This window comes from Mchenga conophoros, linkage group LG23 (genome assembly GCF_057382185.1).
Source record: "Mchenga conophoros isolate Kocher_MC1m ecotype Shallow Benthic linkage group LG23, M_conophoros_male_GT1.1, whole genome shotgun sequence".
In the NCBI taxonomy this organism is placed as follows: Eukaryota; Metazoa; Chordata; class Actinopteri; order Cichliformes; family Cichlidae; genus Mchenga; species Mchenga conophoros.
The window spans coordinates 21,699,785-21,843,963 of NC_140547.1; the positions used below are offsets into that span (position 1 = coordinate 21,699,785).

The 144,179-nt window shown below is 41.0% G+C and overlaps 1 protein-coding gene across 1 annotated transcript; it reads left to right on the forward strand.

Moving 5' to 3' along the window:
- Positions 1 to 24,305: 24,305 nt before the first annotated feature.
- On the forward strand, positions 24,306 to 119,172 carry LOC146547174 (transcription activator GLI2.L-like). The gene is made up of 14 exons (XM_085265288.1): positions 24,306 to 24,578; positions 38,020 to 38,128; positions 77,833 to 77,938; positions 88,344 to 88,546; positions 90,978 to 91,160; positions 100,890 to 101,091; positions 101,519 to 101,711; positions 104,096 to 104,206; positions 105,941 to 106,081; positions 110,076 to 110,225; positions 110,790 to 110,954; positions 111,726 to 112,004; positions 115,162 to 115,513; positions 116,467 to 119,172. Exons 2-14 carry the CDS (start codon positions 38,029 to 38,031, stop codon positions 118,491 to 118,493), a joined length of 4,212 nt encoding a protein of 1,403 aa, XP_085121414.1. The 5' UTR covers positions 24,306 to 24,578; positions 38,020 to 38,028; the 3' UTR covers positions 118,494 to 119,172.
- Positions 119,173 to 144,179: the final 25,007 nt, after the last annotated feature.

Genomic DNA, 144,179 nt, shown 5'->3' on the forward strand with positions numbered 1-144,179 from the left:
ACAACTCCTGTAATTTCTGATTTCCCAACCTCAGCATGTTGGCCAAAGTTTCCCTAAATCGCATTTGGCCTCAGGAAGAGTTTTCATGTGGGAATCATCATTGACGTGAAGACGCTGATTCAGAAAAAAGGTATCTCTTTATTTCAAGGTCCTGAGGGGCTCGAAAGCCACTCGGCGCTTTCTGATAAAACTCCAGGTGTCAGACTGTCGTACAGTAAATCAGCAGGAATTCATCTTCAAAACAAGATGATAGCAGCAGGTTTTTGGTTTTTATTTACACTCTTATGGTGTTGCTGACGTCTACATTTACAGTGAGAGAAGAAAAGTGAGACTTCAAGGCTTTCTGCAGATATACTTTTTACAGTGAGAATAAGTCACGCTGCCCTGTGACCCATTCTCACTTCAGCAGGACTGAAACTAAAGGAAAAGTACTTTGCTTCAGCAAACCGGACGGCCAAACCGCAGCTCTGCTTTAAGTAATCTTAAGTTCGGTGTTTACCCAGTGTTTTGGAATAGGGAAGTTTCAACAAATTCTGCGTCTGTGTTTTAAAAGATCTGTTTTTGCTCAGCTACGCAAATTGTTCCTCAATTTTCTATAATCACTCTCAGAGGGATGAAGCAGTGAGGTTATCCAGTAAAACCCACAGAATAAGACCAGATTAGACACATGATTTTATGTGAAAAGTTTTAGTTGATACAATCTATAATTGAGACTAGAACTGCAAAATCTATTTTCTCTAAAGACTTGTCAATCTAGGAACACCATGTTTAACATTTCACATCTATTAAATATACTATATTTTTATGTACAGTTACGTATACAAACCTAAATTACAATCTAATTGACAACCTACCACTGAGTTCCTTTAACTCCATGTTCAGACCTCGATGCTTTCACATGCTTTGCACATTTTGTAAAGACTTCGTTCAGATTTCTCAAAACAGATTAATGTTTTTGTTAATTATTTTTTATTTTGATGGCAATGACGAATGAAGTATCTTTGTCATTGTAATATTTTTAAGCCAATTCATAGCAAGAGTTGCCTGCTGGACACAAAGGGCTGAGGACGATAACTTTTTCTGACAGATATTTGTTGGTGACATATTTAAACTAAACTAAATTATAATACTAAACGTGCTTTCCAATGAATAGAAAACAAACATGTTGCCAGTGGAAATTGCTTTCATATTTTTATTTCTGGTACAGGTCAAATTCTCAGGACAAAGAGAGTTTCTACTTTCCGGTGAAAAATGTGAACTTAATTGTCTTCTGTGGAGGTAAATAACCTCACAAACCAATTCCTGCTCTTCTTATTTTTCTTTGTCTTCTCCTGCTTCTTGTGACGCTTTTCTGACCCCTCTTCATCAGTGTCTCTTCGTCCTCCCACTCAGACATTGCCAGCTCTTCCTTAATATGATGGTTAAAAACCTGTGCTTTCTTGATCTTCTCCAAGGCATCCTTATACTCTGAAACGTTATTATTTTGCTCACAAGGATTCATGTGCTTGTAATCTGCACTGTCCTCTGGATTTTTACCCTCAGTGGTCAGAAGGCTGGAGGTGGGCTTCTTTTGCTCCACTCTCTCCATCTGTGGTAGGTCTTCTGACTGATGGGAACAATCCTGCCTGGGGGTCTGCAGCACAGGTTTTAGAGTCTCCTTCAGCTTAAAAGTTATGGCCTTGTTTCGAGCAGCCTCCAAACTCACTGTGGTGGCATTTTCCTGCATTTCCTTCACCCGATGTTGTAACCAAAAGTTCTCCCAGCACAACTCCTCGGCGTACGCTTCAGACAATCTTGAAGTTGAGGTTTTTACAACCGCTTGCTTTTTTGCTTTTTTCCTCTTTTAGCATCATTTTTAAGTTAACTTTTTAAGTTTCGCGTTCCTAAGATTCTCAGAAAACTTGACCTCTGACCTTGAGGTCAAGGTCAATGAGAATTGAACTTGTCTGAAATTTTCAGTAGATGCACCTATGGTAAGAATTCCAAAACACTACGTCTCCTCATTGTCCCATTAACAGGATTTTCAGGAAACTCGACATTGACCTCGACATCAAGGTAAAGGTCGAGTTCAGAGGTCAAGTTCAAATTCCACCTACTGTATCCATTTCAAACACCTATGTTGCCTCATGCTCGAGTAATCACGTTCATAAACTTGGGTGCCTTCTGCCTACCCACCCAATGTTTTCTGATTTCAAAATATTAACATAAAATCATTTACAATTAATTTGTTGTTCCTGGTTACTATTATGTGTTACTATTGTTGGGTTAAGGCTGCCAGCCGTGCCAGCGCCATCTTACCCTTCCGACCATACATACATTACACAAACATCACATGGGAAAGACAGGTCAGAGAGGTATAACAATGGAAAATACACAACATGAGGCTAGACGAGGAGAAAAAAGAATTCCCCCCAGACTGAGCTCCAACAGAGAGAACAGTTTGAGAACAGAGAAAAAAGAAAAAAAAAACTTATTTTCAAGAGGATTTTAGGTTTAAATGTTTGATTTGTGTAAAGAAAAGAACATCTTGGGGCTTTCTCACTGACTAAACATGTATAAGAGTATGGACATTGATGTCATGTGTTGCAGTGTCGATGAGCCTCTTTCATCCCTGCACTTCTCATATCACATGACACAAAGCCCAGTCTGAGCCGGCGCAGCGATAAGGTCAAACGGCAGCGTATCACTGCTCTGAAAAAACGCCCCCTTGACCTTTATACCCTGCGCTCTGAGCCTCCAATCAGACCTTGCTTCTCCCTCCATAAACGAGGCGGCGGTGTAGGCTGAGGCCCAGACATCGATGACATGTCAAAGCGGTGTGTCGCAGACGCACTCGAGCGCCGCCTGTCATCAGATGCATCTATCTGAGAGAGGGGATGCGAGGGCCGGCCGCCCGGCACTGAACTTCAAAGTGACCTCCCGTGTGATACATCAACGGCGTGGTGTGGGAAGAGAAAGATGAGGGTGGAGGGAAAACAAAGGCAACCTGCTGACCTTTTCCTCGACACACCTACACCTTCGACAGAAAACCATTCATAAATATCAGGACGACCATCAGCGATGGAGACATTCAGAACACTAAAAACGCAGGAACAGAACAAAGAACCTGTTGCTTCTTAGACATCAGCTCAGTCCACTTTGTCTGGAGGTCATTTAATGTCTGATATTTTACGTTCTTCATGTATTATACACATTTTAGCCTTTTATTATTATACACATTTTAAACTTAAAAAAGAAGTCCTTACTGACCCCTCTTTTCCATCTATCAGGATGTGGACTGGTTTCTAGAAGAAAGACTGAACCCCTGTTCTCTGCTTTCAGGATCAAGAGTATGCAGCTACAGCTAACATTTGCTTAGAAATGGAGTCCACCAATCACTAACATCTCCAGTAGATCAGCTCCAACACAAATGTGTCATGAGGACCAAAAGCTAACACTGATGTGACTCCACATTAAATGTTGCTCATCCCTTCAATCTCATTGCTATTTCCAATAACACTGAGTTCAACCCTGCTACTTGCTGTACTTTTAGTAATATTTCAATAATAACAGGAAATTTGAGTTTTAAGTTCACACACAATTTACAGGACAGTCAAAAAATATTAACGTCTTATCAAATCCTAACTTAACTGTATTTGTTTTGTTAAAAAATATGAAGATCGAGGTTAGATATAATTCTCATGACCTGCTTTGGGAGTGAAATGCCGAGTGTTTCTTGCTAAGTGCTGTTCAACCTCACTGTCATCATTGAGTTTTTACAAGAATGCATTTTTGTTGCGATCACATTGGGTTCAAATTGTCTGTAACAGGGACGACCACAAAATGGTTTTTAATGAGAAATAAATGTCTAATAAAAACTATGATTTCATGTAAAATCATATTTTCTAAAATATTTAAGGAATCCATTATCAGATTAATATAATTAAGTATATACAATTGGAGTACTGTTACTATTATTGGTCATGTTTTCAGAAAAAGTATGATCCAAAGGACTCAGGTCTAAAAGAATCACCCAGGTAATATTAGTGAGTAAACTAAGATTAGCCAGCTAGCTCCTAAAACAGGTATCAAGCAACTTGCTAGATTAATGCTAGCTAGGGTTAGCTAATGTTAGTCAAACAGCTAATTTTAACTAATATTACAAGGTAAGATAACATTACCTCATGACATGTTAGCATCTTAGCTAATGTTAGCTACTAAGCTAACACTAGCTAATATTAGCTAGGGTTAATATTTTAGCTAATGAAACAATTCGATAGCAGTTTTTTGGGTGTGAGGATTAAACCCAACCAGCTTGAACTAAAATCAGGCTAATTTTAGCTAAAATTAGACTTATTATAGCTTTCAATTAATAGTAACATTGACTTTTATTTAGATTTACAGATTTTTCTTTAAGTTAAATTGAACTTTTTAGTTTCCACAATGGATTTGAATATGATCAAATTGACAAAAACAATCTCAAGGGTCTCCTGAAAACCTCTTTTAGTAGTTTTAACTCTGTAAATAACCTTTTAAAAGCTGTGTTTGTGTCACTGCTCTTCAGCTTTATCAGATACATTATCAGTAATATCTCATTATTTTAGTATTGTAACTTTAAACTCGTAATGTTTCTGAGGCAGCACATTTGGAAATTTTCACCTCCTGCTGGTGTTTGGTTCGGGAGGCAGCAGCCTGCACCCCGGGCCACTGTCCCATGTCAGGGCGGCATATCATGTAGCTGCCCGCCTCATCCATCACTGAGCAGGACGGATGTGTGTAGTTTCTCATACGCATCGCTCTCATTAAATATTTAGGACGTATTCTGTCAAAACTGGCGCCAAAACAAGTCAAACTGATCCTTGAATTTCACGCTGTCACCTCCTGCAGCAGAAAAATACACTCCCGCTCCTGAACGGCAGCTACAAGCAACTAATAGCGGAGAGGTCAGAGGTTAGGAGATGTAATGAAATATCCCTGTGAGCTTGTGGTGGGCTCATATTATGCACAAATGTGAGGAAAGCGGAGAAGAAGAAGTGGGTGGAGGTGGAGAGGTTTGTTAGAGTAAAAGGGTGATGGGTGGGAGGAATTATTCTCACCGTCCTGTTCAGTTTTCATTTTTAATGAGATCAAAATTTGGAGAATTTTAAATATTAATGCTACATATCTCTAACAGGCCCAGAGAAAAGCAGGAGGAGTTTTCTGCCATGCTATTTTTCGTATGGGGATGATTTAGATGAACACAGCTCCACCTTTGTCCATGAGATGCTACTGTGAAGTCAAAGAGCATGACCTTTGTTAAGGGTTAGTATTATTATTGTTATTGTTATTTCTGACTTTTAGGTGTTTAGCTTAGTTAGCAATGCATTACAACAGAACTGTACCATAAAATAAAGTCAATATATTTTATATAAAATACAATGACTTATTCTTATGCTTCATGGCATAGAGGAAAAATTCCTCAGAGATGTCGGTTGGCATGATTTTGGTTCTCATGATAGTGTCACACAGAGTTGCTGCTGACGTGTCGGTTGTACATCCATGATGTGAATCTCCCGCTCCACCACATCCCGAAGGTGCTCAATTAAATTGAGATGAGGTGACTGTCTTAGCACATTTGAGCTTTGTGACATTGTGTATTATCCTGCTGGAGCCATCACTGCAGTCATAAAGGGATGGACATGGTCAGCAACAATATTCAGGTAGGCTGTGGCGTTTAACTGATGCTCAGTTGGTACTAAGCCAGAAGTATACTAAGAAAATATACCATACCATTACACTACCAGCAGCAGCAGCACCTTTGATACAGGGCTGGATAGATCACTACTTCCATGTTGTTTACACCAAATTCTCACCCTACCATCTCAATGTGGCAGCACAAACTGAGACTCACCAGGCAACGTTCTGTTGTCTAGTTTTGGTGGTCCAATGCAAATTGTAGCTTCCGTTAGTGCAGTGTACTCTTCTGCTGCTTTATCACTTGTACTTCTAGGTTTGAGTTGTTATCCCATTAAAGCCATTTGCCAATCTCTTCAGAACTCTGACATCAATAATGGATTTTCACCCAGAAAACTGCAGCTCAGTGGATGTTTTCTCTTTTTCAGACCATTTTCTGTAAACTCTAGAGACGGTTGATGGACAAGATCCCGGGAGAACAGCAGTTTCTGATCTGCCGGGACCAACAACATTGCCAGAGTCAGGCCATGTCTACATGCCTAAATGCACTGAGTTGTTACCATGTGATTTGATGATTAGATATTTGCATTAACTAGCAGTTCTATCTAACAAAGTGAATGTAAATATTTAGTATTTAGATACTGGTCCTCAAAAAGACCTCAAAATGTGATTGCAAATCGTGATAATGTCTCTTGTCATGCTGACTTTCGGTCATCCAGCAAATAATACTCTCGAGCAGCATTTTAGGAACTGATGCTAAATATATGACACAATGACAACTTTAAGATGTAAGAAGTTCATAACTCATGTTAAAATCATCCGATTATCAGATATGATGAGATTTAACTTCAAAGTTCATTAAAAATATTTTTGCTGTAGTTGCTGCAGCAGACGTTTGCAACTAATGCTGTTATTTCAGGAGAACTGGTCTTAAATATATGAGTAATTTGCAGCAAAGTCATTAAGGTCAAAGGTCACGGCTCTCTGACAGCTGATAACATACGACCGTTAATCCGTCATCAGGAAACGGAGAGAAGTGATGAATGTGGAGCTGATTTCTTTCAGCATAGAGAGAGAGGAGAACATTAATATGGAAATAATTAGGTGGGAACCTCGTGGTCACTGCAAAGGATAGCACAACGAATAAAGTTTAGATCAAAAAGGAGCCCACAGATGCTGTTCCTTATCTTTCGAGTGGTTCCAATAAAGGAGCTGAAGTATGTTCTCGTCTCTAAATAAAGACACTTTATGTACACACAGCTCTCAGCCATGTCTCATGTTTTATCCGAGACTCTTGACCCCGCAGCTGGCCCGTTATAGCAGCTCGCCACTCTCCTCGCTCTGGAGGAAGCATGCGATCGACTTCCTGTGCATTCCTCTCCATCTGAAGAATGCTGTCCAATAAAGTGGAGCGCACATGTTTGTGTAAGAGGAGAGGAGCCGGCGTCGCCGTCATCTGTCCACCTGGACGTCTGCAGAAGTTGGCCGCGTGCAGTCTCAGGCGTCTGTTTCGGGCTCCAGATGACCGCGGCCCATAATGCAGCCCAGGCCTCCAGGATCAAGGCGCTTCCTCTTAACCCCCCCTCTGACAGCGATCCCAGCTTTCGTTAAACTCCGATGTAGCCAAAAAGGTCGGGTGGCTTGTCTCCACGAAGCATCTGTTGGAATTCCTCGCCATCTGGGATCAAGGATACGAGGCAGTGGGACCCAGAGAAAAGATGCACATTCCTTAGTTAAGAGCAGCCATACTGCATGGCCAGAAGATGATGGAAGATAGTTTAAATGTAGACGGACAAAAAAGTGAAAGATGAGTCACATCTCAGCTTTAATGTGGAGATTTATGTCGCACAGAATCTTTGAAAACTGCCGTCTGGAGAAAAGTACAACAGTTTTCCCACATTTATCAGCCTGTTATGTACGATGTCAAATATGTAAAAAACAAAAAACATAGAAAGAAAGAAAGCAATCACTAAAATGGGCTCACAGCGAGCTGAAACCTCTGGGGCTGAAATATAAAGTGCCAAAAACTGCAGTAACTCAAATGTCCACTAGAGGCTGGCTCCAAAAGTGAGTCAATCCCCATAGACTCCCATATTAAAATGCCAACTTTGATCAAATTGTCAGTCAACAGTTGTTGGCCAATGAGCAAACCCAGAACAACACTTCTTTCTAAAACAGAATAAAGTCAACAGCAAAGTATGGAAGCTTGTTTCCAAAAACGCCAGAAGTAAGTCGAAATTTTGACTTATCAAAATTTCATGTTACATATCTCAAAGTAAGTCAAAATTCTGAGTAGGTCAAAGTCATGACTTATGAATTGCATTTTTCCCCAGAATTTTGACAATTAAATTTTAACTGCTCATCTCAAATTTTTACATCGAGTACCTCCAAATGATTTAAAAATCTAAGTAAGTAAAAAATGTTGAGATACATATCAATATCAAATTTTCAAGCTTTTAGATTGAAATTTCAAGATGCTAACCCAAAGTCTTGAGTTACAGGTGGCTTTCTACTTTTTGTTTGTTTTCCCAGTGATGGTAACAGTCTTCCATAGAAAGACAGGAACAGAAGTCTTTCTGCAACTTGGGGGGTTTGTCCCCTGATGGCTGTTAGAAAGAATGCAAATCCGGAAGCTAGGTTCATCTTTTATACAGTCTGAAATGATGCTAACCAGTGCTCCCTCACCGCCAAGCATTTTTTCGTCCACTTTTACAATCAACCCAAAAACACTGTGTGGGATCATACATGTGAATAAGATCACCATAATTAAAAATGCAGCGTGTACAAGAGATTTCCTCTCCGTTAATTAAGGCAGTACTTGTTTCTTGGCGGTTCCTTAAGTTAGTGCTCAATATGCACAAAAGGATTTAACCTATCATTCAAACATATAGGAAAAAGAAGGTATTTTGGGAATATCTGGGATTGATTTCTGGAGAAAAACTGAAAATCTGCTTTTCTTGGCATTAAAAACTAACTTTAGAGCCTCTAGCTGTTTAAAGGAAGTTCACAGACAGCACAGAGACAAGCTTTTGTAAACTGTCTCCTCAGGTCTGTGGTGGAGGCAGACACCTCTCTGCACTGGCCTTCATGTAAAGCGCCATCATTTATGCTGGACGTGCTTTAAAACTATGAGCCACTCAGACCTCTCTGCATTCTTCTTCTTCGCTTGTTTATAAACGTCAATAACGTTTTCCACACACAAATATGTATTTATTTACAGAAGCAACAGTCCAGGAAGACGAGGGCGTCACGTCTTATTTGGTAACTTTATTTTTTTCAAACATTTTAAAGAAAAACAGTCCAGGGTGGGGGAATGTTTTTAAAGATATATTTTGCCAAAAAGTTATTATTCCTACATAGTACCCAGGACTTCATGCTAAAAAATAACAAAATGTGGAAAATGTGATGACAAGGAAACAAGAAACATGAGGAGAGGAAGTATGACAAGAGAGAAGATGAAGACAAGAAGGAGTAAATTAGTAGAAGAAAATGACAAAAGGGGAAAAGAAATATAAGGTATTCAAGAAGAAGAAAATGAGAGAAAAGGGAGGAGTAAAAAGATGAAGGAGTAGGAGTTAAAGAAGAAAATGAAGAAGCAGAAGTAATAGAAGATGAAGAACAAGAAAGAGAAGTATAAGGAGAAGGAGGAAAAAAGATTTTAAAAAAGAGCTGAGAAAAGGAGGAAGATGAAGAAGAAGTAAGAAAAAGGAGAAGGCATAAAAGAAGGTAGACAAAGAATGTAGGAAGAGGAGGTGGAGGAGACAGGAAGAGGATGAGATAAATACAGGATAAAAAGGAGCAGAGGCATAGAAGAAGAATGAGAGACAGGGAGAAGAAATGAAGTAGAGGAGGGAGGAGGAGGATTAAGGTAAAGAAGACTGTCACCTATGTGGAGGTTGGAGAGGAGAGGGAGGAGCAGGGTCAAAGGTCAGAGACAAGCTACATGTTAGTGAACACCACAAAGAAACTCTCAGCGTGTGTGTGTGTGTGTGTGAGAGAGAGATCTCTGTGTGCTAAGTCAAAACACAATATGTCTTTAACCATGTGTCGATTACATTAATATTTACATGTCTTTAATTTGTACTTTTACTCGTTATTGTTTCTCTTTATTCAGAGGAGGTTCAGGACATGCTCTCGGGGAATAAGGCTACAGAAATGCCTTTAGAATAAACAAATAAAAATCTATAATTCATGTTAGGTGCTGTAGAGCTACCTTTACATACAATGCAGACTTTATACAGTAAATGGCCTTACAATTATTTTTGTAAACATAAACGCATTAACTGAGGTTTCCAGATATCAACATATATATCTGCTGTATGCATGGATTTCATTGAACGAGGAGTTTACGTGGATTTTCCAGGACGCACTTGGATCAACCCCCTCAGGTTTACAGTCCTCTCTGTGAAACTGAGCTGAATGAAGTTCAGGCTATCACAGCTGCTTACTGCCCTCTAGTGGACGCAGAGACCTTACTTCGTCTCTCAGATGTGATCTGTTTTCCTTTAGCTCACAGTGTTTTAATTCAGGTCAGGACATCTGAAACTCCCAATCGACCTGAAGAAGATCACTAAGTTGTGATTTCAATCTGTTTGAGAGCACTTAAACCCTTTAAAAATAACACAACTCTTCCAGTTGGGGTCAAACTCATAAAGGAAATAAAAATGATTGTATGACCCTAACTATTTGAGGAATGCGACAAGCAAGAATCTAATATATATAGATCACCAATTAGTATCTTTTTGACGCCGAAGTGTGTGTATTTAGATGAGAGGGTAGAGCTAGTAACCTTAAACCTAGTATTTGTTCTTACATATGGAAATATTTTCAATATGATATGTTTGGAACCATCAGCCAGTGCCCAGTCATCAGCCTATATGGCTAAAAAAGGAGGAAGTGCCAAAGACTGTGTTTCCTTTAGTGACCACTAGAGGCTATCTCCAAAAGTTAGCCAGTCCCATATACTTCCATGTTAAAATGTCCAACTTTACATATGAAATAAACATGTTCACAGCATGTACTGTTTCTAACCATTGCACACAGGCTGACTTTTTGCTAACTCAGGTCTAAATTTGTTAAGCCTTAAAGTTTACATTAATACATGTGTGGCCTCTTTGATTGACAGGTGGATGGAGACACAGGCGGCCGGTGGCTGTAGCTTATAGCTGTCTGTTAGGCTTTGCTTCAGCTAATTGGAACCACTGATTGGAGTGTTTTGTTTTGTATGATTATTGTAATAAAAAGAATCACATCATCAGCATATGGAGACTGTTCTCAGTTTGTCCTTTTTGGAGCATTTTTATGCAATAATCTGACAAATAATGTGGATTATTCCCAGAAGTCTTTACTCCAGTTTAGCTAAAAAGGCTAACTCATTGTTAAGTGATAAATTAGTACTCCACCTTCTTGTACAAACACAGTCATTTCTGGCTCTAAAAAACAAAAGAAATCACAGTAGTGGTTATTCAAACTCGGACTGAGGTTTTCAAAATATTACGTGTGGTTTAACTTTGATTAAGAGAAACACTGTTTTTCTAGCACTTCATAGACAAAATAAATAAATAAATAACTAAAAAAAGCACCAAGCAGTAGATGTTTCCAGTAAGAAAACTGTCCAGGACTCTAGAAAATTAACACATTCATGTATCACCATCTTTCTAAAGTTACTATAAGCTACTGCTGATGAGCCTTATAACTAATACTGCAGCTCCAGTCTAGATCAAGTCTCATCAGTAAGAAAATAGACCTGTCTCGTGGCAGTGAAATGAGAAAGGGGGGTCTTGCAGATTATGGTTTAGCTGTGTGGGCCCCAACCCTCCTTCTCACAAACCCCCACCACCACGTCACAATGGCTGAGCGGAAGCTGCCCTGCTGCTGTACCAACTGATTCCCAACGCCACAGCACAATAGGCCCAAACCTGCCTCCATCCCTGGGCTCTAATCTCCTCTGCCTCCTCCCTATGCCCCTCATTCAGCCCACCATGCGGTGCGTGGGCACAATGGTGCTAATAACACTGCAGAGTGTCCCCACTTCTCCTGTCAAACAAACGAGGTTTATGTCCCAACAAAATGGCTGCAGAATGAAGGGTTTGAGAGGAACGAGGTGTCTGAGCACAGATCTAATTAAAACACAAAGAAGCAATTACTGCAGTTCTCGGTGTGACACATGAACAGCATCACGCCCAGCATGGACACATGGAGACAATACATGAATACACACATATGTACTGCTTCAGTTCTCAGTGCACAGATTGACAGAATTCATCCCTTTTCAAGGGAAACTGTGTGTCCAAAGAGCAAAACGGAACATCAAAAAAGTAGATATTAGCACTTATTGCACTGTTAATATGTAAAAATAAGAAGATATGAGCTAAGAATGCAAATTTAGTTAAATGTACCCTAAAGGTTCACTGTTAGATGAGCTCAAAAAGAGACTGTTTCGTTAAAACATGTGACCAAAACACCAAATGCTGTCAAACCTGGTAGCTTTTGACAAAGGATACCCAGAAAATGTATGTATTCTTTAATTTTATAATCATGATGTGTGATTGCTACAATATAGCATAAGCTGAATGTTTTTGTAGCGTAACCTACAACCAAGAAGTTAGCCCATGTATCTTGTTAGTCTCCTGCTAGGTTTAATTTCTTTTCTTTTTCATAAATGAAAAGGGTATATGAAAGATGGATGTAGCTTCCAGTGGTTTTGGGGACTCCTTTTCACCCATTAATAACAGTATAGTTTAGTCATTGCATCTAACTTAGCAGTTTTGTCCATGAATTGCTAAAGATAGTTAGCAAACTTATTTTTGTCTTTTATCTTTTTATCGAATACCTGTTTCCCACGGAAGACAAGTATTCAGTTTATTTCCATCTACATTGTCTTCTACGCAGGAGGGGGAAATTGTTACTGTGTGCTAGAAATTCTCACTGTGACATGTCTAAAAACATTATTCACTCATCTAAACTGAAATCAGTGATTTTAATGCATTGTTTTGCATATGAAAGGATTTAAAAACCATTTCAGAATCAAAGATTCTGCCCCAAACAGCAGAGGAAGCATATCTGACCAAACCCTATCAGGTACCACTCTCATAAAGGCCTCGTTGGCTCCCAAACAGTCCCCTCAGTGTGACAGAGAGCAGGCCGATGGGACCGGTCAGATGTGACGGGACCTCCACGAGGGGATCCCACTCTGCACTTGACATTCATCTCCTCTCAGATCACTTGAGTGTGACTTTCCCTCGCCTTCGCCCAGCGTGGAGCCCGTGAGTCCTTCTCGGCGGCGCTGACATGCATTGTTGACGTGTCACTGGTTTTTGGAGAGGGCCACGTGCGTCCAGTCGCCTGAGACAAGTGCCTCCATACATGATGCGAGGCCTGAGAACGGACGAAGCAAAACGCGCTCCCAGCTGCAGGCATTGACGGTTACAAAGAGACTTATCTGAGAATCAGGGACCGTTAGAGGCTTTGTGAACAGGATGACGTCTTCGTGTTCAGCAGGAATTTACATTTTTACTGTTCTGCGTGGCTTATGCTGTCATACAGAACCGTTTGTGCAGGGTGAGTGCTTGAGGGACTTGCTCAAGGGCACTTGAGCAAGAAAAATACTCAAGGCATCTGTGGGCTTTTGAATGGAGGATAATCTCTAATCTAAACCAGCAGGCCGTGGAGGCTGTGGATTACGAGGGAAATCAATTAGGAGTAAACACACAAACACTGTTTAGCCGCTTCAGAAAAGTCACAGTGCCTCGTTTTGTCCTCTGCTGGTTTATTTTTCTGACAGCCTCAGTTTATCCTGACAGCAGAAACCAGACATTAACCCACCGCCTTCTCACCACCTTAAAACAAATAAACTGTCTGCGCTGAAGCTGGAGGAGTAAACAGTAAGTGGGCTGGACAGAGAAGACAATGAAAAATGGACAAAACATGTTTATCTGAAACAAACCAGGTCAAAATAAAAGTTATGATGACACCACAAAGCTCACAGTCATGCACTCTGTATGCACCACTCGTGGCTAAAACAGTACCGTTTGACGTTACAGATCACGTTACCTGGGGTTATAATTTAATGAGTATGGCCACTTGTAGCTTGTACAAACATTTATCTCTTAATTATTAATCCTTACACACACACACACACACACACACACACACACACACACACACACACACACACACACACACACACACACACAACTCTACTTAGTATTAGTATTTACTATATTGTATTTATTTAGAAATAAATAAATAAATAAGGCCCCAGCCACACAGGCATAGAGACCCATTACGGACCAATCACCAGTTGCTAGGGAAAATGTATATTGTGCAAGTGTATACGGTGTTGCACTAAAAGCATTCTTGCAACTGCTTTAGTTGCTAGCAGATATCTACAGTTTCTCATGGAAGACAACTGACCTGCAAGAACTCAAAATGACCAAAGGTTATACAAAATCCAACATGCAATAAACCCATTTGGGAACCAACTGGCTACTCTGTTGCTATAGTACCTGCGCTCTTATTTTATTTTATTTTATTTTTGTATAGCTTCTGGATAGAACATTTGTGGAATATATGTAATTATGTGTAATTGTGAAACAGTTTTAGAAGGCGAATAAAATGCTAAACAGACACAGGTTTTGAAGTTCTGTTACTGTGAATGCAGTCCTTTTCACCAGATGGTTTTCCAGAAACTGCTATGGACAGAAACCAGTTTCCAAAAAACAGAAACAAATAAAAAGCACCCCCAAAACCCACCACCAAAGAACCACCATCCATATGGTCTGGGTTTTGTTTTAGCCACATGCTAAACAGACATTTTTAACCTCTTGGACCTGGTGTCCACAGATGTGGATGTCACATTTTGGGTTGTCTAGACCAAAATAGTAAGTTTTGCTCTACAAGCACCTGATATCCACTTACGAGGACATTATGCTGCCTCTGTTCTATCGAAATTTAAAACAAATATCCTCATATGTGGATCTCATTTTTTCAGAAACAAAAATCAGGTAAAAAAAAAAATATCTGGCAATTCTTTGTTTTTACATGCATCAGGTCCCAATATGTCCAAATATCAAAGAGAAATTAAAAATGCATGCCATGGAAGAGTTTGGGTCTTAGGAGGTTAAAGACACTAGAAGTCTGAGTGAAGACGGGTGGTTGGGTTGTCTTGATGCATGCTCAATCATCCAGGTAAGTGGTTGGGTTTTTAGTTAACTGGTGGAAAGGATGAAGTTATGGTTGAGGTTATGGTTGTTAAGATTGAGGAATATAAAGTTTGCATTTACTCTATATGCAGAAAAATTGAAAAAAACATCCGACCAAGACTGTAAGTGACTTAACCTTAAGTTAGTAACTGCTTAATGTGCCTCCATTGCTCCATAAACCACTAACCAAACATTTCAAAGCTTCCTTTCTGGTATCCAGAATGAACTTTAAAGGAAACGCTGCTGCTATCGACAGTTCAGATGGAAGTAAAGTAAATGAGCAGAGAGTGACAAATGGCCTCAGACCTGCTGGGTGTGAATGAATCGGTGTCATCAGTTAGTCAGACAGCGAGACAGGCGAGACGGCAGGGCCGTCTGTATCGACCTTATTGTCCCACCGGACAGAGGCTGATGGGTCTCTGAAAGACTGACAGATTTCACTTGGCCATAAGCCAGCACACACACACATTTACATACGAGCGGCACCCTACACAGCATGGGAACTTTTGGGGCTGCTGGTTTCAATGAATGGATTACGGAGGCGGAGGGCAGATTGTCAAACTATTAGTGTCAAACACGGGATTCAAAATCCCATCTCCCGCCAGTTAATGGAGAAACAAACACTGCGATCATTTATTTTTAATTGAAAACAAGTGAAGTGCTCTCTGCTGAGCTCTCGCTGATGCTTTGAAGTGCTTGTAAATGGAGAACAACGCCCTCTTTACCCTCGCACCATGAAAAATGACACAAAGACAGTGACCAACCAGCACAGGACACAATATGAACACAAATAAATATAACTAATTCCACTTCTAACAGTGACTAATGATGGCTGTGAGAGCTTGTTTTGTCTCGGTTTATGGACCGAGACATAAAAGACAAACAGGGGAGAACGTGAAGGTCAAAGTCAAGCTGCTCCTCACAGAGACCAAAACTAATGGTGTGTTCTGGCGCTCTTTGTCCACTTCAGTGTGCAGTTTAACCAAGTTTAAACAGTAATGCACTGTTATATCAGCACAGATAAAATGCAAATATGATGAGGTTCTGTAGTGTCCAAAAGCTGACTAAGCCAAAGTAGATTATGGGAAGAAATACAGGTAAACACTAGATGGTTGGTACTGGGATTTTTAATAACTGTTTAAAAAAAAATCCATGCAGAGATGCTCCAGGGTTCCCACCTGGTAGGCCATGCTCCAAAGTCTTCAACTGGCTCCTCTCCATGTAGATTCACTCCTTCAAACACCTTACCCTTTCACACCAAACATAAGCTGTGCTTGCATAATAATACTTGCATGAACACAGGGTGAAAAAAACTACAAATAATCACCCAACAGCCAATAGGATGAGGAGAATGCAACTGATAGCTAGAATTAAGCTAAAAGTTCACATATTTTCAAGTCCCCTTTTTCCTGGTTCTAAATACAAGTAACAAATAAGCTGAATGACGATGTGAGAAGAATCCAAAATCTATGGAAGAATCCCAGAAGATGAGGTTTTGCAATGCAGCATGAAGCAAAACTGCAAAATTGCAACATACTGCATAAACTTTTCATGCAATTTGGTTGCATGGATACAAATGAAGGAATGATAAAGACAGAATAGTAAAGCATGCTGAGCTCTCTTCACTGTAGCTGATAGTAGATAGGCCAGACAGTAGGTAGGACAGGTAGACATCAATCCATCTGTCAGTAAGACCATAAACCCTGAGATACCTAAACTCTTCCACATGAGGCAGGACCTCATTCCCATCCTGCCCTTTTAGACCAGACAGCTATGAACTAGGAACTGCTAATTTTCATACCAGACACTTTGTACTGGCAGGAAGACCAGGACACCTGGAGTCTTTCACTGTGACGCTATATTGTTGAGTTATTTTCATGGAAATATTTAGCATTGTCTTGCTGAAATAAGTAAAACCTTTGCTGAAAAAGACTGCAACTGGATGGCACCTGGAGGCTGCACTCAACAGGAATCAAAACCATCAAACAGACTCTGGATCACCACGCGGGGACAATGCATGGTGTCCATGCAGTGTCCCTGTTTTCTAAACACGATGTCAGGACAGTTGTCTTCAGTCTCAGATCATCTTAATTCAGAAAAGGGAAATAGTGGCATTTCTAGATGTTGTTTCTATTTTTCTTTCTGTGGTAGAGTTTGAACTTGCTTTGTGGATGCAGCAACCCACATAGCAAGCTGCTCTAGCCCGGATCTGGTATCAAGCTGGCACTGCTGGCTGACTTCTGGCATGATAAGATGTATGTCATCCAGATATGGGCCAGACATGGCATAGATGGCACTGTCTATGTGATGTCATGCCACATTTGGCTCGATTGTGGTTTGGTTTATGTGGCCCAGTGAAAAATATTACATAAGAATCAGTCCATTCACTGTCTGAACAGAGTTTCGTCATGATACTTTTGCATTATTATTCACATGTTGTTATTACATGGCTTAATTAAGGTACACATTAGGCTGACATCTGGGGCCAGAGCTGAAACTGTTCTGGCCCAGCACAGGACCACCAGTGTGTCTGCAACTGGCCTTGTGCTGGCCCATGTGTGGGCCACCTCTGGCAAACCAGATCTGGGTCCCCAAAGGGCCGTCATTATTCAGTATTGTTTGCAACATTGAAAGCAGGACTCTCTTAGCATATCCAGTTATAAGCGAGTTCTTGAGAATGGCTCGTTATATTCCAGCAAGAAGTATTTGAAATTTGAGGCCTAAACTGCAACTTAAAGAAACACTGATGTTCTAAACTCTTAGGTAAAGTTAAAGTATTTGGTTAAGTTTCAGAAAACTATCCAAATGTATTGAGTCATATCAAAAGAAAGCAACAATATTAGATTTTAACTAACAAGACTTAATGTTGTTGTTATCCTCAAACCAAAGTACAGTACTTTAGGTATTCTGGTACAAAGTGAGCCTCAGCTGTAGTTTGTGTTCAGTGCTAATACAAATATGCTGCTATGCTAGCCTGCCGAATAAAAATGGCGTTGGGGTAAACAGTCTCTGCTAACTATCAGGATGTTAAGGGGGTTACCGTGAAGACCTTGTTATCTGACAGAGCGATTTCTCAATCATTCACCCTCTTTCTCACGTGGGCCCTTCCTGTTTTCTTGACACTGATGTCGTCACCCCACCCATGTGAAACAACACTGAAGAAACGAGGCTGAACTGGGGGCTGCATATTAATCTGCTCGCCCCCCGTATTAAGGTCAATGGAGTTGCCTGGTCAGTCATAGCAAACACAGCAGAGACTGGGGTCTAAATCAATTTACTTAGGAAAACCTGAGGTCACCCGGGGTTAAGTATGAGGAGGCAGGGGGGCAGTGGTGCTCCTCCAGTCAACACAACATATCTGATTTAATACGCATCAGAGCAGGCGAGTGCAGGGAGGAGGGGCGAACTAGCAAATAAACTTGGCGGATATTAAAGGTCAAAGGGCTACCTAACATGTGTTTCTCTGGGACAGACTTACTGAAGGCTGAAGCAGACGAGTCTCAGCTAAAATCAGAGAGGTGTACACTGAAAATAAGACCTGACTTCCTTGAACTGTTTAGTCACAAACAGGTATGACAGTGCTTAGATTCGGATGAGATGATGAGTAAATACGTCAAGGTAACTCAAGAGATTTTTACTGTTATAAATACAACCCTGTTTACCAAACTGAGGAAATTTTTTTAGTTTGGAAGTCAAATGTTTAACAGTTCAGGACCTTTGTGGTTGCATTTTGATTTGTTTGAGCACAGTCGAAGAAATCCAGATGACAACACAATCCATCAATCCATATTGTTCCTACACCTGCAAATATCCTTTGGCATCAGTGCTGCTTTCACGGATGTACCAGGAGACTGTGGGATGCATACAGTGTGCGTGCCTACCACTAGCGAGAAACATTGGCTGTGAACTGCATGTCTTCTATGCCACGAAGACCCATGCGGCCCAGATATGGGATTCTCCATTCGGTGGTAGATGCTAAACTGGGTACCACAAACCACAAGATATCAGAGGAGAATAAGACCTGTGATGCATGGTATGTCAAGCCCATCTGTGATTGGACATGCCCTGATGCCAACAGAAAAAGTCTGCAGCTATGAGTACATAGCTTTACTGCCTTGTAAATGACTTGGAAAAACTAACGGCTATGGGAGAAAACCCAGATGGAAAATCTGCATTGGACAATTGGAAGGACGATCCAGAGAGAAATCCCAGTCCATTAGAGTAAAGGTTTAGTATTGGTTAACTAGCCTGAAAAAAATAATAAATAAACAGTTATAGAAACTACATTATGTAATTTGAGACCAGGGTTTAATCCTGGGAAAATCCAATTTAATGATGAAAAACAGGAAACAAATTAACTTGGGTGCAATACATTAAAAAAATGTAATTACAAAAAATGAGAAGTGTGACTCTCAGAGTGAGAACATCAAAATATATTTCATGGCTGGTTGTGAATGTATCTTAAATTCATACTAATGATAATGACACTGCGTTTGTTAAACTAAGAATATGGATGAATGTATGCATACTTTTTCTTCGCATGTTGTATTTAGTGCTGATTTAAATGCCTGGGATTCCCAGAAAAAGTGGCTTCAGATGCCTGTATTTAAAATGTCCAAGTTTTGGGAAAAATATTAAACCCTATTTGAGACTTAACTCTATCTACGATCTACTGGGTGACTTGGTCAGGAATAAGCTCCAGTTCAGTTTTCCAGTAGTGAACTCCTCTAAACCCAACCGGTCGTAGCAGATGGCCGCCCCTCCCTGAGCCTGGTTCTGCCGGAGGTTTCTTCCTGTTAAAAGGGAGTTTTTCCTTCCCACTGTCGCCAAAGTGCTTGCTCATAGTGGGTCATAAGATTGATGGGTTTTTCTCTGTATGTATTATTGTAGGGTCTACCTTAAATATAAAGTGCATTGAGGCGACTGTTGTTGTGATTTGGTGCTACATGAATAAAATTGAATAAAATTGAATGAAATTAGGCCAGAAAGTAAAGTTAATATCGAGGCTTGAAGGAGACATCAGACTGAACATGAGAGTAAGGAAAAGCAACAGTAGAACAGAGTGAGTGTCAGTAGGAAGGATATGGAAAACTAAGCACTGACCACACAACACTATCCTCATGAAATAAGGATAACAATGTTAACAGTGTCACTATGATCGTGAACAATGAAAAAGCAGGTACATTGTTACACAGGGAGTTAGCCCTGCTGTGTGCATTAATACTCTTTGTGAGTAAAACGAACAGTACAGTAAAGTAGTTGGCTGAGTTTAAGATAACAGTGTGAAAAGTTATTTAGTGTTTAAGGCGTTGAACATACAGTGAAGCTTTCTAAGTATTTCTGAACATGAGCTGTAACCAGCAAATTGTTTCTGGGACACTGACATCTTCTCAGACTGTACTCTGTACCTGACAGACACCTCGCTACAAATGTAACCGCACATGAGGTCACTCTTGCCTGCAGTGTCTGTGATTGGCCTGTTCCGTATGATTGTTTCCTGACACACATTTCTGTTTTCTTCTACTGCCATTTTTCAAATGACCAGAAGACGCTGAATCAACTTGAACAGAGGAACACCAGCTCCAACTAGTGTCTTGATGGTGAAATGACAAATGTGAGCCAATTGTAAGTTTAAATCATAAATCATAACAGATAAAAATCTCATAATTATGCAAGGTCTGATGTAGGGCCCTCGGGGAAATAAACATTCTGGGTTTATCATGTTTACTTGTTATACGTTTTTACACATTAACACTTTTTAGTCAAAAAGCAATCTTTTTTTACCATTTACCCCAAAATGTCTTTAAATCTTACTGTTAAGTCTCTTCAGTTAAGTATGTTTCCAGTGTTTTTGATGTGAATGATTCTTGTACATTTTAACAAAAAGCAAATTAAAAAGAAAATGTGCTCATGATATATTTGGCATTGTTTTGTAAACTGTATTTGATGAAGAAGTTTTAATAACCAACCAAACATTTTGAAAGTTTTTCATCTCATTTAGTTTTTTTAATGTTTCCTATCGCCAAATGTTGTATGTTCATACATCTGAACACTTTGGGAGAGCCCCTTCAGTATAAATGTCCAAACCTGTCTAGACCTGTTTTTACACTTACAGCCAGTAAAGAGCAGAGATGATCGACACATCTCCAGTGAACAGTTACATGTTCAGAGGCTGATGGACTAAAGCTGTGAACTTTGCCTCCTCCATCCACTATGACGCACTTCACTTTAAACCCCGAAAAGTCAGATTTCTTCCTGCTCTGGGGACGAGCACAGGAACGTCTGTGGAAGTCATCAGGATCAGGTGTGGAGATGGGAGGCAGATTTCTCACGCTCTACTTTAAACAAGAAAAGATATTCAATATTATTTTTGCTGTGAGGCAGGATTATCTCCATATGGAAGTGATACGAGTGATACATCACCTTTTTTTTTAACCATCACGAACTGAGCTGCTTTATTTTCATTTAATTTGGCCGCACAGATGCAGTCGAGGATCAGACTGCAGATGGTCCAATTTTCTGCCAGGAGGTGACACCACATGTTTAACCCATCATAATTTATTATTTACAGTAATATGTATTATTATTAATATTATTATTATTAAAGCTAGCAGTAGTAAACAAGTAACTGGAGAACCGTGTGGTTCTTATAAAACTAAAGTTCTCAACACTCACCAGCAGGTGGAGATAATTTGATGAAATACAAAAACATCTCTGCTTTCTCTGCTTTTTGTCAGGTCCTCACACCTGGCTGCAGAGTAATCCGAGTACAACAGCTGATGGATGTTTCATTTCCCAGGAAGCATCTGGAGGACTGCGGAGGCTCATCAGTGGAGCTGTAATCAGTTAAGCTCAGGAGATTCCTCAGTGGAAGAGTTTTTATCTTCCATATATACATACAGAAGCCATAAACTGCCATAAATAAAAAATAAATGCATTTAAAAGAAAAAAACATGAAATTCAACATAAATAATATTTTTAAATGGATGAAATTATAATGTATTATAAATGTATATTTTTATTTGATACAATTGTATTTTCTACTCTTTTAATTTCTCTATTAATGCACTTACTGTTTACCTACTAAAATACGGATTTATCTACACGAAACATAAATAGGTAGACGTAGATAGATTCAGACATTTTAATTTATTATCAATTATAACTGATAAAATTTTCAGTCACTTTTATTTCTTCAATTTTTTCATTCACTAAATAACTGAAATGTATTTAAAATGATTAGAAACATGACTTTATTTACAATATGTAAAAATATATTTCTGATTTGATCTGATTTCAGGCAGCAGATTTAGATTCATTTTTATTTAACATATTTAGTACTTAGTGTTGTAAGATGTACAAATATTTATTCTGTTTTTACTTTAGTTCGGTGATAAGCTGCAATAACGAGAGCTAAAGAATTGTGATTAGTTCATATCATGTCAATGGCTGAATGACAATAATGTTGAGTCTGAGTCTGATCAAATGTCTGTATGTGGACAAGAGTCGCCCAAAGTCATGCATAATCACATTTACCACATTTGGTGTAGGGAATTACTCGCTTTAGCCTTTTATCATCAATGAACAATAAGCTGAAGGACAGAAACACCATATATTCACCTTGTGTTTGTTGTAGTCACACATTTTATCCACTGGGGGGCGCTGTCACAACACAAGTGTTGGTCACAGCATTTTGTAAAGATAAAATGAGTGTCCGTGAAGAACAGTCATGTTGAAGGACACGTGGGGTTCATACTTGTCTGTTTAAGGTCAGATACCTCAGCGCCTCTGCTTTACTTCCTGTTTGCTGTGTGTCAGTCATTTATAAAATTAATTAATACACTTTAATTTTTTTCTGTCTTTGCAGAAATCTCCATGTAATCCAAAACTGTCTGCATTCCTCCTAACTTTATATTTTTTTTCTATTAAAATGGTGTAAAACATGTAAGAATTATTGAATGTGTACTCTAATAATACTCAATACTATTAAAATCTTAAAAGAAAATACAAATTTGCGTTATGTTTGCATTATAAACTAAAATACTATTATTGTTGCTGTTATTCATATACAAAATACAGAATAGAAATAATGTTTAACAAATCAAACTGTGTGATTATAAAACACAGTACATCTTTAAAAATAGTAATAATTATTATTAAACAAAATAAAAAGTGTACACATAAAACAATTAGAGCCTCTGCTGGATAACAATACTACTACTACTACTATTAAGAGTAGCAATAAAATTAAATGTATAATAAAAAATAGTACATAATAATTATAATAGTCATTATCAATAAAGTACTAAATGCAAAAATAAAAATATGAATTCACTGTTAAGATGATTACACAATAATAAACCACTGTTGTCATCATTATTAATATATGTACAACATAGATTTGTTGTTACTGTTATGCCCAAGATTAAAGTCACAGTGATTTAACTTTAACTATATGATAATACAATAGTTTTATTTAATATTTCGGTGTCTTTTAATCAGAAAGTCATTTAAATTGATTAATTAAATAGTTAATTAATTATTAATCAATACATTCATTCATAATTATTTAATATCTGTGTGTCTTTGATATGAGAAGGTTATTTTATTTCATCTATGTTTAATTTTTTTTCTACTCCTTTACATTTGGCACGGAGCACATATACATTGACAATAAAGGGAAATTCTATTCTATTCTATTCTTCTATAATTATGTGTCTAACAAAGAGAAAGTCATTTCATTTATTTTGTTTATTTATTCACTACATTTTACTGTCTTCATGTTCATGCGTCTGTTATGAGCGACACTCGTCGTGCAGTGGAAGGCAGCCACCGCCAGGTGTCAGTATCACTCTGAAATGCACCTGTGCGTGTTCTCCTTCCGCTTACTGCGCTTTCAGGAAAACTAAGTTTAAGTAAAACTCTCAGTCAGGAGCCTGAGTCCAGCTTTGAAGACAGAACACACACACACAGTTAAATTAACACAGGCAGTTTTTTTAATCCTTCTTTTTCACAGAAACACTCGGAGTGTGTTTGAAATATTCACCTTTAAAAACTGAGATCGTGTTCGCAAACCTCAATTATGCGGAGACGCGCTGAGTGGCTTTAAATAGGACACACACACACACACACACACACACACACACACACACACACACACACACACACACACACACACACAGTTTTGCACTAATATTAAACATCAAACTGATGAACTGACGGGGTAAAGTGAGCCGGTAATGCCTCTGAGGTAACCTGAATCTCTCTGTTTCAGTCTGAGTTATTGGGAAGTTCTGAGGTTTGCTGTGTGCGCGGAGTCAGAGTCACTCCTCTCCTCTGAGGTGATGAAGAGGAGGTCTGTCCGTCCCATCAGAGAGAGAGAGAGAGAGAGAGGGAGGAGAGAGAGAGGAGAGAGAGAGAGGGGAGGGCGGTGAAGCCATCCAGAGTGACGCTCCGCAGCATCCCCGGACAGGAAAAAAAGTTCCTCCTCTCTTCCAAACTTTGGCGTGGAGAGCTGATCGGAGTCTTCCTCTGCTGCTCCGAGTCCCACTCAGGCTGTGCGCTCGGACATCTTTCTGCGGATACTTTTCCACCCGAGGCGCGCACTCCTCCGCGTGTCTGCGTGCACCGCACATGGATTTCAAGCTTTGTGGGTCTTAGATGAGAGGAAAAGTTTGAGTGGAAGGACAGAAGGAGAGAGCAGAAGACTGAGGAGAAGGTCGGGTGAGTCTCCGCTGGTCGGCCATGTGCTTACGGAAACATTAGAAACTCCGAGCAGAGCGCAGTCTGCAACTTTTAAATCAGTTTAAATAATTGAGTTTAAATATCACACTTGCTTTATTTTCTATCAGTTATATTTTTTAAAATTAATTTCAGAGTATTTTTACTTAAATTTGCTTTAAAAAAATCATCTGATTTTAATACTTGATCGTTTTCTGGCACAAGAGGAGGTGAGAAACGGGAGAAGAAGACACTTTGGGAGCTTTTATTCCAGGTGATGTTTGAAGGTTTGCAAGGAAGCAGGAATTCCAGGAATGTGCAACCTGATATTTAAGATGCTCTCTGAGCTTTTCCTTTACATTACTGTCACTTTTTACAGCCTCAAAATCAGATGAATTTAAAAGCTGTTCTGATGGAGGCTTCCTGAAGGCCTCAGACAAACATGAGGCGCACTGACACCTCCTTTCCTCCCTCAGCTCCAGTCCACAGCAGATTTTTTTTTTTTTATTTGAATCCTGAAAGGCCGGTTGCATTAATTTGCATCAGAAAAAAAAGTTTTAGTGCATTTCCATTGTGCAGGATGAAGAGTTCCAGCAGTCAGGGAGGAGGAGGAGGAGGAGGAGGAGGAAGGGGTGCAGAGATGGGAGAAAATAATGGAGGGCCCCCCTTTATTCAGGATGACATGGGCATGGGCGACGGCGGACGGGGACGTCCACTTTCATCCTGACTGAGGCTGGAAGAAGTGAAAGAGAAAACTGGGGGAAAACGAGGGATTCGGGAAGAAGGAGGGGGGGAGAAAAAGATTGAGGCGAGCGAGAGAGGGGGGGAGAGAAACGCCCCGCTGTGAGGACTCAAAAGTCTCTTATCCCACAAAACAACAAGTCCGCAGCAATTACGCCGTGTGGCCCCGGGGCATCGCTCCTGGTGGGTTTCAGTGGGATGAAAAGCAGAGGAGGGAATTGGAGGGAGAGAAGCAGATTCACCATTTAGCACAGAAAAAAACACACTGTGGACAACCTGACCTCTGTCCTAGGAAAGAGGGAGCCCCGAGAGCTGAAAAAAACACATTTGAGTGTTTAAAAGTGAAAAATGCCTGAAAAGAGGCTTTTTTAATTGTCTGAACACCAAACTAAACACACAGATTTACAGCTCCTGCTTGTTTCAGACACAGAAAAAAAGTTATTTCTCTTTTGAGAAAAGAAGCAAATCTTCCATCTTTGCATCCTGTATGATTTGAGCTTGAAACTTTTTGTTATTTTGAGCGAATATTTGCACCGGTTAGCAGCCGTCTTCAAAACGCTCCGATTCTCAGCTGCTGCAGATGTTTCCCACCTGAATCAAAGGTCACGCTCTAAAGTGAGAACAACATCCAGATGTGTCGCTAAAGCCGTTCACTGATGAGTCGGGAGTTGTTGTTTTGTTCCAGGATAATATTTGCTGCTTTCCTTCTTCCTAAATGAGAGCAATCTGAGCAAGACTTTTTTAGGAGTGTGTTGGAAAAATAAAATCAGTGTGATGTGAATTAACTGAGATTAAAATGTTGAAAGTGCAGAGAAATCAGCAATGCAATGATTGTTTTTTTTGTAGGATTTAACAAGGGGCTGAAGGTGAAGATAAAGCCTGCTTCTCCTCCTGCCTCTCTCTGTCTCCTTTTGGGTTTCAGTCCAATTGAAACACTTCAGGAGTTTAAGGGAAAATAAATAAAGTCGTATAAAACCTAAAAGCCGCAGAGGAACTCAAAGATTTTCCCATCTTTATTAATTAAAGCTGACGTGAAGCTCCGTCCGCTGATTTTCTTTGGTGCTTTGACTTCATGTTGAAGGACTGAAGCAGTTCGGGCTGAAAAGGAACCGCTCTGATTCTCAGCTGTTCTAAACATCTGGATCTGTCGCTGAAGCTGAAATCTGGTTATTAACTGAAAGCGGTCGGCTTCTGTTTCACATATTTTTGCTAAAAGACCTGCTCTGTCATTTCTGCTGCATGAAAGCGGCACATGTTCAGGCTTTTTTGTGTCATTTTCCCCTGAAAACAGAAATCATTAAACAGATTCCAGCAGCTTCACTGACACGTCCACAACGTTCAGATACAGCATGTTTTTGTGCAGTCGGAGATTTATTTCTCTGTGCTTTAGAGAAAAACAAAAGGACTCCTGAGAGCAGATTTCAAAAGACCGAAAAAGAAACCGAGAGAAGAGAAACGTCCACGTCACAGGCCTTAGAAACTCTAATTAACCTGCACCTTCTTTCTGACCTAATAATCATTTCTACCCCTAATTTATCTGCAAATTTACTTAAAGCATTTGAACAGCCTTTCTTTGCCCCAAAGTCCCTAAAACCTTCTGAGATTGTACAGATTTTTGTGTCATTTTTCCCTGAAAATCACTACCTGACTCATCAATAAACAGCTTTACCTGCTTTTCTTGTCCCTTTAAGTTTATGGTGGCCTTTCCCCATAAATATGTCCACTTAGTTATCTTGATTCATCAGTCACATTAAACATTTAAAGCCAGAATGATGAAGAATCCGTGGACAGAGCTTCCTTTCAGTTTTTCCTTTCGGAGCTGTTTGGTGGTTTTTAGGCTGCAAGGACTTTGGAGGACGCTGATTAAACAGTCTGATGAACAATTCAAACCTTTGGTTTTTCGTTTGTTTTCGTTGCAGAGAAGAACTTGTTTTGGATGTGATCAGCTTCGCTCATGTTTTCAATAACCAGAAACGGACAATGTTTGGGTTTTAGATCGTTGTTCAGAGAAAATGAAACATCTTTTCAGTCTCTGAGAACTTGTCTCAGGCAACAGTTAACCCTCGAAAGGTAAACTGTGCTCAGGTTTTAGTTGACCCTCCTCTGCTCACTCTCTCTGCTGGTTTTAAGTGGCTGTTTGCTTTCCTTGCCGGCCCCAGCGGGTCAAACGAGGGGAGGATTATTCAGCCGCTCGTGGGGACAAGCTGCAGGAATAAAGAGTCTCTCAGTCGCTTTCAGATCTACAAACATTGACTCTGAAGCTCGCCCCGCTGCTCCTCCACGACACGAGAAAACTTCCTCCAACAGAGGAAACGCAGCCGTCACAGAACGTGTTGACAGCACGCACATGTAGAAAAACACTCGGAGGACCGGCAGAAATCAAAGGTCGCCGTGGTCCGCCGGGGGCCTGTAGTTCCTCCTCTTTGCTTTTCAGGATCAGCTTTGATGCTTCTTATAATTAACTCCTGCAGGGACAGCGAGCTGATCTGAAGGGCGGATGTGAAGGATGCTCCTCGCTGCGCGGATAGACACCCGCCATGACGCGCTGACACGTTAAGGAAACGCTGCATCCTTCCTCGCCTTAAAACGAGCTCTGAAAAGCTGCCAAACTACATCAGCTGACAGAAAAAACCACTTTCTTTTAAATACTTCTCCAACTTCTTTAACACATGGCGTCCCCGCAGGGCTTCTGGGATTCTTTAGCAATCAGTCACCCCTCAGTAGCGTTTGTACATGATTGCCGACCCCCCCGGACACGCCCAAAACTCTGAGACAGGAACCTGTGAGGGGTCGGGGATAGACTTCATCTCCCAGGAGGCTCTGCAGGTATCAGCTCTGCTCTGACCAAACGACCAAAAATCTCCTCTCAGGATGATGCCTGGTTCACATTCACTAAAGGCCCATTAGCTCTGAATAGATAAAAACTGATGAACTTTCCTATTTACTAATCATGTCTACTACGCAGCAAAAGCATCAGAAGGAGGTGTCAATTGAAACTCTTTGGGGAGAGCACTAAACATGCAGCACTTTGCACCGCTACCACATCAAACTCCAAACCGTGCAGTCGACACCATTTTAAAGGTCTTAAAGTTTGCAAATGTTGTCATTCAGCTTGTAGGATGGCAGTGATGTGCACCTTTACCGGCATATAAACTCAACAGCTCATCCTCGATCATTGGTTCAGCAGGAGCCGATTAAAGAGGCATTTACCCAACTACTTCTAGTTCTTCTTTAATACCGATACTTTGGATTCAGGTGCTTTTCAGTATATTGAGTAGAAAAGCGCTATGTGAGAACCAGTTCATTTACCATTTACCATATGATTAAGCTTTAATTCTTGCTGTGGCAAGGACACTTCTTATGTGTGTTATCACATCAGGCTTGACTTAAAACAGCTTTCCTAACAAATACATAAAATAATAAGAATCTACTGAATCTGAATTTACTGTATTAGGAAACAAAAATGAATGATTCTGGGGACACAGACGTGACAGAAACCAAAACTTATGAGGAGCAGAAGATTCATCAGTGTTGTAGCCGTTTACTGTTAGCTTGTCACTTCCACAGCTGGTCCGTCAGCTTATTGTCTCCCCAAAAACGGTTGTGTTGTGTTTTGTTAGGTTTGCTGCACTTTTCTGATGGCTGGTGTTTTCTTAAGCTGCAGTGCGTTACTTTCTCCTGTCACTGTGAGGACACCTCCTCACACACAGAGTGCAGAAGTTAGACACTAGAAAAGTCAAATAAGAATAATCAAGTTGTCAAAAACATGTTATGTTACTGTTAGTGAAAGTGAACCTGACCAACAAAAGTTAAACCAAGCGTAAGGAGAGAGAAGCTGACAGGGAAACCATCATCATCATCAGCGTCGTCGTCTGAGTTTACCTTAAGCCTGCCATGACCACTGCTAACAGGTAATCTGTGCCTTTTAAAGATGCAGCAAAAGAGAAACTTATGTACATGAATAACCTTTTCCTGCTGTGATCTTTGTGGACATAAACCTGAAAGTTCATGTGGGTCAAAAGTTACCTTCATAACACTTAAATAATTCAACTGTGAAGACTTTTCTCCTTTTTGGGAAAAACACACTGAATTTATTTAATCTGATTGGATTTACACTTCCACTTTTTTTTATTTAATAAAAAACATCTTTATGAAATGAGAAGCATCCACACACAAAACGAGTTCTTGTCTGAAGTTCACTGGATCCTTTTTAACATCCTGTCCTCCAGCTCTATTGCAGGTTGCTCTGGTCACACAGCAGTTTCCTCGCTATCATGTCACAGTATTGAACAGTTACTACTTCTAACACTAACTCTAAGAATGAAAATGTAAGAATGCAGTTTAAAAGAGTTCAGTAACAACATCTGGAGTCAAAATAAGGGTGCTGTTTCCATCAGTAGTATTTATTTATTTGGTTGGGTTGTCAACCTCAACATGACCGTTTATGGACAAATAAATTCAAATTCAAATTCAAATTCAAATTTTATTTGTCACACACACACAACCATACACAGTATGACATGGGGGTGAAATGCTTGTAGCTGTACAATGCCCGACCATTAAATGACAGAAGAAAAGTTTTACAATATTTACAATTTACTACAAAAATTTACAAATTAACTTCGGAATTTACAGTAAAGAATGTGCAAATAGCAGAAGAGATTATAAAGATAAGGATTATAAATTATAGGAATTATAGGATTATAGGAAATGTGTGGTGGTGCGTGTGGTGACGAGTGTGAGAGTCCAGTCTTATAGTGACGTGTTTGGGAGAGTCCAGTCCTACACCTGGTTCAGGGCCCGAATAGCCTGGGGGAAGAAGCTCCTCCTCATTCTCTCTGTTTTGGCCTTAAGGGAGCGGAAGCGCTTCCCAGACCTCAACAGTGAGAAGAGTCCATTGTTGGGATGGGAGAGGTCCATCATAATCTTCCTGGCTTTGGACTTGCACCACTTGGTGTAGATGGACAGCAGGTCAGGGAGCTCTGATTGAATGATGCGTTCTGCCGAGCGCACCACCCTTTGCAGATCTCGTCTGTCCTGCTTGGTGCTGTTCCCAAACCAGGTGCAGATGTTTGCCGTCAGGACGCTCTCGATGGTGCAGGAGTAGAAGTTCTTGAGCACCTTCAGTGGCAGATGGAAGTCTCTAAGTCTTCTGAGGAAGAAGAGACGCTGACGGGCTTTCTTAACCAGGGTGTTGATGTGACAGGACCATGACAGGTCCTGAGTGATGTGGACACCCAGGTATCGGAAACTGTCCACTCTCTCCACTGGCGTGCCACTGATGATGAGGGGTTTGTAGTTCCTCGCCTGCTTTGTAGTGAAGTCCACGATCAGCTCCTTAGTCTTGCTGATGTTTAGGAGGAGGTTATTCTCCTGGCACCAGGTCTCCAGGTTCCTAATCTCCTCCAGGTAGGCCGTCTCGATGTTGTCAGAGATCAGGCCCACAACAGCAGTGTCGTCAGCAAACTTGACAATGGAGGTGGTGTCGGATGTCAGAAAGTGCATTTGAGGATGAGGTGGGGATGGGTGTGGGTTGCAAAGCAGCTTGCAGATGCACAGACACTCGCTCAGCTTATAAGATAAGATAAGCAAAAAAAGGTGAATGATGTAAAAACTACTCAAAAGAAAGGAGCTCAGTTAAATAAAACATGAAGTAAAAATCAAATAAAGGAGCTCAATGAGTAAAAATGTAATTAAAATAAATAACTGCTCATTCAAAACAGCAAAAACAGACTTATTCAGACTCTAGTCAACAAAGAAATTATGATTCATCATTCAGGCTATGAGGCCTTTAGTTTGATGTAAATCTGTACTGCTGTAATATCCATGATATATCCAACCAAATCTGTGTTTGGTGTAGATAATGTAACTGTTATATTAGTTATTTATTGAGCTGTGCAGCAATTGTGTGTCACTATGGAAAATACTAGACCTGTTCCAGAATCACCAAAGTTTAGGATTTACTGTAGATCCACCCAGGCAGCGAGGAGGAAGTCTGCGGTCCAAAGTGAGGCTGTAAAACAGCAAGAGGCCGGGCTGTAGACGGACCATTTGGCTGGGGGTCAGGGATCAAAGCGATTGGTCAGCGTGGACTCGACGCCATCGGCACGCTCAGGCGGTCCTTCAGAGTGTAACCTAATAAAAAAGAGGCAGAGAAGAAGGAGAAGGGAGACACTTTAGGTGTTTTACTCACGGTAACGGGATTAAGTGTCAGGAATCAAACCTGAAACACGTGCAGGACTCAAGTAAACTGTGACTTGATCCAGTAATTTACCAAAACATTAGGGACACAGCAGTATTATTTTAAGCTGTGAATCATGCAAAGCTATTCAGTGGATCTATTTTGCAAATGAGCAGAATAGATCCACTGTAAGGCAGAACTGATAGATAATCCCTGCTCTGGAGACAGAACTATCAAACAGGATATCTGAGCATTTGTTTTTCAACTTTGATGTTTAATGTTTTTGGTATTACAATTAAAAATTAAAATTTCAGTTAATGTCAGCTGGAAGTGTCTGACCCTTTAAAATCCAGATTAATCATTTAAACGTAGGGAAAGAAGTGAGAACATCTAAGCTCTGCTTCTTTATCGAAATGAATGCAAATACATTCAATAACAATAAAACTGAATTTCTCACATGTACAAGCTGAAAGAAATATCTTCCTGATTAATCATCTAATTGATAAAGTAAATAACACATTAACCCTGTTTATGTGTTTCATTTTCACTTCTGTGTCTGAGATGACTGCGTGAGTTTTGTTATTATTGAATTATTGAGGAGATTTAGAAGACTAAAAATAAATAATAAAGAATTTCAAACAGAACAGGTAAGGAGAATACAAAACACCAGTCAGGTATCACAAAGCTCTACTGTCAAAAAACACAGATTAAAAATAATTCATACATTTTTTTTTATTAGAAATATAGTATATTAAAATACAATTTTGAGTAAGATTAAAAGAAGAATTTCAAACTTGTGTTCTATAATATTCTTGTGTTATAAGTAAAACTAAATTATGGTTTAGTTAAGATAAACTGTTAGAATTAGAAAATCTATAAATATTTAAATTTGTATCAAATTGTAATAAAATATTATGAAATGGCAGTTTGTATTTATTTATAATAAATAAGCATTTTAATAAAAATGCCACAAAAAATGAAAAAGGTAACAAAACATGGGGACATCTTGGTAAATGAGTTTAAAAATTCTGGTTAAATGTCTCTAAAGTTTTATTTTGATATTTTAATTGGTAGCTTTACTTAAAACATTTTCCCAGGTACAGGCCCTCGTAGTGATGGGTTCAAATTTGATGCTTTTTAACTACATTTCCAGCATTTTTCAACAGTAGTACAGGAAATGGAAATATTTTAAATTTAATGGTTTAATGGTTGACAAACACATTTAGGCTCTACAAAGAAACTAAAACCAAAACTTCAGAGAGAGCCTTTTTGTTAAACTTTCAGTGCTCATATCACCATGTGGCACAGGCGGCTGGTCCAAACTCCTGGTTGTAGTGTATGAAACATCTCCTTCTTGGTGTATATGTATGATTTTTTTCGTACCTATTTAAAACATTTTCTTTCAGGTAAAATGTGGGTTTTATTTCCAGCTTTGAAATAACATGAGTGCTCTGAATTCCTACGAGCCTCGCAGAAAGCTCTGGGCTGCCTCAAAAACAACATAAAAGTGAGGTCAGGGCATGCCATGGCACTCAGGTGGGAGGCATCCATTCATCCCGCCGTGCTGCTTTCTCCTCTGAACTCGGCCGCCACATCTGTTTGCTGTTGGCGAGGGCAGGAGGAGATCAGCCACAGGATATTGAACATCCTCCTCTGAGGGGAATCTCACGGAGAAACATCCAGCCTGGCTGATGGTCCGAGTCTGTTTACCATCAGCTGAGGGACAAATGGGGGCCTCGCGGGGGACGTTTCCTCGGTATAAATCCACATGTCACCGTTAGCCTCTGTTTGTGCTTTCACACAGTAAACAACCACCCCTTCTATTTATTTTATTTTAGACTTGCCACCGACCCCGGCTTCTTTTACGGGATAGCTATTATTCAAGGGAGAATAGGTGTAGGCCCCAGCCATAAATTCCAGCAAGTGGCCCTTGGAAAAGGGGGTACCGCTCCGAGGAATTGACTGCGTGCTCTGTGATTTTACTCCACTGCGCTGTGACCTTTTGAGTCGAGACAGAGTCATTTGTTTGCCTGACAAGAGCTGCTCTAATAATTCAGGCAGACGCTGGCTGATGAGCCAAACTGTACTCGAGTACACCTAGAAAGGAGAGGCATTTGTTTCCCGGACGCAGGGAATACCCTTCCACTGCAGGCCCTTTGATTTCTAGAAGTCGTGGCCCTCCACAGGAGGAAGATATATCCTGTGTGTCAGCGGCTGTTAGTTAATTTACACAGTGGCAAAGGTGTTTCTCTCAGGTGACTTGCTTTGAAATTTCAGAGCGGAGGCAAGCACAGAAAGAAAAACAAAACACAGGTTGTGCAGACTGTGCATGATTGCACAGTTAAAAACTGTACGTTTGCGACCAGGAAAGCCATAAAAATTAAAGTCAGATGTGTTAGTTAAACAAACTGCTGTGTTTGTGATTTAGAGTGACGGGAAAAGGATGACTTGGCAGGATAAACAGCCGCTGATTTCCTCACAATGACTCTGCAGAAATCGGGGGAGGGACGCTCTGAAGCTGTTGTTCCGTTAAATAACCCCATTGCAGGGCTCTCTTTCTGAGCTTTTCCACTCAAATGAATCATTGTGAGGTTTTTGAAAAGACCGACAGACAACAGTGGGAGGCCACGCTTAATTACCTCACTGACTGAACTGTTGACTTGCTAACGTGGTTGTTAGATACTCCCACGAGTAAATTCACTGATGCTTTTGCTCACTGCCATGCTCGCCATTTAATTTTCACCATAGTTTACTTTGTAGACTTTTTGAGGAATTAAAAAAACAAACATATGTGACCTCCAGCTACACAACAGAAATCGTGCTAGATAACGTTATTAGCTAACTTTACTAGCTATAAGTTATTAGCTAGTAAAGCAAGTCAAGTTGATCGTATGTCTTTAGAGCTAAAGAGAAAAAATGGTAGGGTGCAAGCTCATCTTTTATCAAGAAAATTAGTGCTTTGGCAGTTCTTCAGCACTTCTTAGCCAATAAATAGCTGGCATCACCTGATGACTCCATCATGTCATCCAAATATGGCCACTTTTGCATTTACAGATGCTACTAAGCTAGCAAGAGATAGACCTGATATAAAAAATTAAATGGAAAAAAAGGATTTTGGTTAAAGTTTAGTGAGTGAAATTTTGGTATTTTATTAATCTGTCATTCAACACCAATTAGCTAACAAAGCTAGCAAGCATTAGCTGATAATGTCCCTTTTTTCCTAATATGGTCACTTTTGCAACTTGTGTCACTATGAAACGAACTAATTGTATCTTTGGAACTGCGCAGGGAAAAAAGTTCAGTTCAGGTTTTATTAAGTGAAATTTGAATAAGTTATTAGTCTGATGCTCACAATTAATTAGCAGGTATATTTGTTTTACCAATCAAGTTAGGTGGTGTTAGCTGGTGACTGACAGACTAATGTGTTGAATCTATACTGTACGGACATTGTTAGCCCTCCTGAAACCCTACAGTGTTACATAGATCTAGATTAACCCGACATGCACGCCCCTGAAAGTGTAACTACACCTCAGGTTGGCGCAGCCTACAACTACCATGCTGTCAGTTCCTCTTATGCATTTCTATTTCCTTTTTTTTAATGTATTGTTGAAAATTCTGAATCATGTTAGAAGTTTACATTATAAAATTAAATAACTGTCATATTTGTAAGTTTAGCAATTGGTATTTCTGCCTTTGTGTCTTTACAACAATTTCCCAAGTAATTAATCCCCTTTTTAGGCCAAGAACTGTGACTCTTAGAGACGAATGTTTTCTGAGAGGCCTACACAGCTAAATGTGTGAACAGTAAATGTTAAGCTTGACTAATAATGATTTGCGAGGACACATCAGAGGGCTGTAGGCGTGAAAGGCTGCCATTACGTGCCTCATTTATCACCTCAACTAAAAGAGGTTTGTGTGTGGTGAGGAGCTTCCCATGAGGCTCCACTGCTGTCCTCTCACACCTGTTACACTGATTCATCCTGAAGACAGCAGGCACACCTGTCAGTCAGACTACCTGCTTTTTCACTAGAGGCAGTAAATTGACTTTTGGTCACTGACAAACTCAGTGAACTGAAGGTTTATCAAAGTCTGCAACCTACAGCAGCCAGATTGTTGTTGGAGCCAAAAGGTCAGAGGTCTGTCTTCTGAAACTGCCACTAAATCATTAAAAAGATACAGAAGATATTATACATGGGGCAGGACCAAAGACTCTATTAGGGACCAAATCTGCATATGTCAGTTTATCATGTAAAAACATTAGGGTTTTCAGAAAATGTACTTTAGTGGAAATAATCAGAATCAGAATACTTTATTAATCCCTCAAGAAATTATGTGGGTTACAGTTGCTCCAAAACAGTAACAGAACTACAATGCAATACTGCAATACTGCAATACTGCAATGTAAAAAGCTTACAAGCAAAAGACTTAAAACAACTTACAGTACATACATTTAATGATAAAGTTAATCTTATTACCATTTTTATTTATTAACAGTGCATTTTAGCACTGAAAAAAATCAGCAATTTTAAGTTGTCAGAAAAACATTATGAACCTGAATAATTAAGCTGAGAGAATTTTTCATTGGTTTCTTTACACGACTTTCAGTCAATTCTTGATATGTAGACTCATTTAAAAAAAAAAAACTGAATTAATCCAAAGATTTGTTGTGGTTTTGATGCAAGCTAGTCCTGAACTAGCATTTCTACTGTGATACGGTTTTGCTAATAAAATAAGCAAATATACTAATATTAATAAGCTATACCATTTAGCCAGCTAACTGTCAGTTAGCCTCACCAGTCTAGCGACATTTAGTGCATAACATCATCTGATAAAGTAATTTGAAAATGAAGTTATTTAACTTATATTGCTTTGTTTTATATTAAAAGACCAAAAATGTTTTTTTAGAACGATATACCAGCATAGTACTAACTGATTACCTGTTTTGGCTCTTGTTGAGTAGGTGGCATGTGGCAAACTCTTATCAGGTTTCTAAATTTATAAACAACTTAAATGATCAGATGTCTGTGTAATTAATTTACACTGACCCTCTTTCGTGTCATGTAAATCGCTTTCTATCCGTATTTTCATCTTTAAATGCATGGGATTGTTGCCAGTGGTGCCCATTGTTTGACACCAGATTTACTTCTGCTGGTTTTGGATCCAGTCCAATCTGATCTGCCAGGCTTATTAAAGAAACAGAAGGAGGAAATCAGGTTCCCAGATGTTTAGTTTTTTCCTCCTTAAAGGAAAATCCCAGTCACACTATAGAAGCTGAATTAAGAGTCCTCTTCATCTCCATCTCAACTTTGAAGATAAAGTTGTATTGTTCCAACTTTTTAAACCACGCAGCAGCTCTGAATAGCACTGGTGGAAAGGTCAGTAGTCAAATAAACTTTGATGACATGCGAGCTAAGACCCCCACCTCCTTATCCTCTAACCCCTTTAACCCACAAACTGACCCCCATGGTGACCCCCGAGTCCCCCCTTCCTTGTGGCAGTGGAGCAGATTGAGTCGTGAATAGCGAGAGTTTGCGAAAAGACAAAAATCTCGTGAAGTGAGCTGCTGCTCATCGTAAAATCCTCTGACATGTTTGCTTGGTGCTCTGTGAGATTATCTCACCCCTTCGTGGGTGACTAACGAATGGTGCTTGGCTTTGAGCCAATCACAGCACCAAGTGGAACTAGCTGATGGTTTATGTTCAGATTTTATAGCAGCACCTTCATTCACAGATCATTCACAACTTTTTCTTCTTCAAGGAAATATTTGATGATATTTCCCCAAATTCACGAAACTATAGATGATATAGTGAGCTTTGATTTGTGTATTACGATCACTTCTTGCAGTCCAACACAGTTTAATTCCAACTACGGGTTAAGAGACTCAGTGAAGAGTCAGAAGTCAAAGAACTGTATTGTTTGACTGATGCATTTCGGCGTACAGCCCTGTCAGGGTCATCGATGGAGGTCCATAAGTTACAGTGTGTTGGCTGCACAGTGCGTTTGTGCATTTGCCCCCCTCAGAATAATTTTTTCCATATAATTATAAATGTACTGTCCAACCAAAATGCTGGCAAAGCTTTAAGGTGCTGAAAAAACATCTTCAGAAATTAAGAGTCCAGAGTTTTTTGAATGGGTTATCTTTCAAATAATATCTTATATGTCGATTTGTGCTGATTTTAAAGTGAAATTTCTGCTTGGAGGTGGAAACTTCATAAAAAAAGAGGTTGATATTAACAGAACCATAACAGAACTTGGTTATGTTGGTCGATGTAAAGAGGTTAACTTGTTAGACATGTATTAAAACTACTTTAAAAGATTTATTTAATATAGCTGCTGTTCCATTTTGAGGTCTTGGCCTAAAAAGGCTCTCTTTGGGTATTTTTCAGGAACCTCTAAGTACTCTTAAGTGCTTCCAGAGTGTTTGTGGAGTGTCCTTTTCCTGGCCTAAATGAACACTTTCTTTCGAGTGTGCTCAACTTGGTCGGCTCTAACACCTCTTTTTGTCTCCTCTTGCTTTTGCAGCTCTCGACCATGGAGACTTCACCACAGAGAGCCACAGATAAAAAAGACAAAATGGACGGTAGCGGATTCACCGACCTCCCAAAGAAACCCTCACCCTCAGAGACCAGAGGTAAGGCACTTCTTAAAACTTTCTCCTTAAACCAGTGACTGAATTTGAGTTTGGAGCCCAGCATCAGGCCTCGCCACGCTGTGAACCGAGGTCTCCCAAGTGTTCAGCCAGGGGGCAAAGAGGGGAGCAAACCAAGTGATGAAATATACATTTCAAAGACAAGGCGCCAACTAGGGAGCTGATGCTCGTGGCTCTCCTTAGATACTAGCAGCAGTCAGAGGTGACTTACAGTAGATGTCTGATAGGAATCCTAAGTAGACAATGCTCAGATGAGCATCATTAATGGGCATCAAGGCCCAGTGTCTACAGTCAAGGAGTGTGGCACCATTTGTAAACGCTGATGAGTGGATAACAAGAGAGGTGGTGGTGGTGGGGAGGGGGTGTTGGGGCAGGTGAATGTTTGTGTTGTTGAACTAAATGAAGAGTAGCACCGATGCTGTCTCACAAGGGAGGGACAGACAGAAAGAGAGAACCCATGTTTTAAAGATGTCAGCGAACGTGTGATGAAAGCTTGGCATAATGAGGCTCAAAGACCTTGTTCTTACCTCCAGAGTATAAAGGCAAAAAAAAAAAGTGGAGCTGATGACACGGAGCTTCAGAGATCGACAAAGATGCAAGCCGATGGGCTGGCTTTGAAATGCAAATTAAACGTGTGATTTAGTGACATTTTTACTCATTCATGAAGGACTTGGTGGCCTGCCATTATAAAGAAACACTCATTAACTGGTAAAGAGGCGACAAAGCTGGCAACGCGGCCCAAAAGTCAGCACCTCGCCAAATCACAAAGGATTTTCTAGTTAGTACAACTTGTATTTTGTCAAGTTTTATTGGATATTATAACTCAGTGTGTTGTTTGAATAGAGACGTAGAGGAAATGGAGTTGGTTTCCTATCATTTTCCAACAGTTAATCTTTAATAATTCAATGAATTAAGTGTTTAACCTGCCTGTGCCTTACCTTTCACAGTGTTTTTGCAACTATATGGACTTGATAAAGCCCATTCAGAAAATGGGCTTTATTTGTACTCATGTGATTATCAGGAATAATTTGATGAAATTAATAATAATGATTAGTTAAACCAGTTTAAACCACAAATCCGAGGTCAAACTGAAAGCCTTGGTCACGCCAACCTTATTGCAGTGAATGTGGGTTAAACTACAAACTAGAACTAAGCACAAAACCTTTTGTGCAAGTTTTTTCTATCAGGAAACTCAACAGTAAGTTAATTGTTGTGTTTGTATTGTATTACTTATTTCGTACGTCTTATATTTTAACACAACACAACCTAAAACTGGATGGGGTCAAGAGGTAGAGGAGGTTGTCCGGTAATCGTATTTTGAAGGATGGTGGTTCGATCCCCAACTTCTCTGTGCGTGTTAAAGTATCTTTGGGCAAAATACTGAACCTCGAGTTGCTCCTGTCTGAGTGACTATTAGGTCCTGAGTGACATCCGGAAAATATTTACTGAGCTCATAATTAATGTGAGAAGTAGGCTCACGTTCCTATAGACGTCTAATAATGAGACTTCTGTTTGCAGTCACATCCTGTTGGATGAAAGCAGAATCACTGCACTTCACTTTTGTCTTATAATATAATGTGGATCTGCTAATAACTCATAAACCACAGTCTATGCTCAGCCTGTATTAATGTGTACAGGTCCCTGCAGGAAGACTGGATATGAGCAAAGATGAGTGAGTTAGGATGAGGTGATAGCTGGACATTTTTACTAGCCAGATTGTTTTTTTTTTTTATTGTTTTTATTGTTGGTTTTTTTTTTTTTTTGGGGGGGGGGGGGGGGGGGTCCCATTAATGCATAAAATCAATCAATATTTTCATTTTAATTATATTTATATAAAATTATTCAGCCTTGTTACAGTTCCACTTTGCTAACTTTCTTTTAGAGCTTAAAGTAACTGAGATTTGCAGAGACGTTCAATTATTACCTCAAATCTTGGTTTCACTGGCCATAGAAACGTGAGCCATTTTACCCAGACTGTATAAAACAGATTGAATGAGTTAGTATAGCTACAGGTTTAGATATGAAATTGGAAATCATCTTTTGGCTTTTCGAATTGGGGGGTCTCTACTCTCACCTCCACACTCCTGCCTTTCCTTCTCTCTCACTATCTCCTAACATGCCTCTCCCCTCTCCTCTTCCTCTGTCTTCGACCGACAGTAGTACAGTTTCCAACCTCCAACAGCAGCAGAGGCAGTTATTAACTGAATCAGCTTATACTGGCGTTCAACTTCATCTTATAAGACAAGCCATTTTATCTCATGAATCTTTAGGGTCCAACTCCCTAAAAACCTGCTTTCTTCTGACTGGCTGACTACAGAAGTAAAAATAACAATGGTTACTTTTAGAAACATGTATCTGCTTTTCTGAAGCTTCAGTGATGTTTAATCCAACGTTGTATTAATGACAGAAAATAAGGAAAAGAAGAAGATGAAATTGTGTGAGTACCTTCAGCTGAGCCACATTTAAACTACATGAACCACCTGCTGAGGTATTTTCATGATGAATGTCTCGTGAAGTGACATGAGAGGCAGAAAGAGATGCATGTTTTAAAGATGTCAGTGAACGTGTGATGAAAGCTCTCGATAATGAGGTTAAAAGACCTTGTTCTTACCGCCAGTGTATAAAAGGGATGAAAAAAAAAGGCCTGGTGGAGCAGCTCTGACGTGGATGCAGAGTGGGCCGCGTTTGAAATGTAAATACAGCCAGTGATTTGGTGACATTTCTTCTCTTTATTAATGGAGAACTTGGTGGCCTGCCACAATGATGAAGAAATACAGCTTTAATTGTTCATATGAGACTACATGTTGGGTTCAAGTGAATGGCGCTCCATTTCTGGACGTGGACTTCTTTAATATTTTAATAAAACCACACGCTTTCTTCTTATGGCCAACACTTGGACACACATTTTTACACACTGGGTATACCCTTAGCCTATTCTTTCAACATGTAGGGTAGGCATCTGGGCACTTAAGGAAACGTACTCTCGGACTTTCACCCAGGAGACTGGGGATCGTACTGCATGTCAGACCCAGAAACTGAAAGTAAAAACATGAACATAGCCACTGTGACATTACTGCTTTTTTTAAGCATATTTGATGAAAGACTGCAGTTCTCAGCGAGTTCCCAGCTAACAGTACCTAGCTTAGTTGGCAGTTCATTATCCCATAAATAAAACTACAATGATAATCTATAATTCCAATATGTCCAGATTTTAACTGTGGACTGTGAGTATAAAAACAGGACATTTCTGATACATGGCGATTCATCTAAAGTGAAAAAAACAACAACTAGGAGCTTTTACCAACCACACAAATCACCACTTCAAGCCCGACCAATTAAACAGCCATCAGTCGTAAGAGGAAAGGTGAATAGTTGCGGCACCAGAAACCTCTTTACAATTGCTAGCGCGGATGCTGTGCCAGCCTGTAGTTTGCAAACCTAACAAGTGGAACATTTTGTGTTCCACTTTTCAGTTTCATTACAACTCAGAGACCAGTTGGCAAGTGTTTCTAGACAAGTTGACATCTTCTGTGCAAACTATAGCAACCGTAGCAATCTACTACCGACAGAAGCAAATAGTGCCGCATCGTATCCCTCTTTGGAATCAATTTCAGTATGTGACTGCTAGCAACCTGTCACCAACCAATTCAGGAAAAAAACATTTTTCCCTCATGACCAGTGGTTGCCAGATAGTTGCGAATTGATCTCTAGGCCTGTGTGACTGAGGTCATTATTATTTTGTTGACATTTACAACAAAAACGACATCACATCTACTGGTACAAGCTCCAATTTGATTTTAGTCACCTCCAGCATTTTGCTGTTGCCACAAAAGCACCATAAGAATAGAATAGAATAGAATAGAATAGAATCGAGTAGACTTGCTCATTATTGTCATTGTAAATGTACAACAGAATGGTAACTGCAAGTATAAATGGATGTGGCTGTGTGATGACATCAACACTGGTGCTCAAAGCAATGGGGTCTTAAGAAAGCTGTAAAACTCAAGATACTTCATTGTTAATGAGAAAAGCCAAATTTATGTCCTATTTCTTTGCATTTTTAATTTTTTAGAGCCACCCACTGGGCCAGATTGTATTTGGCCCAGTGGGTATTTGACATCCCTGCTCTAAAATGTCTTTTGATTATTATTATTTTTTGTTCAAAGATCTGTCAGATTAAAGTCTTAAATAGAGAAAATCGACTTTGAGTCTTCGAGAAAGATTACTGGTACAGCTGCAGTTTGCTGCAGAAAAATGAAAGAGAAGCTCCATTTTTCATCCAGAATAAGCCCGCTTTGCATGAACTCCTCTGACCCTCAACACAGCTTTAGCTGAACTTTAATAAGCCTGCACTATTGTATATTTATATGTAGCCATTTTTAATCTTCTTCCTACCTAAAATAAAACGTCTCTCCATAACTCTTCCTCCCTATCAGCCTCGTGTTTTAATCTTAAATAAACAAGAAGCTTCGATTCTCCAGCCCGCTGCCCGTCTCCACCAATCAGATATCCAGCCTCGGTGCTAAAAACCACAACCGTCTGCCACTGTGTCGGGACAGAGCAATTACTTATCGTGGTAATATGCATTATTATTCCTGTTGCCAGCTCCTGATAAGTCAATATGCAGCATGAGAGGGAGGCAGATGAGCCGAGGTCCTTGAACCTGAGAGCGTATTTCCAAACAAAGCTGGGAAAAGTGGAGGATATACGGCTGCTGTTCGGCGTCTTTTATTGGCAGCGTATGCTTTACTGCTGTCTGCAGCATTCCTGTCACCTAAGTCATGCCCACCTCTGAGCCTCGGCTCCATAACAGCCCGCCCTGCTTTATATTCCCGTCCCGCGTTATTTATTTAGAACAATTTCCTCTCTATCAAAGGACATGGCTAATGCCGAGTTTTAATATGTTATTTACACATAAAAACAAGCTATTTACAGCCACGTACGGGTGCAGAAGGGAGGAAAATGAATGGGCCCCCGCGCTCCCTCTCCGATCTGTTATATCACAGTTTAACAATCTGGATTGCTAATAGAACCATTTATCATGGAGCGGTCATTTATTTTACGTGAGCGGCCCGGGTCCCGTTCCCAGAGGCCTATGGAAATGGGGTGCGCATATAATGAAGCTCAAGTGAGAGTCACTTTGTTTAAAAAGTGGGGACGCCACGCTCCGAGTCAATTAGGATGGACCCAGGTGCTCCAGACGCTCCTATCTGCTCCGTTTGATGATCCGCCCTACCCCCTCGCCTTCCCCTTCAGGAGATTTGTTTTTTTTAGAGTGAAACATAAAATAAAACTCTGGCATGGCGGCTCCTGGACCAAAGTTTGCTGTCATTTACCAACACTCGGCCCCAGCAGCGGGGTTTTAAATAATTTTTAAAAATCTGAACTCCCCTCTCCTCGCCTGGCCGAGCCCGAGGCTCTGCTGCCCAGTTAATAGATTCAAATGAGTGCTTGTATTTCCTTTGACAGCACGCATCTGTCTGCTCATACAGGCCGGGCCACGGCACGCAGATTTACGCCAACTCTGGGACCTCTATGATTTCAGGCCCATTCTCATAACTGGAGGTATTTAGAGGGGGAAATATTACTAAGAAATGTGCGAAAATGACAAAGAAGCCACCAAGCTTTTATTGATGTATGTGTCAGTTTGTAGACGCGGGCCTCGGAGGATTAAAGTCACCCCGGATTAGGAGTAAAATCCCCCCCGCCTGTTTATATACATATATGTTCAGAGACATTTTATGAAGGCTGAGCTGAAATGTGATTTTGTTAAATTTAGAGTTATTGCCTTTTTTCAGGTAGTCGAGGAAACACATTAAAGGCACACTTGATCCATAAAGGCTCCCATACTACCTGAAAGTCATCCAGTCTGGCCAGTTTGTGAATATAAACTGGAAAACCTCCATTAGGATCAAAGGAGCCAAGCAGTGCCTACCTTGTTAACTACATTAATAACACTCCATTTAAAATTAAAAGGAGTTTTATGCGTAATACATAACATACACTTCTGTGCATTGTTTTTAACACCTTTATGCCTTTAGGGTATTCAAAAACTGTTAGCAATACTAGCTAAAAATAGCTTAGAATGCAGACTACTAATCACTAACGCCACCAAACAACTGTCTCCAAGCATGATAAGACTCCACATAAGAGCAAAAATACTAATGCTGATGTGGCTCCATAGCAAATTTGGGTAGATTGCAGCCTAGCTAGCTGCTGCAATCGGTTCAGATTTTTAGGTAAAATTTCTAGCTAAAATTTGCTCGCTTCCTTAACGAGTCTAAACCAATTTAAATCAAACTTTGCATGAAACAGATATAAAGTTAACCAAATGCAATTCTAAAAAAATTAGTTTTTAGTTGTTTTTTACAAGACACTACTGAGTCCACAGATCTTAAGCTTAGACGCAGAGAGTTCCACAGTCTGGGGGCCACGGTGGCAAAAGCTCAGTCTCCCTTAGTTCTCAGCCTGATATGCCGTAGGCCCTGATCACATGACCTCAGTGACCTGCGAGGGACATAGGGCTGTTGAAGTTCAAAAATGTAAGCTGGTGCTTGTCCATGAAGAGCTCTAAAAGGCAAAACCAGAATCTTAAAATGGACTCTGAATTCAATGGGGAGCCAGTGCAGCCGTATTAGCAACGGTGTCACATGTCAGTACTTAGATTATTTGGTCAGAAGTCTTTCTGCCTTGCAGCCTTGCTGATGTTCCCCATTTGCATTTCTTTCTTGTGCCACAAAACGCACATGACCGCACGTAACCGCATGTAACCGTATGTAACCGTACGTAACCGTACGTCACCACGAAATACGTTATGAAGAATTTAAAAAGTAGGTACACAATGGCTTCCAAGAACATGCCCATAGGACAGGTTTTTCCTTGCAAACAAGAGTGGCCTACAGACCACTCAGTAGGGCTGTGCGATATGACCAAACTCTCATATCCCGATATAAGAATTCTATCGTCCCGATAACGATATAAATCACAAAAATGTAACATTTTCTGTAAATTATGTGAATCTCGGGCAGCTCGACTTGCGGGAAGTGTTTCCAGCTGCGCGTCATGTACCTGGAGTCGAGTGTTTTAACCGATGCATGAAACGATACATTTTTAGACATAAGTTGTGACGGCCGCCGATTTCTTTGTGAGTATTTATTACACGGCGTGCTGCGGGGGAAAAGCCTGTTCTAACATTTGAGTCTAAGGTTTATTTTTTAGCACCTGGCAGCTCTTTTTTAATTCTCATCCGTAAATAATCTGCTCTTCACGTGATTCTGTTTATTTTGAAAAGTCTCAACAGGATCTTGAGCTTTATTGTGAAAGGTTTATGTGGAACATAAACAAGCGGACATGCGATGGTGTTACCATCGTTGTTGCTAACCACAACGCATAAAAACAGGTGCATGTCCGTCCTTAGTGTGGTTATATAAAATATAAGAGAAAGAGAGAACTTTAAGAAATTAATATAGCCACTACAGTGACCATCCAAACGATGAAAAAATATTGGCGTAAACAGTTTATTTTGCGACACCACGAAACAAACGATAGCGTAAAATGAAACGATAGACGTTTTTATATCGTCATCCGATATATATCGTTATATCGAACAGCCCTACCAAAAAGAACCTCCTTGTGTTTGCTTTGGTCGCTAGCATACAGCTGCAACCGTTGTTTGAATGGAAGTAGCGGACAACTCTTGAGGAATGTGAGCCTGACATAATGTGAAAAACCTCAACATATGTATTTAAGTATTTAAGTATTTATTTATTTATTGTCATTGTCAAGAACAATGAAATTGCGTTTGGGGCTTCCATACAACCCAAAAAAAAAGAAGAAAAAAATAATAAATACCCCTTAAAACCCAAGTGTACATATTTAACCCAGTGTGACTCCAATGCAATAAGACAATCCTTAGCAATAATGTTCGTAGAAATTCAGACAAAGACCTGAGAAACATGACAAAATACAACAATGCAACCCATTCAATATTATTGTACTGTGAGATATGATATCAGATATGATAGTTATCTATTTAAGAAAGAGGGGGGGGGGGGGGCAGGAGGGGGAAGAGAATAAAGATATGATGCACCAATGCAGACCAGTTCATTGCTATTAAGAAGTTGGATATGGTTATTGTCCGTGAGAGGGGGGCAGAGAGTTCAGGAGCCTCACAGCCTGTGGATACAGGCTGTTGGCCAGTCTGGATGTTCTGGCCTGTATAGACCTGTACCTTCTCCCTGAGGGCAGCAGATGGAAAAGGTGGCGCGCAGGGTGATGTTGGTCCCGCAGGATACTGTGCACCCTCTTCAGACAGCGAGTGGGGAAGATATTACTGATCTCTGGCAGACTTGTTCCAATAATTCTGCCAGCTTCTTTCACCACCCGCTGGAGTGCTTGCTGATCGGCCTTGGTGCAGCTGGGGAACCACACTAGAAATCCATACGTCAGAACGCTGCTGATGGCACAGTTGTAGAAGTTCAACATCAGAAATCTGGGAATGTGTGCGCTCCGCAGTCTCCTCAGGTAGTAGAGGCGCTGTTGGGCCTTCCGTACAACTGAGGTGATATGGTTGCCCCAGGACAGGTCCTCGGTCACAGTTACCCCCAAGAATTTAAAACTGCTCACCCTCTCCACCGCCTCACTGCCAATGAAGAGAGGCAGATGGTTGTTATGACCCCTCTTCCGGAAATCTACAATGATCTCCTTGGTCTTTTTGGTGTTTAAGACCAAGTTATTGTCGTGGCACCATGACTCTAGTTGTTGCACCTCTGTCCTATAGTTTGTCTCATCATTGTTGGATATAAGTCCGAGCACTGTAGTGTCATCTGCAAACTTAACAATGAGATTGGACGCGCAGGAGGAAATACAGTCATGGGTGAAGAGAGTGTATAGCAGAGGGCTCAGAACACACCCCTGAGGGGCACCGGTGTTGACCACAAGGGTGGAAGAGGTGTTCTTACCCACTCTGACACTCTGTCTACGGTTATGAGCTGTCATTGTACCGATACAGACAGTATTTATGCTCCTCGCAGTACAGTATTTGTAAATCTGCAGTTCCAGTGGCTGGACGTGCCATTGAGATGAGTTTTTCTGGATGCTATGCTCACCTAATTCAATCTTACCACTATGTCCTTTTAGTGGTGCTTCTTAGGATTTCAGTGATACCACATCATCCATCACTTCAAGCCACTTTTTCCTGCTTTGACTTCAAAGTTCATTCTTGGGAAATGCCGTTTTTCCTCCTGGTGTATTTAGAGTATTCTTCCAGGGCTGTTTCGATCTAACATCAGTCTCCTCTCCTGCTGTTTCCAGGGTCGGGATTGGTCAGTGAACCTGAGCATTTTTAAAGCAAGCGTGGGTATGAAATCCTTTTACATGCTCTGAGAAAAATGGAGGCCGCATATCCCGGTGGTTGTGTACTTATTTATTAGTTTATTCTTATCTGGCCCCGGAGCTGATCTGAAACCAGAGTTATTACACGTGAAAACCATGTGACCTTTAAATCCTTCACCGGCTGCAGATTTCTCTCTGTTCTCGCAGCATTCAGCCGGAGCTCGCCGCTTCCTCTCAGTCTGTGTCGCTAAACTAGGCCAGAGGAAGCTACTGGGTGCCGCTAATGATTTGATTAACTGGTTTCGGCGGCTCCTGACATACATCTTACAGAGAGTGAGTTTGTCATTCGGGAGGGAGATTGATGTGCCGCGGTCGGCGCCCACCGCCTCCCACCCCATCCGATCCCTCCCAGGTCTATCTGCTGAGCCCGGCTGGTCCTCCGGGAAGGAGCCTAAGTACTTAGCACCTCCTCGGCTTCCCCGGGGCAGGCTGGGTGTGTGTGTGTGTGTGTGTGTGTGGGGGGGGGGGGGGGGGGGGGGATGTTGAGGGGGCAGCACACCTAAATAGGCTGTAGCATTCCTGAGCACATATATTCTGGAAGCCTGTCAGGAAAAATGATCAGTTAACCAGTTTTTAGCTAGAAATGTATTTAAATTTGCTAAAAATGATAATTGTTTATTTGTTTTACATCGATGCAGGTGGTTATTTCTGGGTTTTTAGCCAAAATAAAGAAATGTTAAGATTTAAAACACCAAAATTGCTCTTTTTTTTTAAACAATACTAATGTGGGACTAGTTGCCACTTTTTCTTTGTCCTCACTAAAGTGGTGTGTTTTTTTAGGGATTTAAACTAATCCTCTGATTGGCCGTGACAGCAACCGGCCTCCTTTGAGATGCTTAACAAATACAAACATCTGCCTCGGGTGTCACAGAGTCAAACTGGAGTTGGGCAGAAACAATGGGATCACGCCGAGCTCCCTCCGTTAGATGAATGGCGACGTGGCTGGGCTGTGTAAATAGTATTTTAAGCGAGCCGGGGTTCGTGATAAGGACAGATCTCTTTATCGGGCCGGGTGGACAGTGAGTAATTGATGGTGGCTGGATGCGCGGGGCCCCGCCGCGGGCGAGCGAGCTGCACGGGGAGCGCTCAGGGGGTCAGGCCCGCTGGCAGAGAAAAATGTGACAGGGAAAAAAAACTCAGCGTCCACTTCCTACTCCAAAAGGACGGCCACTAATCTTCCTGAGAAGAAGAAGAAGAAGTAGGAGGAGAAGACGGCGAGGAGGAGGCAAAAGAAGAAGAAGAATAGGGGGCAGTTCTTTTCTCCTTCTCTGCCTCTGTCTAAATGAGGCCCAGCCCGGGGAGGCCAGAAAAAGAGCCCCCTGACATCAGATCTGGATTACTGCACAGATGAGCTGAGCTGACACTGAGCGCTCATGCTAAGCTCATTGTTAGTGTTTCATCATAAAGTGACCCTTAAAATCAAACTTATTTACAAAAACGTTCCTCTTTATCCATCCAGATCAGGGATGCCAAACATCTGGCACAGGGGCTACAACCAGCCTGCTTGAGGGCCTAGTTCAGCCCACTGGATGGATTTACAGTGTTAAAATTATAATAATAAATAATCTTCTCTGCTCTTCTTGGAATCACTGAATGTTTTCATAGAGGTTATTATGCTAAAAGTTAACTCTTTAGCCACTTGAGATCAGTTTAGATAGGAAGTAAAATGAGTTTCAGACCCCTGATCTAGACTTGTGTGTGAGCGATAGAGATGTCTGCCTTTACTTGAATATAATGGAACGAAATGGTGCTCAAGCTTCTCCAATTAGGAAAAGAATAAATATCTATATTTGATTTTTGAGTGAACTGTACACCGCTGGCACGACTGCACTGGCACTATTGTACATGCTGACATCACTATCCACTCTGGGTTGGCTGTAGCTCAGGTGGCAGAGCAGGTCAGCCACTAATCAGAAGGTCGGTGGTTCGATCCCAGGCTGCCTCCTGGCTGCATGCCAAATATCCTTGGGCAAGATACTAACCCCATGTTTGCCTACTGGTGGTGGTCAGAGGGCCCGGTGGCGCCAGTGTCCGGCAGCCTCGCCTCTGTCAGTGCGCCCCAGGGCAGCTGTGGCTACAATGTAGCTTGCCATCACCAGTGTGTGAATGGGTGAATGACTGAATGTAGTGTGAAGCGCTTTGGGGTCCTTAGGGACTAGAAAAGCGCTATACAAATACAGGCCATTTACCATTACTCTCTGAAGGACCTGTGATCTAGGTTGTCGTCTAATAAGAAGAAGATGACTTGATCAAATCCCCCAGCTCCTCCTGTCCACATGTTGAAATATTCTTGGACACTATACTGAACCAGGAGTCGCCCCCGATGCATCCATCAGTGTGAATGTTAAAGGTGCTTGTGTGAATGAGGCTTGCAATAAAAAAGCAGTTTGAGTACTCAAATAGATAAAAGAAACACACACACCATATAAGTACAATTTACTTTATCCTGTCACTGTAGGCATCATTGACATCAAAATAATGACCTGACGCAGCAGTGCTGGTTTGTGGGCTTTTAAAAAGGTCAAAAACAGCAAATGTCTTGTACAGATGTGAGCCACATCTGGGCAGCAGAAAGCTGCCCAGATGTGGCTGCTACACCTAAAGTGTACTTTATACTTCCACATTGAATCTTTATGGAGAATGACCTGAAACGTAACAGAAGAACCAATGAAGAAGCTCCTTCTAGCAGGTAGATGGCCTTCTGATGTAACCCAAAGGGGAATTGTGTCTCTGACTGGAATTGAACCAGCAACCTTGCACTTGCCAAGTAAAAGTAGAAGAACCAGTAGCTGGGAATGCACATAAGGAAGTGTTGGAACTAAACAGACCAATCACAGTCATTGTGGGCAGATTACAGGTGTTTCTGGATCTTTGGGTCGCAGCCGTGTCACTACACATCGTTTTCCAGAGCTTTATCTCAACTAATATGTCTATACCACAGCTTTAAAGCAACATGCTGTGACAGGGAATACAGAGAGATAAACATTAGACAAATTTTGGACAAATTTCAAGTTAAATTGAAACAAATGGAAGAGACAGTTCAATTAAAACTTGGTGTGTTACTAATAAGAATAAAAGCAACACTAGATCAAAAAGAAAATCCACAAGAAAAGATGAACAAATGACCAACACAACACCAAAGAATGTGTTTTAAGGAGCCAAGAGCCTCGAATGTACGGTTACCTGCTGGGCTGAGCTCAGATTAAGCCTGAATGTGTCTGCTCTGACACTCAGGAGTGTTTACTTATTGTGTTTACAGGAGTGTTCTGTACGGTATTTTTCACAGGATCAGCTGTGAAAAATTTCTAGAGTTTTCCCAGATTTGTGTCAAAAGACGTGCTTTTTAAGCCTCAAATCTGGCTCTGTGTCCCCTGAGCACAGCCCCTCAGTGCAGTACAGTTTCCAGTAATCACAGTGGCTCTCTGCATTTCCACATGTGAACCCGCTGCGTATACAATCATCGAGGCTAATGGGCTTCCTACACACACACACACACACACACACATTTCTGCGGCTCTTTGTAAACATTTAGCTTGATGACTTTCCAAGATGCCCTCGTACCATTTGATCTGAAGTTTCCCTCTGGGGACCGGCTGGTCTGAGGAGCCTCGAGATTAAACGAACTGAAGTAAAAGCAGAATTTATTTTTTTCAAATTTCATCTATTTATAGGCGGGTACAGATTGCTGGATAGAAAAAAAGAAATTCTACTTCCAGGCACTTATTTTTCCTTGTTAGTTGTTTTCAGACTTGCGAGCAGTCATTAAGGAAACTTGTAAAAACATGGCCTAGATTCACGGGATGAACGGCACCTCACATCTGCTGGGAATCTGGCAAGTCCATACCAAACTTTGGCACTTTTAATGCCTCATACCTCCTCTTTAGGCCATTTCCTGGCACCTTAAAGATGATCAAACATCTCCTGTCTAGTTTCCTTTTAACAGAGAAAACAGTAGATAAAGAGAAACCCAGATTAACACAACCAGAGCTGAGAAAGTGGCGTTTTGGGCTTGAGGATCAAAGTAACTGAGGCTCTCTCGGCCCTGAAAAATACAACCACAGGCTTCAGGCGACTTCTGGAGACTCTGAGGTTTTCCTTGCACTGGATCCAAAAACAACAGGCTGCATTCCTGCAGATTTACAACTGTGGGGAGTGAGCGCTTGGGAGCGATGTATGGATGTTTTAGAGGATTAAGCCAAAACTCCCCAACCACCACCACCGCCTCCTCCTCCTCTATGGTGTCCCTCCTTTCCCCATCTACTAGACTACAAATGAGCTCTCCGCCCCCTCTGAGAGGTGGCCTTAGAGGTTTGGGGGGCAGGTCCCAGGTTTGTCTGGGCTCAGCACACAGACACTTGCATGGGGACCAGCCGCTTTGTCACCATTCAGCTGAAAGAGCTATGACTAAATGTATGTGTCGCCTTCCGTGGTTGGAGTTTGGGAGGTGCAGAACTGTCAAAATTCTCACAGATAAGCCACGAAAATCAGTTTGGTTTGGACCACTGTTGTCATAAAAGATTTTTATGTATATCTGCAGTCAATATGATGCTGATTATAGCACGAAACTGCATGGAAAGAGCAGGAATGGTGGAGGAGGGTTGCAAAGTAGTCTGCACGAGCAGCAGTAGCACCTATAGGCTTACTGACTCATCATTGCCATAACTTTCAACACATGCAAAGTCTGTGCAATCAGGTGAATGCGAACAAATCTGAGTTGATTAAACTTCACAGAAACACATAAGCTGGGATCCTCCTGACATGAACACCAATATGAAACAGAGGAGGAGCGTATTGATGCACATATTGGAGAACAGTGAGATGACTTGATGGTAAATCCTGAAAATACTTGATTACAGCTATCAGCTGGACTCTTGTCATCCTGGTGGCTTCCAGTGTGACTGCATTAATACCCCATGCTAAGTATGAGAGCACCATTATTTTCTTCCTGTGCATTTATACTCTGACACAAACTGTAAATGCAGACTGCTAATCCAGCTATTAAACACAGCCTACCTCCACCATAGCTGCTCCTGTCATGTCTTTGGTGATTGATCCTGATGCTGAAAGAATTAATAAAACCTTCTTTTGATCAAAGCGGTCCTGACCAAGCTGATGTTGGTGGGTTTTAGACAAATTAGACTTTTTCCAAAAACAGAAACACTGATTTTAATGAAAACATAAAGACACGAAATCATATATTTGTTCTCTGGTTCGCTGAATGCTACTTAAAAAAAATATTTAAATCAGCAAAAGTCTCTGCTACAGTATAGATAACCCAGTTTTTTCCCTGTGTGCCTCTAAGATTTAAGATCTTAGAGGCACACAGAAATATGTCATCATCTGAACTCTCCACTGTCTGTTTCTGAAAAATAAAAAATCAGTTCAAATGCCTCACACTTTAAGCCAGCTTCCCCCTGATTGGTTGACACTCCTAAACAGAGGAGGATGGGAGGAGCTTCTGTGTCTGAGGTGACCCTATTAGTTATTTCCCCCACTCTGTGAGATCATGCAGAGCCAAGAGTAGAAAAAAATTGTCTGAAACTGAGTGTTTACATCAGTCTCAGGTTTGAGGCTTTGATTCACAGGGATGAACCATTTTTCCACCAGTGGAACAAGTCATCTTCATCAGAACAGCATTCAGTCCAACACAAGTTGGAAGAAACTGAGCTTTCCAAAAGTAAAACTAGATGCTAATTTAATAAAAACCTTCTCAAAGGCAGCTGAGGAAGCCAGGGCTCCACAGACTAGAGAGCTGTAGCTCAGTCAGAGCTGCTCCGAAGCTCTAAAGTTGACCACAGATCCCCTCTAAACACACTGGTGGTGGTGGTGGTGGTGGAGGGCCATCTTACTGTGTATAAACAGGCCGTAGCGGTGGACTTGCTGATGAAGACCCAGACTTCTTTTCATTACTGCAGGCACATCTGCACAAGTCAGACAGAAAACATGTGGAAATGCTGCTTGTGTGTGTTAGTTTAACTTGTGACCCCCAGTGCAAACAGAGGGATCAGTGTAAATGTCACTGTGGAGGCCATATTTGCAAAGCACTCTTAAACCATGGATATCAGAGCGAGCTGAGTAAACCGCCAAAACAAACAAGTGGAGTGATGCTGCAGTCGGGGGAGAGCATACAGCATACAGTTATTAACAAATCCTCATTATCCAGCAGACCCCAACCCTGCACTCATGCACATGTGATTGTTGGCTTTTGAGAAATATGTCCTCGAGTCTTAGCGTTTCAAAAATGATCCAAATGACTTGAATAGTTTCCAGAAAAGCTTTTTTGGCGTTTCCCTGAAACATGAGGCAGGAGGAACATGCTTCTGCAGCTTCATCAGATCATTAAATCAAATCTTTATGTTTGAAACTGTGATTCTGACATTTTTGAGAGCACGGCAGAAACTTGTCTGTGTCCACTGCAGGAGCCTCCTTTGGGTAACAGGAGCCACTGGCATGTGTTTATATGCCACTGCTGCAGGACTTTAACTGTAGTCTTCTCTTTGCTTCATTTTGTGTTTGAGGTCTTTCAGATGGCTGAGGCTGGTGGTTGGAGGTCTCTTTCTTCACTCCTGCTCACAGCGGATCATCTGACTGTTAGAGGGTCCTCTGTAATACTGAGGACTGTTCGTGTTCCTATTTAAGTTCTTTCAGACAGCTTTGATGTGAACTGGCATATATATGAATTGAATTTTGAGGCTCTCGATTCTTCTCCCTGCATTTTAACAGGAGGAAGCTGGAGCTGTGGTCAGGTAATCTTATATTCAAGAAAATATTTACGTCCAAAGTGCTAAAAGTATTATGCATACCAATTAAATTTTATACCTTGATTGGTATGCATTCAGTGTATACCAACCAAATTGTTCATAACGATTAATTATCATAAAAAAGTAAACCTTTGATTTTTTTATATTTTAGCTGCATTTTATTCAGAATTGTTTCATGAGTATAAATCTAAAAATCACTCCTTCCTCCATACAGAACACTGTTCAGCCTCATTTCTGACACAAGTCTGAACCTACAACGTCCTGAAGGTGAAGGGCATGTGTTCTCACCATGTTGTTCATGCTTTGGTTTATTTTTACCTCCTAAAATCACTTCAGCTGTGACCAAACAAGCTGTTATACTAGTTACAATTGCTTATATTGTAATACAGTCATTAACTATAGTTGAAGGTTTCACAGCCGGATGTCGCCCCTCGTTTCTGTCGAGGCCTGAGAGGAGACGACGGGGCAACGCTCAGGGTCAGACTGCTCATGTGCTGCTGATCTGACCTAGCTTTAAATCAGCCTGCTCCCACAGGTCCAATGAACTCATGTAGCAACTGTTAGCTGCTGCTGGTGCTTTAAATCTTTAGCAGAGAGTCTGATTCTAAACTAAAACCCATAAAAATTAAATGTGCTTTGGTTAGAGTGGTGTAAAGAACCATGCAAATACCGGGACAGTGACTGTAGGAAAGCAGAGGGGATTGGAGACGTTGCAGATGCAGAACATTTTCCTCCCCTTCTTCCCCTCCCTGCCAGCTGATGGAAATCCCCGGACCTCTTTCCATCCAAAACAAACACCAACCGCATAAAGTAAACCTTAAAACACCCTCCACATGTCCTCACATCAGCTCGTCTCAGGTCAGGTCTCATGGAGACAGCAGCGGCCTGAAACCTTTACCTGCTCACCAATGTGGACTGCTACCCTCGTTATCTATCAACAAAAATCAAATTATTCCACGTTATTCCAGGCTAAAGCTAAGCATGTTTTCCATGTTAGTGAAGGCCTGACACGTCAGGTTGACAGAGTGTAGTGACGGGCCTACAGCCACAACCTCTGTCCTGTGAGGCAGCCGCCGACTGAGCTCTGGCGCTCTTTACACAGTTACAGTGAAATGAGAAGAGGCACGCTAATTGCCTTGTAAGTATTGCAGAAAGCAGCTGGAGATTAGCAATAACAGCTAATTAGCAGGGCTGCACAGAAAATCAAAGCTCGCACATGAGGATAAACACACGGTCTGGTGTTTGCCCGCCGATTATAAATCTTTATGAAGCACAAGCTTGTCACGTTCATGGATTTTTAAAGCTCCGGTCTGAGAGACAGCGAGTCGGCTCGCGTTTCACAAACTTTCCCCTCTTAGCACTAGCGCTCGGCTGCAAAGCCGGCGACCCATGGCGACCGTTAAAAAACACGCCACAAATGACGCGGCTCTCCGCTCAACGCTGAGGAATATTTTCCCTCGTAAACGCACTGAAGTAAGTGGTTTACACGCTGAAAGCCCATGAAAGTGATTAGAGCCTCATTAAGAGGCCTTTTTGTTGGAGTCGGACATCAGTTCTAACACTCTGAAATGACTCTTTAAAGGATCGTGTTCAAAAAGACGTGGACTGACAGGATGGTCTCAGTGAACAGGCACAGGCTGCCAGAACATGAAGTTGTAGAAGTTGTAGGGCTGCAAAGGCCCCCGCCAACGGAAATATGCAGAGGACACTGGTGGGGGTTGTAGAGGTAGGATGTAAAAGTCTTCAAGATCTTTTCAGACCAGAGAAACTGAGAGACACATGATTCTCTTACAAGATTTCCAAACCCACAAAATCACCTGGTTTTATGATCTAAATGCAACTGGGATCATAAAATTCATCAGCAAACACTTTTCTGTGGTCATAAATTGAGTGAGAAGTTTGGATGTTTCCTGATAGACTTCTAGAGGACTCGACCCCGTCAAGCTATTAGAATCAAGGTTCAGATGCTGATTAAATATAACACTTACTAGATTTTTGGATCCATTCTCATCCTGAAGATGCGGTTGGTTCGTCAGCCGTAGCAATATTGGCCACCGAGAGTTTTAGAGACCTAAAGGAGGGGTCACACATGATGTAACTGGCTTTCTACTCACTGGTTTGGTTTAGTTACTAAATACTGCTTTGTTACATTTAGGAAAACACTGTATTTTGTGGTAAAATGCAACCGTTAGTACTGCAGTAGCCATGTCCTGCTTTAAAGCCTTGACTTTAACCTTGTGGCCGTCAAGATATTGTTCTTAGCCTCTGTTTTTTCTGTAAATCAGATTATTTCTCAGTAATGCCCTTTTCTTTCCTTCTTTTGTGAAGCTTTAACCTACTTACTGAAGTGAAGCAGTGGAGCAGTGAAGGTGAAAGGGTTACTCGTACAGGGAGTGCAGAATTATTAGGCAAGTTGTATTTTTGAGGAATAATTTTATTATTGAACAACAACCATGTTCTCAATGAACCCAAAAAACTCATTAATATCAAAGCTGAATGTTTTTGGAAGTAGTTTTTAGTTTGTTTTTAGTTTTAGCTATTTTAGGGGGATATCTGTGTGTGCAGGTGACTAGTACTGTGCATAATTATTAGGCATATTTATTTTTACCAGTGAAACCAATATAACATCTCCACATTCACAAATATACATTTCTGACATTCAAAAACAAAACAAAAACAAATCAGCGACCAATATAGCCACCTTTCTTTGCAAGGACACTCAAAAGCCTGCCATCCATGGATTCTGTCAGTGTTTTGATCTGTTCACCATCAAGATTGTGTGCAGCAGCAACCACAGCCTCCCAGACACTGTTCAGAGAGGTGTACTGTTTTCCCTCCTTGTAAATCTCACATTTGATGATGGACCACAGGTTCTCAATGGGGTTCAGATCAGGTGAACAAGGTGGCCATGTCATTAGTTTTTCTTCTTTTATACCCTTTCTTACCAGCCACGCTGTGGAGTACTTGGACGCGTGTGATGGAGCATTGTCCTGCATGAAAATCATGTTTTTCTTGAAGGATGCAGACTTCTTCCTGTGCCACTGCTTGAAGAAGGTGTCTTCCAGGAACTGGCAGTAGGACTGGGTGTCACGGTCTCGCTGGCAGACCGTGGGGATGTGGGGAAAGGAGGACCCAAAACGCAGACTCTGCGATGCAAACAGTGCTCTTTATTTACAGTGGAAAGCTGTAAACACAATAACTCCCCGTTGCTCCCTCGAACCCCGTGTGCGTGCTTCCCTCCGACGTCTGTGCTCGTGCTCGTGCTCCCCGCTGTTGTGTTATTGCACACCCTGTGCGTGCTGCCCTTCTGGTCCCTCGTTTCACCTGCAGGACGATACAGAAGCAGCCGTTAACACTGAACCCGCGCGCACACACACGATCAGCACTTCCTAATGCTACACACTGACTTGGAGTCTTAGCTTAATGATCCCGCGCCGGTGGGAGCTCCAACTCTCTCCTAAGTAGCTCCCCCGACGAGCCCTGATCACCAACAGGTGTGGCATGAACTTCAGGTGTGGCCAGTCCTTCCGCAGGGCCACACCCCTCAGGCCTGCAGGTGGCTGAGCTCCATCCTCCAGCCACACCCGCAGACATACACACCCATACCCTGCCTATACATATGAGTGGGACACAGACTAACACAGTGCAGAAAAACACACACATCACCAAAATAATAATAACAACAATATCAACAGTCAAAACTGCTCACGGACCCCGAGTCCTCCAGAGCTGGGTCCGTGACACTGGGAGTTGAGCTTGACTCCATCCTCAACCCGAAAAGGCCCCACAAGCTCATCTTTGATGATACCAGCCCAAACCAGTACTCCACCTCCACCTTGCTGGCGTCTGAGTCGGACTGGAGCTCTCTGCCCTTTACCAATCCAGCCACGGGCCCATCCATCTGGCCCATCAAGACTCACTCTCATTTCATCAGTCCATAAAACCTTAGAAAAACCAGTCTTGAGATGTTTCTTGGCCCAGTCTTGACGTTTCAGCTTGTGTGTCTTGTTCAGTGGTGGTCGTCTTTCAGCCTTTCTTACCTTGGCCATGTCTCTGAGTATTGCACACCTTGTGCTTTTGGGCACTCCAGTGATGTTGCAGCTCTGAAATATGGCCAAACTGGTGGCAAGTGGCATCTTGGCAGCTGCACGCTTGACTTTTCTCAGTTCATGGGCAGTTATTTTGCGCCTTGGTTTTTCCACACGCTTCTTGCGACCCTGTTGACTATTTTGAATGAAACGCTTGATTGGTCGATGATCACGCTTCAGAAGCTTTGCAATTTTGAGACTGCTGCATCCCTCTGCAAGATATCTCACTATTTTTGACTTTTCTCAGCCTGTCAAGTCCTTCTTTTGACCCAAAGGACGTTGCCTAATAATTATGCACACCTGATATAGGGTGTTGATGTCATTAGACCACACCCCTTCTCATTACAGAGATGCACATCACCTAATATGCTAATTTGGTAGTAGGCTTTCGAGCATATACAGCTTGGAGTAAGACAACATGCATGAAGAGGATGATGTGGACAAAATACTAATTTGCCTAATAATTCTGCACTCCCTGTATATGTTAACCACCTGTGTTTAAAAAGCATTAACAGACGAAGAAAATTTACCAAAATCACGCCTGCTAAGACAACCTTTATTAGCTCTGTGAGCCCGTCATCACTCATAGATCGTCCTGATTGATCCTCCTGGCAGAGCAAAGCTCAGGGACTTACAGAGCAATCTGAGAGACGGAGGGGAAGCCCGTGATTAGGAAACGAGAGCTCGCCTGAGGGGATTGGGGAGAGTGGGGAGGCCTCTTTGTGAACGTGGGCGGGAGGCTGCATGCAGTGGTTTCGTGTCAGCCCTCGTGGTCACTTAGGCTCGTGTTTCCTCCCGAGCTGGCGGTGCTTTCAGGAGGATCCATGATCCAGTTTCCCCGTCAGTAAGAAACATGCCATTACACCCACCCTGCTGTTTCCCTGCGCTCCAGGAGCCGGAGGTGGGAGCAGATTAACTCCTGAATGACAAACTGTTTAGATTTAACTCCTCTTCTCTCCTGTAGTGATCACACAGAAATTAAATGTTAAAACTCAGCTTCACCGTTCTCCATGTCTACAGGTTCAACATCTTCACATCCGCCACATGTGATGCTAAATACTAGCACACACTTAATGACGACTAATCAAATGAATGAATTTTTGGTCTAATAATTTATTTATTTCAAAATTTGGTCATTTGGGGTTTTTTTTATTTTGTTGTTGATTTTGGATGTGTTTTTCTTGCTAGAGATGGACTGATTTATATATATATATATAAAAAACAATATGGGTATTGGTTAAATATTGGCCTAGTTGACTTATATCTGTACACCCACCATCCTCCTCTTTTATTGAGAAAATTAAACAATTCAGCAGGGTGTTGTTGGGTTCTCTGTTTGTTTGGCAGGATTACTCAAAAAGTGAATCAACTTGTAAGTGATTAACATCTGGAGGATTTGTTGGAAGGACACTGTATTGATATCGGCTAAATATCGGCCCACTTTACTGATATCGGTCAAATATCAGCAGACATCATGAACAATATTCTAGCAGCTAAACTCTGATCTTTAGCATGAATTTGTTTGTCATCTACAGGCTCAGATGCTGCTCATAAACTATGGTACTCTACCTGTTAACAGGTCTTTTATTTTAGCTCCCTTTTGCTTCCCTAGACTCCCGGAGCTGGAGGTGGGAGCAGATTGACCTGCTTGACTTAACTCCTCTTCTCTCCTGTTGTGATCACACAGAAATTGAATGTTAAAGCTCAACTTCACCGCCCTCCACTTTTACAGAAAACTTAAACCTCTTCACATCCACCAAGTGTAATACTAGACCCTAGCTGACACTAATGACAGTGTTTTGAGGTTAATCTCATCAAAATTGATATAAAAGGTGAAGTTTGTAACCCTTTCCTGTATCTGTTTTTTCTGGCTCTAATTTATTCAGGAAGCTTTTTTTTGGACTAATTGTTGTCCTGATGTGCTTTGTCTTCTCACCATTGGTGGTGTTTTCTCAAGCTAATTAGCCACCAAACCAGGCCAAACTGGGCCTGAAATAAGGTCAGGAAATATGCAGATTAGAGCTCTTTCTTAATAAGTCCAAACATGAGTCATTAGTCAGGACTTTTAAGATGAATCACTGCGACGATTTAAAAAAAATTTTGTTGTCTGCATATGCTTTAAAGAGGAGCTATTTTTTTGGTCTGAAATGGTGCACTTGATCCCTCCAATTCCCGTGCTTTTGTCCCGTTACGATTCGCTGAGGCAGGTCGAGATGAGGTGCGAGTCAGCGTTTAATTGTGCTCTCATTGTGTGAGGCGGCCTCTTCTTCTTCTCCTCCTCTAAGCTAGGCACTTTATCTTTACACACTGCGCTGCTCGCTGGGCTTTGTGGAGCACGCAGCTTCCATTCAGCAGACTGAATTGTGCAGGTCAGAGGTCGCCCACTGGGGATGAGATGGAGGGGGAGAGGCCTGATGCAGATCAATACTACACTCTGCTGAGGAGCTCGGTGTATTGTTACTGCAGCTGTTTGAGTGCATCCAGTAGAGTCAGTTATTAAAGAACGGTGGGATCATTGTTCTGATAGAGGAAGGTCACAGGTTTGATTCCCATCCTAGGTACTAATCTAGCTGGGTGTTTAGTCAATAGACATGGCTGAAGGAGCATTTCCAGCTGTGGAAAGTGAAATTACTACAATTTGACAGCTTTTAAAAAATGACCAATTATGAAAGAATACAGCTGTCAAAAAGTAAAATAAAACACTTAATGAAAATAGTGTAATTTCCTTAAACACATCAAAGATATACATTAAACATCACCCATGGCATCAATTAATTCAAAATGTGACATTTGAAATGCTTTAATTTGCTTCATGACTAACTTTAAATGACATCCTCCACAGTGGCATTCTGAAGGTGTTAAACAGAAATAAAGTTTAGGAAAATGAAAACTGGGCAATAAAAAAACAACAAATAAAGCAATTAAGTAAATAAAAATAAATGAATCGTGTATTAAAAAATAATAAAGATATGTAACTAAATCTTTCTTACTCTTAAGAAATACTGAATAAATATAAGAATATATACATAAAAACTGAGGCAGAAGGGAAAGTAAATAAAAACAAGAATCATAAATTAAATAAAAAAATATACGTATTGTTCATTTAATTTTAGATTTTGATCTACTGATATAATGGCCAAGTATCGGTAATGGATAAATATTGGCTTTGTTGACTGATAGCTGTGTACCTATCATCGTCCTCTAAAATCAGTAGTGGTTTGGTTTGTTACTCCAGTTGTTTTGCCGGGTTATTCAAAAAGCGAGCCAACTTGGAACTGACCAGTTACTACAGGACTATTTGTTACTGCATCAGTATTGGCCTGGTTTACTTACATCTGTCAGCAAACATGATGAGTTTTACCAGTGATTTTATCTGCTTGTTGCACATCAACTTTAAGAGCTGAACTCTGATCTTTAGCATGAATTTGTTAGGTTTGTGCACCCACCATCCACCCCGACCTCCTCCTGCAGACTCACATGCTCATAAATTCATGTAATTTAGCCAGTAGGAAAACTAAATTACTGCACCTGCTCAGAGTTTTAGTTGCTAATGACAAGACGATAACTGTGATGAATAACCAAAAAAATAAAGAGCACAAAGATGAGATTTGGCCGTTTTTGACTATCATGAACTCTGATTTCTGACTGTGAGCTCCGCTAGGTGATGCAGAGATGCAGGGCAGGTTAGAGGAAAAGCAGTTTGGCCTTTCTCAGCTGGAGATTCGTGACTTTTATTCTTCCTAAAATCTATCCAGAACAAATGTTTAATCAACTTCTCTTCATTCCCCATAAAATCCAACCTTCCCTCTCATCCTTCTGTGATCCAGCAGCTGTCTTTACTCACGGACAAATAGCTTCATGACAGCGGGGATTTGCGCTGGCATGCAACCTAACTGCAGACACAATAAAGCTGCTTCTGGTAGCTTCTCTTCTTCTTTTTCTACTTCTTCTTCTTCTTCTTCTTCTTCTTCTTCTTCTTCTTCTTTTTCTTCTTCATTGTGTCAGGTCTGTAGGTCAAAGCATATCAGATTATCCAATCAGGTCAAAGTTCTGACTGATACACATCAAATTTCTGCAGATTTAAAAAACTGTGACCTGGGGCTTCTTCACGCAACGGTTTCTTTGAATTCCCATCGTAAAAGATCATTTTAGATCCACTATTAAGGTAAAAAGGTCAGAGGGATCCGCTCTGAAGCAGGACTTAAGTAACACTGGGATTAACCCTGAGTTATGAATGAATTTTCAGTTCAGTGGAATCACCTGCTTTGAAATTTCCTGGAAGCCGTTCTCCTCAAAAATTTCACCACAGTCTTTGAGCTGGTTTGGGTTATTGGTAGAAATCTTCAAAGCTTTAAAGGCCTGTGGGTTTTTAAGATGTATGAGATGTGGGATATGTTAAATGATGAACATTTTGGGAATGTTTTCAGCTGTAGCAACAGGCAGTTTGATTTGGGGAAGCATGCTTGAGACACTACATGTAGATGGCTGAGCTTTAGCAAGCAATATAACCTGATGAAAAATGACCCAAAATGTTAACATCAGCCCACCTCCCTTTGAGCCATAAACCCAGGCTGATTTGTGCTGTAAAGTCAGAGCAAAGAGAAGGAGACAGTGAATGCAGGCGGGTCCTCCTGCATGCTCGGGTCTCATAGGGTGTAATTTTTCCTCTGTTTAAAGCTTCATGGCAAAGTTTGTGAAACGCTTTGCTTCGTTTTGCTCGATTACAAGCCAAGCAGGCCTTCTAAACTAAACTCAAGTCAGGGAGTGGTTTATGGGGGGGGGGGGGGTTCTAACGTGTCATCGAGCTGTGGACGTCTGGGTCCTGTAATTTTCTGCTCTGCATTGTAATTCCCCCTCTGTGTGTTCAAGACACTGATCAGAGGCAAAGTTGTTGGAGTTTGTGTGAATCCAAACTTCCTGACCTGCAGCGTTTGCACTGAGTGTGTGTGGCTCCTGAAGCAGTGGGAAAGTGTTAATCAGGATTAGAAAGTCAGCTCCCTGCAGCTTTGTCTCCTTTTCTTGACTCCTTTCTCCCACAAGCTTCTGTTTAACACAGAAAGGAAGGACCAAAGGAGAGTTTGAAGTGTCTAAAGAGAGTTTGTGTGAGGAGTGTCAAGAGTAAGAAAACAGAGGTCACACAATGGTGGTGAGTGGAACAATCTGACTGGGTCATTCTTTTTCTGTAGCATCAGTTTATACATAAAAGTTTACATTAGAGGTTCTCTGTTTAATACAGAGCTGAACACATATAACCACTCACGCTGGATAAAATTTGTGGTGATTAAACAAGACGGGGACCTCCAGGCTCAAAAGGAAAAAACTGTGGTTCCTCTAACCAACACTAGAGGCTCCAAAGGTGAGTCACTCCACCACAGACTTCCATGGTAAAATGTTCATAAGTAGAAATATTCAGGCTTAAAATTTGTATAATTAGAAGCTCCTACTTGCCTGCTTCACTTCCAAGTTACTAAACTGGACCCCTGGAACACAATTAGCAAGTCTAGTACTAGCTACCCAGCCCTTTTGAAGTTGGCCAATCAGAAAAATTTGACTTTTTAGTGAGCCTAAATTAAGCAACCTTACAGAGATTGGAGCTAAAATAGTTTGTTTTTTGAAAAAAGATTCATCAAAACTAAATTTTGAAAAATATCTATGCCAGGTGATGGATTTACTCTGCTAATTAAGCTAGCTAGCATTAGCTGCTAACTTAGCACTGCACCCACTTGTCCAAACATGGGCACTTCTGGCTGAACTGACCTGATATGGCAAAAATTCTAATATTATGACTCCAAAATGAGTCCAAAAACTGATGTGTGGCATCACAGTTTTTTATATACAGTCTGTGATCGTAGCAGTTGTTGCTTTGCTTCTTGCAGCTGTTTCTAGGTGACCTTCTTGTCCAAACATGGTCATTTCTGGTCCCAACAACCAACATGTTAAAGACCAGAAGTCCAGGCTTCAAAATGGATGTCTGCAAACGAATGGGTGATGTCACAGTTACTCCGTCCATCTTTCATATACAGACTACGATGTGACCATGAGCCCTGGTGTCTATGCTAAGGCATTTTCTTGTATTAGATCAGACTTCTGATTTCTTCTGATTTCCAGTTGTAGTCAGAAATGTAACCCAAATCTTCTTCTGCCCTGTCTGCGCCTGCTGGAGGGCGTTCATTGGAGACAAGCAGCTCCTGGCTCATCTTTATAGGCCTGATGAAGTCAGCCAGGGGCCTGCTCTCCATCACACGCAGCAGCACAATGTCAAACAAATAAAATCGGTTCAGAGAGTGGAGCCGGGGGAGTGGCTGGGTCAAAAAATAGAGACAACACTGCTTCAGCAGATTGTGTCAGACGTGCGGCAGAGCGTTTATCAACACGGGAGGTGGACGGGTGCTGACACCACAGGACGGAGGCTCCATCTATTCTGGTAGATCGAGCCGGAGGTCCGGGGCCTCCTTGGAGAGCGGTGTGAAGACAGAGAAGACGTCTTCTGCTTCCACCTGCGAGACATTCATCATCACAGGCGCATCACTCAAAAGATTCCCCCGTGCTGCCTCCCTCTCATTGTTCACCAACATCTGTACCTGCAGAGGCCTCCGCCTCATTAAGACGCCAGCACAACAACCTTACAGAGCTAATGTGCGCTCAGGTGTTATTCATAGCTCAGGTTTGTTCCCCTCTCACCCTCCACACTCATTTTCGGAGAGGAACTAGGTCTTTGTTTAATTTATAGATGGCCCATTGGAGTCATTTCCCTCTCAGCTGCTCCACCAGTCCGGGGTGAGGCATAATCCCAGGCGCCCCCCTAGCGAGGGTGCCGGCGGGGTAATATGGATGTTAGCTGGGGAGCATGGTGACAGCCCCAGAAGCGACAATTTAATTCATTGTATTTTAATTATCGCTCTCATTCAGCAGCTCCGAGGCCTCTCTGTGGCTCCTCTCGACAGCAGGCCTTTATCACCAGCCCGTTGCACCACATAATAAACTTTTGCTTTCAGGTAATTACTTAATCTGGACAAACCTGTGTGTTAAGCAGTGCTATTAAGCGAGGGGGTGATAAATCAGGCGCGCAGTGGAGGTGGCTGATTACTCGACGGTGCAATCAGTCTTTGAACCCTCGCCGTCTTTTAAGTACCTAAATTACACAAACAGCATGCTAACAACGTGCTGCTTGTAGGACGGCCCCGTCAGCCCCCGCCGCCTGCTTCATTTGGTTAATGCCTGCCGCCGCGCCCTCACCTTCAGCCCGTTGATGCATGGAGGTTATTAGCACATGGCCTGAGCCCAGCTGTCCGAGGCTGATAAGTAACTCTGTCCCTCGTGGCCTCCATGCTCCACACAGTCCTGCATGGAGGGACTGGTGGTGGTCTGCCTGAGGTTGAATACACTGATACGCAGCAGGGTGACCACAGGATATGCCAAAAACTTCTTAAAACTCTATTTTTTGAGTTAAATTTAGTTATCAAAGAGAAAAAACAAATTATTTAACAGACAAAAGTATGTGGGCATCAGTGAAAATATGAGGAAACCAACCCCAAACCATCCCTCAATGTCATTATTTTACATTAATTGGCTAATCATGACTGATTTATGGTCAGAAGCAGTGAATGACCTGCGAGACCCCCATGTTGAGAGTTCTTCAGGACTGCTACAAGAAGATAATCGCTGCAAAAATCAAAACGTTTGTTTTCTGGTCCGGTTCAGTCAGAACAGCATTTTGTTTTCATGGCAGCAGCGAAAAGCTAACTTTGAGGTCAAAACCAACTCCTTCTTCTATGTGAAGTCCTTTACTAGCTCTGTGGTCGGCATGAAGCTGGACACTCTGGTGACAGTGGCAGAGAAAAGGACATTAAAGAAACTGCTGGACATTATGAACAATGCTGGGCATCCTCTGCACACGGCCATAAACAATCAGAAGAGTCTGTTCAGTGACAGGTTGCTTCTCCCCAAGACAAGAACTAACAGACTTAAAAACTCCTTTGTCCCACACGCCATCAAACTGTTTAACTCCTCTCTGGAGGGGAGAGGGAGGGGAAACAGGAGGACAAAGGAGGGAACAACTAAGCTGTAGTGCCTCTGCACCTCACTGTACAATACCTTGTGCAATACTTTTTGTAAATAGTGAACAGTGCAATAGACTCAATACTTGAAATGTGCAATTCACTTGTATTTTTATTTTTTATTCCTATTTATTCTATTTATCCCCTTTGTATATTTTATTTATATTTGTCTCTGTATTTATATATGTGTGTGTGTGTGTGTGTGTGTGTGTATATATATATATATATATATATATATATATATATAACAATTCTGTAACTGTAACTTCGGTCGTTGCTGTGCTTTTTTTGGAAGTCAAATTTCCCAGAGGAACCCACCCGAGGGATTAATAAAGTTCTATCTTATCTTATCTTATCTTACTGTTGTTGAAGATTCACAGATTGATTGGATCAATGCAGCATCAATTTTTTATTCCAGTTTGAGAAATTTCCCCAGTGAAACATAAAGTGAGAGGGCATCAGAGATGGTGTTGAAATACATTGGAAACAGACAGACATGTTTGAAGGCCTGACTCATTCCCTCTGTGGTAAACTGCTTGTACCTTGCAAAAATACTAATACATTTCTGCTCCTGTAGAGCAGGACTTGCTTATCGTCAAGCTTCTGTAAAGTTGCAAAGTGATGTTTACACTGAATGGCATTTTTATGGCTGCAGTTTGGGTTCATTTGTCCAGGTTTTGAGATTTTTGCCTAAGTCTGTCATGTCTATAGTCATTCCAACACAATGGAGGTGACGGTGATGGAAAGTCCCAAACCACCCCCAACTACCACAACCATCAGCTTTGTTCATGAGGACTATGTGTCTGGTAGACAGTAACTCCAGTTTCACTATTTCTCTAAACATGTGTTGTTTCCATTGAGCTGGGATGGAGGCAGAAACCTCAGAGTTGGATTTTATTTAGCATTTGAGGTAATTGTAATTTTTGTGGCGTTTCTAGTGATTTTTTGTCTCAGTGGAGCTTCAAAAAGTCACTGACTGGATTAACAGGTGTTTTGATTTCCTGTTCCCATAGACTTCCAATATTAAAATGTCCCTTTATGGCAGAAATAAGCATGCTTACAGGCTATTTTATGTCTGTAAACATTGCATTAGCATGTCTACATACAACTGTGTAGGGGGGTGAACTATTTCTAATCTTTATCTGTTTAATTGTTTTCTGACCTAAAGTTTAAAATATTAGGGCCGTGGCTTCTTTGACAGGTGAATGGCGACACAAGCAGGTACCAACTTCAGCTAAGTTAACTCACTAAACTGGATGTCTGGCCTATTTTTTAATGGTTTATAGAACTTGGTAACAAATAGAATCACATCATCAACATGTAGGGATGGTTTATGCTTAATCCAGTCTTTAATCTGGCCCTTTGGATAGACTCATGTATCTAAACTTTATTAAACCTAAATTTATGCATAAGTAAGGGCTAAGCTGACTCTCCCTTAGCTAACTGGTGTTAATGAACTGTTTGAACTGTTGCAAATGGCCTGGTAAAGTTACTGGTCCATGCTGTTGTCCAAATACAGCAACTAAGGGTTCTAAAAAAGCAAGGTGGTGATGGCCAAAAAGCAAAGTCAAGGATTTACAAAAAGCTATATCCTCCTATATAGCTATATCATATTCATCCTACATCTTTATGTAAAGCCCATTTAAAGTGGAGATGTGTTATGTGATCGTTGCCGAAATGAGTCAGTTGATGTTAATTCCCACCAATTTCAATTAGACATGCTGCCAGTCAAAGCAGTATGAATTCAATACAATTTTGGCCAGCCAGAAACTCTTGTGAAGTCAGAATACTTTAGACAGAATGCTGAGTGAATCATTCCTACAGCACTGGTGATGGTCACGCACTACTTAAGGCTGCACTTAATGGACCTTTGTGTCATGACGATGAGACGTCAGACTTGGTGGACTGTTCTACAACAAAATATTTCTTCATTTAAGCAAAGGCAGGGATCACCTGGGTGGGGGATGACTCAGAGGGGTGGGGCTGTGCGATCTGCAGGGTGAGAGAGAGAGTGTAAGTGAGAGGTAGTGAACGGATCGCAAATCGGGGGGTCAGAAAGTTTGGTCTTAGCCACGGGGGTTCCAGAACTGGGAGGGACGAGTCCATACTACAGTCCAGGATACTGGGGAGTTCGGTGGAGAATGGGCAGGTGGTTACAGTTTGGGAGAAGTGTTGTTGAGTTCAGCTGGCAGGCTAGAAATGACCACTAGTAGGTGAACCTCAATACCACAGAAGAGGTTAAGATAATTTGGCGATGACCTGACACACATGCCACCCTTAAATATTCCATGTCATTACAGACATTACAGCATACCAATGTAAATATTATCTTCCATGAAGAGATGCAGTGCAGGTGTGAGGGAAAGCATCCAACTTCCAGACTCCACCCTGAGGCAGACCCTTCCTCTCCAGAGGAAGTGAGGAAAAAAAACAGTTTCCACACAAAACAAAAAGAAACAGAAATACCCTGGTCATGACATATTTGATGACATTTCAAAACAGGCCACATGTTTTAAACTTCTACGAAATACATGTCCTGACTTTACTATTGGCTGCAGAAAGAGCATGTTTAAGCCAAAAAAGGATCAGATTCAGAAAATTAAGACTTTGACAAAAATGCAAATATGAACATCTGCAACTGTACAACTGAGCAAACTCTCCTGCAGAGGCTCTGAAATTGCTGCTCAGAGGACCTTGAAGTAAATTGTGGTGTTAACTGAAACTGGTTATATGCACATATTCTCTCTGCACGGTCATCACCAGCCCTCCTCGCAGTTTTGCGACTAAATTTAGCTCGTGCTTCACTCTAACAGCAGAAAGCCCCGTTTTGCTGTGTGTGTGCTGAACGGAGGCTGACTATGAAAAACTGTAGCCAGCCCTCTGCGGCGCTTCACCAGCCGCTAAAACAAATGTTACCAAGCAAAGACTAATAGATGGCTAGAGCCCGAGCGGGGGCGCGGCAGCATTGCCTTACGCTGCGTACGCCCAGGGGGGATCGGGGCCCGGTGAATCAGGTAAACGCGCCTCTTGAACTCTCACGAGCACTCGCCTTTTGTTCTTCCTGTGGCGGCAGAACAATGGGGCTGTCTCGGTGATGGAATAAGCCTGCATGGTCAATCCCCGGCCTGGACTCCCAGGCCCAGGCCCGCAGAGGAAACCTCAGTGTGGATGGCTGAAAAGCTGACAGAGCGACCGGCTGAATTACTTCCTCCAAGTCCAATGTTTCCAAGGTGGAAGAGGAGAAATCTATGCTAGAAACTCTTCTAGAAACAAGTCATTACCTCTTGATTTAAGTCAATTTAGCTTTGACTCAGCTCGGAGTGCATAAAACCTTTCAAGCACATTTATTAAATCTCAGCCAGTTTAGTTTTGCATGTCTTCAAACACTTGGCAAAGTTTTACCTGGTTCTAAGTAAAGATTAATTTTCCCTTTTTTGTGCTGCTGTAAACAAAACCTGCTGTTTTCAAAGGATATTTATGAGTGTGATGCTCAGTTTACTCTATGCAGCCAACTTTCTTACAACCATCTTTTTTCAACTTTGATCATTTTGCGTCTTTATATTTTTTTCTTATCTCCTGCACTTTCCTTCCCATTCTTCCTACTTTCTTTCATTCTTCCTCTTTTGTTTAATCTCCTCTCTCTCTTTACTTTTTCCAGTCTTAAACTGCATTGGGGCTTTTATTTGTCTTCCACGGTTGCTTACAGTGGTGTAGAATTAAAAAGACCTCGTCCCCTGACCGTGCTGTTTTGGTGACCCAGATTTAGCTGCTCTTTGTCTCACCCCCATCCTCCCCTGTCCTCCTCCTGCCCCCCCTCGCTGACCCCCTCTTACAATTCACCCTCCGACTGTTATGAATGGGGCATTAACTCGAGCTGCTCTTTCAATCAATGGGGCCCTTTAGTGCTCTCTCGCATGCACACCGAGCTGCTGTACTCGTGCAGTCAGTCAGAGGGTAATTATACCGGAGCGAGCCAAATTACAGCCAGGGATGTCTGGGACAGTCGGAGAGGGCGGTCACAGAAAGCAGGGAGACGAGGAGGGAGAGAAATAGAAAAGAAAAAGAATGAAGATGAGAAAGGCAAAGCAGAAGTCCACAGAAAAATTGGAGAAATTTCTCTCTGAATTGTGACAGAAATACATTTATATAAAGAAATAACAGTACAGATAGAGACGGGGAAGGAAAGGTGTCGACACAGAGATGGCTATAGAGGTGTAGGACTTATAGAGAGAGACAGAAATAGAGAAAGAGAGCAGAGAGGAAGGGAGAGCTATAGAGGCAGATAGGAGAAATACAGAAATAGAGACATAAACAAAAATAAACAAGTTTACAGGTAACATAAAGACAAGAAAATTAAATACAGTAATGACTAAGGTGACAAGAAAAGGCAACAACGTGACAGACTGACACATGAACAGATAATACAGATTGTAATAGAAAGAATCATTGAAAGAATGAAAACACAGTGAGAGAAATAAAAATACAATCAACAAATAGAGACAAATGCAGGGAGAAATGTGGGTACCGGAGATAGGAAAAGACAGCATAGCAATGAAAACATTATCTGAGGTTACAGCATAAGGGAGGAAAATGCAGGACACACAGAGACAAATAAAGATTAAAATAGGAATAGAGAGAGAAAAAATGATAACAGAGGAAGATATATAAATGTTTCAAAATAAATGTTTAGGCAGATGTTAGGATTTATGTGAGGAGCTGACTATAGAAACAAGTAAGAGTTTAAGGCATTTACAGATAGGAAGGCTGGGACATATAAAGGCACAGCCGGTGGTATTGAGAGCTATGCAGAGCCATCGAGGTAGATAACAAGTGACAGAAAAGAAAGAATTAAAAGAGAAATTAGGTCAAGAAATAAAAATGGATTCAAATGTTACAAGTCAGAATAGAGATAAATGGCACTGTCAGCAGGATGGATGTAATAGAAATAAACACTAATGTGCATATATATATATATATATATATATATATATATATATATATATATATATGTGTGTGTGTGTGTAGGAGAAGATGGTTACCACAGAAAAGTGTGTGTGTGTGTGTGTGTAAAAGTCAAAGAAACAAAAGATGCAGTTATAGGAATTAATGTGATTAAGTAAAGAGGAAAGACATGACAGAGCAGGACTGATGGGAACATGTAAAACAATAAAGAACAGAGATCATCATGAGAGAGGGAGAAAGCTGTGGAGTTAATAACAGAAGTGGACATAAAAAGACAAATAATACAGATGAAACAGACAAATTTGTCAGAGAGACTGATATCACAGAGATGGGTGGAGTGATTCACGCCTCCATTTTTAGAACTGACTTTTGAAAAGTCAAATCAAATCCTCTGATTAATATACTGTACATCCGAGGATTGGGATAGTTATTTATCTCTTTTTTGTGTGGGATAGAAATAGAAAAGTAGAGATGGGGTTAGGGAGAGGTGGCGACGTAGCTGTGGAGATGCATAACAGGAAGGAGATAAACAAATGAACAGAGACATAACAGAAAACATAGCCAGGAAAATTAAACTTCAGCCGGATGGATAGAAGAAGAAAGAAGAGAGATGAGACGAGTTTCACAGAGAGAACAGATTAGAAATAGAGACAGAAATGGAGCTAAAAGAGATTAGAAGGGACATAAAGAATATAAAATTAATATATCATCAAACTGGCAATATGAACAGAGATAATGGAAGGATAAAATGATGTTAATTAAAGACTAAATAGAGATAAATACAGGAAGAGGGGTGTCCCTAAATAACAACGATCTAATGAGACATCATTAGATAATATAACAGAGATAGGAGAAGATGATTACCACAGGAATGGAAGTCTGAGTTATGTTGACAGGAGGTAGACAAATAAAAACAAAGGATCAAAAAAAGAAGAGTTTATAATGTTGTGAACGGAGATAAAAATGACAAGAAAAGAGATAACCTGTGATTGAAAAACTGATACAGAGGAATTGTAGAGATACAAGGACATAAAAGAAGACCAAATGAAAAAGAAGAAAATGAAATAAATAAACATGGAGATATATTTGGATATAGAGATGGCTGAAAATAGCTGTAGAGTCAAGATATAGAGCGAGTTAAACAGTGACATAAATAAAAACAGCAGATGGAAGTAAATTTAGGCAGAAGGATGATTAAAGAAGTTGATTCGTGGCTGTGGTGGCTGCAAATGGTAACAGAAAATAGAAACAGAAATTCAAAACAGACATAAGACTTAAAAACATAAATACAGATAACATTTGTGGAAGGATTTCAGTGTTTTTGAAGAGCTCCAGAGGTCCTTTAAATAGAGATCAGTAGAAATCAATAAAGGTATCAATAAAGCATGAACAAAGACACTGACAGTTTCCTCTCCGCTCCACCACGTGCTGCCGGGGATCGGTCTATTTACTGGTGTAACCTCTCTGCAGCACTTCGCTGCTCGTCCTCTTCACAGCTGCTGCCGTCTGACTTTTGAATGTCACGTTTGGAGCCTTTAATTAATGTGAAGCACTCCAATAAAAACACGCGACCGCGGGGCTTTTTCCACGACAAACAGCGAGGAAGAGGAAGGGGCGGCTTCGCCCTTAACACGAGTCAGTCATGACTGGAACTCACAGGAACAGATACAAGCGTCTTCACTGCTAACCACAGATCAGTTTCACCCATTTAAAGACTTTTTTTTTTTTTTTGAAATCCAACTTGAAACCAATCAATAAAAAACTAATAACCATCAGAACTTTTTCAGAAGAGGAGGAAAAGTAGGACTCTCCCACCTGTGGTTCATTAGATTTGGCTTGTTTGTTGAGGTCTGCTTCATCTTCATCATCACATGAAATATTAGGTAAACACAGGTGTTACTGACCACATTATCAAACTGCTCTTAAATCCCACAGAAACATCTTTAACACTGTAAGTAAAACCTGTTTGTCTCTTTCATGCCACACTGAAGCAGAACTTTGTTCCTGACGTTTCTTCATCTTCTCTTGTGTATATCATAAAGACCTCGGTCTTGTTTGGTCACACTCTCTCTTTGTTAATAAAAGGTAGGAACAGTCAGTGCCTCGCCATGTTGGAGTTTCACATAATGCTGTTTCATTTCTTTTCACTTCAAAATGCCCATTTAGTGTCTACGCCTCCATGTGCACCACAGATACGGGTCCTAGACCTCCAAAGTCTGTGTTAGGGGGTTGGTGGGACAGCAGTGGTATGTGTTGGATTGTAGCTCCTGGTTGGGCTTAGAAACTAAGATGTCTTTATTAAATTTGTGTTCAGTATAGGTTTAGGCAATATAAATGACTTTCGGCATGGAAAACTACTAGTTTGATTTAGGAAGAAGTCTTGGTTTGAGTAATTAAGGATGGGAATTGATAAGATAAAGATAAAATACGGTTCCATTATTGATATCAATTATCGATTTGATTCCTCATTTAATTGGAAAACATTTTTCCGTCCATTACTGTCTCCTACTCCAGAAATATGATACCATTTTTAAGTTTTAAAAATGTTAAAATATTCAAGTTTGCTTGTTCTGTTTATAAGAGCTTATATGACCTTGCCCCGCACACACTGGGTGAGTTCATCACGTTTAAATCCAATATCAGTAGAAGAGTAACCACAGCCTCTAATGCACTGTCAATTCTAATAAAAAAAACAAAGTAAAGCTTATTTACGATAACCACGTTAGGACAACTTATTCATTGCAAGCACACAGGACTAAGAATAAGTTGCTTTTTCTGAGTGAGCAACACTAATTGTTTACCCACTGACAAACATTTCAATTTCTACTAAATTAAAAAAAGATTTGTGGTAACTTATTATTTTTAATTTTGCTTACATACGAATTGAATGCAACTAAATCACTTTATGTTTTATCATCCTTGAACTTGAGAGATTTCTAGTGCAACACTTAATATAAACACTGTATGTGAGTGTGATTCACAAAAAAATAATTAAAAAAAACTCTGGTTACAGAGTTCAAATCAGAAAATTGCTGCTTTCGATTCATTTCTCTTCACTGCCATTTGTGTCTCTTTGCTTTTTGGTCTCTTGATTGAACAAAGAGGCATCACCTCAGGTTTTTTATAGTTGTGGTGGACTTTATTTTGCTGTTTTTTGTCGTATCAGAGACTAAACCAGCTCTCCACTGAGTTTTGAAGCCAGCATTTGATTAAACTCTCTGTGTTTATAATGTCTCAGCTCAGCTGACGGTTTATACTGGTACATGCTGTCATTTTTGTGGCATTTGCATTTATTAATACCAGATGTGTTTGTCAACGTCAGGAAGCAGGGTTTAGTCTTCCGTGATGACTACAACAGAGTAGAATGAAAGAGAAACACTTTCTTGTTTTTTTCTGCGCTGTTTCATCGTAATGAGACACTGCTGAACTAAAAGCTGCTCTTCAAGAACCCTGGGACTCGATTAAGGGAATAAATAAAAGTTATTTGCCAGAAAACCATATTCCAAAGTTTAATGTTGCTCCTTTGATTCAGAGTTTCAGTTGCATGAAGCCATATCACAGTCCTTCTCACCATATAACCAGAGTTCACACTCGCCTAAATAAACTGAACTGAGTTTATTTAACAAACGGGTCAGTTGCGAAAGCACCAAAACAACCCCTTTAGCGTCTTTCTTAATTCCCCCTCGTGCTCTGATGAGTGACAGCGATGACCCAAGCACTTCATTCAGAGACATTTCCACACTGAAAAAGTGAAAGCAGTCACTCGTTCCAACTGTCGGCGACAGGAAACCGGCTCCCTCCTCAGCAGAGCCTCTGAATCGCGTCTTCCTCCAAAGCAAACACGGCCCAAACGATGGTGTGACAAGGCTGAGCTGGTCGCCTGAAGGAATCCAGCCCCCCGTCCCTGCGGGCCCCCCGCGGGCCCCCCGCGGCTGGCCCAAAATGAAGTAAAGTGGGCTATTTCTGCAGGCGTTCAGGGACCGGGGCTGTCCGTCACGCTGTCAGGGGCAGAGTGAGAGGAATGGACCTGGAATGCTGACTCACTCAGGTCTGAGGCCCCTAGAGGCCCCAGGAGGCCACGTTATCCCTTCCCGCCGCTCGGTGGAGAGCAGATAATGATCCGTGGCCCTGACCCCGCCGCTCCCAAATCCCAGGTCACCCTGAGAGATTCCCGCAAGAGCGCCCGCGCGCGCGCGTGTGTGTGTCACACAGGAAGAATTTTAATGCAATCCAGAGATCAGCTGGCTCACCTCCTCCTCCTCGCTCTCTGTCTTCTTCGTCTCTGATCAGGCAGCCCGGAGTCGAGACACACCAGGATGCAATTAGCAGGACGTGAAAACTGCAGCGAGGACGAGCGAGGAGACGATGAGAGAACCATGTAGAGAGAGAGTCAGGCAATGCCCTCGTGGAGCTTTTCCAGATTAAAAACCTGAGAAAAATGTTAACAAGAAACATAACTCCATAAAGCTGAGCGAGCCACCCCCCAAAAGGCTCTGTTTATGTGGTGGTAAAATAAAGACACGACATCTTCTGTGGTTTCGTGTTATCGCAACAGCTAATTAGTTCTGATGTTTTGGGTAAACTTCCCAGATCCGAGAAGAACCCATGAAAGGAAAACAGCGCCTTAATGACAAATAAAAAGGGCCATTAAAAGGATGCTCAGAGCTTGTAAAAACAAACGGCTGGGTAAATGAGAAGCAGGAATGCACCTTTATTAAACACAACCTGGGCTTTGTCTTCATGCTTATCTGACACAAACAGTTTTTATCTAATGTAAGAGGAATCTGAGTTTACAGGAAAAAGTTAGATGCGTTTGGAAATTCTGCTTGTATTAAAACAAAACGACATCTGTTGCTACAGTTATTAGCTTAGCGTTGCATAAAGGCTGGAAATGTGGAACCATTAGCATGGCTCTGCTAGAATGCAACAAAACACCAATCAGCAGCTGGTTTGTAACTTATCTTTTGTGGGCAAAGTCAACATTTTGTGACTTTCTGTGACATCAAAATTAGATTTTCTGTTAGCTAGTCATTGTTTGTAGCTTAGCTACAATTGTGGATAGCTTTAGAGATTTTAGCTAATGCCTTTCTTTGTTCTTTCACAGCCAAAGCTTGCTACAAAATCACTTTGTCAGCTCAGGCTGTCTTGCTTACTAACAGTTTCAAATCTCTCCTGAATCATTTAGCTTTGGTGTTGTTTCAGCATTCACTTCTCAATTTTTTGAACCTCAAGCATGCAGCATGGCCAGGTTGAAGACACCAGTCTATTGTCATTTTAATGATAAACCAGTGGAATGATACAGAGGTCCTTAGATTATACAAAGGGAGATGTTGCAAGAGCTTGAGAAACAGGTTTTGTCTTAATGGCAACTACTGTCATTCAGGTTGGTTTCTCGTACTGGACCATGAAACATGATCAGGGAAACTGCAGGAGTACAACATTTATTGTATTGCAGTTTGAAGTGAGATGTGTGGGTTGGATTTGTGGCTGAGATGAGGATGTTTCATCACTTTGTGTTGATGAACAATTTAGCATGTTCACTCAGGTGTCTTCCCATATGGACAGCTGAATGTTGTTTCCTTTCCCTGGATGATAGCAGGTATTCATCCATCATGTACTATAGAATCAAGGGCCCCAAAGCTTTAATTGCCTTATGGGAAATGTAGGCTCCAGCGTTTTTGGAGCTTGACTCATGCCTCGGATGAAAAAAAAGTCCAGATACTCTGGTCTTTGTTGTTTTAAGTTTTTGGAATTACACCTCAGTAATTTATCCCAACACTGAGCCGACAAACACAGATCAGGAACCATGCATCCGGCTCTTCAATCCCAGAAACAGAAAGCACAGTCACACAATTTCCTCCTCCAGTAATTATGTCCGGAAAAACAACCAATAATCAGTCAGACACATGCACTTGTGTTTACACCCGACACAGGGGGAGTGTGTGGACTCTGTGTTGAGTCAGTTAAGGGCTTTAGCTGTGTTTTATGAGCCTGTTTGGAGCTCCAGAGGAGACTCAGGCTGTTTGGATGGAAAGAGCGTGAGTAGAAGAAAGCATTTTCCCGGCGCTGTCAGTCCCAGTTTGAGTCGGGGCTGCAGCTTCCCTCCACACAGTCCATCATCCCGTCTAGTTCAAAGACCGTCTAGCTGCAGGTCTTTGTCAAAAGCCCAGTTGGATATCTTTTATGTTCAAGATGTAGGATTTCTTAGGACAACTTTGATTATTTATTTATTCCACTTCTCTTGTGTGATAGTGCCAATATTTTACACGAAAGTGCTCAGCTTGCTCTGAAATTCATGTTGCTTTATTGTAGCCCTTTTGCCTTTGAAATTTCTCTCTTCTTTTTTTGAAGTCTCCTCTCTCCCTCTCTGCCTTCCTCGGCTAACTCTCTTCTTCTTCTTCTTCTTTGCCTCTCTGTTGTTGCAGCCCCCCACCACATCTTCCCAACCTTCCACACGCCGATCCCGATTGACATGCGCCATCACGAGGGGCGATACCACTACGAGCCTCACGCACTCCACGCCATGCACAGGTAAGTGACCGCCTTCTTCTTCTTCTTTCTGGGTAATTATCTCCAAAGAGGCTTCTTCACTAAACTGGCTTCAAGTCATCAGATCTTCTTGATGCAAATAGTTATTTCATATTCAGTTACTCCAGAACAGTACAGAGGTTGTTTTTTTCTCTCTTTTTTTTTTTAACTCTGGAGGATTTGCTGTGATAGCACGCTAGCTGATGAGAGCTGAACGTTTGCCAAGTTCAGTATCAAAAGCAGATGACAACATGCTGACTTCCAAAGTGAATAATCAATGCTAGTTCCTAAATTTCCCCTCTACAGCCCTTGTTTCCGATACAGTTTGATTATGTGGGCAAGCTTTGCTCTTCTGGCTCCAGCCGTCTGGGGATGAAACACTCTGATGCTTGAGAAGTCTGAAGTTCAGCTGCTCGGATCCAAACTGGTAAAAATCTCACTGAGAAGAGAGGAAAATATTCTCCTTTAATAGCTGAGGTGCCACTAAGCAAGGCATTTTACCAGCAGGACGAAGATTTCCAGCTTTAACTGAGGTTCCCTGTTTTCAGTGGTGTTGAAAGTATTAAAGTTTTACTACACTGGAAGTTTTTGTCCTCAGTTTGATACAAGATTTACGGACTTCTTATGTAAATGCAAAGCTCTTTAAAGATTGATGTTTTCCTTTTAAGAAATAAGTTATATCAGATCAGGTCTACCAGTGAAAAATAAGAATAAACATGCCCACAGTGTCTGAGTGGAGTTACATTTATGGCTACTACTAGCTATATTTATTTCCCTTTCTGTTTCTGACTAAGTGAAAAGTTAAATAAAATTTAAGTTGGATGGTGTCAATCTGCAGCTCGCTCCATTAGCAGCGATCGGCAGGGCCGGATCCATCACTGATGACATAATACACCCCACCTCCGCCCAGCACCTCTTTATATTCATTAATGGCTTGTTGTGGAGCTAATCTGTGTGGTGCAGGCCGTGTTGCCCCCGAGCTAGCACCGTAATTAAACTCCTGGAGTATAGAGGTCACAAAACAGGCTTCAGTGCTGGTGGTGAGTCCGACTTCTGGGTTGCAGTGAGGTTCAGTCGCAGATGAAATCCCATTTATTTTCTCTAGGGAAATTCACTTTGTTGAGAAAACACAGTGTCGGTTTTGTTCTTGCTTTTATTTAAAAGTCAAACCAGAATTTTTCCTCTGAATTCTCCAAAACCTATAACCGTGCAGCAGACTGAATGAGACTTTGGTTTCACTTCATTTCACAGTTTGAAAGACTCTGAAAATGTGTCTGGTTTAAAGTTGGTTCTCAAAACAGCGGTTAGGAAAGTCACTCCTTACGTTTTCAACTTTTATGGAGAGCTTTTGATCAAAATACATGAGTTTCATCAGCAGCTGGAGTCATTTGCAAGGTCAGGAATGAACTTCACAACAGCTTTGCAAACTCAATCTGCTGATGAGGTCCATTTAACACAATTTAAAACTCCAAAAAGACTTCTAAAGAAACTTTACAATAAAGCCATTATCCCACAGGAACTGGAGCCACGAATTCTATCAGAATCTTAAACCTCCCAGCTATTTGGGAAAAGTCATTGAGATGTCAGGTTAACCCCAATGGGGAACAGAACTCTTTCAAGTGGTGAAGTCGACCATCATCCATGTCCAAACCGCCTTTGACTCAACATATTTTATATGTAGATACATACTTCACTGATCTAGGTTTTAGCGTTGTTTCTGTTTCTGATTTTTATTAGATTTTCCTCTAAAAGGATGATGGGTCCACTAGAGGGTTGGACCATGTGGCTAACATGTTCCATTGATTGTCTGTCCGTAGATGCCTTGGTCTCTTGGGGTGGTTGAGGTCTGTTGAAGTGATATCTGATTAGGATGCTTCTAGGTGAGGGATTTTGGCTTGGGGATGGGAGAGGGAGGTCTGGGCTTCTCTGCTTAGACTGCTATCCCTGTATCTTGACCCAGATAAGTGTATTTTTATTTGTTAAAATTAAATTCACTTTTATTTATTTAACATCAATTCACAACAACAGTCATTTCCAGGTACTCTAGTATCTAGTATAGTAAGGTAGAGAGAAAACCCCACTGATCATAAGATCATCTGTAAGCAACACTATGATGATTCACTCTTATTGGTAATTACTTTAATTGCAGGATTTGAAGTTTAACTCGGGACCCGCCCACTACCCTTTAGATGAAGTATATGAGTCTGGTGATGGCTACTTCATAACATTAACTGTCAAGATAATATGTAAACGGCATTAAGGTTAATTAAGGGTCTGGTGATAGATGGCAATATCTGAGATTAGTGACATTCAGGTGGTTCTGCAGGTTTTTTCCCCATTATTGCATTAAATTTCATAATTATTGGAAGATTTATGTTTGATTTAATCCATCACTATAATTTCATGTTGGTCTCTTCGAATGAATTTGTATGTAAGGAGCAGCTACACTGGCAATCCCAATTAAAACAAGAGAGAAACCAGGAGGAGGGTATTTGTTTTATTGACTTTAAACTAGAGCAGAGACATTATACACAGTCAATGGGACAATCTTGAAACACTAAAGATGGTTTTCCTACCCCTGCCCCCAAAGAGCTAGTAAAAAAGCCAAAATGGGAAACCAATCCTGACACATTAGAGGTTTATACTTGTTTCAGAAGTAGCTGTAATGTGTTTTCTGTTTTATAGGTGTGTGTTTTCTTTATTGTATTTAGTTTTAATTATTGGATTTTGAATCATTTTAAATTTCACTGATCTGCATGAAACATGCTAAAGAAACAGAGTTTGATTAATGATTACTTGACTGGTTTGTGCTGCCTCTTGAAGACTGAAGTGGAGTATTCCTGCTGTGTCCCAAATTAGAATAAGGACAAATGTCTTCTCCCAAAAAAATACATCGTTAGCAGGAGTGAAGGCCTGCTAGTGTTAGAAAACCTGTAGTGAAATAATAAAACTTAAAGTATTTTAACAAAAACAACAAACAGAAACTGCACGTCTTAATTGTAAACTTTTAAGAAAGTGAGCTATATAAAATCAGGCAGGGGGCTGCCGCATTCGTGGCACACTTTGAACAACGAGGAGACTTCAGAGTTACTTTATCACCGAAGAAAAACTGGCGGCGGGACAAAAAAAGTCAATAGAATCCTCCAAATAGTACTCTTACATTTAAATTCACAGATTTGATGGTGATGCATACTTCGCGCCTGGCGGAAGCAGGGCTATTCATCACGCCGGCTGGGAGAAGGGAGGGAGGGGGTAGGGAGGGGATGGCTGTCCGCGGACTCGGCCACCTTGATTAATGTGATTTGATCTTGACAGTGGACCCCTAATTCATCAAGACCTTGATCTAGCTGTCGCTCCCCCCTGCCTGTGCCAAATTCACCTAATTACAGGAACATTGCGCAGCAAATTAAGTGCGGTGTCATTTGTCGCCTGCCGCGGCACTTTATTACACACTCGTGGCAGCGTGTCAGAGGTCCCCTCCTTGATTGTCTAACATGACATCTTGCCGCCGTCCCCTTTATCATTGTTTGCATATACCGTAATGAGAGGGCTGGTTATTTTGTCAGGCCTGTCATAAAAAGCAGCCGAGGGAAAGCTTCTTCTTTTTTTCCCTCCACCGGATGCACAGGACGCTTTTTCTTCCCTCGCTGTTGCCGGCAGATGACAGTAGGCAAGAAGGTTGCAGATGAGGAACACTTCCTCCTCCGTGATGGTGTCTCTGCGGACGGAGCGAGTCTGCAAACAGCATCATGTATAAGGCAGGGATCAGATCTACATATTGAAACTTTTGGTGGAACAAAGTAACTTTTTTGAGAAGACATTTTTAGTTCTGTAGATGGGGCAATGAAGGACACTTTCCTCCTGCTCTACAGTTTACCTGCTTGTGCGGCACTTTGACACAGTCCACATTACAAAGTGATTCACAGGGGCAAGAAAATAAAACTTAAGAAAGATATAACAAAAGACTAAAACTCAAGCAAAATCAGGAAAGTCTTTACCCTAGAAGTTGCTTTTAAGATCAACTTTCCTTTAACTTTAAAGTAAGTTTTTTACACTACCAATCTGAGTTCCTGGAGATCGTTCCAGACGTTAGGGTCCTGTTATTTTTCTGCTGGTTGCTTGACTCAAACTACAAACCTCTCAGAGATGTAGCTAGAAAACATGCCATTTAAGGCATTAGAAATAATTAACATCTTGCCATTTCCAGACCATCCAGGCTAAAGATGGGAAGTTTTTCCAGTTTAAATGAAGAAAATCTCCACTTTATGGACATGCATCAGTATGTATGAGACTGGACAGATGGAAAGCCTTCTTCAGGGGAGCCAAAGTAGAATAAGGGGAAATTGATCTCAGACAACATGGAAAAAAAGATCAGAATTCTTGTTCCAAGACATTTGTTAATAGATTTTTTCTGCAGCAATGGAGAGTAATGAAAGTTGTAAAATACTAAACTCAGTTCTTTCTGTCCTGGTTAAAAGCCCAGCATCTCAGTTCTGTTCGATTGGATGGTTTTTTTTAGATGCCTTTGTGTCTGTAGATGCTAAACTCATGATGTGCTGGACAAAACTGAAATTAATATTGAAGCTGATACCAAGATTTCCAAAAGTCATAATTTTATCAGAGAACCAGCTAATGACAGAGATTTTCAAGTTAGAACCCAACAAGAAATTTCCCTTCTATACCTTATACACTGGAAAAAGATAAGCGAGGAGTTACAGCAGCTCATGAGACATGGACTTTGTGTTAAATTAAGCTAAATGCTTCCTGTTGCTTTTAGTGTCTTCTTGATGAGCTAACAGTATGTGTGTTAAAAATTCGACTCAGATTTTCCCTCCTTCATTTGTGATCAGTTGTAGTGAGATAATAGCCTGCTCTTTGTTAAGCTAGTACTACCATTGTTCCAAAAGATTCTTGTTGAAACTCTTTCACCATCTGAGATAACAGTTTGTAATTAGTAGTTAAACACAGTATTTTTTAGCAAGTTTCAGCTAGTTTCGGGTGACTAATTTCATTTTGATGATTCAGTCTGTTCATTTGGAAAAAAAATACTGTCCATCCAGCTTAGAACTGAGTTTTGTAAATTTGTCAAATTTGTGATCGACATGACATTGACCAATCAGCTGAAAGGAAGAAAAATTGGGTCAAAATTCGTACTCGTAAGTTGAAACTCACACACAGCCAGGGAAGCGCAGAGTAGTTTTTTGCTTTGTGTCTGTAACCAGACCTTAACAAAAAGAATTTGTAACTTCTGCAAATATTTTTCGCAAACAAATTTTTTTACACACACAAATTCTCATCTATAGATGCACGAACATAAAGTTTTCAGATATTTTGGTTTACAAGGTTACAAAACTAACTAAGCATTTGATTTACAAGTACAAAATATTTATGACAACAATTTGAGCCAATAGTTTATCAGGGTGTCTTCAGCAGTAACTCAAATTACTTGAAAGCACAACATATATAAAGAAAATAAATGTGGCCCAGAAACAGACTCCTGTGGCACACCACAACTAACAGATACCTAAGAGACACAGTTTCACAGCTATATAACAAAAATGAATACAATGTTCATGTTAAAACGGTACCTCTGTCCATACAATTTTTCAGCTCAGAAAAAAGCTTCTCAAAGTTTTTTTTTTTCAATTTCAATTTAAAGCTAGGCTTACATCTGCTTGTTAACATTGATTTCTATTATTTATTTGTCATTGCCTCACATGTCAAATGGAAAACACAGTTTTAATATTTAATAGAAAGACATCCAGAAAAATGTTATTTAACAATAAACACAACTTCTACACATCAGTGTGTAGACTCAATTTCTAAACTTATCCATACTTCATTAAAATTTGGTTTTTAGAAACGCTCATAAATAAAATAAATCTCCTCAAAGCTTTAAAGAGAAAACAAACTGAGGATGAAATGATGAATTGACTTCTGAAGCAGGCCGTGATTTGCAGCCCCATCTTCTGTTTGTTTGTATCTAGGTCATTTCTTTTACCTCATGAGGCGTTTGGGGGTTTCAGGTTGGCGATGGTGGAGGAGGTGGAGGGGGCATTGTTGCCTGTTAAGTTTGAGAGGTCTGCTTCACGCAGCAGACTCATAAACCTACAGTGGAAGTTTATTCAGTGGCGCGCTGCTGCACGGCATGATTTATCTAAATCAGAGAGCTCGCCGGGCCCGACACCAGAGACGAGAGTCACTGTCACACTGTAATTCATCTCTGGTGTCATCCATGTATATGTGCACGCACACACTCACAAATAAAACAAAAATAAACAGAAGGATGCAGAAGAGTCCATATAGCTCAGATGCATCTTTTACTGCACAGGAGTTTTTGAGGATCAAAAGACAAGATATGAAGATATGCTGTTCATGTGGAGGTTTAACTGTGAAAAATTAAGCAGAAATGAGTCATAATAGCATTAGAGATCAACTCAGTGAAACTGATGTTTCAGAGTCTGTCTGCCAGTCTGTTACCTCCAGTTTAAAAGCTTTTTAAAACACAGGAGCAATCACGGCTCGGCTGTTTTTTATTGTCTAACTTCATGATCCATCAGCAGCACTAACAACTTGGGAACCAGACGAATCCAAGAGCTTATGTGCAGAATGCCTCTGGCCCTCCTCCTGTTCAAACCAGGCCAATCACAGCCGTTTATCTAATATAGAGTAGGCCTAAAAAACAACCTAGATGGCTGCTGCTGATATGGCGTTTTGAATCTGCCGTTATCCGGTAAAAGAACTGGTTGGCAGATTTCCTCTAAGAGAGCATTTAAATGGACCTGAAGTCTTTGTTGATAAGAAAAACATGCTGGTTGCACTGTGTCCCACATCCTGCTATACTTCTGTTCTTTAGCTAGGTAAAGATTAATGTGTATAATAATGCATAATAGTGCACTGTAAGCTAAAAACAGAGCAGAGGGGGTGATAATCAGAGAAAACATTCAGAATTTCAAGTTTAAAGTCATTAATTTGTGCTAAAATTAAAATTAGATTATTTTTTACATAGAAAGCATTAGATTTGCAAAAACAGTCTCAGAAATCATCAGACATAAAAGTCAAATTTATGAACTTTGCCAGGTTAAAATGACACTGCAGTGTATTTTGCCTGCAGTTAATGGCCTGATTGCTTCTACTGTAAAATTTAACATTTTAATATCTGTGAGCACTAACTTACCTTTAAAGCCGGTTTCAAGTGGCCATTAGAGGAACTGCACTTCTTTGCGGCGCTGCATTTTTCAGTTGAAGAAGTTGCCGCTTCATTGCATGCAGTGATGTAAAAACTTTTGAGAGTTCAGAAATGTGTGTTGTACATTTAAGTTGAATTAGATCAGATTTGAATGCTTGCAGATAGAAAAGCAGCTGTAAAAGAAGTAACAGTAGATGAAAAAAGTCTCCCGATGCATAAAACAAATTGCGCTCAGTATAATTTGAAGAACTGAGATGTATACCATAAGATTACATTTTTTTCTCACGAGACAGAAGACAGGGATCCTCTTTGTAACCACCACCTATTTCCGCCTCTCCCGGGCGGCTCCTTCCTGTCTCAGCCTGCTGCATGGCGCCAAACCAGGACACGCTTCGAAGGTGGAGCATTGTGCTCAACCTGCAGCCTGCTGGCACCTTCTGAACATCTGAATATTACATGACTAGCTCTTAGTGTTCTTAAACAAAGCTTTCAGGTTAGATTTAAAGAGAGAAATATTTATATTCTCATCTGATTCAGACTGTGATTGTTGGAGGAGCTTGTTATCATGGTAAACAACCCAACTTAGGCTGGATTCAAAGACAGACAGGCCTCAGGCTGTTACATGACGAGAGTGTTAATATTTCAAACAGACCGAGGGGCTGATTATGTTTTTGGGTGGAAAATCAGATCTTTATCGTGTGCATGGGGAGACAGAAAAACATTGCCTCAGTCGTGATGCAATCCAACGCTCTGGCTGTGAGGCAGTCAAGTCTTTGTTGGATGGACGGACAAGGGAGAGAGTGTATTTTTAATGAAGCAGCCATGTGAGAGATAGAAAAGATTTGGTGAACGTTAAGCAGAGGTCGTCGCACAGATGTGGAGATGACTGACTGAAACATCAGCTGTGGGTTCAGATTCAAACCACTTGAATGAATAATGATAAGAACTTTTTCATTTTGATTAAATGTTCAGTAGTTTTATTGACATTTCTAACTTTGAAATTGGTCAAAACCCCGAAAGGTCTTTTGAGTCTGTGGTTAATAAGAAATAAAAGAATTCTTTTCATCTAGCTGAGAAACTTTCCTCCTTCACGAGAGGTTTTTGCTGACACCGATGATTGACTTTGGCAGCGACTCTTTGAAATTCCGCTGTCGTGGTGAAACATGAGATCAGCACATTTTAGTTCAATTAATACTTGATGATAGAACTTTTATTTTCTCTTCCTGCATCATGTTCTCCATTAACCATTGGCTTTCAGGATAAAATTTCTATTTTTTAAAACACATGCTATGGTTTAATCAAAAAGTGCACCTTCAAACTATGAACTCTCTCTTTCTCTTGAATTACTCATTGATTTTTACCACTTTGACAAAGCCCCTCTGGACTTCCAAGCACTTTGGAAACCTGCTGTATTTTATTTTATAGATATGTTTAATACTATCACTGAGGACATAGCCAAGATAGACCAGGAACAGCCACACCTAGCATAGAAAAAAGCCTGGCAACTCAACACAATGAAGCCCGTTACAGAGCTATACATGTACTGACAGAACTGGAAGTGCATCCAGTGAGTACTGTTTTCTGATTGTTCGAGGAAGTTCTGCTTCAACAAATCCATACAACTTTTGCTCCAACTTATACAAAATGCTCCAGAACCAGTGGAATTCTAATGAGCCCAAACCTGAGTCACAATCCAAAGACGAAGTGAAGAATAAAGTGAAATCAAGCCAAAAGCCAGTCCTAAAACTATGAAGTTCAAAACTAAATCTGCAGTCAAGTCCTAAACCAAATACAAAGTCAAAAATAAAATTATAAGATAACCAACTCCAAAATGAGTCTAAAACCCAACTCTAAACTGGAGCAAAACCAGGCTAAAAGTATGTGAGGACCAAAGACACGTCAAGAAACTAGTTTAAAACAGCTGAAAATCCAGCTGTTTTAGCCAAACCCAGCAAAAATCTCCAAAGCCAAGTCCCAAATGGCCCAAAGGTGAGCTGAAAAACCTAAAATAAAAGTCCGTATGTAATCCAAAACCATGTGCAAAGAGGTTCGAAATGAAGTGCAACGCCATGTTAGAAATCATATAAAAAGGAAGAATAAAATAAGATAAACAAATTAGTCCAACACCTGATCTAAAGCCAAGTTCAAACCACAGTGTAAAACAAAGTCCAAATTAGAATGAATCTAGTCAAAAATGTATGAAACTAAGACCGAAGACAACAGTGAGAGTGAAAAAACCTCAAATAATGTCAAAAACAGTCTAAACTATGCACAAAGCAGTCCGAAGCCAAGTTAACACCTAAATATGAAATCAAGAATAAAACCTGGCATTACAAAGTCTGAAACGTATCTTAAATCAAAGACAAAGTGGAAGCTTGTCTAAAACCAAGTGCAAAAGCAGTGTATGGCATGTGTAAAACCAAGTACAGACATGCAATCCAAAAATCGTGCCCTGATCTGAACCTCATGGTGTCAGTCTGAGATGAAATGACTGTGACAAGCAAATCTGACAGAAGAACTCTGAGAACATCTCCAGTTTTTCAAAGCTTGCTCACTTCACATTTAGTAAAAATATACTTTTGTGCATATATTTGTGTAACTCTGAAGTTCACAGATTCAGGACAAAGGTGTCAGCTTTGCATTCTTTTATCAGGCTCATCTTCCCCAAAACCGCAGAATCAGCCGTCTTCCAGATAACCTTACACAGGTGAAAGACGCCCACAAAATGCCCCGTGGACACAAGTGTAATCTGTAGAGGCTGTTCTCCTCGCCGTGCAGCACTTCCTCCCCCACTGTCTGCTCGTCCCATGACCCTGATCTCACCCCTTCCTCCTCCTCTCCCAGATCAAAAGCTCGATAGAGGAACCGCGTTAGACGTGATATCACTCTCAACACTCTGTGTACACTGAGGTGGATGCTGGGAGGATTGGGTTCGCAGGTGGATTACTCACCGTCACCGCAGGAGTTTGTGGAGTGCGAGGGCGCTTCAGGTGGTCGTGTCAAAGCGTGCTTCATGTTGATGGCACGCAGCTTTTAAGGGGGGAGATCCTAAATCTGGAAGCTAACAAGTATTATGTTTGTATATCCAATTCGTCTTTGCTCCATTGTTACAAAAGTGTGAACATAACCTCTGGAGCTGGTTGCTGATTGGGTTAAAGAAGTGTAAAGATCAACTGCAGTATGCAGCAGTTTGCATATAATTTGTCTTTTCTGTTCCAGCCCTGCAGGTTTGGCCGGCAGCCCCGTCATCTCCGACATCTCCCTGATTCGCCTCTCGCCAGCTGCAGTGGCCACGGGTGACTCTCCCTTCAGCCCGCCTCACCCCTATGTCAGCCCTCACATGGAGCACTACCTGCGCTCTGTGCACAGCAGCCCCACCCTATCCATGATCTCAGCGGCCCGAGGACTCAGCCCTGCGGACTGTAAGTTCACCCATCTTCTCTTTTTTATCTATGAGACAAAGAAAGACATTTATTTCTCTGTCTGCTTTTACTCTTCCACGTTGTCCAATCAGTTTTCAGGGGACAAATTCAATCTATATTGTTGTAAAATGTAACATTATTTCAATGGATTTTTAAGCTTTATACATCATTTACACATTTTACCATCTTTGCCTTAGTTTAACTTCAGGACCTTAAAATCCTTATTTACTTTTATATAACTGTTTTTCACTGCCATCTTCCCAAGCTGGCAGACAAAACAAATACGAGTCAGTTAATATTTTTTTGTGCATTTTCATAATTCATTCACGCTTTGGACAAATCACTTATTGGAGGATCTCTGCAGATTATCAGGTATTGGAGAAGGATATTTGCTTTGTCTCCTTCTAATTGTGGATACATGTAACCATTTTAATATGTCTAACTAGTCTTTAAGCTGAAATCAAAAACAAATCCCAGCTAAACTGAAGCTTATCTAATCCAAGTGTGAAACCAACTCCAAAATCCAGTCAAATGCCATTCAAAACCATGGACAAAACCAGTCTAAAAGCCAAATATAAAAACTAATAATACATTTTTAATTGGTTTCTTTCTAAGAAACCAAACTGCAGGCTCTTAACATTACAATATAAGTGCCTTGAGGTGACTTTTGATGTGAGCTGGAGCTATATGAATAAAAGTATACCAATTGAATGTACCATAACCAAGCCAAAAACTAGTGTATGAGAAGTATCTTTTTAAAAATGTAGATATTTTAAATTCTTTTGAATAAATCCAAAGATATGAAGCCATATCTTTAACCTTCAACCCAAATAACCTCCAAGCATGTTAGGCTAGTTATATTTTGTATTTATCATAACACTTTATGGTTTTATTTCCACTGGTTGAAAACTCCTTTGGAGCATCGTTAAGTAATATTGTGATTTTAGAAGGAACTACTTGTGACTCAGTTGGCAGTCTGGGTTTGAAGTGTTTGGTGACATGTTTTGGGGTCTTTCTGCAGGGAAACCTTGACCTCCTCATCCTTCCACATTGATACTAAGAGGATTCTTTTAGAAACACTAAGTTGAAATTGATAAAACAGTGCTGGCAAACCCTCAACAACCCCCCACCCCTCCTCAAAATCTACCCGGACGTGATGACAACTCTTTCCTCAGCGCTGAATTACAATAACAGATTGGAGCGCGGTGGTGGGACGGGGTATAAATCTTCTTTTACAGTCTGTCAGTGGTAATGTGGCAAACCTTTTAATGTGAAATAAGCAGCCGCGCCTGAGATCGGCCCGTGATAAAGCTGCACCGAAGGAGTAAAGATTGTTGAAAGACAAGGTGTTGAGTTTGGAAATGAAGACTGCTAGCCTTCCAGGTGACCTCTTTATTCACCTCAGCATGGAGATGTGACTTCCTGTTATTTTCACATCGCTGTTAAAGGATACTTTGGCAACAAAGAAATGTAATATGTGAAAAAAAGTCAACTGGAGCCCGTTTAAATAAGCATCTTTTTGTTTTTCGGAGGTTCTGCAGTTTTTAACCTGCTGGCTCTCTTCCTGCACTGCGTCTCTTTTCCCACAGCTTCATCTGATTAACTAGCTCTCTGGTCATCATTCAGAAGTTTTTAAGGTGGAAATGTGATCCTGTGAGGGCGAATTAAGGGCAGCTACTTCAGCTATGAAGTCAGCACGAGCACGGCGTCTGCTCTTTTTTACGCCCAGAGGCCTGATGTCGTCTGAAAGATCGATTAGGACTCGAGCAGGAGGTAGAGAGCCTGAAAAAAGGGAGCAAGACACAATGTGAGGACGTGGAGGAGAAAAACAGATTCATAATTCAGACTTTGAGGTGCTGACACATTTAAAAGGATCTTACTATGTGCAGATGTTAACACCAATACGATTCACGAGTTTGCATTATAAAGTAGCTGTAGGCTGCCTTTAAAATCTATAAACTAGATTAATTGGCAGATTAATTAAGTGGCTGCAACCACCTTAAAAACTGAAGAAAAAGTAGTGAAATTAGGTAACTAAACTCATGATGTGAAAGTTCCTCCACTGTCCATCAAAATAATCAGTAAATCAGAACTAATATTTACACTCCAGAGTCTTTGACCTTAACATACACCAACAACATAAAGACTTGTTTTCCTTGTGTGACTGAAGAAATGGGGGGTTGGTGGGTGGGAGCACCTACACGGGCTGTTGCACATCAGCGATCCAGCTCCACCCCACTGGCCCCTCTCCCCATTCAGAGATCCCCTCAGTGTGAGGCACCAGGAATTTGCCCCTCTCCCCCTTCCCTCCCTCCTCCTGTTTAGCCATTCACTCCATCCCTGCATCCATCTATCCTCCCTGTCCTAATTTCCTGTTCTCATAGCTTTCTTTAACTCTGCTCATTCGCACCCTCTCTGCTTGCTCCTGCAGTGGCCCACGAGCATTTGAAAGACCGTGGGCTGTTTGGACTTCCTCCTCCTCCACCTGGAGCCAGTCCGGCTGAGTATTATCACCTAATGGCGAGCCACCGGAGCCCCTATAGCGAGCTGCTCATGCAAGGGGCCGGGGCCACGGCGGGGGCCCACCTGTCTGACTACATCGCTCCCATTGATGGTGAGTACCTCTGAGATTTGACTTGAAAGGTTTCCAGCTGCAGTTTCCTAACTTCTCTAAGCCCCTAGTTTTGGTTTTCTGGATTCCTGTGATTTTTAGGCTAAGAAGTTCAGACATAGTACGATGACAGTAAATGAAAAAATGTGAAACTGCAGTTTCTGTCATTACCAGTGGAAGGTGCCTCCAAAACCGAGTCGGTCCCCATAGACTGCCATATTACAATGTCCAGCTTTACAGCAGTGATGCACCCATACATTCTATTTAACTTCGGCCTTTTGCCCCAAACAGGTCACCTGGGTGTAAAAAAAAAGAAAGGAAAGGGGGCTTTAAAATATCAAGGATATGAGTGACAATGTACGCCACCGTATGCTTTACGCAAATGGTGAAAATGTGTGGAAACAGTTTTAAAGTTGAAATAAAACCTACGTTTGAACCTCTTTTGGCTTTTCATATTGTTGATTTTGACTTTCCAATCCAATGTATAGAAAAAAAAAGTAAACCAACATTTCAGTTAAGTTTTTCTAAGTTTATCTTATTTGTTTTGTCTTTTCTTTGGGAGATGAATCACAAACTACAAGTGTATCTAATCTGAGTTGTATATACTTCTGATAACAAACAGTGTATCTGTGTATCTTATGTGTTTTTATAGGTTATTTGGGGTGTTACCGTGTTGTGAGCGTTATTTCAGGTGGCAAATCCTGTATCACGTGAAAAGTCAGTTCATCCAGCTGACTAAAGCGGACTGTAGAAAGGTCTCTTTTCCCACCAGCCCACCCGGCTCTACCCAATGAGCTGCTTTGACCCCGATTAGGGAGATGAAATTCGTATCACGTTGGAGATGAAACAGAGATCACAGGAGAGGTGTATAAATAAAAAAGCCCTGTGTACATTTTTCATGTCAAACATCTTCAAACATCTGAAGGGCTTCAGGTATTGGACATGTGCTGAGCAGCTCGCCTCCACACCAGGCCTCCACCAGCACTTTTCCGTAAACATGGAGGACTTATTGTGGTGCTGTGATATTTCCACTGTGGGGCACATTTGGCTGCAGTAGGTATATTTAATGTAATGGATGCCTGCTTTGATCCGGCGCTTTGCTCTGCACCTTAAAAGGGTACCCGTGTCTGAGAGTGAGACTAATGGTGGAGGGGAAGTCCTGGTGATGAACACCAGAAAACTTCATCTGTCTGAGTCATTGTGATAATACCTGCCAGCTTAACGCCTCTGCACTTGCACAGATGTGACATTTCCTGTTAGTGTTTCTCATACAGTAAATTTCTAACTGGGTTGTAGGATATTTATGGCCATCTTCCTGCTCATCCTTTACTCACCTTTGCTTTTCTAGGTGCTTTACATAACTACTGTGTGCCACAAGACTCATATAAAAACACAGCAGGGAGAGAATTAGGTTCCTCTGGAAAAAAAATCTTTATAAGAGATGACTTTTTCTAGAATTGTGAGGCGAAAGATAGAATTCTGGTTGTTTTCCTCATAAATCTGGCTTTTTCTGTCAGAAATCTAAAATTTTCTAGTAGAAATCTGACTTTAATCTCAGAATTTTGAAAAAAAAGTTATGGGTACCCATCAATATATATTTTTTATTGGTCATAATCCCGAGCAGGTGTGCTGGAAGTGTTAAAAACAAAACTGGAGTGTGAGAGTATGAGAGCTGTTGATTTTTAAAAAAATATTATTGTTGGCCTGTTTTTGACTCTCGTGTCTGGTGTGAATGCACGTATATATTTATTTTTTTGCTTTTTTATTGGGTTTTGTTCTAGGCACATGCTTAATAAGCAAACCTTGAGAAACTAGTTGATGTTACGCTTCAGAAAAGTCTCAAAAGTTATTCCAATGCTACTCATGGATTTAGATTGATTTATCTGAAGTGCAATTATGGATAACATTTGTAACCTGCCAAGGGACTGCATATATAAATTGTCTTTAAGCTAACTTTGCAGCAATGCATCAAAAGGCAACATTTGTTAATATTGCAATTTTCCCTTTCAATTAAAGTTTAAATAAAAAACAAAACAAAACAAAAGCAGCTTACTCTATACTCATCAAAGCAATAAGCTTATGCATTGCTTTTCAGCTGGTAGCTGGTTTCCAGTACTTATTTCAGGCCAGTGGTTGCCTTGGTAACCCGGTCACATGTGATACTTTTCCATTGGAAGTTGCTTTAATTTATTGTTAATTTGTTGCCTCAGTGATGGGACTGATAATTCCAACAGCTATGTGGCGAAGTTGGTGACCTTCATTGACATTGGATAGTCTCTCATTGCTGCATAGCTGTTCATACACTCTTTAGTAATATTCTATACAGCACTAGTTACACATTTTAACCATCCACCATGTTTTGCTCAAAAGGGTTTTAAAGGATTCTTCAGGACCTCGTGTGTTTCATGACTTACCTGGTTAAGTAAAGGTTATACTTACTCGCTGCAACATCTTGTGCTACTAACTGGTTTTATACAAAAGTAAAGATTGTCACCAGTTTAGCTTCCATTTGATTTCTCGTCAACACATAGATGTCTTTCATTAATTTTGGATGATTTGGATTTTAAAGTATTTTGAAACAGTAAACACACTTATGTTAAAAGTCTACCTTTAAGTAACCAGGTCGTGTGTGACTGCTGCATATATTTGCTGTCTGCTTGGAACAATCATTCTCACCTTCTTCTTTCCAGTAATATATGTAAATTCCAAAGCAGCTCAGGAAGTCTGAACTCATAGAAGAAAGCACAGTGATGTTTCCTCTATAAATGAACTATAATGAGCTTAAAGGACAGAACAACACATTTGCGTGGGAATTTTAGGTCTTTACATTTCTAAAACCTTTACATGTGGTTTCTTGCTGGAGTATCCTGAGGCTGTAAAATGAAAAGGAGAACTCCAGGTTGTAACTTGCAACCAATCTATGAGGTCCACAATGACACTGAAAACAGAGCACATCTGAAATTAAATATAAAAATACAATATATAAATGTACAAAATAACTGGTGACTTTAGGCCTCACCCCAAGTTTTACAGTGAGTGATACGGTTGCCTGCTGAGCCGCTCAACGAGCCGTCAGCGTGGGTTAAACTCTTCCCCACAGGCTTGTGAATGAGCTCGCTGTGTTATGGTGTTGGAGGCCAAAGTTGTGCTGCTGAGAGCTAAGGCAGGCTGCCAGCAGTGTGAAGCCGGCCAGCCGCGCTCACTAAAGCTGTCATAACTCAGTTTCCAGCCGTCCCGAAACACTATGCAGGCGCAGGAGCCAAAGCAAACGAAAAGCACGTTTGGCTCCGTCTCGCCAAAATGTCATTGTTAAGATATTCACTGAAACTGTGAGCAGGGAGCAGCAAGATCACTCTACCTGCCAAACACGGTGAAATATTTCCATTCTTAGAAATGAGGTGAGGAAAGCTGGTGATGTTTGAGAAAAACTACTCAAAAGAAGCAACACATAAGGTATCTGTCTAACAGGAATGCTGTCTAAGATGCTTTCTTCATATTCATCTTCTGTGGTTGCACTCAGTCCTACAAATATTTAGTTTTCCGCAAATCTGTTACCAGGCTTTTGGTATCAGAAGGTTTTGATTGGTTTGTTTTGGGGCTTTGTTAAAGCTGAGTAAAGATTCAAGGTGGAGATATTCAACACATGCAGCAGATCTACTAATTTCTGTTTTAAGATCTTTAAATCAGTTTTGTGTGTGTGTGGGTGAACAATTCCTCTCGTGTCTCCCTATCTTTGACACCATCTGTGGTAGTTTCATGTTGAATAAGTAAGCTCGAAGTTTTTATGTTTTTGAACGTAATCTTTCACACCATCAGATCAGTTTTGTCTTCAGTTTGACTTGTTTATATTATAATGATTTAAAAACTTTCTGTTACAAATAAAACAGTCTCACGCTGCAGGTGAAAGAACAGAAACTTGGCAAAGTCATAACATGAGATTTTATTTTATAGTGATTACATCTTTATTTTCATGAGAAAAGGTCATCTTTTTTTTAGGCATCGAATTTACTCATCTGTTACACGTTTTCATGGTTGATGGTCTGGTGTCTTTTTATTAGCTCCAGAATGAGAGATGTGCAAAGTGCAATCATGTAAAGTTAACCCAGAGAGCCGACACATCTGGGCCTAATCCGGGCTTCTTTTGGCACTTGTCGTGCTGGCGAGTGTCGTTTCTCAAAAACAGAACATCCTTGACCTCTGGCTGCGTTGTGGCAGCCATGCTAACCCCATGTTTATGCAGTCATTCAAGGCCAAAGAAAACTGCAGATGTGGGCCACATCTGGGCCAAACATTCGCTTCTAGCTGGGAAGCATCTTTGACTGGTTTTCCTCATATTTATTGCTCACATAAGGAAAATATTTTTGGCTATCATTTAGTCACTTTTGCTTAAATGTTTATTTAAAATTAACAGATGTCATAGTTGACAGACTCCTTGTGAGTTTTTTTAAGTGCTTATGTCAAAGTTTGACTCCAGAATAATCGAAAGTTTAAGCAGCTTATTGATTTTTATCTAAAGTTTATGACTTTCCTTTAATTGAGAGCCCCCCCCCTCCCCAAAATGTTTTCAACACACCTCACCCCCCCCCCCCCCCCTCCCCAAAGCAGCTTCTAATATAAATCACAATGGAGAAGTGGGGGAGGCGGCAGTGGCAGCGGCGAGCAAGTCGAGCCGGGGTTTTCCATTGGTCCATTTATCAGTGGAAGTGGCACATTAATAAACACATCTCCCCAGAGGTGAGAGGAAGTAACAGAGATGAATATGGCTGCCAGTCCTGAACGGCGTCATACGAGCCGCTGCCGCCATCACCGATAACAGTAGGAAAAAAAAGAAAACCTCACCCCCACCACCACCATCAGCATCAGCATCAACCTGGGCTTTATCTGAGCTTCGTCTGGTTAAATGTCCAAATTAGCATCCAGCAACACCGGCCGCCCCTCAAACAGTAACAAACCTCCAGAGCTAAGATGTCCCTCGAGAATCGAGGAAATGTTTTTCCTCTTCTGTGGATTTGTTAGATCATCATTCAAATTCCATATGTCCCAGCATAAAGATGCCTCCTCCTCCTCCTCAAGTCTTTAAACAGGTAACATATGCTGCAGGACATACTTGGAAAGACCCTCTGAGCCCCATCGTTAATAAGCACGGCAGTGAAAGCAAACAAAGCAGAATTAATTGCTTGCCGAGCTCCTCGCTGTCGCAGGAAAAGCTCAACGTCAGAGCCTCTAGTTTCTGAGCCTTGGTGACAGGAAGTGAACCAGATGTGCTCCAGGAGTCCCCCCAACTGTTTCTTTGTAAGGAACAAGGACAGATTTTAACATTTATCTTAACAGCCCTTTTCCAAGCAGCATTTAGTGTCAGGTGTCCAATACAATGCTTTAATGTGCTTTAATTAACTCAGTTTTTGAGAACATTAGAGCCACCGTCAGTGGTGGAAAACTCATGGATAAACTCTTTCTTTAAATGTACATTTTTTAAATATTCCCATCTTTGAGGAAGATACCAGCTTCTTTCACTGTTATTATTTGGTAATTTGATGTGCAAAAATAAAGGGCAACTTTTAAGGCTTCCATTTGTTTTTGAGCAGCAAACAGATATGGCTGTGTGCACTATGTAGACTAGCCTAAAAACAGCATGTTGCAGATTAAGACCAGATTAACCTGCCACATTGTAGTCATTACCAGGGTTTCAGAAAACGTATTTGAATCTTCCCAGAGGCTTAGCTCTATACATGGTAATACCCACCATGATGTCACCCATGAGCTTGTTAACTCATATTTTGAAGTATTGTCTTCAGCATTGGGCTGTTTTTTTTTCTTTGTTTTTTTAATCCAATTCACAGGGAAACGTGATATAACGTGCATATCTGAGTTTACCACCATTTCATTGACAGAGCTCAGAGATTCCAAGATTGCAGAGAGGGAGACACTGACACAAGATCTTTTAGGGAAAAAAAGAATTGAAAAGTTTATGAGCGGTAACAGATGTCATTCAGGATAATAGTGCTAATTATAAATATTGCTGATACCGTAATTTGTCAAATAATTGTGCTAATCTATGTGATGCACCGTTACAGTTTATGGGTGCAGCTTGCTAGCCAAGCTATACCAACCAGCATTAGCTCATAACTTCTTCCCATCCTTTCATTCAAATGTGGTCTGACTCAGAAACCCAACATGGAGATTGTTCAGTCTGCTCACTTTAAGGGTTCACCATGCCAGAAATACATGGGTGACATCATAGTGGCTACTGACATCTTTTATATACAGTTTGTGGGGATTGACTCACTCTGACTTCATAGGAAAAAAATATCTATAGTCTCAGGCTGAATCGTTTAAAATCTGTTTATTTACTTATGTCACATTAAACATTATTATTTAACCATAACACCTAAATACAGTCAGTGTGCTTCTCATTGTCTTCTGGACTAGCTGGTTAGGAAAAAAATGACAATTAAGCATGCAATGAGTTCTGTATGTCCGCCCAGTGTTACAACTTAAAGAAAAAGGAAGTTTGGAGCCTGTTTTACCTGCCTGAAGAAGAGTTTTGTTGTCTGAATTTACATGTCAGAGCTGAGATCGATCAGATGGTTCTGCATACATTTCCTTGCAGTTGAAATCAATTCTTTGTAAATTGCCCTCATTTAGCATCGTGAAGTCCAACCCAGACTGGGTGATGTTTATCTGGAGTAATTACGAGGAATTATTGCGGGAAGATTGATTGGTCGTGTCTGAATCTTAATGAGGTCGCCACATGTGGGCAGATGTGAGAGCTGCATTGGATTTCATGCAGACACATGTTTGGACTAAAGACTAAAGTTGTGAAATGTAATGATCAGACAGCTGCAGAGGAGGCTAATTCCCTGCTTCACTCTAAGGCCTGTGAGAATTGAAATGAGGGTTTTTCTCCAAAAGAAAACTTGGGAAAAAAACCATGTATTTGTCTGTAATTTAAGCCCTTCTCATGTTAATTTTTAAAACAATAAACAGCCAGTACATGTTGACCTCTGTCAAACTCTCCCAAATCCAACCAAGAAACACATTGATTAAAAAATGTCCCTAATTTTTCTGATTTACGCAGAAGTCAGTTTTATTGATTACTGTTTAAACAGCACCAAATACATGTCAACGCTGTGATGCTGGGGATATGTTTCCCTCATTCTTCACCTTTGTGTCAGCCCATTAAGGACACATTTCATTGCAGTGCATTTGTATAAAATACAACCCATTACAGATGGTAAAGTGACCTGCCTGTGAGTATCAGGGATGTCTCAGTAGGATGAGGCACTTTGGGTACTCAAAGATTACACACATCAACCGAGCAACAGCACCTTTCAACCACCAAACAAACAGTTTCATATAGATGCATGTAAATTATGGTTTAACTACAGTTCTAAATGTGCCATCAAGGGACTAAGTCCTGTTATTAGCATATTAGCTTCCTTGTAAGAAAAACAAATTATTTACTGATGCTTCTTATCTACATGGACATAATAAATGTGGGGTCCTTTGTCCATTTGCTCAAATTGATTGAGTGCCATTGTGATGACAGCTGTTTTTAGATTAAAGGTATTGACCAGTGTCAGTGTTTTAGTCTCTGTGTTGGCTTTTTTCAAGACAGAAATGAACCTATCAGAATGACAGGGTAAGTTATCAGCTAACACAGACACCGATTCTTCCTAATTAAAAGCCAAATAAAATCAGAATTTTACTAAAACTGGAGGGATGGTCTGTTAGTACAATAACCACACAATAAGCCATATTATCTGTCAGATGATCATATGAAAAGTGCACCAGAAGGAACAAACTGATCGCAGCTTATAACTGTATGCTGATGATCTGATTTTATTTATTACCAAAATTAAACAAATCCTTTTAAACTTGGTCTAGAGGTCCATTCAGGAACATAGCAGACAGTTAGCAGCTAAAGCCCCTGTCAGTCAAGGCGGCACGACCTAATAATGCCGATGTCATGTTGGCCCAGTATTCTTAGTTTTCGTGTGTTTTGTATTTTGTTCTTTATTTATGCCGTGGTTCCTAGGTTGTTCTGTTAAGATGTTCCTTATTTGATTACCCCCTGTGTGCCCCTCTGTGTATCTGTGAGCCCTCGTTTCCCCTCCTTGTGTTTTCCCCAGCCCGTTATGTCTGTGCTCTCCCCGTGCTCTCTCTCTCCTCCTGTCTGAACCTCTGTGTACTTCCTGTTTTACTTTGACAGTCTCTTGTCAGTATGCGTCATGTTGTGTTCACTCCTGCCCTGTCTCATTACGATTATCTGTCAGCTGTGTTCCCCGTGTGCTCCCACTTCCCTCGTTAACCCTCTGTGTATTTATGTCTGTGTCTCCCTCATGACTGTGTGCCCCTCCGTGTTTCCTCGTGAGTCAGTTCCTTTATGACTTCACAGTTTAGTTTCATATTATTTTGTATCGCCTTAACTTCCGTCAGCAATAAAACTGTGTTTTGAGTTCATTCCTGCCTCCGTGAGCTTGCGTTTGGGTCCTCATCCTGCCTGCACACAGCCTAAACATGACAGCCTTAATGCAATTTAAATAGGTGAATTATAAAAAAAAATTATTTCCCTGTATAGTTGTCATGAGGGCAAATTAACTACATAGGCTAAAAATGTTTTTTTTTATTAAGCTGTAAACACATTTATTTCTGCTGGAACTAAAGAAATTAAGTTGGACATTTTAAGTTTTGGAGCCCACCTCTAGTGGACATTAGCGGACCGGTTTATGTCCGACAATATTTTCACCTTTAAGGTGTTGCGGATAAATACAAAAAAATAAAGCCAGTATTGGTACCAAAAAAACAGAAGATTTATTCATAACACATGGGAAAAGACCCAGGGAAACCGAGTTAATGATAAAAATGATTAACAAAAATAACGATAAAAAAAACCCATACATTTCACACCCGAGCCTCAACTCTCGCGGCCCGGTATCAAACGACTCACAGACTGGTAGCGGTCCCCCGGGGTTGGGGACCGCTGACTTAGACTGTACAGTAAAGACAGTTTTCATATAATGTTATGCAAATCAGCATCAGCATGCATAACTGTTAAAGCCAGGTGGCATCAGTGTTATACTTTATTCCCTATGTAAAGACAAACTGAAACCCAGCCTGCAACTATTTGAATTCTCCCTCCACTGAAAGTGTTCTTTACTTATTTTAGGAAAGCGAGTTGTAAAGCGAAATACCCTGAAAACATGGTGATTCTTCTCAGTGTTGTGCAATCAAACAACAACTAACCCCCTCGACCCTTCTCCATTTAAAATTTGTGTCACTGGGACAGATCCAGTCGGATGTAGGTCACTTATTCCAGACGATTGCTTCTACAGTGTAATTCCTGCATCCTTGAGGCTTGAGTTTATTGTCTAATATCTACAGTAATATCTGCCAGGCTCTGTTTGTGTCAGTGAAGAGATAGTTTACTATATTCGCTGTGAGCACTTATTGATAGGGCTGTTGTGAGTCCGCGGGGTTTTGGGTGTCACAGCGATGCTGCAGCAGCATCCATCACAGCAAGCATGCACTTCCACCCTCACCGCTTTAATGCCTCCGCCCCAAAATAGCACAAACAGCAGACACAGGCTGATTCTAAGTAGACTGCATTCAGGTGGAGAGTGACTCGTTAGATTTAAGAGTCTTTCCTTTAGACTCCTCTCACTGCTAACCTACATGTTACCAGTGTGATGGATAATATCACCTGTTCACCCACCTGTGTGTCATCCACAGTGTCGCGGTTCTCAAGCCCCAGACTGACGCCGCGGCTCAGCAGGAAAAGGGCGCTGTCTATCTCGCCGCTGTCCGACGCCAGCATCGACCTCCAGACGATGATCCGCACCTCGCCCAACTCCCTGGTGGCATACATCAACAATTCACGCTCCAGCTCGGCCGCCAGCAGCTCCTACGGACACCTGTCGGTCGGCGGGCTCAGGTATCCGCACCCACACTGATGTCAGATAACGTAACACCTGGATCTGTCACTCAAAGGTTCAGTTCCACTGAACTTAAACCTTCTCATGAGACAAGTTTTGATTCTTTATCTCAATCACTGAACCCTTGCAGTGTTTGATCGCCTTCTCAGACTGAACAGGTTTATTCCAGCTCAGGTGTCTGATTTTCTCTCTCTCTCTCCTGATTGGTTGTTATGTTGCAGAAGGGAAAAGCCACAAAGTTTTTTCTTCTTTCTTTCTGATTTTCATTTTTAATTTTATTTCCTCAAATAATTAAAGAATGGAGGTTAACTGCACAGTAAACCAAAGTTTAATTTATTCATTGTAAATATAAGTATCAAGTTTTATGTTTACCGCTGAGATTCTCTTTTATACAAAAATCCTTTATACAAAAATTTCCTCTTGCAGCCCGCCCTTCCCCTTCCCTCACCCCATCAATCCCATGGCCTACCAGCAGCTCCTCTCCCAGCAGCGAGGCCTCAGCGCCTTCGGCCACACTCCGCCCCTCATCCAGCCGCCGCCCACCTTCACCACCCGCCAGGGGGCCCTCGGCCTCTCCTCGCTTCCTGCCTCCACCCACAACAGCGACCTGGTATCCAAGGTAAAGGGGCAAGGGTTTGATTCCACTTCGCATCATTTTCTCCATTTCATTGCCCCTCGCCGTCCTGCTTTCCTGTGTGATCTGTCATGTCCTCTCCAGTACAGGAGAAAAAAAACTAATTTACAGAAATGAAAGAGGAGTTTGTGCTAAAGGAAGCTGTTCTGTACCTTTAAAACCATCAAATATGGTATCACACAGGGATAAATGTAAGAACCAGTGCACTTTATTTTAGAAGTACTGCAAGTGATTTTATTAATTCATTTAGTTTCTACACAAAGTCATATTTGCTGATAATTTTAGGTTCAGGTTAGTATCAGGATGCAGGTTAGAAATGATTTTTGTATTGTGTGGATGTTATTTGATGTCTGCGCTCCACGTGCTCTGGACCTTTTATGGAGTTCTGCTTCACAGATGGCTTGATTGAATTATTGATTGATTGATTAACTGGTGTGTGACTAAAATTAAACACATCCACATTTCTGAGGAATGCTCAAAGCTGAGAATTTAGTCTAAAAATTTTTTTCCCGTAACTTGATTCAGTTTTTTTCCTTTTCAGTATATTTTCCAGTCTTCACATATTTATATGTGTCTATAGAAGATGCTGTCATATTGATTTGGACAGAATTTAGCAGCAGTTTCTGTTAGAAACAAGTTCAAATAATCTTGAAGTGAATGAGAGCTTTTGGTTTTCCACCTCTTTTAAAGAAAAAATGCTTTTTAAAGATTTAAAAAAAAAAAAAATTGCTAAAAAAGCCCTACTTGTTCTTTTTTGTTTAACTTGTCACATAGGACCTGGTTCTGGATTCATTTTTCAGAAGTAATAATCTAATTTCTATTTTTTGTTGATTTTCAGCATTAAACTCTTTTTATTTGTTGCTAGTAAGGATTATTATTTTTTCATTTTTGTACTCAGTTTCTGGTAGTCGCTGCATTTTCCTTCTATAAAAGTCATTTTTTAAGCACATTTTCACTGGTTCAGTAACATCAGCTCTGTTGACACATTCTTATAAGGCTGTTGTTAATTTTCTATTTTGACTAAGCAGACGTAAAATGTTTATTCTTACAGTATGACAGCTTCTTAGGTGGAAGTCATAAACACACCGACATCTGAATACTGTCATTACTAGATATTGTAGATTTCTTATACATTTTTATTTCTTTTGCCGTTTTAAAAAACAAGACTGTAAACATCTGCCTCGTATATTTGAATCAGTATTTAAAGTTCTTCAAACAAAAGACAGTTTTGTCTGGTTTGAGTTTAAATAAACAGAGAAAATAATATAAGTTTAAGACAGCTGTAAGCTGACAGAGTTTTGTGTACTCGAAGCTTTCTGGATGATTGAAGCCTCTGATTTCTGTGCGGTTGCAGGAAATTCCCCCTTTTTGTTCCCCAGGTATTTTTCTCCATGCCAGCTGCTGAAATAACTGTTTAGCCGAACCCTGAATTTTGCAGCTCCGGTTTCCAGCTGTTTGTTCTCACTGTAGATTTTGTTTGTCATCATCCCGCCCTCCGCTCGCTCACCGGGTCACGGCGCTCTCAGTGTTTTTATTTGCGGTGTCAGCCTCCGCACATGCTCGGTAAACTCTCGGGGGCAAACCCATCATTTCTCTACTCCAACACTTGGTTTCTCTGTCTAATCTGGTCGTTTAATCTCGGAGTCTGGCTCAGATTACAGATGTTTGTGTGAGAGGTTAGGAAGGGCATCGTGTAGATCCTGCAGAAGGGAACAGGGGCCGGTGATTTGCCTTGTGTTATATTTTGAATTGGATTTGCCTTTTTTAGAGAGTTTTTCAGCTGAGAATATGAATTACTCTATGATAAATATAGAAATGTTTGCATAGTTTAATTTTTGTTCTAGTGGGGTTTTGTCTTGGTTGCTTGTTGTTGTTGTTGTTGTTGTTGTCACTATTTCATATAAATAATATTAAATCTACTCCACAGGGTGACACCATATTAATGCAAAAAATGTTAAATTTCAACTTAAATGCACTTAAAGTAAGTTAGTGTAATTTATATAACCCAGTATCACATGTAAAACAGCATAAAAACAATAAATAAATACAGTAAGAAAAAGTATTAAGTTAGAAAGTAAGAAAATTACAAATTAAAACAAACAAAAAATAAAATAAATAACAATAAATATATACACAAACAGAAGGAGAACAGCAGATAAATCACTCAAAATAGTAATATTGTCCTCCACGGGCTTCCGTACATCTTGAACTTTAGGTTACAGTAACCCTCCTGTAAAAATATGATTATTGTGCAGGAGTAACAGGATTTTTACTGGAGATAAACTTTTACTTCAATTCATTTAAATCCGTTCTAGATGTTCTTGCATAACATCTAAAGGTGTCTGATCCTGAATCTTTCCCCTCCTCAGAACCACAGAGGCGACTCGGCCGTCAGCAGCACAGTTGACCCTATGAACACCAAAAGGTCAAAGGTCAAGCCTGAAGCAGAAGGACTGAGGCCATCGTCTCCCTGTTCACCGGTACGAAAGAATAAGAGAAAAATGTGTTTTACTGCTTTGCATCAGGGTTATATGGAGTAAAATGACCTTTGAGTTAACTGAGACTTGAACTGTAAATAGATAATTTGCTCAACAAAGTCTGAACGTAGTTTCAGGAGTGAGTACTCTTTAGAAAGAGGCATTGTGTGGAAAGACGGGACTTAGTTTTGAAAGAAACTTTGGCGCCACTCATTAACAATGCTTTTAAAAAAGTCACGACCTTTTGTAATGAGTAATCAGATGTTTGTAAAATCAGGACCTTTTTTGGATCATGAGATGACGTTTTTGGACTGTTTTGAGAAGCGTGGGAGTTTGGACAGGAAAGTGGGAACATTTGTTTGCCTTCACTCTCTGTGTCCTGATCCGTGGCCCCTGATGCGCCACAGCCTCCTGTGACCTTCTTGTAAATCGCATCTCGGATACAGAAAAACTCCACATGATAAGAGCTTTGCATCCATTCGTTTGGCTCCCCCTCCCTCTCCCTCCGCGGCCACTGTAAACTGTGCCAGAGCACTTCATTTTCATGAAATATTGGCCGGGCTTTATTGTCATGTGAGGAGCCTTTTCCTCTTCCTTTTGACAAATTTGCGGCTTCTCTCCGATAGCGAGGCAGGTTTGGGCGTGATGCATGGGGACGGCGGTGCGCGCAGTCGTCTTGGGGCCACCAGAATTGATGAAGATCGCGTGCGTGGGGCAGAGACAAACATGCTGCAGTCAGCACCTTGTGTGTCAGTGTGTGTGTGCGTCTTTGTGTTGGTGGAAGTGTACCGGGAGCCACGTGGGACAAACTACGTGTCAGTTTGTGTCTCAGACATGTGTGAGCGTCCCTGTACATTTGTCTTGGTGAGGACACTGAGCAGGAGAACATTTTAAACAGTGACACTTCCAGGAAGTGGGGACATCTGAGGAAAGTTTCAATTTTTTACAAAGTTGTGAACTGGAAAGTCTGGTAATTTTTTGGAACGCGAATATATATATATATATATATATATATATATATATATATATATATATATATATATCATTTGGTTGGAATAATTGATCACAACTCTGGGACATTCTTTGATTTTTGTCAAAGTTGTGAAAGGAAAAGTGGGAACAATTTTGGAAATTCTGGAAGTTTTTTAGACAGTGAAAACTGGGGAAAGTGGAGGCGATATTTAGAAAACAGGGAAAGCTTTTATCAAACTGAAAGAACTGTTTGAGAAACACAGTTTCTCAACAGGTTTACCAGATTTGCCGCTGTTGAAGACGAGCCCGGACGCCTGATCACACACTCAGAAACACAAAGCTGACAATGTGAGATTTCAGTGTTTGGTTCATTTACGTTCACGCTGCTGAATTACAAGCTAACGTGGAGTTGTAAACAGAAGTCACGCGTGTGTGTTTGTGGTTGAGGTTGTCAAAACAAATCTGATGCCAACCTCTTCAACTTCAGTGAAGCATGATGGAGCGGTGCGAGCTTTAATCTGTAATTTACCATCTCTGGTGTTCGTGGCAGGTAAAACATATGAACAAACAGCTGAATGTGACTCCTAACAGCTGGGCAGTAAACGCTTCCACATGTGCTTGGTGCAAACAAGCCCTCAGATGAAGGCGAGAAAACGTGCTTATTTCAGTTCGAATAAATAACTCTCGGTGTTTTTCATTTATATTGAGAAAAATAAAGGACAGCTTGACATGTGTTTAACAGTGTTCGGTCTGGATTCTCTACAGAACCATCACAGTGGCTTGTTGGACCTGAAGGATGACGTGGATCGGGACGATTGTAAGCAGGAGCCCGAGGCTGTTTACGAAACCAACTGCCACTGGGAAGGCTGCACCAAAGAGTACGACACGCAGGACCAGCTGGTCCACGTAAGTGTGCGACTGCAAAAAAAACACCGTCTGCAAACTGATAAATATTCTGACATCTCAACACCTTTGCTAACCTAAAAGAAATGAAGCTGACAGAAAGATTTGTCCTGAAACCATAAAAATCAGGCCAATGAAAACCCTATCTGCCTCTTGAATAAATACCATATGATCAACGTAGCTTCTGAAAACTCAGATAAAGATATTAAATCTAGACTATTAGAGTTTGGTTTGGCTCAGTTGTGGTTAAAAATCAATCAGTTTAAATTCCAACAATGAGAATGTCAAATCTTAATGTTATTAGTCAATTTTTCTTGCATCATTCACACATCATGCACCAAGCACTCATTTAAAACAAAAGTAAAATATGAAGGTCCCAGAAAGTTGATTCTGTTCATCTGGACATAGCTTTTTCAGTGGGGGAAGATATAAAATATGATAGATAACTGCGACTCAAACTGTATTCTATATGAAACTCTGTTGTTGCTTAACAGGTTAAAATGACTCCTGTTTAGACTGGTGACCTTGGTTGGGTTCCTCTTGTGGCAGCCAAACTATGGTCTCCTTAAACCTGACCAAACAAAAATTAGAACCATAAAAATTATGATCGTCACATATTATATACAAACCTCAGTTTCCCTGTGAACATCCAACACATTGTTATGCCACAGCATGAACTACTGCCATTCTGGCAGATACTGCTGCTGACAAAGAGAGAAGTACTGCCCATGATTCAATAGCTTGTTGAACCACCTTCAGCACCAATAACTTGAGGTAATGGTTTGCTGTATGACTTTATCGGTCTTTCACATCATCGTGGAGTCAATCTTCTTTGCAACATTACTTCAGTACATTGACTTTTGCCACTGAAACACCTTTATCATTGTCTTTTTCAGTCATTCTGTTGTATATTTGATGCTGTTCTTGGGATCATTGTATGCTTTACCCATCAAACAAAAGGCTCACATTTGACTCTGGAATACTTTGGTATACAGAAGAGTTCATAGTTGACTTGATGGCTGCAGGGTGTGCAGACTGCTGTGTTTAGTTTTGTGCATTACGACCAAACGTCTCCATTATGGTCTGACCTATCCAAAGGACATTGTTGCTGAACTCTTTTGTTTTGTTCAATGCAACATTATAAACCTAAGCTTGTTCAGTCTTTTTCTAAGTGTGCTGTCATGAGCTTTAACATTCAACATGCTAACTGAGGCCTGTAGAGTCTGAGATGTACCTCTGAGATGTATTGCACGTCTGATCTTGCTGGGATTCCCACTCCTGGATAGTAGTATTGTGTAGTATTGTGTTAATACACACCTGAATGCTGCACATCAGAAAACTGACAAAACCTCTGCTTTTGTAGAAGTGCTCTAGCTTGATGATGATCAGTTAATCGAGCTAATTTACTTTCTCACTTAATTTCAGTGGAAGCAGTGAGCTTGTGCTTAGTTTTTCACAGGACAGCAGAGAGTCTCCAGTTTTGCAGATGATAAATCATTTGAAATTTGGCCTGCTAAGTTACCAGATGGTTTGGATGGCTAGCTGACCTTTTCCACTCAAGAGATGGAATACTAGTGTTAGCTTTATGGCTGTAAAAAACAATCTGCATTAGCTGTGTTCTCCTACCTAGAGAAATAAGTTAACTAAATATAACAGCAACATTACTTCGATACAAATAAGAGTTGAACGTAGGTGCTGTAATGTCTCCTATTTGGTCCTGACATTATGAAGCTGCAAGTTTAATGCCGACCTTACTGGAAGACAACTCGGGATCAAATTTGATACTGAAAATGAGAAAATCTGCCCTGAAACAAGGGAAATAAAATCTTTTAATTCCTAAAAACTAAATGTTGACTTTCTGTTCCAAAGGTCAGGAATGAGCTCTTTGATCATCTACGTGAACATCTACCTGGACACTGAAAACAACCTCTGTGTTCATTCAGTTCTTGTACATGCTTGTTTTGAGGTTTTCCTCTGGCTGACGAGCTGACCTCCAAACCATCATCGCTTTCATTTTTTCTCATCGCAGCACGCAGAGTCTTGGCTGAAAGGGTCTTAGGCATTCCTCAGTTGCAGTGAAGCAGAGAGAGAAAAGAGGCAGCAGAGTGAGGAGGATTAGTGAGGGTCCTGCAGGGCTGGGAGGCTGCTGTCCATCATTCATTAAACCCCGATTCTTCTGTCCATCTGAGGAAAGTCTCACATAAACCAGCTCTGTGACCGTTTACAGACTTTTAAAGCTGCTATGTGTGGCATTTTCAAACACCGGAGCTTCAGATTCAACATGATTCTGATGCTTTGATCGCAGCGCTGTAAACAAATGAGTCTGTGGTCGAGGTAATTGTCAGCTGTGCCCTTGTTTTTTACAAATCGAGACCACATTTCCTGTAAACTTCATTAGATCCTATCCTCTCCCTGGCAGAGCTCCACTCATTTGTTTTCTTTAGATTCAAGGGTAAACATGTGAGGAATCATTTTTCCATTGATCAGTAACATGATCAAAACCTGTGCTCACTGGCTGTATCTGCATACAAAGACACAGCATGGAGGTGGAAAGTGGATGGATACACTAGTCTTTACCGCGAGATATCAGCAGGTGACTCATCCTAACACCACTAATATCAGTCCTGTGGCTTCTCAGAGGAATTTGGTTAAATCAGTACTTTATGTAATTGAAGGAAGTTTTTTGGGGGACTTGTCTGGAATAAATCATGTAAGCATATTTCCCAACATTGCTGGCAGCTTATTTAAAGGAAGAATTCATCCCAAAATCCATTTTACATATTTTTCTTCTGATCTGTAGTGATGCTCGTCCGTCTAGATAGTTTAGGCGTGAGTCGTCCAGTTTTTGGGACATCAGCAATTTTGGCTTTTTGAAACCAAATGCTTGACTTTAATTTGGGATCATAGTTTACATCATCAAATCACCAACCTTCTGATTAGCAGATGACCCAACTTTAGTCATAAATACAACAATCCTCAGACCAGTAAACGCAGTGATATTCTTAAAAAAAAACTAAATTTGGACTTATTCATTTCCATCAAAGTGAGCAGTTGGAGACAGCCAGAACAGTCACAGGTTCACGATCCCTACTTTATGCTCTCTGTTATTAAAAATCCACAACTGTGTAGGGGCTACAGCATGTGGGAACTATTTTCTTTCACTGTCTACATCCACTACACATAGGAAGATTGTGGCTCACCTAAAGGTGCACACGACATCCTTACACAAATATATGCACGATTCCTTCTGCACAGTGACACATATAGCAAATGTTATTTGGTAGAAAAAAATAGTTGATGCCTGTAGTGATTTCTGAAAAGAGACAGTCATCGGGTCTTCAAGTGCATTTTACTTTAACTATACTGGTGAAAAGGCAGAATTTCTGACAGCTGATAGCTTTAAAACAGATACCAAATCAAACTAGAGCATGAGGAAAGAATAGATCATTTATTTTGGGGTTGAACGGTCCTTAAAAGAGGAAGTCAAGCAGTTGTAATCACGAAAATAATTGTGTTTGTGCAAATATTACAACAAACTGTCTTCCGCTTGGGTTAGATAATCAGGTAAGTCAATAACCTTCCACGGGAGGCTCTATTGAGTTTTTGAGGGCATTTTATTCTCTCAAAAATCTGTTAAAGCAGGAATAAATTTGAGGTTTCAAAGACACATAAGAGAGAAAAAGGTCAATTTTGAAAACACTCACAATAAAAGGATGAAGCTTGTCGAAAATGCTAAGAAAAAATATGATTTATTTTAAGAAGAAATGGTTTTTAATGAGCTGTCTGATTTCGCTCTTTAACCCATGTTCATTTCCACTGTCGCAGGCAGTCTACGTATTCCCAATTAGACTTTCATCTGCTGCAGCCTTCCTTTGAGATTTCCGCTGATAAGATGGATTTCCACAGAAACATTAAACCGGGAACAACGTGGGAGCCTCTTAGTGGACAGCTCTCCCCAGAAAACCCTCTCATTTCTCTGTGTGTGTGTGTCCCACAGCACATCAATAACGACCACATCCACGGAGAGAAGAAGGAGTTCGTGTGCCGCTGGGAGGACTGTTCGCGGGAGCAGAAGCCCTTCAAAGCTCAGTACATGCTGGTGGTTCACATGCGCCGACACACGGGGGAGAAACCACACAAGTGCACGGTGGGTAACGGATGGCCTCTGCGCCCTCTTCAGGCTCCCACAGGGCCCCTCATGCTCTCTAAACACCAGCAACTGCACATATGCACACATCTGGAAAACACACAGATTTCTTCAGACTTCCTCTTACTGAAGCATTCATCATTTTACTGTCAGATTAAAAGAATTTATACCCACACAACATCTGTAAACCCCTGGTTTTGACCCAAACCCCAGTTGATGGATTTATAACCTGTAACAGTATATTTAAGTTTTGTTCCAAAAAAATTGCTAAACTGCTGCTTTGCAACCAACTGGTCTCCAACTGGTTTTTCTGCCTGTGTGACTGAAGCTTTAATCATAATTATCAGTCTCACGATATGATTTAAAGTCTTTACTTGTATAAATAGAAGTGAATATCTACTTTTAAAGTACCACACAAATATTAGGATGTCCACTATGAAGGCCTTGTGTTACCCTGTTGGTTATTTAACTGTTTATCCAGACAGTTATCTGTGTTTTGTCTTTATTTTTTTGCTGCCATTTGTTTGTTAGAGTCACTTAATTATTTCCTGTCTTCCTGTGCAGTTTGAGGGATGCTCTAAGGCCTACTCCCGCCTGGAGAATCTAAAAACCCACCTGCGCTCGCACACCGGCGAGAAGCCATACGTCTGCGAGCACGAAGGATGCAACAAAGCCTTTTCAAACGCCTCGGACCGGGCCAAGCACCAGAACCGGACGCACTCGAACGAGGTACAAAAGACTTCTCCGCTCACTGAAACTTCACACAGACTCTCTTATGGAGCTGCATAACAAATTCTCTCAGAGCGCTGCGATTGAAGTGGTGGAGATGTGAGGCTGCAGGTAGTGACAGCAGTTCACCTCCGCCTCAGGTGAGCTGAAGGCTTCATGTTGGGCAGCAGGTTTGTTCCTTTGTGTCTGTACGAAGTGGTGCCGGCACCCTTTGTGTCCCCCTGTGCAAGTCTTGCAGACATTTGTGAGTAAATAATGAGGTGGAGGCATAATGAGCTCCACGGCCCACAATGCATTAGGGCGAATCATGCTTGCCGCCCCTGCAGGAGCCAGACCACCTGCAGGAGCAGAAAATGAATCCTGGCAGTGTTTCAGAGCGCTCAGTGGGACTGCAGAGTGGGAATTCGGCATCGCTGCAACAGCCCACGGTCACACTGAGCTGCTCACATGCAGCTCAGATACAACTCAATAAAAAAAGGTCCGCAGCATTAGAGAGGGAGTTAAAACCTGCAGGTTGCCTCTGACTGCTGAGAAATCCCAAAGTCACTGATTGTTTCTGCTGATTTCCTCATTAAACGTTCAGTGCTAACAGCTGTTGACAGCAGATCTGCACAGCCTGCTGGAGTCACAGTTCACTATGTACCCTCACAGTGAATATGCAGGCTCTAATGACCGTATATATAAAGATGGATGTGGCCACCATAACATTTGGGAACTGCAGTTTTCAGTCTTTTATTTCAGCATTGAATAATTTTTTCTCTGCACCTACAGAAACCTTACGTATGTAAGATCCCCGGGTGCACCAAGCGCTACACCGATCCCAGCTCTCTCAGGAAGCACGTGAAGACAGTGCACGGCCCTGAGGCCCACGTCACCAAGAAGCAGCGCAGCGACCTGCCACCCAGACCACTGCCACCCCGGGAGAACAGCGAGAATGAGACGGGTCCAAGAGAGCGAACCCACAGGGAAGACAAAATATTGGATAACAGCTCCCCCAGAGGTGTGGAGGACTACCTGCAGGTCAAATCCATCAAGACAGAAAACTCTATGGTAAGACCGCTCAAATCTGCACACACACACACAGGGGCACAAAGTTAGACGAGTTATGTACTGCATGCTGACTTTACTACACAGCTTTTGATTCTAACAACTCTAGTATAAACCTCTTTTGTTTAATGAAGTATTTCTCTTATTTCTCTTCTTTTAGTCCAGCATGCCTTTTTGTTCTAACCTTTCTTCAGCTTCCTGCCTCATTGTTTTCATTTCTCTCTCCTTTCTGACTTTCCTTATGGACAGACCTTACTGAGGTGAGCTCATCTGTGGCTTATAACTATTGTACATTATTTAAAGTCCTTTTTATTTACCATCTTTCAACGTCCTTCCTTTCCATTGCACTGATTCACTTCCAAAATTACATTATGACCAAAGAACAGCAGCTTCAAAGTCCCAAACACCTCCAGATTTATTCTCCCCACTCTTGTTGTAAAGCCATCTTGAGTTATGCCTCATTACCCTCTCCCATTCCTTTCCTCATTTTCATTCCAAGGTGCCAGATTTTCTTGTAATGTTTTAAAGTGGCCGTGAGCAATATTAGTTCAGGCTCTTTGAAGGTCTTTCAATTTTTTTTTAAACACTGGCTACTTTTTCATTAATTTTAATTCCATTCCTTGTACCTGTCCATTTCCAGAGGATTGTTAACTCTCAACAGAAGAAACAGTGTTGTGTCTACACCAGGGTTGTCCTTGATCCAACACAGCTGATTTAAATGTCTTGAAGTTCTCCAGAGGGCTGGTAATAAACTAATTATTTGATTCAGGTGTGCTGACACAGGGTGTCAGCACACCTGAATCAAACAAGTTAACAAAGAACACATTTTGAATTGCATCTTTGGCCACTTTATTACAAGCTGCCTGTCACATAAACACATAATTTATGTGCCAAAGACAGACCAAAACAAAATAGAATTTTTGCACCAAGGTGATTCCCAAAGAGCTATTAGCTGAAAACTTGTCATAACTCATCATGGTGTGCAGTGTGTCCTTGAAAATATTAAGATGTATGTGGCCCTTCACTGAAGCCTCATCAGAAATGGTCTCAGTGGAAGTTTGGCTGATAAGAGGCCATTTTTAATGAAGGGGACCAAGGAGCAAAGACTGAGGCTGGATTATACAAGATCTGGACTGAAAATCAGCTGCAGCTCTGATAGAGTGATGAATCCAAATAAAAAAATCTGTGGTGAAAATCATTATCAGTATGTACAGATGTGGTCAGGTACAACAGTGAGTGTCTACAGACATCTGTAAAACACGGTGGAGGCTCTGTCATGGTTTTGGGCTACATATAACTCAGTGGTGTTGGAGATCTTGTCAAAATTTATGAGATATGAACAGAGAAAAATACCATCAAACTGTGATCCACAATGCAATATTTTTTGAAAAGCATCTGATTGATATAAGCACCTTTTTCAGCATGATGATCCCAAACACACTACCAGTGCAGTAAAAGAAACCCACGGTGCAGCACTATCAGTCATTAATGAAATGACAAGAAACCTTTCCAGCTCATTTGAATTGCCGTATGCTTTATTTCCATTTACGAGTCCAGTTGTTCCCCTTTTCCTAGCTAAGTCTAAAGAAATGATGTGAGGCTCAAGACTTTTGCACAGTACTGTATAATCAAAAAATGGTCACATTTCATAAACCGTTGATTTATGCAAGTGTGTAACAGACTTGTGTGTAATCACGTTGAGTCAGGTTCAGAAGTTTTGTTTTTAGCAACTGCAGTATAATCTAAACAACTTGAAATACTGCTAGAAATACTTTAAGTCTCATGCTTTTCTTTTTAATGCTGGTATTCCAGCAAGACAAACAGAGCATTTTATTGATAAAACTGCAGTTTTTTTCACTGTAATTTTCTTGATGAGACTATAACTTGCCATATATTTGCCACCATTTCCATAGGCTTTAAATATAAAATGGATGAAGCCACTACCCAAAAAATAAACTCTGTAATTTCACTCATCAAAACAGCCAAATGTGTCAGATAATGGCAACTAAAACATGCCAAAAGGCACACAAAACACAAACATGGTGGAAAGGTCAATTTCATTGACTCCAAAGCACTGGGCTTAACCTCTGGCATGGGGGCTGGTCCTTGATTAACGTCTGAGAAGCCCTGCCCTATTTCAGTAACAGCTGTTTAAAGTACCAAAAGTCAAGAAGGACTATAATCCTTTTCAGGGTAGAATATTAAAAACAACTCTACATTGCCTAATCTCTTATTGAAGTAGCTTTTCTTGGGGTTTTTTTTTGTTTTTTTTAATGGGATTTGTTTAATTTGTATAATTAAATTGGAATTAATTGCATCCAGTTAGTTTCTGAGATTTTAGTCATCTGAAACAAGCAGGGAGTTATTTATGCATGACGTTGTTATCTCGAAATGGTACTACGGTGTACATTTTTCCGTTACACAGGATTACATTCACAGCAGAGACCTATCAAACACCCATCACAGACCATGATAAAAGTCACTCCTGGATGAATATTCAAACACTGGGAATTGGTTGTGCAAACTGAGCCAACCAGCAAGCTGTGATCAAGACAGCTTTTTTAGCAGCGAATATATTAGAGACTGCAAGGAAACAGGCCAGGCAGTGGATATACACCGTCTAATCATTGCTGTCCTTAGTCCGACTGGAGAGGTTTGTCATCATGTTAAACCCTCTGTTAACTCGAATTTGATGTAAACAAAACTAACATTGAAAGATATAGTTGTGAAGGTAAGAGAACAACAAGCTTCACCTAAATGCTTGAGCAGCCTCCACCCTGACAGTTGATTTTTTGGAGAGGGAAATGTGATCACATGTTGTGATGATTGGCCCGGCGCTCTGGCTCAGGCTCAAGCAGCCTTTCATCCTGCCCATTTCTAATTCACAGACAGACTAAGACAGTCTGTAATCTGTGGTGCGCCCCCACCTCTTCACCCCCATCCCCAAAAAACACACTCATTATTTACAATTAAGCTGGGGGAGGATAAAAGACTCACTGATTCACTGTTTTTCATGCCATGTTAACCACTGTCCCATTTTTGTTCTACTACAGAAAAGCTGTTTTTAGGACAAACTATTATGTCTCTTTCTGTTTTGCTCATGTTCTTTTTTTAAAATCTCATTTTCTGCATTCCTTCTCTTTCTCTTCCTTCTTCACAGATGTATCAGTCCAGCCCTGGTGGTCAGTCATCATGTAGCAGCGAACCATCACCACTTGGCAGTGCCACCAACAATGACAGTGGAGTAGAGATGGCGGCGCACAGCGGGGGGAGCCTAGGGGACCTCAGCACCCTGGATGACCTGCCGTTTGTGGAGTCCTTGGGCTTTGAAGATTCCACCAGTGGGGTCGCAGCGGTGGGTCTTCGCTTTAGAAAGCAATTCAGCACCAGCCAGCGCCTGGAGCATCTCAAGAAGGAGAAACTGAAGACAGTGAGGGACTCCTGCCAGTGGACCAACAACCCAACACCACCTGTGGTCCTCGGGACGAAGCTCCCACCCATACTGGCAGGCGGTGAGTTGATAGAAAGTCTAGATTAAAGCTGCTTTGACAGTTATTCACTTCACTTCAACCTTTCACTAAAAATATAGAAACTTTTCCATAGTTAACACTTTTCTTAGGTGATTTGGTTTCCAATCCAAGAACTAATTAGTAAGCAGGTGGACACTTTACTTTAACGTTTCCCACACATGAATAGGCTTGGACAGGACTTTACTTGGACAATCCTCCTATAACCGTGCAGAAGAACTGAGTGTGAAGGTTGAAACTGTCAGTTTACTAGATCCATCTTTGTTCCATCCTCATCCATGGCCATAAGCTGTAGGTAGAAACAATAGGATCATGGATACGTGCTGAGCTTCCTTAGCACTTTGTCTGAGACCAGCTTTGGAGGTGATGAGCTCAGTCATTTAGGAGAAGATTAATAAAATGAACATGATTACATGGAGTCCTTCCCTGGTACCCAAAGTATCTGACTGGACACCTGAGAGAGATGTTTCAAGTATGTCCAACCAAGGCAGACCCAGGGATCCTTCACATTATTCAGGTGCTTTTCCAGTTCTGAGTGGTAGTCCTTCTACTCTGGAGGATGGAGGTTTATGCTGCTGTGCTGAACTCACTGAAGCTGCAGAGCACAACAAAGGACTTTCATCAAGACCATGGACTAGAATGAGAAACTGCCCAGTGAGCTATCTGAATATTGATCTGTTTTTTATTGCGGAAAAAGTACTTGTGGCATTAATTGACGTAGAAAGAGCAGGTGCACCTTCTTTCATATGAACACATACACCCACTGCCCCCTCAGATAGAATCTAATTCAATGAAACGCACTACATTTGGTCCACCAGCAAGTTCCTAGTATTTTATGTTTGTTCGATTGAGTTTAAAAATACCTGAAAAAAAGCTCCACAAGCTTGACAAAGTAGCTCTAGATCTAGAGTTTCTCATTCTCGTCTGTTTGTTCACAGGTTCCCTCCTGGAGAGCCAAAATATGGGTGGGGGTCCGGCGTCCTTCCCTGGTTCTAGCTTTGGTGAACTGAGCTCTAGTAAAATGACTGTGCTAGAAAACCTTTCCGAGAGACGTGATAGCACTTCCAGCACCTTGAGTTCAGTCTACACCCTCAGTCGCCGCTCCTCAGGCATCTCCCCTTGTTTCTCCAGTCGGCGCTCCAGCCAGGCCTCACAATTTGGTGCCAACCGCCCCAGCAACATCAGCTCTGCGGACTCCTACGACCCCATCTCTGCCGACATCTCACGGCGTTCAAGTCAGGCTAGTCAGTGTGGTGGGAGTGGCGGAGGAGCAGGAGTGTTTGGAGCAGTGGGTCTTCCCAGCCCTCTGAGCCTGACCCCAGCCCAACACTACCGTCTCAAGGCAAAATATGCAGCTGCCACTGGGGGCGTACCACCTACACCTCTTCCATATATGGACCAAATGTGTCTGCAATCCCATGCAGCCCTGTATGAGGACTCCCAGAAACCCTCCACCAACAAAGGCCTACCTTTCAGACAGTACAGCAGCTATGCCACAAGAAGTTTGATGCCCCACGAAGTCCCATCTAACATCCCCCGTCGAGCCAGTGACCCTGTGAGACAGGTTGCCCCAGAAACTTTAAACCAGTCGCAGTTGCACCGCTACAACAGCATGGGCACGCTGAGTGGAAGGGTGACAATCCAGCCTTGTCCACCTCCTGCAGCAGATCACCGACGTTTATCTCAGCAAGACTGTCATCGATCAGATGGAGGTCTTCACCGTTACCCTTATAGTCTGCGACCACCAAGCATTTCAGAGAATGCTACCATGGAGACAACAAGTCACATCTCTGATAATGGAGACAAGACAAATGAAGATTTCCAAGGAGCCTCGGCTATCCAGCAGCAGCACTTCAGTCAGAGAAGGATGGCTATTGTGAATCTGCTCTCACAGATTTTACCCACTTCGAGGAATAGTCCAGGTCAACAGCAACAGATGTGTCCACCTTCGCCATCCAATGTTCCAGCAAGTTCAGGACTCATGGATGCCTCCCAGGAGTACTCCAGACTACAGGTTCGAGGGAACCTGGCTGTGCTCCAGCAAAACCACAATTTTGGATCTCTTAGCAACCATTTCAGCTCCAACCAGCAGTTGAATCAGAACCTCACAATGCAGCAGAGGTACATTCAGCTGAACTCCGAGCCAGGAGCAAACTGCCTCCAGCAACAAGGATTCCAGCAGCCATCGAATCTCAATGAAGCCCTGTTAATTGAAGGCATCCAGCCCTATGACAGGAATGGTAACACCACCTATAAGCCTTGCATTAACACCATTAGTGGGAGCAACTGCAAACAGGAGTCATGTGACATGGAGACCTTTGACTTGCACTTTGCTGATGCTGGATTTCAGCCTGTGCAGATAAAAATTGAACACACTGACACATCAATATGTAACATGAACTCCCCAAATCCCTCACAAGTTGGAAATCAGAACAATTTTCAGCCAAGGCCACCAACCGAACCGAGATCTCTGAACAAGAACCCTTCAGTTCCAAAAGTTACGCAGCAAATGATGCAAGCTGCTAATGCTAACTCCGAATTATCCACTGCTGGAGTTTTAGGACTTCACCGCAGCAATAATACTAATGACAATGCCTTGTACTACACAGGGCAGATTCAAGTATATGAGCCTAATGGTAATGTAAACTGTAACAAGGTGGTGCCTCCCACTTCAAGCGCCAATCAGACGGCAAGAACCAGTGACTGTACCACAGCACTGGAGCAGGCCCAAATAGACTTTGATTGCATGCTGGATGATGGGGATCACTCCAGCCTCGTGTCGGGAACGCTAAGTCCAGGTCTGCTCCAGAGTTTGTCCCAGAGCTCCTCTCGCCTCACGACGCCCAGGAACTCGGTCATGTTGCCTTCGGTGCCTGCGGGGACAGGGAACATGGCCATCGGGGACATGAGCTCACTGCTGACTGCTCTAGCAGAGGAGAGCAAGTTCCTCAACTTGATGTCTTAGCCTCAAACTGTGTGCAGACATTTTGAACCCCTGATGCAGAATAACCCTTCAACCCTGCAGTTGGAATTGATGTGATTGTGAGCTGAAAGCTTCTGTAGCCTGCCTGTTGTTTCCTTGTACAGTCTTGTTTATGAATTATTTAAAATGGCAGTTTTTTTAGTCTTTTCAAAAAGCCATATCATTCTTTTTTCTTTTTTTTTTTTGCCTTAGGTAGCAAAAATGATGAACAAGGGAGTTTATTCAGTTGTTGTACAGGTCTGCAGTAAGATCAGTTTACTAAGTGCCTGCCTCAGATACAACAAACACATGTTGTGCGTATAGTTATATTCAAAAAACGTGCAAATTCAACCAGGTAATTATCTGTGTACTCAATTAAAACCTTTCACACTGTAAATTACTTGAGTTCAACTTTAATATTTGTCAAGGAGAAAACAGTTCACTATTCTTTTTTTTCCATCTATCATCAAGTTTACAGCCACTTCCCTTGGTGAGCTGTGATTTGATTGCTGCATTGCTGCTGAGATTAACTGTGGCATCTCAGATTTGGGCATCAGAGACTTGATTTGTGACTGGAATTATTGATAACTTGGCCGTGCTCTCACAGAGAGAAGAGGAGAAGACTTCAGAGCAGAGACTCAAGCTTTCTTCTTTTTTACACTGTTGAAAACAGTTTGTTGTGCTCGTTATATGTAAATATCCTTTGTATATTTCTAAGAAATACAGTATTGACTTTGATTTTTTTAAATGCATGTGTTTTGTGTTGTCCTTCCAGCCCAGGTTATCCACAGCAGAATCAGAAATACATTTTTTTTCAGTATCTAAAAAAAACTATTTGGCTGTAGTTTAGGAAACACTATGCAATGCCATGCAAAGAGCAATATTAATGTTTAAAATGCACCTACTAAGCCAATTTCAAGCATTTTTTTTCCTGGGCCCAACAGAAGACTTTGAAAGCAGGCCAATTGAGCTTGTATGTCTATAATTGCCTGGGTTACTGACATCCACTCTCTCTAACATCATAAAGATCTAAGAGTAGAAAAATAATGTATGAAACAGAGCGTTTGGAGCAATCTGAAGCCTCAGCCTTTGGCTGACTGGGATTACTTTAGCCATGATTAACTTAAGCATCCAATATTCCAACAAAATATAAATGATAGTCCTAAAAATGTCGTTTTAATGTGTATTGTAGGGCTTAAGGACCATTTTTGTAACAATTAAAGAAACCAACTGAGCCCAACCAGGTCTTTATGATGTTTGCAGAGCTATACAATGTCAAACTTTTATTCTCATAAATGTGATTGTCACAAGCCATTCCAACAAGATATTTAGTTTATTAGTAAATATATAGATATATAGATATAAATCCAAGATATCTCTAGAAAATACCAAAGGTTTGTATCCAGCTCAGTTTGTATTTAGCTCAAAGTGTGCCTGATTTAAGCTGTTTTCACACATGATGGTGTGGGGAGAAGTTACATGTAGCACAAAATAATCAACTTCCGACCTATTCTCACTGCTGAAAGAACTCTGGTTTGGTCAAGGTAGCGATCATGACAGCATGCAAGGTGCAGCACACATTATCAGTACCACTGAGCGAACTGGCTTCTTACCTACGCATTGATCACATTCTCAAACAAGACTGGCTGATGTAAACTGTGACTCCTTTCGACATTTGCATTTTCACAATCTCTAATCCCTAGAGATGTTCAGGGCTGGAGTGTTTAAGATGTTTTAAAATGGTTCTGCTTTAATGTAAGCGTTTGCTTTTGTTTTTTGCAGGATGGTCTCTAAAGTTGGTTTGTACCACAGTCCTGAACTTTGCAAGGCATTACAATTATTTGGCAGGGGTGGGCAACTCATTTCTTCAAGGGGTCACATGAGAAACTGGGGTTGTTGTGAAGGGGCTCTACTGGTGGACCTATTAGTCCTCCTAAACAGTCCCAGTTTTTCATGTGGCTCCTTGGGAAAATGAATTGCCCACCCCTGAAGTCCAACAAAATAGGACTAGACAGTCTTTAACCTTTTCACGTTCACATAATTAAGACCATATAATGTCCCACACACCCACGTGAGATAATCCAATCCAATCCAATCCAACTTTATTTATATAGCACTTTTAAAAACAACAAAGTTGACCAAAGTGCTTTCCAATAATAAAACAGAGATAAAGCAAGTCTAGAGCATTAGCACCAAGCAAGTGGCCATCATAAGTTATTTTTTACAACTCACTTGTTTAAATGTTATTAAGGCTTAAAAGTATTATTTACTCACAAATGGTTGGTGACACAGGTGGCCAGGCTTCACCTTAACTAATTGGAGTCCCTGAACTGGACTTCTGGACCTTGTTTGTGCTGTTGGAACATTTCAATAGAATTATTTGACCAATAATATACCTCCTGTGCAGTTAACTGTACTTACAGACCATCTAAGAAGTCTGTGCTCTACTTTTTGTAAATAAATTTCTAGGATTTTATTTGAATATTACTTAATTACCAGTTATCTGTGTCTATGTGATGCATATATACAGTTTGTCAATACATCCTGCTAACCAAGCCAGCTAATAATTTAACAGCCACTCATCCATATACAGTCACTTCTAGGACCCTCAAACCAACATGACTCTAGCCTAAAACCAACATAGTGATGTCCACAGTGACTTTTATGCACAGATTATGATCTGGACCTGATTCTCTCAAAATCTTATGTAGTTTGTAATTTATGAACATGGTTAAAGTATGTTAGGAAGATTCTTTGTAGTCAGGTGTTTTGGTATTCCTTCGCACTAATTCTAAAGTGTTGAGATCTACTAGAGGGATGATCCCTGTTCCTCCAACCCTTATACTATACCCTCCTTTAGTGCTTTAACAATAATGCTGGAAGGTCCAGCATCTACCATGTGGGGTGGGGCTCGGGAGGTAGAGCAGGTCATCTACTAATCAGAAGATTGGTAGTCGTTCTTTGGGTGCTCCAGTCTTCAGTTTTAAGTATCTAAGGGCAACATACTGAATCCAAAATTGCTTTTCAATGAGTTCATTGGAGTGTTAAATGTTAGATAGAAAACACTTAGGAGGAGAAAAAAGTGTTTGTACGATAAAGTGTGAATGGGTGAATAAGGCATGTTGTATGAACAAGTGCGTGCTCAAGTAGATTTGAAAAGTGCTATAAAAGAAACAGTCCATTTACTTTTCACCATAGCTGTTCAGTCAAGTTGAGATCTGGTAAGCATGAAGGCCACAGTTCTGTAGTCCCATAGATGGATGGTACTGTCATTCCAAATCCCAAAATATGGCAGACAAATGTAGGGTCAAAGGTTCAGGTTCAGGGTTTTACTTGAATCGATCACCTGTCAAGCTGAAGCAGCAAGAGGACGGCTATCAATTTCATTCCACCTTTTTGCTAACAACTGCTCTGGTAATGAGCCCAGTCCAAAAACATAAAGCCTACTCTCATGTAAATCAAATAAAGCGTCAACTCAGTCTGTTTTCCAGCAGGTTCTGTCGTCTCCTGGTTCTCGCTGTGGCTGAGTAAATATTATTATTCATCAGTCCGCCCCTTGATCATTTCCTGCAGGAGGAGGAGGAGGAGTGTTGATCGCTTCAATAATTCAACAACAAAACTTTCGTCTTTGAAGCCATGTTCCCACACCCCGTGCCGACAACGCACTTTCTTCACTCCTTCCTTGTTGAATGTCAGGCTGAGGCGCCAACACATTCTTAAGACGACCTCTTTCAGGGCGGCTTTGAAATAACTTCCCCTGACCTCGTCTTGCCTTGCCGGCGAGAACAGGCTTGACATAATGTAAATCCTCACTGGTAAGCTGATGAAAAAGGACGCTAACAGGAGGCGAAAGGGCTCGATGAGTGCAGAGCGGCGGCTGCTGCTGCAGTTAGCCTGTGTGTATTCCAATATTGGCTCTGACAGAGCGGCCCAGAGGACTCGGCTGCTGAAACCACATAAAACAAACCAGCTGAGAGGAGCGAGCGATGCCGGGGACGCAGCGCTGAGCTGAGAGGAACAAATGATTTTAGTCTGTCAAGGAATTCAGCCGAGGATACGTTTGATCTGGAGCTTGTGATTGCTTCTGCCACTGGAATTCCTTCTCCTCTCAGAGATGTGAAGTGAGAAAGAAAATAGCCCCGGGCTGTGAAATACAACCAGGGCCCGAACAAGAGGTGGAGATAAGACTCGCAAAGATGGTGCATTAACAGCACCTTCATTTATTGATGGCGATAACTGAGTGAGGAAGATGAAAGACGGGTTTCAGCACTCATGAAGTATGACTGTACTGTAACTTTGTTAGGGAAAAAACAATGACTGGGGATGTTTTGCAGCAGAGAACCTGCCCTAACCTGGCGTTAAATTCTTATTTGGTTTTTAATTTAAGCCTTAATGAGTTATTTAAGATTTGCATACAACTCGTTCTAATTAATCTAATGTTTCCAAGTTCTTTGTTTTCTAAGCTGCATAATCTGATCACTTTTGCAAGGTGACAGCCACATTTTAACTTTGTTAAAGTCGTTATCTTTGCAATCTAATACATACAGCTGTAGTCAGAGGTTTACATCCATTTATCATGGGCATAAGGGTCACAGCAATTTTTGGCTTTTAATGCTTTTTTTGAATTCTTTTACAGGAGTGTAATGATCGTACAGCAAACATCTTTAATGTCTTTAATAAACAGTACCTGGGTTTGAATTTATTTTGAATTTTCTCTGATCTTTTTGGGTCAAAAGGCTCTACAATATATTTTAACCTGACAATGCTAAAGCCTATTAACTTCTCATTAGTCATTATGATTGACCACACTTGCTAGTTTCTCTTGCAGCATAAGAAGGATTTGTTTGACGGCACTCACTGGACTGATCAATACTTAGAACAATGAGAGAGTCCAAGAAAGTCAATGAAGATCTAATGTAGATCCAGTGTAGATTTACACAAGCTGGGAAGATTGGGAAGCCGTTTCTAAACAACTGCAGATTCCAAGATCATGAGTTCAAAACAACTGTACTTAAATACAAGTTATTGTGATGCGTCATCGCTTTGCCAAGCTCTGCAAGAAGACCCAAACAGACACCCTGAGATGAGAGGAAATTGGTTAATATGTTCAGGAACAACCCAGGAAACACCAAGACTCAAGGCTGCCATTAACTGGAAAGTGCTGGAACACCAGCATCACTGGGCTGTACAATCATCCCAGTCTGGAAAAAGAACAGTTTGAAGAAATCATTAAAAGCCCCAAATTACCATGACAATCATATTTCTAAACTTCTGTTCACAACCGTTGGTGTCTTGGACATAAAGTTATGATTTCATTGACTTGTCACATTCTGTTGGTAAAGTTTAGTCAGCTGTTGGAAGGTTTTAAGCTCTTTCTGAATAAAAGGAGAAAAGTACATCAAAAGCTTAAAATTAAAGACAATTTAACTAACTGAAAGCCACATTATTTATGAAATAATTGTATTAGAAATGTTCCAAAAGGCTCCATCAGCACAAACACATTCCAGAGGCCCAGTTCAAGGACTCCAATTAGCTGCTACCTGTCAGTGAGAGAGGCCACATCCCCAATGTGCCTTGCAAAATCCAGATGGGTTAGTTTGTTTCCTTTTACAGTTGTTATGAAGGGTACTATCTATAGAGGCTAAAACTGTTTTTATATCAGGCTATAAATATGTTTATTTCTGTAAAGTTGGACATTTTAATATGGAAGTCAATAGGGACTGACTCGCTTTTGGAGCTACCACTGCATCTCTAACAAAGTCATGCAACAACAGAAGTCTATAATTGGTTAATCTGACACACACTAGATATCCTATAGATACAGTTACTACAAAATTGTTAAAGATCAGAGAAATTCTAGATAATTCTCCACAAATTCCTCCAGTATTTCGCTGCTTTGCTACATTCATTACAGTCTTTGAGTCTTCATTTTAAAGACTTGATCAGGTGTATCTGCAGTTTTCCCAGGATGAGGTCAATCACAGACTTATTTCCCTTCATGTGTCTGTTTTTTTAATCCATCTATCTAAAATATTATGCTGCAGAAACACAAAGCTCGGACAAACAAAGTTTGAGATTGGACAGAATGAAGATGATTACATGAGTCTGGCAGCTTCACTTAAATCTGCCATTCAGAAGTTCAGCAAAACTGTTGGAAATTCTTGAAGTGACATCTGCTCCTCCTCCCTCATAAAGAAACCCAGAATCTATGTATATGGGAGCATTTTTCATTTTTAAACTTTAGCTGCTGCATACCAGATGTCTCCTACATCACTGGACGTCCAGGCTCATGTTTCCACTTCACTTCACTGTGTGTGTGTTTGTGTTGGCTGTTGGAGCAGGATGGACTTCAAACTACAGCTGTGAGGTCACAAATTCTGCTTCGGGTTTGTGCCTCAAACTCATATTTTAGGTGTTAGCAGAAACATGAACTTGCATCATTCTCCAGAGTGGCATTAACACCAAAACCAAACCAAAGTACATTGTTGTGCTTGAAGGTGTGTTAAAAAAAAGCCAGAATAACTTCAAATGTATCTTTCAGAGATTGTACGTAGAGCAAAAGCTGGAAAGAGATTTTGTCCAAACTACAGCGAGCCCCAAAAGTGCCCAAGTGTCACCTTCAATCAGCACCATCAGCGGGTGGACATTTTACAGCCTGAGCTCATGGTGGGGCGACAAACAGGCCTGTCTGTAGAGAGTTTAAAGACCTTCGGAGGAATGTTTTTTACAGTGAATGCTACATTCTCAGGCGTCTCTCAGGGCTCCAAGTTTGACAGGCTCTTTATGACCGACAAGCTTTTGCAAACACTCAAACCTTAGCAAAGCTGCCTGCAGCTGAAGACGGAGATGGCATCAGTAATTCCCAACTACGGGTACAAAACTCCCACGTGGTACTAACCAGTTGATAATATGGAGAGAGTATGTCAAGTAACCTGAAAAAAACAGCTAAACAGCTAAAATCAATGCTGTATGGTGCATTTCACAGCAGAGTACAGCTCATTTTGAAATCTTACACAGGGCCTCCATTCATGCACTGACTGAAAAAAGTCATTTTCAGTCCATATATTTTAAATAAATATTTAGATATGGTATAGTTTGAGTATTTTATTAAAAATTGCAGGTTATTCTAAGGTTTGGAAACTGAGTTTTATTTTATTTTATTTTTTTAAAACCCTATATGCTGTATGTCATTGGTCTGTTGGTTAGTTAATTTCCTGATTTCTAGTTATTAATTTACGTTTGCTTTACTGTTGCTTAGTTTGTTAGTTTGTTTTCAGTCTATTTGTTAATTTGTTGGTTTTTTATTGGTTGTTTTTGTTTTTTTTCTGTAGGTTTTCTGGTTGGTTATTTTTTAATTTAATTTGTTGCTTTATGTGATTGTTGGTAAGTTTGCTTGTTGTTTTGATGGTTGGTTTTGTTAGTTTGTTTTTTGGCCTTTTTGTTTTTACTTGTTTTGTTACTGCTGCTTGTGTTGCTCTGTCGTATGAGTTAATGTTAAGTTTATTCATTTAGTAAAGTTGTTTCATAGTTTGTAGGTTGTTTTGTATGTCGGTTAGTTTATTTGTTGGTTCTGGTTGTTTTGTTTGTAGATTCAATAGTAGGTTTATTTGTTATTTTGTTGGTCGGATGGTGGGTTGGTAATGTTGGGTAATTCGGTTGGTTTGCTGGCTCTTTTATTATTATTTTTTGGCAAGTTTGTTTGTTTCATGTGATAGCTAGTTTACTGGTTTGTTGGTTGATTAACAGTTTAGTTTGTAGGTTAGTTTGTTGGTTGATTTGTTGGCGATTCTATTGTTAAGTAGGTTGGCTTGTCTGTAAATTGGTTATGCTTTGGTTTATAGATAGTTTTTTTGGGTAGTCCTTGGTTAGTTTGGTTGTTGGCACATTGATTTGTTGTTTAGTTGGTTGCTGGGTTTGTCGGCATGATTTGTTGATGGTTTATTGGTTTGTAAGTAAAACAAAACTTTATTTATATAGCACCTTTCAAGATAAAAAAATCACAAAGTGCTTCACAGAAGCTAAAACCTAAAAATCAAAATCAACCAAAAGCAAGTTTAAAAAGATGAGTTTTTAGCTGCTTTTTAAAAGCGACCACTGAGTCCACAGATCTCAGGCTCAAAGGGAGAGAGTTCCACAATCTGGGGGCCACAGTTCCAAAAGCTTTGTTGCCTTTTGTTTTCAGGCTCGTGTGTTGGACAGCAAGCAAGCCCTGGTCACATGACCTCAGGGACCTGCTGGGAATGTATGGATGTAAACGTTCACTTATATATGTTGGTGCTTGTCCATGCAGAGCCCTGAAAGTCAAGGTCAAAACCTTAAACTGGATTCTGAATTTAACGGGGAGCCAGTGCAGCTGAATCAGCAGGGGTGTGACATAGGAAAACTTGGAGGACGTGGTCAGAAGCTTTGCAGCAGCGTTCGGAACAACTTGCAGATGCTCCAAAGAGGCTTTACATAAACAAGTAAACAAAGAATTACAATAGTCCAGACGAGATGAAACAAATGCATGAATGACAATTTCTAATTCGGAGCGCGATACAATGGGACTCAGCTTAGCAATGTTTCTCAAGTGATAAAAACAGGAGCGAACCAAAGATTTTACATGGGCATCCGAAGTCAGAGCTGAATCAATACTAACACCAAGGCTCCTGATAGACGGTTTTGCAAATGTAGCAAGTGGACCCAAGTTTTCCATAACACTAGGTACAAAATTTTTAGGAGCACAAACAAGAACTTCAGTCTTCATTTAGTTGAAGAAAGTTTCCAACCATCCAACATCTAATGGAGTCTATGCACTTATGCAAAATCTGTAGCTTGGAAAAATCATGGGGCTTAAAGGAGATACAGGGAGTGCAGAATTATTAGGCAAGTTGTATTTTTGAGGAATAATTTTATTATTGAACAACAACCATGTTCTCAATGAACCCAAAAAACTCATTAATATCAAAGCTGAATGTTTTTGGAAGTAGTTTTTAGTTTGTTTTTAGTTTTAGCTATTTTAGGGGGATATCTGTGTGTGCAGGTGACTATTACTGTGCATAATTATTAGGCAACTTAACAAAAAACAAATATATACCCATTTCAATTATTTATTTTTACCAGTGACACCAATATAACATCTCCACATTCACAAATATACATTTCTGACATTCAAAAACAAAACAAAAACAAATCAGCGACCAATATAGCCACCTTTCTTTGCAAGGACACTCAAAAGCCTGCCATCCATGGATTCTGTCAGTGTTTTGATCTGTTCACCATCAACATTGCGTGCAGCAGCAACCACAGCCTCCCAGACACTGTTCAGAGAGGTGTACTGTTTTCCCTCCTTGTAAATCTCACGTTTGATGATGGACCACAGGTTCTCAATGGGGTTCAGATCAGGTGAACAAGGTGGCCATGTCATTAGTTTTTCTTCTTTTATACCCTTTCTTGCCAGCCACGCTGTGGAGTACCTGGACGCGTGTGATGGAGCATTGTCCTGCATGAAAATCATGTTTTTCTTGAAGGATGCAGACTTCTTCCTGTACCACTGCTTGAAGAAGGTGTCTTCCAGAAACTGGCAGTAGGACTGGGAGTTGAGCTTGACTCCATCCTCAACCCGAAAAGGCCCCACAAGCTCATCTTTGATGATACCAGCCCAAACCAGTACTCCACCTCCACCTTGCTGGCATCTGAGTCGGACTGGAGCTCTCTGCCCTTTACCAATCCAGCCACGGGCCCATCCATCTGGCCCATCAAGACTCACTCTCATTTCATCAGTCCATAAAACCTTAGAAAAACCAGTCTTGAGATATTTCTTGGCCCAGTCTTGACGTTTCAGCTTGTGTGTCTTGTTCAGTGGTGGTCGTCTTTCAGCCTTTCTTACCTTGGCCATGTCTCTGAGTATTGCACTCCTTGTGCTTTTGGGCACTCCAGTGATGTTGCAGCTCTGAAATATGGCCAAACTGGTGGCAAGTGGCATCTTGGCAGCTGCACGCTTGACTTTTCTCAGTTCATGGGCAGTTATTTTGCGCCTTGGTTTTTCCACACGCTTCTTGCGACCCTGTTGACTATTTTGAATGAAACGCTTGATTGTTCGATGATCACGCTTCAGAAGCTTTGCAATTTTGAGACTGCTGCATCCCTCTGCAAGATATCTCACTATTTTTGACTTTTCTCAGCCTGTCAAGTCCTTTTGACCCATTTTGCCAAAGAGAAGGAAGTTGCCTAATAATTATGCACACCTGATATAGGGTGTTGATGTCATTAGACCACACCCCTTCTCAATATAGAGATGCCCATCACCTAATATGCTTAATTGGTAGTAGGCTTTCGAGCCTATACAGCTTGGAGTAAGACAACATGCATGAAGAGGATGATGTGGACAAAATACTCATTTGCCTAATAATTCTGCACTCCCTGTATATTACTGAATATCATCTGCATAGCAGTGATACGAAATGTCCTTAAAAGTGCTCAATAAGTGTTGAAGAGGAAGTAAATACAGTAAGAACAATAAAGGCCCCAAAACTGAACCTTGTGGCACACCATAGGCAAGAAAAGAGGAACTCTACTTAGAGGTAGCCACAGAAAAGGATCGTTCATGCAAATAGCATTCAAACCAGTCCAAAGCAGCCCCTGATATACCCACCCAGTGTCTCAGCCTATCTAGCAGATTATGATGGTCCACAGTATCAAAGGCGGAGGTCAGGTCCAACATCAACAGAACGGAGCATTCTTCTGCATCACATCTCATCAAAATGTCGTTGGAGACTCTAAGAAGTGTAGTTTCAGTAGAGTGAGCTCTACGAAAGCCAGATTGGAATTTATCCAGAATGCTGTATTCATCTATCCATCCATCCATCTTCATCCGCAGCCTAAGCAAAGAGGCCCAGACCTCCCTCTCCCCAGCCACCTCCTCCAGCTTATCCGGGGGAATACCAAGGCGTTCCCAGGCCAGCCGAGAGATATAATCTCTCCAGCGTGTCCTGGGTCTGCCCCGGGGCCTCCTCCCGGTGGGACATGCCTGGAACACCTCACCCAGGAGGTGTATTTATCTAGAACAGCTATAAGCTGCTTAGCCACAACCTTTTCTAAAATCTTCGAAATGAACGGTAATTTTGAAATCGGTCTGTAGCTACTAAGAAGAGAAGCATCAAGCTTAGGTTTTTTTTAACAGTGGGTGAATAACAGCATTCTTACAATAAACAGGGACCTGACCAGAAACCAGTGAGGTATTGATAATTGTGAGCACACAGGGACCAACAGACTGAAAGACATTTTTTAAACAAAGATCCAGGTAAAATATCAAGAGAGCAGGAGGATGCTTTCATTGAATTAACTAACTTGACCAGCTCAGGTAAGGACACAGGTAAAAATCTTTCTAAAATTACAGGCCTAGCTTGAGTTGGAGTAGACAAGAGAGACACAGAAGGAGAGATTTTGTTCCTCATGTTACTGACTTTTTCAAGTAAGAAAGAAATTTTTCACAATCTTCATTTGATGAAATTTGTAGGTTGGTTTATCTGTAAGTTGATCAGTTTACGCGTCTATTACAATAGTTGGGCAGTTTGTTTGGTTTATTTTTGGTTTTCAGGTTAATTTGTTGTTTGGTTGGTGGGTTTGTTAGCTTACTGATTGGTTGTTTTCTTAGTTGATTAAATTGATTTCCTGGTTTGATTTATTGTTTGTTGATTTTTTTTTTAATTGTTTTGTCTTTGGTATGTCAGTTGGTTTTTCTAGGTTTATTTTTCATTGGCTTGTTGGCCGATTCATTCATTTAAACTAACTTTTCTTAGTTTCCTCAAATCCTGAAAATCCTGCACAGGAAATTCTTTTAGCATGCACCACCAGTGACACCACCCACCATCATAAGAATGTGAGAGTCCCCGCATTCTGTGCGGTCAGACACTGAGTCAAAGTGATGATATTGTAAATGACTACCAGCTCCATCACAGTGGTGACACTCATTCCAGCAGACTCGCTCTGATGTGAAGGAGACTGTTCTTCTGCTCTGACCTCCACCGCCCCTCTTCTTGTCTTTTTCCTTGCGATGACACCACATCACATCTCCACAGCTCTGCATTATTTCGTTATTATTACTCATGTGACAGTCTAACAAGGCCGACTCTCTCCTCCTGCGCCTGGTGTCAGAGCAGATGATGGATAGTGCTCTGCACTCACCGATGCCTCATTCATTTCTATTAGACTAATATGTAAATTCCATCCAGATTTCAGTCTCTGCCTGCTGAGGCTGGAAGACAATATTAATTTACGAATCAATTTCAGAAGCTTGTGGTCAAACTGGCAGCTGAGGAGGATGTCTGTCTCCATTTGTATCTGTCCACAGATGATCAGACGTCAGTAAGGAGTCAGCCACAAGCAGACACTCAGTAAAGTAAACGCCAAAAAAAAAAGAACAAGCCTAGAAATGACCTACAGAGAGACTTTTTCTACAGAAACTGCTTGCAGTTCACATAAAGGACAATAATTAGATACGGCTAATCCTTTACACTTGCTTCAAAATAGAAAAAACCCAAATTTTAATTTACTGTTTGCAAATATAATACTAAGTTGTTGTTGTTTTGTTTTTACAAACAGACAACACTATTTTGTCTAACATATGCTAATCAATCAGTTAAGAGTTTACAACAATCCATCTTCTGTTCATGGTGACTTCTTCAATGAAAACTGCCACGTTTAAGCTACACCTCCATAGGGCCCTTTATATTCTGAACTCTCCTGAGTGCCCTCTAAGAAACTGTGGAGCTTTTTCTGTTTTCCCAGAACCTCAAATATTACAGTTTTCTCAAAGCCAATTTCTTGTCACATTTATGCACAAGGAGTTCTTCAGTGATGGAGATTTGTTTCATTAATAAAACCCTAATTAATAAGTAACTAATTACTAATTAATAAGACTTTAGTAGTTAATAAGACCAATAACTAATCCTAAAATTGTCTCTAATACCACAACCGTCATCAGCATTTCAACATGCAGTGTTAATAACAAGTTTCCATCAGAGGGCAGGACATAATGACATTTTATCAGATGTCTCCTGTGTTTGCCCATTACATACAGGTTGCACTTCACCATAACGTGCTGATGCCAGTTACAGATAATGTTCACATTCTGGAGACCTACAAGTTTAAGGAGGCTTGAGAAGTGACTGTGGCCCAAGTAAGCAAGTAACTAGCAAGAAGATGGTAGTTTGCCTCCAGTTTGGACCTTTGTGTTTCTATTCCATAATTCTTCTCGCTTTCTTTACCCACAAAACCAACAAACCTGCAAACTACTGAGTTATTTACCTCTCAACTCTCAGTTGTTCAGTGCTTAATTGAACAAATAACGTGTTGAGAGATTTCATTATGTCAAAGCTGTCTCTCAGCTTTAATGTATGAGGGTCTTAATGTGTTAACATTTATGAATTTGTGTTGCAGATCTTGTAATAAATCAAGATCACAGACTCCCGGATGATAAGCCTGCAACTTAAAGATCTGCATTAAAATGTAAGGGGTTCATTCTCTGGTGAAAATGATATCTACCTTTTGTTTTGTTGCTACTTGGACCATATTTGTTGTTGTCAGTGTTGGGAAGGTTAGAGCGTCATCCTGTAACCATGGGCCTGTGCTTCGTACGTCGCTTACTACATCCAAGATCAAATGAAACATCCAAGACCAAACCATCGCGCTAACCGTGAGCGCGCTAATCCGGTTCCCCGAACACACCTGCTGTTGGCGATTAGTACAGCTGGATGAAGTAATGTGCGATCACTGGGTGCCGTAAAAGGGGATACGCATCGATAGCAGAAACAGTGATCGGCAACCCTCTGATTGGTCGGCGAAAATGTCGAAGGAGCGCGCTCGGCTCGGTATTTTTCGGCAGCAGAGCAAGAACTCCTGAGTGAGGGATTTCAGGAGTTTCAGAGTTAAATCAGAACGCAAGGGAACACTGCAAAGGCTGCAAAAGCAAGGAGAGAGGGCTGGCAGAAAGTTGCTGACAAATTAAACTCGTAAGTAATTTAATAATAATAATAATAATGGATTGGATTTATATAGCGCTTTTCAAGGCACCCAAAGCGCTTTACAATGCCACTATTCAGTCACTCTCACATTCACACACTGGTGGAGGCAGCTACGGTTGTAGCCACAGCTGCCCTGGGGCAGACTGATAGAAGCGAGGCTGCCATATCGCGCCATCGGCCCCTCTGGCCAACACCAGTAGGCGGTAGGGTAGATTTATTATATTACACTATATTATCCAATATTATATTACATTATATTATATTGTTATATTATATCCTCTTTCACATTAGAGCCACAACAGGACCCACTAGAACATGGGAACAAGTAAAAGTGAAATATAAGAATATTCTATAGAATGGTAATATTTATCACTTATATTGCTTTTCGTCTCTTGGAAAGAGACCCTGAAATAATCTGTTTGTTTGTTCATAACAGCAACCAAGAAAAGGGCAGAGCAAAAAAAGACAGGTGGTGGTCCTGCACCCCCTCGTCAACAAGTTGGTTAAGTGAATAATACCCTCACGGGAAAATCGATATCTCTCAATGAGCACACTGTCGCGCTGAGCTAAAGGATCCTGTCTATCCCGCAATATACGCTGAATTCTGAGGACTCTCCTTATCAATCTTGCACCTTCCTCAATGGGTGGCTCACGTAAACGGACAGGACATGGCTGCGACAGGCTTCCCAAATCCACCTTGGCTTTTATAGCCGTGGTCTCTCATCTTGATTACACGAAGTAATTTACAATTACTACTCTGAAATATGAATTACATCTGTAATAATCACATACATGTAACAGAATGTTAATAGTACATTTCCCTTTTTTAGGAAATGACCTGTATGTATCTGTGTGACATCAATAAAAGGATCAGGTGCTGCATTATCTTTAGTTACATTGATGTTATTTATTTATGGTGAAACAGTGGTGGAATATCGCTGTTGCTTTCGTATAAATGAAGCGGACATACCTGCGTGGCCGCGATCTAATCCTGTTTACATAAAGTGAACCTGCTCCCGAGCAGGTTTACGCTTACGGCTCTGTTGCTATGACAGCAAGTCCTGGATGAGCTTCGGGGAACCGAACGATCCAGGATCACGTGAAATCGTCAACAATCTAATCCAGCTAACTTACTTAGCGAGGTACGAAGAACAGGCCCCATGGCAAAACAAAACCCAAACAGTCCTGGGCCCTGTTTCAGGAAGCCGGTTTAGTGGAAAAACTGAGTAAGTATACCCTGAGTTAACGAAAACTCTGGGTTTTCGGTTTCACAAAGCGAGTTCAGCTGCAGCCTGAGTGAGTCACTATGACGACACACTCCGTGAAGCTAACCTGCCCCCTAGCAGGTTTACTACAACTAACCCTGACTGTCTCCGCCCCTTTGTCGGAAACCTGACAGTAGGAAGTGTCGGACATGGCGTGCCACTTCCTTGAAGAGCCAGTAGATCGTGAAGCCCAAATTCTCCGCAGAGCTCTCCGCCGGGAGAGAGTGATCAGAGCGCGTTTGGACATTTTATCATTTCCTGATGATTTTCTGTGCGAACGTTACCGTTTCTCAGCACAATCTATAATTTATTTGGATAACATCCTCAGGCCATATATTACGCATGTGACACATCGCGGACATTCTCTCAGTTCTGTACATATTATTTGTATTGCACTTCGGTTTCTTGCAAACGGGAGCTTTCTGTATAATATTGGTGACGCTGAGCACGTTTCCAAGGCTACCGTCTGTCGGGCAGTCAGGAATGTTACAGTTGCACTGAAACGTCTCCTGTACTCGTTTGTGGTGTTCCCCGGTCACAGACCCACAAGATTTATCAAAGAGGGATGCCACAAAATTGCAGGTATCAGGATGACCAAAACTTAATTTATGATGTGGTGATACTTGGACTACTACTTAAATTGTACATTTATTTTCAGGGTTCCCAGGCGTGATTGGCTGTACAGATGGCACTCACATTCCAATCATTGCTCCTTCAGTAAATGAAGGAGACTATGTGAACAGGAAGTCTTTCCACAGCATTAATGTACAGGTACATAGTTCCCTGTAGCATGTCAAACTAACAAATTATTTCATTATTAGTAATGGATGCTAATTTGTGTTCTCTGCACTGTGAAGATCATATGTGATGCTGCCAACATTATCACAAATGTGGAAGCCAAGTGGCCAGGCTCTGTCCATGACTCACAAATATTCCGTGAATGTACACTGAGCACAAAATTTGGACATGGTGAGTTGAGAATACTTTAAAATATATAAAGACCAATTGCTTCAGGGACATTTGAACTGAAGTGTACCCTTCTGTCTTAGGAGAGTTCACTGGCTACTTGCTTGGTGATAGGGGGTATCCATGTTTACCCTATTTGCTTACCCCTTACCCTGACCCTGAACCAGGCCCACAGCAGCGATATAATCTGGCTCATTGCAGGACAAGAGCCAGAATTGAAATGACTATCGGAATGCTTAAGGCCCGGTTCCAGTGCCTGCAAAGACTCAGGGTCACCCCAGAAAGGGCATGTGACATTATTGTGGCATGTGTGATTCTTCACAACATTGCCACAATTAGAGGAGAACACTGTCCTTCTGAACCAAACATCAGCAGTGATCCAAACCATGAACATCCTGACCCTCCCACGGACATACAAGATGGAAGAGCAGTCAGAGACACCATATGTCACAATCATTTCTTTTGACCCATCACCTCAACATGTTGAAAGAAGAATAAACAGATTTTTTGTTCAACTGGCTTTATTGGTCGCCTGTATTTCCTGTACACAAAGTATTAAAAGATGTAAACCTCATAAAGTGTCTCTGTTGCTTCCTCCTCTGTAACAGCTGTCAATGTTTCTTCATTATTTTCCTGTAGTAAAGAAATTAACAACATTGCTGTTCTACTGTAAACTCATATAATCTGTGGAGTATTAAGAGTACTCACAACTGCATGTTGGTCTGGCTCAACAGGAGGCTGCACCAGATGCAGTACACCATCACCATCAACTGATAGAATATGAGGTTTATACAGGTCACTTATAACTTACAAGGGACCAAATGGCAATTAACAAACATACCAAGCACCTTACACTTCATTGTCATTATGCTCTCAAAGACAACCAAGGCTGAGGGAAGGCAAAATCAGTCGGAAAATAACTTCACTACAAAATAATTCATTATGGTGAAGAGTTTATCAAATGAATGTGTCGCACTGCAAAGATGACTGTGAAGAACGGATGTATGCACATCATGTATTATTTTGAATTTACCCCCTATGTAGGCACTTGTGTCTTGCGGGGTTATTGACTCAGAGGATGTCCCCGCAGAGATGCCTTCGGCCACAGGGCGCCCACTGTTTTGGCTGAGGGCCAACTGCTCAGCCTCTGTGAGTGGTGGTGGTGGAGGACCCCCACCTGTTTTTCGGGCCTCCGCTTTTTTTCTGTTGGCTATAACGGGGTCACATTTGAGCATACAGAGTAAGCAAATATGTACTTGTAATGTGCTCAGATAATTTCAATAAGTGCTTACAGAAAGAAAATTAATGTAGCCTCTAACTGCAATTGATTTACATGGGACAAACAGACCAAGCACTATGGCTCATAATACAATTACACCTTACCTGTTTGGACTATATTTTTATATTTCATTTTTACTTGCTGCCAGGCACGTTTGGGGCCTGTTGGGTTGCACCTGCACTCACATCACATCACAAAATAAAATGTATAAAATAACAAATAAAATAACATATGATAAAATAACGTGTTAAATGGGTGGAAATCCCTCGATCAATGTTTAAATTAACACTCACGCATTGACTCTGTCGGCTATGTTTTGCCATGCATGCTTTTGCAGCTGTGGCTGTGTTACTTTTTTCCGCGGAATTTGCATGTTATCGGCATATGCTGCCATCAGAATTTCGGCCTCAAGCGCTGTAAAATACATTGACCGCGCCTTCTTTCCCTCCGTCTCCATGGTGACTCGCTTAATCTGTGCTCCGCTTATCAGGGCTTTATGTATCCTCGTCCGCGCGCTTCACTTGGGGTTAAAGCAACTCCGCGTTGACTGAACTAATTGTTATCAGCCTTTCTGAAACCGAATATTCCGAGTTGGACAGTTCAGGGTTACTCAACCCTGAGTATCGTTTTTCACTCTGAGTTTTCCAAACCGGCTTCCTGAAACAGGGCCCTGACCTGCAACAATATGAAACAGGAAAATACCACCGTGTAATCCATTTATTTCAACAAAGTAACTGTATTCTAAATACCACCTTTTTAAACGGTAACTGTAACGGAATGCAGTTACTCATATTTTGTATTTTAAATATGTAATGGCGGTACATGTATTCCGTTACTCCCCAACACTGGTTGTTGTCAAAATATCCATCTCTGGGCCAATGACTGGGAAGATTGATGATGCTAACAACTATGATAACAAAAAATTACTTTATAATTGCATCAAGCTATTTACTTAGGCATCACCATTAGCAATTAACAGAACAATGGAATAATACATTTGCCTTACAATGTTTCATTTTTATTTGTCCTAAATTAAAGACTATTAAATAAAGATCACTTTGTTTTTAAATCTTGATTTTAAATACATTAAATTTTATTAGATGCTGGAAACTGGATCAAATCAAGTAGCTGTTGTAAGTCAAATTCTAAGTAAATATGAAAAAAAAATCCAATCGGACTTTTGGATGGGGAATGAGCAATGTAAGTTCTGCCAGGTTGACTGGGTTTATGAAAAGACAGGATAAGCACAGATGTATCCAGAGCAGCAGAGGCTCTCTCTGGTATCCCCACAAAGCTTCACCATTCTTATGACTGTGAAGCCAGTAAACCAACCCTAGGCGATTAAGATTCAAGAGATGACCTTCCAGCCTCAGACCTGAACGTGTTGAGATTTGAAGCACCTTGCAGTTCCTGAAATGTCTTAGCATGGGTGGCCCCTGTGGGACAAATGTATTATTAAGGCGCGGCTCCTCATTTCAATAGGGCCAACTCCCTGCCGAGAGCGAGCACAGGGGCCCCCCGTGTCATCGCCTGCTTAATATTAACTAAGGCCGCGTGAATAATCCTCAGAAACTGAGGTCAGTGCCACGATAAAGTCTGAAAGGACAAAAACACCGGTATGGTCCTTTAACGAGCCCTGTCTTAAAACTTTTATAGAGAAAGTGAAAGAATCTGCAGAACCAAACCAGCTCTGTGAGGTTTCAGACACTTTTCTGGGTTTTCCTGAATGAAGTCACACGCTGACCTGCTGGAGCGCAGCGCTGTCTGGGAATGTTGCTGAGGTGTTTCTAAAGTAAAAGCCCCTTGAGCTTTTTTTCTAAACTGCAAGCATTGAAACCCAACAGGAAAATTATAGTTGGTAATTTATGCAGCATTCCGGAGCTTGTTTTATTCCTTGGACTTCTTTCCAAGATAAAAGGTCAAATGTAAGAAATGGGATTTTGCTTCCAACAGTTCTAGACTTGAAAAGTCTCAGTGGCCCAACATGATTTTTGGTGATATCACAAAAATCACCTATTTGATATCTTTAACTTGAATTAAATCTGGAAACAGAGCTTAAAGCAAGCAAAGAGATTAAAAAGAAACCCTGGTTATTACAAAAAGAGGCCAAAGTACTCTCAAATTAATTTGTCAAAAATAAAAACATTGTACTGTCATTACAAACTGCCTTTATGGTCCAATAAAACAACTCTGGGTCGATGGACACCCTGATATTACTGTGAATGACTTCTTTTGAGTGTTGTGTGGAGTGTCCAAACTGCAAAGTCTGAGGCAGGCAGAGCTGAACTTAGTAGATAGTTTGCAATAGTAAAAAAAAAAGGTCAAACATAAGGCCAAAAAGGGGGAACAGTGAAAACTGTGAAAAGTAAATTCTCTGCAGCCAAGAGAAAATCCACATTGACAATTAGAAACAATAGACCACTAGACACTCTAACAAAGGACCACAGGTGACAGCACCTGTTTAGAAGGGCAATAAGGGAAAGTGGAGACAGTTGAGGAGAATGGCACAAAGCTGAACTAAATCACAGAAGACAAGAATAGGGAAGCAAAACTAAAAGCAAAGCACAAGGAACTCTCAAAATAAGGCAGGAAGTGAGATAACTAAATGGGGACATTTAACACAGGAGACTTGGCACAAGAGGGCAGAACACTTAGGGAAGAACTAAACTCTTAAACAACTGTACACTAAGAGGACAAATATACACAAAACAACCTAAACACTAAGAAAACCACAAATCACATAAAATATTTAAGTAAACAAAATTTGAAGTCCAAAAATACTCAAAAAAGGCTGAGCAAACTGACCCAGGGTCATGATCCCAGCTGTTTTATGGCGAGAGGCAGGGTACTCCCTAACACACTGAAACAACCGTTTGCACTCACAGTCATACCCGCATTCACACCTATGGGCAATTTAAGGTTTCCAAATAACCTATCCCCACTAACTCCATTTAAATATTGCAACTGTGAGCTTTAAAATACTAGAATCAGGTAAGGAGAAGCAGAAGTCTTCGTGTTTTTACTCCACACCTCCCTTCCTTCTGGCTCTAAAACACAATCGCATTATTCAACACTGTCATCGGAATGAGAGCTGATAAAAGTCAGGTAGGAACTGCTAACTTTTTAAATATTCAAACTTCAGAGCAGAATCACTTGAAGATGTTTATCAAACTTCCAGATTTCTTTATACACGGACTGAACACCTGTAAAATCATCGGTACTGTCTGGCACTCAGGTTGGTATTGCATATGGCTGCAGTGATGAGGTTACAACAAACCATGACCATTGTTAGTTTTTTTTAATCTCCCACGTCAGAGGTCAAAAGATGCTACAGTTAAAAGATTTCCTTTACTGCTAACTAACAAAGAGCGGGCCAATCATCGACGAGGCCTTCGGTGTCATGAACTAATACAGTATGCATATTCATGATATGTTTCTATGCAAAATAACATCTGTTTTCCAACAACGTGCCATCTGTCTGAGGCGCTCTGTGATATTAACGGCTCATCCCGACACCGAGAGCTTTCACACAAACAATTGTGGTGGTCATTATCTGGGCTACCTCATGCAGGCAGAGTCTCCACTGTCATTTACATGTAATGACACACACACACACACACACGCACACATACAAACACACACCACTGTAAGGACATCTGGCAGGAAGTTGGTGTTTCTGTACAGGGACGTGCAGAGGGGGGGGCTAGAGGGGCTTGAGCACCCGCCCCTTTCCTGATGAGTGCCCAAAGTGCCCTTATGTTGAGGCAACTTTTAAATTTTTTTTATTTATTTATTTATTTTTTTATGTGTGTGTGCGTGCGGAGTCCTGTCTGTGCCCCTCAACAATAATATTTAACTAGTAATCACAGTTTTGCTAAATGAAAGGATCTGGCTTGCATCAGTCACATGATCACATTTAACCAATGATCGCCCTCGACGGCAGAACGCGCTGGTTACGAGCCGGGAACGAGCTCACAAAGAGCACGCGCATTTTTTGCGGTCCGGAGCTGTAGGAGAAACACAAGTTAATTCAGAGACACAGACTGATGCGACAAAACCAGTAAGTAGGTGTACAGCGTACACTGTAGTGTGTAGCACACAGGAGTATTAGCTTATTACGTACACGTTGGTAAGCTGTCTTGTGGCAATTCGACGAACTGAAACAAACGAGCGTACTGTGTGTGCAACAGCGTGACAAACATTACCTGTCCTTTTATTAACTGCACATGTAGTGCTGGTCATAGCTGCTGGCTACCTGTGTAAGGCTGTCATGGGTCTGTAGCTCTGTCACCGTTTTAGGGAACATATTTAGTTTTAAAGTTTCTGGGCATTTCCTGCCTTTCTGGAGGGATTATATTTCACTAAAAAACGATCTAATATGCATGTCCACATAATAATTATTATAATTATAATATATTAAAAAACACACGCTGTATTTTAAAGAACATACATTAAGAAGCAGATTATATTAGATTTATATTTTAAATAAGACAAAAGTTGGATGTTACAGCAGTAAAATTATTGTATCTCTACAGTTTAAAAATGTAATAAGCTTTGCCCTGCACAGAGTGGATAGTGAAACAAATGGAATCATCATAAATACATTATTTCATATTTATTACTTCCCCCTCCTCATTGCTTTATTATTGTAGCTCTAGTAATAAATAATAATGTAAGGATGCCCATAGTATATACAGTATTCTGAAGAAGGTCTAAAATGTCACTGTGTGTGTGTGTGTGTTTTATTTAGATGGATTTAAAAAAAATATTACTCATGATATAACCTTGTCCAGACATGGCTGGTAAGGACATGAGGAGGAAACAGTAGGAGCTGTGTGAGGCTACTAAAGGCAGTGCTATAACATTTTTCTGTCATCATTTTATTATAGATTAAGTGCAAGAGTTGTTAGGTGTGGATAATTAGATTATAGTTTATTGCAATAGCAAGTTGTGCCTTGTTCTCAGATAGACAGCAAGTGGAGAGTGATATATGAAATGATGGGAAGGAAGGAAGAAGAGAAGCAAAGAGTGATTCACAGGCAGAGCCGAGTTTATGTCACAGTTTTTCGTTGCCTTATGGTTCCAAGCGCTGTCACCAATCTTTGCATTTTGTTATTATCTCATGACACTTGTTTAATCAGCTACCATCTCTCCTGTGGACTTTTTAATGTCTACAGTCTCAGATCAACACAGCCCTGCCCTTCCCATATTAGATTCTTGATGAATGTGTGTTGTTGTTATTCAGCCTGGTTCAATGTGCCCCTTTTTAACTTTGAGCACCCGCCCCTTTAAACCTCTCTGCACGTCCCTGTTTCTGTACAGGTTAGGGTTTTGTTCAAGGACGCTTTGCAACAGGAAGTCGGTTTTACTTGTCAATCATTATCGATCATCACACCTTTTTAGAGAAAACTTGCAAAACTTCCAGAATCATCAGCTGGTATGAGATTTGTCTCTGATATACTGTAACTAAAAAGGAAATTAGTCATGAATAACACTCCAGGTATTTACATTTACTTTAAACACAAAGGTTTGAAGTAACCAGAGAGCCCCAGATAAGGGTTGAGCGCCTTCTTTGCATTGGGAATTGGGAATGAGTTGATGCCTCAAGTGGATGACTTTAAGGATCCCAGGTTCTTGAGACAAATGGGAAAATGTACTAACACGCTGTGCCAGTATAAACTGGGTTTGGCTTGAAAACCGTACTGGTGTGTAGTGTAGTGATTGCTTGTAAGAGGTGGGAATGCTTGTGAGTGACGCTTTTGAGTCCTTATATGTCTTATATGCATTCCAGGGAGTTCATTTTTCAAGGAGCAGTAAAGGGTGGGAAGTGCTGGGTGACAGACGCAGAATATGCTGGAGAGATGAAGTATCTCAGCTTTTTTGGAATTGCTGATATAAATAATGAATAGAAAGCCAGTAAACGCTAAATATTATATTTTATAATGAGAGATAATGTTTTTTTATTTTCCAGAGGACAAATTTTGACATTTTTCAGCCTCTCATTTCACACCATTAATCACTGTGAATGAAATCTACGACGATCTGATGTATTGCCATAACATGAGACGCAAAGTAAAGTAAGTAAAATATACAAAAATAAGAAATGTTCCTTATTAAATACTTGTAACAAACTAATTGTCAGGTTTAAAAATTTACATTTTGTTGTGTAAAGTTGCTCAACTTTTCTGTGAATGGATGGCTCAAACTCTCCAGGAAGTGGTGGATGGCAGAGGCAGCTGAGGGAGGTCAGCGCCGCCACCTCACAGACAGCAGGGCCCTGCAGGTCTTGGCTCTCTGGAGGTTTGAGGATGGAGGTCCTCATTAAAACCTCCTATCACTGTGCCCTCTCCCCCTCCTCCTCACCCAGTCCACCCACTCTGAGGATTCGCAGCACTAAACGTATGCTGGGCCCATCCAGGTGTCATCCAGCAGGTGTGTGCTGACAGCTGGAGTATCCTGATGAGAACACACAGAAAGACTGAAAAGCTCAGTGCTCGCTAGAAAGTCTCAAAAGTCCTAAAGGTTATTTAACATTCGCCTAATATCAACATGTTTCCCACTTTAGTCAGGTTTGAAGAAACTTTATAAACACTTTATAAACAGGGCCCATGACTAAAAGTGTTATTCCCCTGTAATTAAATTGAATTTCATGAAATTTATTTGAAATTACAAAGTAATTATATTTACTTACAAATACTTAATGGCAACGAAACTAGAATAAAGGGACAAGTCAGGTTTTTACAGGGAAGAAACAATATTCCCCTATCTTACATCATAAGCATGCTGTACTTTAAAAGACATGGGCCATATTATGGAGTGGCTTAAGCTAATTATTTCTTTGTTTCCTAAATAGTTGAAAGGTGGGCTGAAAGAAACGGACAGTGGCGTTCAACCAGGAATGAGAGAACTGCAAGAAAATCAGCAAATATCTAAAATACAGCATGAAAAGCACAGACGGTGGCTTCAGTGGACAATCAGTTTCACTTCAGCTCTTCGCTCTTCTCCACAGCTGATGATCCAACAACAACAGCATAAACAAGAATGGTCCACAGACCAGTTGCACCACTTGTTTTGCATGCCTCCTCTATCAGCAGCAGACACTGTCTGCAGGTAGACGCACTGCCAGTGAACAACCACTGCTGAATCATAATTTCGGCTTAACACTGAGAAATATCCCAGTTCGAGACTGGAAGGAGGCACAGATCCTGGTAGGGCTACTGCAGGAAGAGCACATGGCAGTAAAATCTTTCAGATCAAATATTTGGATCCATGTCCTGTTGTGGATGGTTGTAAATAAGGGAGCAGCTGAAAGAAGCTTACGGAGGTTACTCTCATGTCCACCTGAGTTTGACTCCAAAGTTAAAATGTGCAGCTTTAAAGCAGTAATAAAGACATCTAGACCTGGACACAAAAAACTGTTTTGGTCTCTAATGCAAATTTCCTCCTTCACAACAACTGTACGGAGGGTGAAGTGCAACTTTTGGCACTTCCTGGCAGTTCTGGAGGCCAACTGAGCCACTCCCAAACTGCATATTTTGGTTGCTTGCTCATTGTAGCCGGTCATATTTTCTCACAGAAAGGCCGAACTTACCTGTAGGTCAGAGGTGTGCAAGGAAGCGACTCTCAGGTCAGACGAGTGGAGAGAAAAGAAAATTGTGAATCTGTCCTAAAAACCAGCTTTAGCTCAAATCAGCTCTCATGCCCACTAAAGTTTGCCTCGTTCACTTTTGTTGTGCCTCTCAGCTGTCCCCTTGTCATATGACATGCATGTCATCACGACATGATGGCACGCTGAGGATCCGTATGGGGGGTGCCAAGGGCAGAGGGAGCTTTTGAAGGTGGACTCTCTAACAAGCTGGAGCTGGGCTTCTGTCAAACATCCCAACCCCATCACCACCACCACCTCTCTGCATCCCTGCAGCCAGCATTAATGCAAATTATAGTCTGATAATTTAATAACTCTGCCGGCTTGATCTGTCCTTTTTATTACAATTATCATCAGGCAGGGGGTTGCGTTCCATCATCAGAAAATAAACATCATCGATCATCCTTGTAATGATTAGACGCTGACAGGCCGAGCTACGCTTTGCATAAATGGGCTTTAATGTGGAGCTGGAAGAAGAGGAAGAGGTCGTTTTCAGATGTTCTCCGCTAACTTTGGCCTCGCGTCGGGGAT

Coding starts and splice junctions, on each gene's coding strand:
- LOC146547174 (XM_085265288.1), top strand. CDS start 38,029: ATGGAGACTTCACCACAGAGAGCCACAGATAAAAAAGACAAAATGGAC. Junction 88,547..90,977: donor AGGACTCAGCCCTGCGGACT/GTAAGTTCACCC, acceptor TTGCTCCTGCAG/TGGCCCACGAGCATTTGAAA. Junction 104,207..105,940: donor CATCGTCTCCCTGTTCACCG/GTACGAAAGAAT, acceptor GATTCTCTACAG/AACCATCACAGTGGCTTGTT.